The sequence below is a fragment of the Aedes aegypti genome, chromosome 1, assembly GCF_002204515.2.
Source record: "Aedes aegypti strain LVP_AGWG chromosome 1, AaegL5.0 Primary Assembly, whole genome shotgun sequence".
NCBI lineage: Eukaryota > Metazoa > Arthropoda > Insecta > Diptera > Culicidae > Aedes > Aedes aegypti.
In genome coordinates, this window is record NC_035107.1 from 289,895,475 (window position 1) to 290,039,653 (window position 144,179).

Sequence of the window (144,179 nt, forward strand, 5' to 3'; positions counted from 1 at the left end):
TGTGATAAATTAGCTATTTTAGTTTGAATTCATGTCGCTGCTATGGATAACATTCCTATTTATGACGTTGTGCGATCGAACTATACAAATACTTCGTTTTTCTGTTAGAAACAAGATGACATCCTTAAGGTGTTCATTTTACCACCCCTTCCCCTACACCAATCGCGTGATGAATGTTGCGCCAAATAATAATCATATCATTGTTGTGTTATTACAAATCTTAAACAACGCGATTGATCGATCCATGTAATTTAGTCAATTTCATTGCAATCCTTCGCATACAATTTTATGCAATTTTCACAACGTGAAAGGTTTGTGGCAGAACTGACATATGATTACCTGTTTTGTTATATAGCTGACCTGAGGAAGATGAGCTGAGAGGTTTGGCATGAATTAGTTTAGTAGAATAGATATTGTTGAATAGTGTATCTTTACGAAATATCACAAAACAACTAAGAAGAACAGCCTTTTATTGCAAGAAGGGAAAATTATGTTTGAAGTATGCCAAGTTTAGCGCCAATAATGATTTTAACAGTATAAATCTAATGACTCAGCCCAACGTTTTTTCGGCCATAAATTTATATACATCATTCAGTCATTGAAAAAAAGTTAAACGTTAAAATATGAACAACGTGTTTTTTTTTGTTTTCAAAAAAAATTACACAATTTGCGGTAGGCTACCGATAAACTCTTCAATCTTTAGTATGTCTGCTATCTGGTACCTGAGATGTTCAGAAATCCCATGGAAGACTGCCACGTGGCCATGATGCACGGTGGAAACCGAAAAACTCACAGAATTTTTTAATTCATATTCAGTCACTTGCTATACGAGAAATTATAAAGAATTATGTTTTAGGAATCACTTGAGCAATTGAAGATTACAAATTATATAAACGTCATGGTTAACATTCCGTGATTTACTCACTTTCAATACAGCTTATTTTTTTTTTTTTGGGGGCTGGCAGTGACTCTCTAATTTCAGATTTTTATTTTCACCTCAATCTTCTTGGCAGACATTTTATTGTTACCAGTCTTTCTATGATTTTTTCTTATTACTCTTATTATTGAAAATTGAGAAGACATAATAATGTTTATATAACTTTCATTGCTTCTGTTAGCTGCAGGTAGCAAAACACCTTTTCAGTACAAATATGAAGAACAGTCAATGATATAAAGAAGGGTGAATCTCCTATGAACCATATAAGTCCTTGTATTTGTTAGCCTTGAAGAACAACATAACATTTAAAGAAAGGAAAATCATTATGAAAATGTTTAAAATACAGTTGCCTATTATAGCTTCAATAAAATAGTCTGGAAGATGATCATTAATAAATAGTTATTTTTTAAAAACTATGAAAACTTCGGAAGTCTATTATACCTTCAACTTCTTATCGGACTTTACTTCTCAACTGGGATAGAGCCTACTTCTCAGCTAAGTGTTCTTACGAGCACTTCCACAGTTATTATCTGAGAACTTTTATTGTCAATTGACCATTTTTATGTGCTTATCGTTTTGCAGGTACAAATATTATACTCAATGCCCTGGGGAATCGAGAAAATTTCTAATCCTAAAAGATCATCGACCGATGGGATTTGAACTCACGTCCCTCAGCTTGGTCTTGTTGAATAGCTGCACATTTACAGCTACGGATATCTGCTCCCCTTAGTCTGTAATACTATTAGTTAAAAACATTTTATCAGACAAAAATCTAGAAATCCTATAAACGCAGTTTTTTTTTATATGAGACAACATATATAACAAAAATTTCCATATATATCGTATGCTGAAAAGCATAATAATTCGAAGGATTTTACATGCCTAAGTACATATCGCTGTGCAAAGCAAAGTAATGAAATATTTTTTTTTCTGGGAAATGGTCTTTCTGGGGAATGGCTTTCTGGGGAATGGTCCATTCTGGCAAATGGTTTTCTGGCAAATGATCCATTCTGGCAAATTAATTCTGGCAACAATAGCGACCATCATCGCCAGTCTCGTCGTCTGCGAGGCAGCCAAGCCACAGCAGCAATAGAATGCGGTAACCGTGAGTAAAACGAAATCATGTGCACATGTGACGTCATTTTTGGGGAGATTTGATTCGTGAGGTTGACCAAGTTAAGTTAGAGAGCACGCACGCTTAGGTAGGATAGGCATCTTAGAATTGACTAGGAGGAATAAGCAATAAATCCAGAAATGTAAAATTATTCACTGTGTTGTTCCCTAACGAATAAAGTCCAGCCTACCGATTACGTAATATGTTTCAGTCTGTGGTTCACACGAGCGATCTCCTTTTGGCGCTTTCACAAAAATCCCTTTTAAATTTATTTGAGAAATACTTGTAGGAAAAATACCTATCTAAGGTTTCATCTACGAAGCTGGCTTGATGAAGCTATAAGTTGTGAATTGTTAGACGGCTTTTTTTGGAACATTTTTTCCATCTGCGGTAGTAAACTTATCAGAGCGAATGGATGTTAACTTTTATGTGATGCCGTCATTCACAGCAAAACCAACCATAAAGCAATATTGCACTGAGTGGTCTTCAAACATTTTGTGCAAACGATGAGTAAAATGCAGATCAAAGTGCATGTTGCTTCAATGGAAAAAATGCTCTTAAACCACTTTCAACTACATTACATTGTTAATGCCAATTCGTGGGACTTGATGAGGTTTATGCGATGCAATATATCTCCCCGAACAATGCTTCACAAGTACGTATACCTAGAACAACTCATCAGAGATTTATTACCAACAATGTAATACGCTCTGTCTAAATTTCGCTAAACATTCGAGAGTTGTGGAAAAATGCGGCCCCCATCGCTAATAGCGCACTAGAGAGGAGCCCCGTCCAAAGCTTGTAAACGATTTTGGCAAAATCCGCAAGTTTACACCGTAACCGAGTTGCTGCGGCTCCGAGTGCGTGTTTTGGCAATAAATTTCACCTTTTTACAGCGCTGCTCCAGACGAACGACGAGCAGTAAAATTGCATATTTTGCGGTGCCCGCGCTGCTTTTTGTTGTCGTTGCAGCTGTTGCTGTTGCTGATAGATACCGATACCGGACCGACCTCTAGATGTACAACAAATTTGCGTGCACCGTTTTTGCGAAACATCAAACGCGGCTTGTGTGCGAACCTTTGCAACAGTGATCCCGCATCGATAAACCACGTCAACGGCATCCAGTTGGGAGGACTGGTATCCGGGTGAAATGGTTTTCGGTGTTTGTTCTAGAGAAAGTGGAATTTTCAAAACAGGATTTGCTGTTACTTTTCCGAAAAAAAAAACACTGCAAAATGATCAGAAACAAAGTTAAAGAAGAAATTAAACTTATGCTGTTTGCGTTATGGAATAATGCAGTTCAATTTGGGGATGGAAGGGAAATGGAAGCCAAGGAGTCCTCATCGCTTCCACAAGAAAACACTGGGAGTTTGGATATGAAGAACAATTGTTTAAGGGATTCATTGCGGTAAACAATAAAGTTAAAATTTGAAATGATTCCGTGAGCATTAGAGCAATTCAAAATCCTTTCATATCTTACTTACCAGCCTTATCATAAAAATAGTGTTCTATGAAACTTCCAGCTTTTTCGGTGGTGATTTGAAGGTGGCGCAAAGACAATGTAGGTTAAAATGGATATTACTATAGAAAATTTTTGAACAATATTCCAAACACGTTCGTACTGTGACGTAAGTACCAACTTATCATCCTATAGTGAAAACTTATTATTTCAACCTTAATGAAGGATGTTGCTGAAAAAACGAGGTTGGTAAATGGCTGGGCATGGCGTACCATTGCATTGGTGCCTCGCGTACCTGAAGGAATAAAATAAACCCTTCTGTGCGGTCCTAAGCCTCCTGCCCAGCAACTCCTATCCCTACCTCCTCGCGGTACTGGCCAGGGCACGAGTAACCTTGGGGAAAATCGGCCAACCAATCGGCGAAGACCACAGCGACGTAAAAGGACTAGCGATTGGAAGCTCGGTACGTGGAACTGTAAATCTCTCAACTTCATCTGGAGCACACGCATACTCGCCGACGTGCTGAAGGACCACGGATTCGTCATCGCAGCGTTGCAGGAAGTGTGTTGGAAGGGATCAATGGTGCAATCAATGAGAGAATGTGCAAGTTGAGGCTCAAAGGCCAAGTTCAGCATAATAAACGTACACAGCCTTCACTCCGGAAGCACTGATAATGATAAAGACGCTTTTTACGCGCAGCTCGAACGCGAGTACGACAGCTGCCCAAGCCACGACGTCAAAATCATCATAGAAGATCTCAACGCTCAGGTTGGCCAGGAGGAGGAGTTCAGACTGACTATTGGAAAGTTCAGCGCCCACCGGCTGACGAACGAAAACGGCCTACGACTATTGATTTCGCCGCCTTCTAGAATATGGCCATTGGTAGCACCTACTTCCAGCATAGTCTTCCATACCGCTACACCTGCAGATCACCACAGCAGACAGAATAACAAATCGACCACGTTCTGATTGAAGGACGGCACTTCTCCGACATTATCGACGTCAGGACCTATCGTGGCGCTAACATCGACTCCGACCACTATCTGGCGATGGTCAAACTGCGCCCAAAACTCTCCGTCGTTAACAACGTACGGTACCGACGGCCGCCCCGGTATGACCTAGAGCGGCTTAAGCAACCGGATATCGCAGCGGCAAACGCGCAGCACCTCGAGGCTGCATTACCGGAAGAGGGTGAGCTGCATGGAGCCCCTCTTGAGGACTGCTGGAGAACAGTAAAAGCAGCCATCAACGATGCAGCTGAGAGCAACGTCGGGTACGCCGCCTGGAGGAGACGGAGTGCGAGGAGATGGAACAGCTGGTCCGGTCTCAAGAAACACGTAAGTTCTATCAGAAGCTCAATGCATTCCGCAACGGCCTCGTGCCGCGAGCCGAGATGTGCAGGGATAAGGATGGGAGCATTTTGACGGACGAGCGTGAGGTGATCGAAAGGTGGAAGCAGCACTTCGACGAACATCTGAATGGCGCTGAGAGCACAGTCAGTGAAGGTCGGGACAGTGGAGGAAATGCCTTCGTCGGTATTACGGTTGGTTTCCATCCTCCACTTTGAAGGAGGTTAAAGATGCCATTCACCAGCTCAAGAACAATAAAACTGCTGGTAAGGATGGTATCGGAGCTGAACTCATAAAGATGAGCCCGGAGAGGCGGGCCATTTGTCTGCACCGGCTGAAAGGCACAATCTGGGAAACAGAACAGCTAACGGAGGAGTGGAAGGAAGGGGTGATATGCCCCATCTACAAGAAAGGCGACAAGTTAGATTGTGAGAACTAGAGATGGGCGACTCACTCGCGAATCATTCAAATGAGTCGACTCTTGAAATTGAGTGAACGAATCACCGTTCTTTTCAAAAGAGTCACGATTCACTAGCACCAACTTTTTTGGAATTGGATTAAAAAAAAAACATCAGTGTTAATTCTTTTGAGCAGGACTTATCATTGCTAATAACATCAATTATGTGTAAATAGTTTAAGTAGCTTTATAAAAAATGTGCTCATTCAAAAATGGCTATACATTTTGTTTCTTGAGCGAGATACATGATTCATTCTTGATTTTATAAAACCAGTCATTGAATCGATCAAAAGAGTCGATTCACTTTTGCGAGTGAGTCACCTACGATTCACTCTCATTTTTGACTATTTTGCCCATCTCTAGTGAGAACTTTCGAGCGATCACCATTCTAAATGCGGCCTACAACGTATTATCCCAGATCATCTTCCGTCGTCAATCACCTATAGTAAGCGAGTTCGTGGGAACTTATCAAGCCGGCTTCGTTGACGGCCCATCGACAACGGACCAGATCTTTACTGTACGGCAAATCCTCCAAAAATGTCGTGAATAGCAGGTCCCAACGCATCATCTTTTCATCGATTTTAAGGCGGCATACGATAGTATCGACCGCGCGGAACTATGGAAAAATATGGACGAGAACAGATTTCCCGGGAAGCTCACGAGACTGATAAGAGTGACGATGGAAGATGTGCAAAATTGTGTGAAGGTTTCAGGCAAACATTCCAGTTCGTTTGGATCCCGCCGGGGACTACGACAAGGTGATGGACTTTCGTGCCTGTTGTTCAATATTGCGCTAGAAGGTGTTATGCGGAGAGCCGGGCTCAACAGCCGGGGTACGATTTTTACGAGATCCGGACAATTTGTTTGCTTTGCGGATGATATGGACATCGTCGGCCAAACATTTGAAAAGGTGGCAGACCTGTACACCCGCCTGAAACGCGAGGCAGCGAAAGTTGGACTGGTGGTGAATGCAACCAAGACAAAGTACCATGACCCCACAGTTATGGATCAAATAGTGTGGAGTCCAACCTATAAAATTCAATAAAACGACACAGAAAACGTAAAATTGTAATTTTTTTTTTTTTTTTTTTAATATTTATTTACTTCATATTTCCATACATTCTTACAGTTTTCTTTGCTTCTAAAACTAACTGCTTACATCTATTTTTGTCTACAGAAAATTACAATACTTTCCAAAGTGTTTTTTAAATGCCGTTATATGATTCCATCGCATTTCTCTTATTTGTTTTTTGAAGTTATACAAACTACCTTCTTTATTTAGGTTAAAAGTAATCGCCCTACTGACAAGGAATAAGGCTGTTTTTTGTCTTTCATTTTTTGGGTTTATTTTCCAAGACAGAATATTCTCCGCGTTGACAAATTTTAGTTTTAAATGCTTTGCTAAAGTAATATTCGTAAACTCCCATACTTGCTGTGCACCCGAAGTACATCCCATGATACGGTGCTTATTGTCATCAGGTAATAAGCAGACCTCGCAGTTTGAATTTTGGAGCCGGCCAATACCGTATCTCAACAGTTTTTCCCTATTTGGAATTAGATCATTTACAAACAAGTAAAGCTGTGATTTATCCTCCATAGGCAAGAAATTTGAATTGATATTCTCCCAAACATTTTCCAACTGTACAAGAGGAAAGGTTTGTTCTATTTTCGGCACTGTGTTTCTTTTATCAATGAAGTACCAATACAACAGTTTAACTGTTGTAAGATCAAAGTTATCCTTCAAATATTTAGCTTCGGTTACCCACTCCTTTCCATTTCTCGATAATTTACTCAAACAGTCTAACGTTAACAAATATTCTTCATCACGATTTGCGTTTCCATACGTATCGTAGAGAATGTTTCTTATAAATAAAGCTTTACATTTACTCTCAACATCGACAAGGCCGATACCACCGTCTTCGCATCTCAAGTATAATTGATTACGATCCGCTTTAAAAATATTATTACCCCACAAAAATTGTCCAACCATCGATTTGATTTTTCCTATGTGGAGATTACTTGGAGGAATCACCTGTGCGACGTACCAAAGCTTTGAAAGTACGAAAGTATTTAAATAAAGTCCTTTTTCATATAAACTCATATTACGAAATTTACTGTTTTTCAATTGAAATTGGATGTTTTTTATGATATCATTGTATGTCAAATTGGCCATCTCAGTCCATTTGTTCGACACATGTACCCCTAAAATTTTTTGATGGGCTACTTCCTTAATAAGGAATGGTCCTCCTTTGCATGAATTAATTCTAACAAAAGAAGATTTGTCTACGTTTAATTTTATTTTTGAATCCATGCCATACGAATGAATAATTTGAAGCATCAAATCAAACTCTTCTTCACTCTTGACGAAGAGGGTAAGATCGTCGGCATAAGCAGTAACAACTAAAAACCTATCATATATAAGAATGCCGTTGATACTGCTTTGCAATTTTCGTATCAGAGGCTCGATATAAATTACAAACAGTACCATGCTCAAAGGGCACCCTTGTCTTACAGATGATTTGATTGGAAACTGTTTTGTTAAAAATCCGTTGAATAAGACACATGACGATGCTGACGCGTATAATTGCTTTAAGCAAGTAACAAATTTTTCTGGAAAACCGAATTTGAACAGGACTTTCCAAAGAAATTCGTGACTGACACTATCAAAAGCCTTTTGTAGGTCAAGGCTTACCAGAAAACCCTTAACTCTCTTATTTTCAAGGGATCTTGTAATCAAACGACGAATATTTTGAATGTTATTAATACAAGACTTATTTTTCATGCACGCCACCTGACCAGGACCAACTATTTTTTGCAAAACGGTTGTAACTCTGTTAGCTAGTATTTTACAAAACAATTTATAGTCCGTGTTGAGCAAACTTATGGGCCTAAGGTTATCCAAATCAAAAGAATCCCCTTTTTTAGGTATCAAAGTTATTATTCCTGAAGTAAATTCTTTTGGAGGTGTAACTGATTTAACTAAATATGCATTAAAAATGTTAAATAACTCATCTTTAACAGTGTCAAAATGTTTTAAATAAAACTCATAAGTCAGGCCATCAGGGCCTGGCGACTTTTTAGATGAACACATTTTTAAAGTAGAATGTATTTCATCAACTGAAATAGGTGCAATAAGCATGTTCTGATCGTTCAGATCTAAAGCAGCATTCACATTGCACAAAGCGTCTACGTCGTTTGAATCTTCTGTTGAATCTTTATCGAATAATTTCGAAAAATGGTCGAAAATAATATTCCCTAATTGAGCAGGATCTGCTACCAACGTTCCGTTATTTTTCAAACGAATATAGGAACAAGTTCTTTTTAGCTGGGCAGCAACTTGATAAATACTTATTTTTTCTTCCGAGGATAACGTCTGAGGACCTAACTTGAAAACGAAGTGTTTCATACGATCCATTTCGATTTCCATAATTTTTGATTTCGTTATTTGTAACTCATCATTAACATCTTCTCCCAATATAAGCCTATCAGTTAGTTTCTGCATTTTATCATTCAAACTTTGTTTGCTCTGATATATACTCTTATAAAGGTTCCAGCTCTCATTCTTAAAAAAACTTCTACATTTTCTTTTGAAGGCAAAATTCCACCAAGAACTTCGATCTGTGGAATAAATATGTCTGTTTTTCAAATTATCATACACATCGATAAATCTGGAGTTGATTGTATCACTTTCGATCAACTGTGGATTTATCTTCCAATATCCTTTACCACGAATAGCTAAATCATTTTTTGGAACTTTTGCTTTGAAAAGGACTGCTCTGTGATCAGAAAAGGCAACGGTTACGGTTCGTGTTTCAGTAATGTTCTGAACTACTGTTGAATTAGCATAGAAACGGTCAATTCTTGAGGCCGAATCACCACGAAGGAACGTAAATTCATTAGTTTTCTTCTGCAGAAGAATATCTTTCAACTTGAGAGAATCAATCACGCTTTTGAGACTAGTGGAATAATTTTTACAAGAATTTTTTGTATCACCTGGCTCCAATATACAATTGAAGTCGCCACCCAGTACTGTTGACATAGCAGAGTACTTACCCAAGTGCACAGCAAGATCTGTTTGAAACATAATATCGCGCTCTTTTTTCTTATTAGTTCCTGAAAACGCGTAGACATTGACCAAATTCATGTTTGCTACCGTTAAGGATAATATTCTGCCATTTGGATGATAAAGAACGTCTTTATACTCCAACCCATTCCGTATCAGTATAGCTGTACCTAACGCTTTGGATGGCCTATTTACAATTGCTTGATGCGAATGTATGAAATTGAAATTTTCGAATACAACCTCTTGGAGGAAAACTATATCAAGATTATAATCTCTTACAAAATCCCTTAACAAATTTTTGTTCAAATCTGAATTGGAGCTATTCAAATTTACTGTACTAATTGTTAAAATGTAGTTCATTCTGAATTAAAAATCACTGTAATTTCATAGGTCACCTGGAATGGTTTTCAATTGCTTATTTTTTGATCTTGTCTTGACACCTTGTAGTTCACTTAAGACCGGTGTCGCAGGTACTTGTAATGCCTGGTCACTATTGTTATGATCTGCTTCCGTGCTAGATTGATCAGAGTCTGTATCCTTTTGTCCTTCGCCTTTACCAGTACGCCCCCGCTTGCGATTGACGACTGTTGTGTACCCGGGATCATTTTTTTCGGACTCCGGTACTTGTTTACCTTCTTCATGAAGCTTGTCCTGTTGAGCATCATCTAAGATAGCTTCGTTCGGTTTGGCCACCGTGAAGCTCTTCTTAGTTAACACCACCATTCCACTGGTACTTTCGGCCGACTTAACTCCAACCAGTCCAATGTCTCTTGGTTTGATTCCCAAGAGAGTGTCTTTGTAGCTGTTGACCACAGCAGAATCCCCAGTATCAGCACAATCAGCACCACCAGAAACACCAGTAGCACCATCACAACCTACAGCAGCAGCAACAACAACCCCATCACCTCCACTCACCCCAGCAGCACCAGCACCAACTCGCACATCAACAGCAGCAGCCTTTCTTAAGCGGTCATTCACCGTAGTAGACCTTTTCGGGCAACCCGCTTTCATATGATCCGTGGATCCACAGATGAAACATTTCGCTTGTAAACCATCGTAATAAATTCTAGCCTGCATGTGACCAACATGCATACTAGCCGGAATATCACGAAGAATCTCCATGTGTACGCCACGGACTCCTGACCAGATAGGGTATCCTGTTTCGGCGCCATACTTCTCGCGAACCATGTGATGGATTACACCGTATTTCTGGAACTCTTTGGCAATGTCCCTATCTTCAACCTCTGGTGGGAGGCCGAAAATTCTAACGTACCGGAACTGTTTCCCGGCAACCGAAACCGCAATGGACGCCTTATTACCATTGTCATATTCGAAATCGACTGTAGCTGGTAGTCTCATTACTGTTTCCATCAGATCTTTTTCGTCACGGAATTTGGCAAAGACAGAGAATTCTTTGCCTTCTCGGTACATCGACAAAAGCATGTCACTTGTGATACCATTTTTACGGAAAAAATTGAACACTTCCTTATCTTTCGGATTGGATTGCTCACGACCGAAGTACATACGCATTGTGTTTTCGCGATAATTGTTGTTCGCCATTGTTCGTGTCTTTTGTTATCTCTTTGAATAGATCCACAACTGCAGTGCAAAGCACTCTTAAACACCGTAGGTATGAAACGCCTCTGTTGGATTTATTAGTTCACCACTGCTTTGGAAACACGTCCTATACGGTCGACTACTCGAAGAGAACTGCAAAAAAAAAAAGCACGAATTGAATCGTTTCAAATAGGACCTTCGGTTAGTAAACTGTTTTGAGTGTAATATTTACATAGGATTGCATAAAAATTAAAAATTGTATCTGTTACATACGCGCCGGCGGGGTGGTCGTGTGCATATTAACACATACATTAGACGCGAACATACACGATAAACATACTAAAACTTTATTAAAAGAAACTAACTAAAAGTACATGTAATCGCGGGAAGCGCGCGGACTATTACAATGGCTGAATAGCTGTTGTTTACTTTTCGCGCATCTACGGGTAGCGGTCTGGCTGCTACCAGTGAGCATAGTAGTGATAGTGGTGGTAGCGATCGGTTGATCGGTATGTTGGTCCAGTGGTTCTCAACATCTCCCCTCTTAATATAGCTGGTACGGATCGAACCTTATCGGCGGTCTTCGTTGGCGTGAAGAACGACGAGGTAACGGACCAGCTGTTTCGACTTCGTTGGCTGACATGAACTCTGCTGACGTTGATGGAACAGAGCTTGTTGCTGAGGGCGATAGGAATCTGGTTGTTGACGCTGATACAGAAAAAGACGGAAGTTCCGTCGCTGTTGGAGACACCCAGACCAGGTTTGGTAGCTGGCAATGGTGTCGAATGTTCTGGCGATGCTACGAGCGACGATGGCGGCTGTGCCACCGGAACGGATGGTGGTGGTGTTGGTAGCGGAGAAGGACGTGACGATTGGGACTGACTTGGCTGATGCAGGTTGCAGGCTTGAAGCAGAATGTCCAAAGGCAACTGATGGTTGCATGCCTTGGACGAAGTTGTACCGGAAGTTTGTGTACTACCGGCAACGGTTCGGTTTCGCAGCTGGTTGATGTGCGACCGAAGCATACGCCTGTCTTCTACCCACACGTTGTACATCACGTTTCCGATTTGCTCCAAAACTGGTGCCGGTGCCCATCTCCAGGAATTGCTCGAGTGCACCTTGGCGTACACTAGATCACCTTTCCTGAATGACCTTGCACCTTGATTATCGTTCGACGGTTGAACAGTTGGAGGGCGAAGCAGATCCAAACTGGTCCGTATTTGGCGCCCGAACATGACTTCGGACGGAGATTTGCCTTCTGGGGCTGACGGATTTGGTGTCGAACGGTAGGTTATCAGGAAAGTGTCCAGCGCTTCTTGGATGGCTCCTCTCCCTTCTCTGATTTTCTTGATCGCTCGCTTGAATGTGTCCACGAAACGCTCTGCCTGACCGTTGGACTGTGGATGGAACGGTGCGGTGGTAACGTGATTGATACCGTTTTCCAGGCAGAACTGCGCAAACTCGTTACTGGTGAACTGCGTGCCGTTGTCACTGACTAACGTTTGGTGCAAACAACGCGCTCGGAAACTGCTCGGAATCACAAGGCGTTCAGCAAACATCACGCACCCTTGAACCGTTGATAACGAGTCGCTATTGTCGAAAAACCGCTGAACATCACGGTCCGGAATGGCTGATTTTGATTGTGGCCAGCCTTGCTGAATGTAGCGATAGACCTTGCTGAGAACAGGGTCGGAACGGGTGGTATGCTGAATCGCCCTGAAATTGAGAGGAAGTGCGTCAACTGCATCTAATGCTACAGATCTTACATCGTTCTCGGTGATGATGCTGGCTACGACGAAGTCTTCTTCCGGCTTGACGTGCTGATTGATTAGCCGGGACAGAATGTCGGCGTTCCCGAACTTTTCGGTATTCACGTAGACGATGTCGAAATCGTAGAGCAGCAGTTGAAGAGCCCAACGCTGTAGCCGATTCGCCGTGTAGAGTGGGATGCCTTTCTTCGAACCGAAGATTCGAAGCAACGGTGCGTGGTCTGTTTGCGAGGTGAAATGGCGACCAAACACCATCTTGTGGAACATGGTCACGGCGAAGATGATGGCGAGTCCCTCACGATCTGGCTGACTGTAGGCTTGCTCGGCGGACGTCAGTGCCCTGGATGCGTGCTGCACTACTCATCGAGTGGATAGCGAAGCTTGCGCATACTCGGAACGAACTTTCCGTAGCAATTTATCGCTCCCAGGAAAGAGCGGACTTCTGATACGTTGGTAGGAGCGGGCATGTTGCAGATGGCTTCAACTTTAGCTGGATCAGGACGCAGACCTTGCTCGTCGATGAGATGTCCGACGTACTTGATCTGCTGCTGGCCGAACGAGCACTTTTCGGCCTTGATGGTGAATCCGAATTCCTGAATACAACGAAGAACTGCTTCGAGATTGCGCAGATGATCTTCTTCGTTTACGCCACCGACTAGAACGTCATCGAGATACCCCGACGTACATTCAAGCCCAGCGAGCATCGTGTCTACGAGCTGCTGGAATGCTCCAGGTGCCGTCTTTACTCCTGGTGGGAGCCGATTGTATCGATAGAGACCTCTGTGCGTGTTGATGGTGAGCATCTCCCGGCAGCTTTCGTCTACTTCCACCTGCAAGAACGCATCTGACAGGTCGATCTGGCTGAATACTTTTCAGTTCGCTAGCTTAGCGAAAATGTCCTCCGGCAGCGGAAGCGGGTACTGATGTGGTTGAAGGGCGTCATTGAGGCCAGTGGAGTAGTCTCCACAGGTGCGAACTGCGCCGCTTGCCTTGCGAACGACGACAATGGGAGCTGCCCACTCTGAGAAGTCGACTGGAGTGATGATGTTCGCCTTCTCAAGCCGATCCAATTCAGCGTCGACAATACTGCACATTGCATACGCTACCGGTCGCTTTGGCCGGAAAACTGGTATTTTTCCTTCCTTCAGCGTGAACTTCACTTTCGCCTTCGTACACAGTCCCGGTGCGTCGTTGAAAACCTCCGGAAAAGCTGCTTTGAGGGAGTTGATGGACGTGGAAGAACTGCGAACCTGGTTGCAGAACTGTTCCATTGGCACCGACCCGAGATTGAACGCGTCGATGAGGTCTAGTCCAAGCAAGTTGAGCTGTTGCTTGACTACGAAGAATCGACCTATACGCTTCTCCCCATTGAGGCTTACTTCGCAGCTACACTGGAACTTCAGCTTCAGCGGTTTGCCAGACGCTGTTGTGGCTTGCACTGTTGCAGGACTTGATGCAGGTTGCCCGATTTTCTGCCATGTCTGCTCGGAAATGATGCTGATATCCGACGCAGTATCGAGCTGCAGACTGATTTGCGCTTTGACAAACCTTCGTCGTTTCTGGATGTTCTTCACCTGCACGCTTCTCGTCGTTGCTTGCTTCGCTGATCTGCTGTACCGCTTGCTTGGAGATTTTATCTTCCTCGCACTGGAGCATCTTCCTCGTCCTTGTGACCCGTTTCACCACAGTCCCTGCACCGATTCTTCTGGAATGGACAATCCTTCGAATAGTGCATGGCACCGCAGTTCCAACACGGAGTTGCTGGACTGGCACCCTTCTGACTGCTGGATCTTGACTCAGGCGATCCTCTTTCAGAACGGAAACTCTTCTTGCTGTGCTGCTTCTTCACTGCTTGCACTGCTGCCGACAAAGACGCTGTCTCTATCATCGCCGTGTCATGCTTGATGTTGAGAAGACGCTGACATTCGTCCGAAATTTGCTCCAGCGTTATGTCGTCCCGCTCTTCAATACGACTGAGTAACCTCGTTCTGATCTCCGCATCGCTTTCCGCCTTCAGCCCACAGACGAACATGAGGCACTTGAACTGATCCTCCGACAGTTTCCCTAGCTCGAACTCGACACACAACTTGTTCACCCGACAAGCGAATGTCTTGTAGTCCTCGGTGGCCTGCTTCTTGACCTGCAAGCACCGAAACCGTCTGCTGATCACAGACTCTGGCATGCCGAACAAGCTTTTGAGTTTACTCACCGTGTCGTCAAACTTGATTTCGTTGGGACTCTTTGGAAGGATGTAACTGGTGTACCTATCGTGTTCCGACGGGCCTAACTTCCGTAGCAGCAGTCTCACCTTGGCTTCATCATCGAGTCGAACGGCGTCCTTGGCGAACAGATGCTCGTAACGGACGTACCACCCATCAAAGGTAATGTTTTGGTCCGGTTCGTACCGAAATTCTCGGAAGTTCCTCGCCAGTGAATCGAGAATTTGCTCCGGATTTGTCGGAACGTTGATATTGATCACCGACAATGCCGACCGGAACATGTCCACCTGCTGGTTGAGGAGCGCTTGCTGCTGCTGAAATTGCAGATTTATTTGCTGTTGCATCTGCTGGAAGAAATGTAGCATCATCGGATCGACCGACGAATAATTTTGCTGCGACTGCTGTTGCTGTGCCTATGGTACGTGGGAGGCAGCTTGTGCACCACTGGGCTGAAGAAGTGGAGGATTCATGTTTGGGATCGACGGTGGCTGCTGCTGATGAAAATTCACTCCCGGTTGGTGATTCGGAGCTGCTGGATTCTGTTGCAGTCCATTTACCGGTGGCACTGATCCTGGTCGGTCACTCCCGGGTGGCGAAAACATTTCGTCTCCCGAAATTCTCCTCCTCTTCCGTGAACACTCACTCGCGCGAAAATGTTCTCAAATTTCACTTTTCCTCGTCGCCACTGTTACATACGCGCCGGCGGGGTGGTCGTGTGCATATTAACACATAAATTAGACGCGAACGTACGCGATAAACATACTAAAACTTTATTAAAAGAAACTAACTAAAAGTACATGTAATCGCGGGAAGCGCGCGGACTATTACAATGGCTGAATAGTTGTTGTTTACTCTTCGCGCATCTACGGGTAGCAGTCTGGCTGCTACCAGTGAGCATAGTAGTGATAGTGGTGGAAGCGATCGGTTGATCGCTATGTTGGTCCAGTGGTTCCCAACAGTATCGGTATCTGAAAACCATATTATGGATCAATTTTCATATAATAGATCAAATTGTGACATATTACGGATCAGTGCGCAAAATCAAGAGATTTTCAACTCAATGCATCTGTATTGCATGATTTGGCGAAAGTTAACAATGTGTCACATGTTACTGCAAAAAATAGCAGTGTTAGAGCTGGAAACAAGGTTAAAATGCCTTTTTTGTGATACTGCATTGTAGTAACTGATACATGAACTGTTTTCGCTCCACACCAAGTTTTACACCCATTTTTGTCTGCTAAAAAACAAAATTGACAAACCTTGATATTTTATTAGTTTTATCGTTAGTGCTATTGTCTGAAAATGTCGAATCCAATGCTTAAAATGGCAGAAATCTTCATTCTTTGGAAGTGATCCATAACCGTGGTAAATAATCATTTCCTGGTCCATATTATGGATCACTAGTTAGAAGTGCTAGTATTCGGTATTTAGAATCAACAATCAAGAAAAATGTTTTCCAAAGATGAATTCATACTAAATCGAAGCGAACGAGCATGTTTTATGCTATAACATTTGAATCTTACCACCTGTGGGAGCTTATGAATGCTGACGGCACTTCTTACAGAAAACGACCATATAATGATAGCTGTGTGGTACCAACTAAACATTTGTCAAATACACCGTTATTTAGCGGTTGAATGTTGTGTTTAACATTACAAATGGTAGAAGACAAATAGTATAACATGGGAAAATATGTTTTACGTCAACGTTTATGTTTTGAGCGAGTTATCCGATGTTGAACGCCAAAGTGATCCGTCACTGTAGGTGATCCGTAACTGTGTGGGCATGGTACATGCTAGCTGGTGGGGCCGAGCGCGACAGGACTCGCCTAGGTAGCAGTGTTACGATAGACGGGGATACGTTCGAGGTGGTCGACGAGTTCGCGAAGCGTATGGATTCGAGTTTATCGTTGTTTTGTTGCATTCTTTAAGACCGTGTTTCCTTGTCGTCGAAACGTAAACAAATAATTTTTCGAAAAGAACAGGAACAAATAAAATTATGAAAGACAGCTTCTCAGTTGAGTTGATTTACAAACGTTTTACCTATACATACATACCATTCCGATTACATTGAAGACATATATGAGACACGATAGTGCGCATATGTAAGTGAAAGCTTTGCTATGCTAATGTCAAATATCAATTCTCATTATTTCTTCTCAGCTGACACAGGGGTAAGGAGGGCATATGTATGCCACATTTACTAGGTTCAACTATAATTTGATCTACGCGTTTCTTGTTTTATGATATTCAGACAAGTATGAAAAGATTCGTACTATGTATCTGATACTATAACACAGCGTAACAAAAATGACATTTTTGCGTGTCTCAAGGATCAAATTATGTGTCTCTAGTAGATTTTGGGCTGCTGAATCTGATGCCGTTCTCAGAAATGTTCCAGCACGTCACAATTTTTAGCTACAGGTCGCCAAAGTTGCATTAAACACTGGTTTTATTGATGTTTACATAAAAATTAAACAATGATTTATCAAATTTTTTTGAGATCTAATCCACCAAGCATGCAAAATAGGACTTAAACTTTCATTTAAGATATAATTTGGTTGAAATTGCATGGTTTAATTTAGATTGAATCTATTTTTTCAACATGCTTACAGTCTCCATACAAAATTATTCGTTTCTCTTATATGGCAAAATACAATACTTTTCTAAACCAACAAAAAATAACTTTTTAGCATCAGAAGTATTATGAACATTGTTTATAAATATTGTTTACACATGAAGTTTAAGTTCTGAGGCAAATTAAGCAAATAAATTGCCATACAAGCTGGAAAACTTGCATGCAAGTTGGTTGAAATAGTCAAATTTAGCATTTTCAACAGCTAATATCTCAAAAACTAGACGTGCTATGATATTTCTGAAAAAGGCAATGGATTCAGCAATCCTTAATTAAGTTAATAGCGGTATTTTGGTACTTGAGACAAAACCGTGTTCCGCAGTGTAATTGATATAATAAACTATATAGGAAGAACATAGGAACATTGTTTATTAGTTGAGAAGTGTAGGGAAACATGTAGCGTGAATTAAAAATTTCCAAAGTGAGAAAATATTAGTAAAATACCGGGGCCTTACTGGATGACACTTGTAGTTGGCAATTGTTCCGGATAATATAATATTTCAGAGGATTACCAGGACCGAAACCTATATTTCTATCAGAACAATCTTTCGGTTATAAAACCGATTGAAAAAAAGAAATCAATTTTGCTCTGCTCTTGGAAGACATTTCTTAGATGACCATAATAGTCCGGATTATTCAGAGGTCGACCCAAAAAAAATAAGCTTGAGCACAGCTGCATAATAAGGCTTAGGATTATAAAACGATTCGTAATATGCACAAATTGAGAGCTTGAAATTTGATTTCAAATAACGGTGTCGGCAATGTCCTCTCTCTCTCATTCGACACTCTGGTCCATATATGAACCAAAACATTAATTTAGACCATTTAGCATCTATTTTAATGGTTTAAGAAAAAAAAACTGCGCTTCTTTAGAACGACATTTGTAAGATACCCAGTTTTTTTTCGCATGTTTCGTATCTTCCTGGAGGACCACCCATTGATATTTCTGGGCCATACATGTATCGAAACATCAATTTTGACCATTTAGTAACTATAAAAAAAATAGTTTTAAAAACAACTGCAATTCTTTAAGGCCCAAACGCAATGATAGCGAAACGGCAACGGAAAGCGGAACCGGTTCGTCAGCAAGCATCATATCATCTTGACTGAGCTGTCAACGAATAAAAGTGAACCAACACTGAATCGACAACATGTTATAATTCATTCCAGGACCACCCATTGCACAGTGGGACGGATTGGGCTTTTGGGAGGAAAGATGGAACTCACGTCTTCAATTGCAAGTTTACGTTAAAATGATGTTCTACAAAGTTGTTCCTATTATAAAATCAATTTTTTTGGTCGGAATGAAAATTAGGGTGGCCCTTTGTAAAAAAAGATAACCATCAAAACTTTTTTATTTTAAGGAATATCGATATAGTTTGTTCTACAAAGTTGAAGATCGGATAATTCAAAGCTGGTTTCACAAAAAAAGTTTTTTTCTTGCTCAAAAATTGACCGTTTTAGAGCATTTTCATGTAGGGTGGCCCATCAAAAATTGTTTTTTGTGTTTTATTTTTATTATTTCAAGTTTCTCAGCAAAACTGTCTTCCTATCACTTTGAGAGCTAATTGAAACACAAACATAAAATATATAGCTAATGGAAGCAAATAGATACAAGAGTGTTTTCGTAATTAAAATTTAATTTACTTCCTTGGACATAAAGTATCATCGATACTAATACATACGATATAAGAATGCAAAATGACAAATATGGCAAAGAATGCTCTCAGTTAATAACTGTGGAAGTGCTCTTAACAACAATAACCTGAGAATAATCTGTGCCAGTGGGGACGCAATGCAAAAAAAAAGAATACCCGACCATACGAAAGAAACAAGATTATAACAGAATGTGTTTCCCTGATATGATTTTTTTATATCACCAGTTGTTATAAAACATGTACCGTTAGTAGTTAAAATAACAAAAAATCTTACAACATTTGCATGAAATTAAACTAAAAAATAACAAACCCTCTTATAATTATATCAAAATTTTTACAGAATGTGTTACAAGGATGTTACAAAATAACAAAATTAGTGCAAACTATGTTACTGTTTATGACATCGGATGTTATTTACAACAAACTTATAAATGCGATGTCAAAAATATAACAAATGTTGTTAAAAATAAGCTACTATAATATAACAAGTTGAGAACAAAGCCATCTTGATGACAAAATTATACCAACTTCTATTTATTTTAACTGCTGCTGAAAGTAATGTGTTATAATCTTGTTATGTGGTTCTGGGTATTGATACATTTTTTTTCTGATGAAAAGTTAAAGTATTTTTAATAACAAAAAATATTACATTTTTTTATGTTTGTATAGCTGGGAAAACAAAAAAAAAAATGTGTTGACATTACGATAGTGTTTGTCAACTTAAAAATGTGAATAAATAAATATTCTTCTGCGGATCTGTTTGCTAATGATATGACTGGTTCATATGATAATAACCGATAGTAATAGATTTTTAAAAGTATCTTCCAAATTTACTACAAAGTTCAATTTTCAGGCATGACTTTCTCTAAACTATAGAATCAAAACATCCAAACATGAACAAATCTCATAACTGAAATCTCAACAGCTGAATGATCGGTAATCAAGTCGGTAAACGAATAGATTACTGACCAATCGGTAATTTGCGCTCAAGACCTCAGCTGTCAAAACTACCGAGTGTTCGGTAACCGTTCACCGAAGATCTTTAGTTTCGGTGCACTGGATTTTTCCTCCGAAATAACACATTTTTGTTAGGAAAAAATATAATGTAGATCTATATTTCACAATGGTTCACCTTTATTTTGTCTTAGAATACTATAAAAAGGATTACAATCTGGGATCTAGCAGCATAAATCAAACCATGGTGAAATGTTACGGGAACTCGTAATGGGCTGCGGGAGAGCTGCGGTGAAGTAGTATTCCTGTCGCAAATAATTATGTTAGTTCATATATGAATAATTTGTTGAGCTATCTTTCTCTCACCTCTCTCGTTTGTTTTTCAATGACGAGTAAATCCTTAGATTCTTAAAACACATTTTGTATCGAAATAACTTCATGCACTCCGCCAACAAACTACGACGACAGAAAAAAAAAACATAAATAATTTGACGCTGTCACTCAATCGAGTTACTGATTTCGGTAAGTCGACCCATAGTTTACCGAAGCTTCAGTTATTTTTTTTTACCGTTTTCGGCAATGCTGTAAATTCACAGAAGGTTTGGTGATTTTTTGATAGCTCAATAAGGAATCACCGGAGACCGGTAATTTCATTTCTGGTGTGCTGTCAAAAACTCATAGATTACCGAAACTTCGGTATTTCTGTGAATTACAGATCTGTTTCGGTAAATTTATTTACCGAACTCTCACACTCTGTTTGAGTGTGCATACATTTATTCTCCTTAATCTAGGCTGGAAAGTCAGCGTCATAATCATAAATCGTACTCTAACAATATAACGTTTCCGAAACGATATATATCCCCTACTACTACTATCTGGTGTTACGTCCCAACTGGGACAAAGCCTGCTTCTCAGATTAGTGTTCTTTTATGAGCACTTCCACAGTTATTAACTGAGAGCTTTCTTTGCCGATTGACCATTTTTGCATGTGTATAATCGTGTGGCAGGTACGAAGATACTCTATGCCCTGGGAATCGAGAAAATTTCCTTTACGAAAAGATCCTCGACCAGCGGGATTCGAACCCACGACCCTCAGCATGGTCATGCTGAATAGCTGCGCGTTTACCGCTACGGCTATGTGGGCCCCAATATATCCCCTACGGTAGGCAAATCACTTGTAAATGGATTTACGGTAATTAAGCTTTCGTTACTTCCAATCAGAATGTTTCCCAAAGAGCCTGGAAAATCCCAAAACAGAAGTGTTCGGAAGTTTAGGAGGTGCCATGCCAGGAAATTCGACCGTGATGTAAATTTAGTAGATGCTTTCAAAATACTTTCCTCTTTATTTTTATTGCTGAACTCCTTTGACTCTATTCAGAAGTACCTATATAAGAATATGAAACAAAAAAGTTTTTTATTCATATTTAAAGCCGCAAGATAATTATTATCATGAAAAAAATCTTTTAATTTACCCTAACTAGATCTACATGTGAAAAAACGTTTGTTTTTCATGAAAAATGTTCATAACAAATCAACGGTGAAATTGTGCAGGCCTCAACATATGCGTTTCAATCAGATCTAAAGATAAAAAGCAAACAATTTTGCTGAGAAATCAAAAAAAAAATAGTAATAAAACGCAAAAACTCATTTTTGAAGGGCCACCCTACATCAATAGCGAAAAATACTCTAAACCGGTCAATTTTTGAGCTAGGAAAAAACTTTTTTTGTCAAATCAGCTCAAAATCTTCTGATCTTCAACTTTGTAAAACAAACTATTTCAATATTTCTTAAAATAAAAAAGTTTTGATGGTTATCTTTCTTTACAAAGGGCCACCCTAATTTTCGTTCCGACCAAAAAATTGTTTATATAATAGGAACAACTTTGTAGAACATCATTTTTACGTAAAATCGCAATTGAAGGCGTGAGTTCCATCTTTCCTCCTAAAACCCCAATCCGTCCCACTGTGCATTGGCCACTCTAGTCCTAAAAAGGTACCTGTTCGGGACTATTTAGCCACAGTTTGGTAAATCACTCTGATATTTATTCAGCACTGTGTTGGGTTTCGGACGCGCAAAGAAAAACGTGCGATTGGTTTGATGGACAGAATATAATCAACCTTAATTCTCTTCAAATGCAGTAATTATAAAGTATCGATCGATTGAGCTAAACACACTTTAATTGAAGTTGAGATAATTTTCGCGAACAGTACTAAAACATCAATTTTGACCATTGTACAGCTATTGAAATGGTTTCACAAAAAAAAAAACGCGCTTCTCTACAGCTGTTTTCATTAGATGGCCATTCTTACGGATGTTCCGGATCTTCCCCGACGATCAGGGTATTGATTGCCAGGAACCTTATATGTAGATAAGAATTATTTAGTGTTTTCATCATTCTGATATGTTTCTAGATATCAGTTAGCAAGTTTGGTAAAAAACTAGGGAAAGTTTCATATCAATGTAGAAAAAAATGAAAACATGAAAACAAGACATTTTTGAAATTCCTTAAAACGGGGAGGGCCAGACGTTAGTATAACTATTCTCCTTCACTTAAAGCTTAAAATTTCGAAAATCGGTTGGATTGCTCAGAACGAGAATCTTGAAAATTGTAGGTTCGTCCCGGCACTTTGTGGGTTAAGCAATGATGGAAAGAACAAAAGATGCTGGACTATATGAACAGTCGTGATGAAATTTTAATTTAAAATCAACAAGATATGGGAGATTTTATTTTTTCAAACTTTATTAAACTTTTGACCGCCCAGTGAGCATGAACATAGATTACCAATACTCTTTTCGTAACGCGAATTGGAAAAACGATCCTGTTTTCGTCGCTCGCCACAAAGCAGCATGCAACAGAACCAATGAATAAAAGACTACTTAGTATCCTTTCCTCTGTCAAATCAATATGTTATCATGAATTAAACCACTTAAGAGTACAGAATAGTTCACAATAAAATCAATGCACTTCCATCGTATGCCAAGTTTTATCATATTTAATATGTACATTTATCGCCTCCTTTTTTGTACAGGTGATGTACAACATGAAATTATTTCATTCTTAATAAGTATCTGATTTTCGTACTTGATATTTACATTATATTTTTTAAAGTTCTTTCTAGTGCCTTAAGTCAAAAAATATATTAATTTTAGTACATGTTCAATCAATGATCATTAGAGTATAATGTGTATATAAAAATCTCAAAATATTTGTTAATAATTCAGATCGTTTTGAGTAAAATATGGAAAAAAATTCCTTATTAAACATTCCTTTAATTTATTGGTGCGCAAAACCTTCTGCCTTCCGCAAAACGCACCACACGCATCTATTGTCCTTTCGCTCACCATCTCTTTTCGTCTCGTCATGATTGTCCCTTTCCCGTAGCGGTTTTAATGTTCCATGGTCGAGCTAGAAAACATTGGCAAACAAGCTTTCACTGGCTGTACTTTGTTTGACGGCTGCCTTCTGTTCTGCGTGAGAGTAGATACGCTGGCTGTGCTCCACTATGTGATGAATAATAAAACAGTTTTCACGCGTTTCCTTGTGTACCTTCTGGGGTTGAGAGTGGCTTAAATCAATACAAAGCGGCTACAACATGTATCGTTTCTCATCTCGGTTCTCTAGAAGGGTGGCACAATGGAAATGAAGGGGGGGGGGGGGTTTGCTCTGGTCGGTGGTCAGCCAGTGCGGAAGCTCGTCGGAAATATGCGGGTTCGAATTAGCATTTCAAAGCGTTCGGGTTCTGCGTAAATCATGTATTTCATCGGTTGGGGGATAGCTTTCGATTATTCAACACCTGATTGGAGGTTCGCGCATAAAGCAAGGTTATGTAATTTGTTTACAATATCAATTGATTACGCGCTTTGCAATCATTTGAGGATTTCTACATAATTTGAAGTGCAGCATCATTGCTTTTGTTTCATTTTTTTCCTTTCGTCGGTCTGCTAACATTTTTATGTATGATAGATGTACTGGAGAGGTTTGTGAAGGACAGGGATCATATATACAGGTCATTCCAATATAATGTCATTAGACTCTCATTACGCCATACTGACATTTTGTGATTTATTATGCAATTTTGAACGTTTTTGTTAAAGCATTGACATGTAGCTTTGCTGTTACAGTAGTCATTTAGTTATCTATATGGGTACCACCATAATCTATTCGACATATCAAACATCGCCAAGCAGCGTTTTTTGTTAGAGACTTCAGTTCATTAGGGGATAATCATAACTGACACAAATTCTCGTTACCCTCTTAACCGAATCTCGTTCATCGCGTCCAACTCGCCCAGGGAATAATTCGCAAAGCATCTCTCTCCGCAGCACAACGGCCAGAGCATAATTTAGTGGAAATAAAGCTCATAATTGAATGAAAAGTTTTGAGCCGGGTTTGGCTCGACTGCACCCAAATGGATGGAAGGAAGCACCGGGCCTGCGAAACTAACCACGATGCAGCCTCAACCGTTCAGTAGAGCAGCTGTTGCGCCTGTTGCTGCTCCAACGGTTAGCACTGGGAAGTCACATCCATTTCATAAACTGCCAAGCAACCAACTAGGAGTTTGCAGTTAAGCTAATAAGTTTTTGAGAAAAAATCTAGTCGGACTTTTCGTGTTCCCCCGCAGTCTACACCACCGAATGCAGCAAAGGTGAAACCCCAGAAAAAGGCTACGGAATTCAATTACAGAGCTTAGATTAGATTCAGCAGATAATTAAATGATTAAAACTCACTCCCGTTTTTGCTCGTCGCTGTGCTGGGTGAATGTGGGATGAGTGGTTTATGGAGAAATACTTCACCTCTGAGTGGAGAGAAAATTCGTTGCCTTGCTCGGGGAACTAAACGAACGCTGTGCTGGAACTCCCCCAGTGGGTTGCTGTGAAGTGGAGTTGGGGAAGTTTGGGGAATTTGGAAAATCTGTTAATAGGATTTTAATGGCTTTTAGGGGTTTACCCGACGCAGATGAGTTTTTCCGACAGTCCACAATTTGTCAGACATTGGCGTCGTCGGTCGGTAGCTGGCAGTGTTTTGATCGATGGATAATTTAATTATTGGTGGCCATAAAATGAGCCGGCTACATAGGCTTTAAGCTTTGATCTACCACAAAAATGGGCTAAGTGGATGATTGCCATTGGCTGTGGCTTAGACTCAGAATGAAAGAGGTGGCGTTGCTGTAAAAACGAACTCAATTTATATCGTTTGATGGTGTGATTATGTCTTTGTCATAAAACCGTCTCATCGATTTATTGATTGTGGCGAGCGTCTCGTTAGCCGCAGTAAATGCGATTTAATTAAGACTGAATCGATCAGACGAGTTTTATATTCTCTCCGTTTTCATCGTATCGTCTAGTTGAGGGATCCAACATAACCGTAGAAGTACACTGGAATCTCCATTAACGTAATGGTCGAGAGTTAGAATTTTACATAAATGGAAATAACGTAAAAATTGGATTCTCGTCCTCGAAATTCAGTAAGTGTGCAATTTAGTTGCCGCACTTTGGCCAACACGGTTGTATGGGCGCAACAAAACAAATTGTGTCATAATTTGAGTTTAACGATTGTTTAAGGATATTGTACGAAAACGACACTTTCCGCACGCGAAGAAAGCACTAGGCAAGTTATACTGATTCAAAACACTTCACTTTATTGCACTACTTTAAACTTACACTTTACACTTTTCACTTTACTTATCACTTGCACTTCACTTTTCGAATTTGAAAATATAACTGATTTTCAGCCGCGCACATCACGCGTATTTATATCCCGCACCACATGTTCTAGAAACGCGTAGAACATTTCCGCTGTTTCCAGGCGCAAATGATGACGACGATGACGGCGATGATGATTGATGATGTATGTGTATGTTGGACTGGCGACGGTCACTCACTGCGATGCGCTTGGTCACTCACTGGAAGGCGCTCAGTGAGTGTAGAGCTTGACAGATGTGCGATGCTGCTGCTGTTGTTGTTATTGCTGCTGCCAACCGTGTGTGAGGGGGACTTTATACCCTTTGCGCAGTCTATCCGTGTGTTATGTGGGGTGATGGTGATTTGTAGGGAAATGCCGTTCAAATTGCTTCTGCTTTCTAAACATACCGCCGGCCTTGAAGGCTCGCCTTCAACAATGTGAGTCTGGATCGAGCAGGAGGCATATCTTCGAAACTGATCGTGTATATTCTTCATTTTCGTCATGGAAGAGTACTTCTCGAAGAATATCGATTCTGTTACGACAACAGCACATACCTTACGCGCCTCCTCATTTCGAAGCTCGGGCTGTTCAGGCCAAAGTGATCGGTTCACAAGCCATGCTGGGCCACTCCACCAGAGCGTTGAATCCATAAGTTCTTCTGCTGCAAGTCCGCGTGATACTATGTCGACTGGGTTGTCTTTTCCACTGATGTATCTCCAGTGACATCCAATAGTGGAGTTCTGAATTCTCTTGACCCTATTTGCTACAAACTCTTTCCAGCGATTTGAAGGTGCGGTGATCCATTGAAGCGTTATCATGGAGTGCGTCCACAAAAAACTGCTGTCGACACTCAATTCCACAGAATCTAGAACCTTTGTCAAGAGTTCACACAATAAAACTGCTGCGCATAATTCCAACCGTGGCAGTGTAACCTTCTTCAATGGTACTACGCGTGATTTGGCACACAGCAGACGAAAGTATACATTTCCAGAAACGTCGACGGTTTTGACATAAATGCAGGCTCCATATGCGACCATGGAAGCGTCTGAGAACCCATGTATTTCTACGGCGTTTGGTTGTAGACATCCAAACGTCCATCGGTCGATTCGCAGGTTTTGAAGATGCCGCAGACTATCGTAGAATTGTTGCCACTTCTGCACGATATGTTCTGGGAGTGGGTCATCCCAGGAGACATTTAAGAGCCAAAGCTGCTGCATCAAAGTTTTAGCTGCTACGATGATCGGTGCTATCAATCCCACGGGGTCATACAGAGATGCAATCGCAGAAAGGATGGTACGTCGAGAGTAAACCTGGAACTGTTTTAGATGGATACGGTATGTCAACTGATCATTCCTGGTGTCCCAGCTCAATCCCAGAGACTTGACGATTTCGCCGTCGTCAATCTCACACATTGTGCCTTTTTCCACCAAGCCTTCCGGTAAATCCTTCAGCAATTCTGGATCATTACTACTCCACTTCCTCAGCTCAAAACCGCCCTTATGCAGCACTGCGAGCAACTCATCTCTCGTTTTCAGTAAAGCCTGTTTGCTGTTTGATCCATCTAACAAGTCGTCCACGTAGAATCGTTTGCAAAGAGAACGACAGGCATTCGGATAGGTGTCTTTCTCGTCTGCGGCTAGCTGGTGCAGCGTACGAACAGCAAGAAATGGAGCAGCGCGTGCACCATATGTCACTGTGTTCAGCTGATACACCTTCAGTGGTTGTGATGGTGTTTCTCTCCACAGTATTCGCTGTAAATTCGATGATTGCTGGTCTACTCGAATCTGCCGATACATCTTGGCAATGTCAGCTGTGACAACATATCTCCAACATCTGAATCCCAACAAAAGCGAGAACTGATCTGCTTGGATGTTCGGCCCAGTCATCATAATATCGTTGAGTGAAAAACCTGATGATGTTTTGCTGGATGCGTCGAAAACAGTCCTTAGCTTAGTTGTAGTACTCGTTGGCTTAAGGACTGCATGATGAGGGAGGTAATTTACTAACAAACCCACCTCTTCCAAGCCGTCAGGAACAACACTCATGTGCCCGGAAGATTCGTACTCTCTCATGAAATCTGTATACATTTCTCGAAGTTGGTCGTTTCCATGTAGCCTGCGCTCTAAAGCATGGAATCTTCGTAAGGCTTGTTCCTTAGAATCACCAAGCATTGAAGGAGGCTGAAACAATGGGATCTTCACCTCGTACCTTCCGTCTGATAAGCGTCTGACGTGTTCGAGATAGTGTTTTTCCGCTGGATCCAATTTGGCCTCACCATTTACTCCAACTTGCAGCTCCTCTACTTTCCAGAACTTTTCCAATTGTTGCAGCAGATCAGCATCAGTCATCGAAGTAACCACATTCGATTGCACGTGATCCCGCGAATACAGCTTGCAGCTTCCGGAAACTACCCAGCCTAGCTCAGAGCTCCACAGAATGAAGTCACCAACTTCAATCTTTTCCGGAAGCAAAAGCTTGAAGAAAAGCTTGGCTCCCAGTAGAACATCGATTCTTCCTGGTCTGCTGAATGTCGGATCTGCCAACTCTTCTCTTCTAGTGGAAAAATCATCGCATTGAATGTTTTCAGATGGTACCGCATTCGTGATCTTGTTCATCACCAGCAGTGGAACGTTAAACTGCTTTCCGTTCACACGAGACTCGATGGTAGCCGTCACCTGCCTTCCAACTTGCGCTTCTACTCCACTTACTCCGTGGACGGTGGTCGATGTATTGTATTCCTTCAACCGAAGTTTCCGAGCAAAGGCTTGCGTTATGAAATTCGGTTGTGATCCGGAATCCAACAGCACGCGACACGGTAGTTTGCTCCCAGCTCGATCGTAGATGCAGACCATAGCAGTAGCCAAAATATCACTCGATGATTGCATGCTGTGATTTGCCTGACTCGCCATACTCGCATTAACGATGCGCTGATCCTGAGGGACAGATTCTGACGACGATGACACGTGGCTAGATGGCCGATGTTCCTGCTGATGATGTTGCTGTCCATGTAGTAAGGTGTTGTGCCTTTCACTGCAGGACTTACAACCTCTGGATTCGCATTTACTTACTACATGCTTGGACGAGAAACAGTTGTAGCACAGCTTCCACTTTCTCACCTCGTCGAATCTAGCTTCTGGACTCATGGCTATGAACTTCTTGCAATTCCACAGTGGATGGTTTTGACCACTCTCACAGATTTTACAGCCAGTAGAACTCGTAGAAGCATGAGATAGCTGTGGCTTAAAACGACTGGATTTGCGAAGCTCTTCTTTGTCCGTTGCCAACGCCTCTAGTGTGTGACATCTACCGTTGATGAATTTGACGATGTCTTCGTATTTTGGTGACTCCTCTTGTTGGGTTTGGGTTTCCCAATCACGACGTGATGTTCCATCGAGTTTGCTGGAGATCAGATACACCAGAATCGTGCTCCACTGATCGGTTGGCTCACCGAGTTGCTTCAGTGCATTGATGTTTCGCTGGCACTCAGTCAACAAGCGACGCAACTCCTTCGGCGAATCTTGTGACACTTGCTTCGTGGTGAACAATGCCTTCAGATGTTTCTGCTTGATTATCCGACGATTCTCGAACCTCTCAATCAGCAAATCCCAGGCCACTCGGTAATTGGCATCGGTGATATCCATCGCATCCAACATGCACGCTGCTTCCTCTTTGAGGCTCGACTTTAAGTATAACAACTTCTGAACGTCAGACAGTTGCGTGTTTCTGTCGATAAGCGCCTCAAAAGCATCGCGAAAAGCTGGCCAACCGAGATAATCACCGCTGAACGTTGGTAATTCCAATGTAGGCAACCGTACAGCTACTGGTTGTTGCACCATGGGGAATTGCTGGTGGTGAATAGGCATCAAGGCCTGGCCTCTGTGCACGTTTGCAGCCGCTATTGCTGGACCCTGCATCCTCTCGATGATGGAACGCAATGCAGCTCTTGCGTTCATGCACCTTTCCTCAAAGGAGGCACGTTTTTCTTCTTCCTCTTCGACGTTTACTCCTTCCTCCGCGTCGATGGCAGTTTGTATGGTGTCGTACTCATCCCAGCACTGATTGACGACATCCAGTCGTGCCTGAACCAACTCTGCTGTGATTCCGGGCTTGGATTCGATGTCTCGGATGAATACTTCGATCCGTGTCAGGCGTCCGAGAATAACTCCACGCTGTCGTTTAAGCTCCGCCATGCCGAAAGCTGTTGCGATACGTCGTTCCAAACTAAATGCAAATGTACCGCCGGCCGGTGACGCCGTTGAAATCCTCAGCTGCTTGTGTCTAACTGGATTAACAACCGACGACTGACGCGCGCCGAAGCACTAAATCGGGCACTGTAGCTGTCTTGCTACCAAGTAAACCGACGAACGACGAACTAGTCGACTGGTCGAGACCCACAGTTCCGCTGACTGCGACGGACACTGTCACGACGGTCCCGCGACTATCACACTTTCGCGCACACTAAAACGACTCGCGACGCGACTACTTACACTACGACCGAACGCGAAACTTGCCTTGCCTTCTGACTTGCTAGATCCGCGCGATCCGGTTCGAAGGACCAAATGTACGAAAACGACACTTTCCGCACGCGAAGAAAGCACTAGGCAAGTTATACTGATTCAAAACACTTCACTTTATTGCACTACTTTAAACTTACACTTTACACTTTTCACTTTACTTATCACTTGCACTTCACTTTTCGAATTTGAAAATATAACTGATTTTCAGCCGCGCACATCACGCGTATTTATATCCCGCACCACATGTTCTAGAAACGCGTAGAACATTTCCGCTGTTTCCAGGCGCAAATGATGACGACGATGACGGCGATGATGATTGATGATGTATGTGTATGTTGGACTGGCGACGGTCACTCACTGCGATGCGCTTGGTCACTCACTGGAAGGCGCTCAGTGAGTGTAGAGCTTGACAGATGTGCGATGCTGCTGCTGTTGTTGTTATTGCTGCTGCCAACCGTGTGTGAGGGGGACTTTATACCCTTTGCGCAGTCTATCCGTGTGTTATGTGGGGTGATGGTGATTTGTAGGGAAATGCCGTTCAAATTGCTTCTGCTTTCTAAACAGATATACAAAACTCTTTTGGGGTTTGGGGTTTGCTTCAATCCTTCTAACGTCACAAACGAGCTTGACAACTCTTCAGCAATCCGAATTTTTGATTTCGAACCATTCAGCGTTGCCTGGTCCGTTGTCGATCGGCTCTTACAAGTCTGGTATTCGCCGACAAAGGACTAATCAAGCGGTCTTAGACTGTTCAACAGGATGCTCCACAATATTTTGTACGCCGAATTCAGGAGTGTAATTCCTATGTAATTGGCACAGACCAGTATGTGCCCTTTCTTATAGATTGGGCGTATGAGGCTAACCAATTAAAGGATAGGCATACAGTCGAAGATCGTTATAACGACAAAAGCTTTCTATAGCGACAAAAAAAATATTTCAATGTTATATCTACTCTCTATAAAGACTTTTCTCTATTGCGACGGTCCCTTGCGATGTCGTTATAACGCGCTTCGACTGTACCTTCAAAAGGACTCGGTGGATCGATTGGTAAAGTTGCTCATTTCCGTGCTCAACCGGGATCTTGTTCTTCCCAGTAGCCTTACAGTTCTTCATCTCGCTGACAGCCTTTTTCCTCATGGTTGATGGGTCCACAGCTCCACCGTCATTATTATTTTTATCCTGTCTACCGATACATTTGCATTTTCGCCGTTTAACGTTCAACGCGCCGTCATCGTAATCATCGTCATCATCGAAACTTCAAAAGCAGTTTTTCTGTTCAAAACTGAAAATTATTCGATGAAAATGTGTTCACTGTGTTTCGGTTGGAGAATAGAATCCAGCTTTTTACGCTAGCTTGCTATAAAATTTGATTCACCCCCTTCTGACATTTTTTGCCAACACTATAATTTTTATAGCTGGGTCGCAGTAGGCTTTGCGGTTGTTGACTATTATTATGTTGTCAAAGAAACGCCAAATATTTTCATTATGTTGTAAGCTGGGTTTGGAGAAAATTGAAAAAGTATTTTATATTTACTTATTGTATATCTAATTATGGTTCTATTTTTTCAGGTTTATTGAAAGCTTATTAACAAGACTTTTGGCTGCAATTGGCCTGTAAAATGAGTGTTGTTATCACGGATGAGCCAACGATGACGGTAAACAAATGTTACTGAAATGAATAAACGCGGTCGGGACGATTCCTGATGGCATTTTTTTTTCGAACTTGCGCTCGAAATGGAGCACGGAAAAATTAAAGCGCATTGCACAAATAACAAGTACAATTAGAAGTGTGAAATTGCAAATGGAACTGCGGGATGGCAACGGAACGGTCAAGTGTCTTCACCGCACTTATTCAGCATGAGATGACGAATAAGTGAAATGAAGACATCAGACCGCTCCGATGCAATCCCGCACTTTTATTTGCGATTTCGCACTTATAAGGGGGGTCCAGTTAACAATGCTATTTATAATACCTTTCCCCACCTTCCTACATCCTATCCTTAAGGTGAAACTCCTTTGAATCCACTAATAACTGTATAAAAGTAGTGGTACACAAAAAATATTCTCCTATTTGTTGGTGATAGTGAAATTATAATTGATAAGATGTTGTTGCCAGTAATCGCTACCTCAATTTGAGTCTTTTCCCCTTCGACTAAGTAAGATTGCTTGATGTCGTACGTTACCATCAACGTATCTGACAGCCCTGCAAGCGAGCAGCCGGCGTAAAATTAGAAAAATAAAAAAAAAGCGAAATGCTGTGATCAAGTGATTATTTTAGCACGTTTTGGTGAAATTTTAAGCTGTTTTCATCAGAAATCCACCACTTATTTTTCTTCAATTAACAAGTAGTGAAAGTAAACTGTGTTGGAGGTTCTTTTTTTTTTTTTTTTTTTTCTGGCGTTACGTCCCAACTGGGACATAGCCTGCTTCTCAGATTAGTGTTCTTATGAGCACTTCCACAGTTATTAACTAAGAGCTTTCTTTGCCGATTGACCATATTTTTGCATGTGTATATCGTGTGGCAGGTACGAAGATACTTGTATGCCCTGGGAATCGAGAAAATTTCCTTTACGAAAAGATCCTCGACCAGTGGGATTCGAACCCACGACCCTCAGCATGGTCATGCTGAATAGCTGCGCGTTTACCGCTACGACTATCTGGGCCCCACCTGTGTTGGAGGTTCTACGTTTAGTGAAAGTGGTAAAATTCGGCGAAAAGTGTTCTTCGTTCGCAGGCGGTTAAGTGTAAACAATTGTAGCAAAGTTAAACGTCCGCGTTGGAAATTAGCACGGTTCATGAAATTTCCACCAGCTACTAGTGTTAAAACTACGGAAATCGTGAGGCAATAGTGTTCTGATGTCTCGTTAGCAATTTGGGAGTGAACTTAGTGTAGGTAAGTGAAATATTTTGAGAAATAATGTGGACTTCCAGAAATATGTTTGTACATGTGAGGAAGCCATTTTCACTGCCATGGCAGGGATTCCTTCCTATATGTCCTTAACAGTTCACCGGTAAACCCCAGTCGGGAATAGAGCGCTGCATATGACGAGCCTAACCTCACTTATTTGACAGCTGCTGGTCCTGTTGTTTACGTTTCGGACTTAGTCGTTTTTTCCATCATTTTTTCATTTTCGCATTTCTATCACCAGCATGCTGATGGTGACGATTTTCCACGGTAGGAAGATAGAATAATACGATCCGTGGGTATCTGCAGTGGATTTGACCTCTCCTCGCAACAAACTTTCACGAAATTAAGAATGATTCGAAAAAAGTACAAAGTCCAAACTGTAAACAACAGGACCAGTACCTGTCAAAATTGATGCGTGACGTCACAGTGCAGTGGAGTATACCTAATCAAAGTCATAGCATGTTGATTATGCATTGCGTTGTTCATAACCCACATAGTTCTAGACGTAAACATATTTTTGAACATCTTAGATCATTTAACTTTTGCATCTTTGCACATTTTGCGCATATCTCGTCAGAATCGCTCTGGCCAGTTCGGATGTTCTAATGTGTAAATCAATGAAAAGTGAATGTCCTAATCGAGTTTGTTGTTTTTGAATTCTGCGGTGTTTCGGTTGCTCTTTTCGTATTCCTAAAAATAAATGCAATTCGTTACTAGAACGATAGTATAATTACTGAAAATCAGGAAATTAAGCTTTTTAACTACCATGATATGTACAATCAAATGTAAACAGTGAAAATTCTTGACAGCTCAATCAACAATCTTAAATTCCAGCCTACTAAGAACAAGCTATAAAATTTGTAGACAAAACATGTCAAATTCAATTCACCCCCCGTAGTTTTATAGCTAGCGTAAAAGGTTGTAGGACATTTCCCAGAAAGCCAAACCCCAGAACGACATTCCCCAGAATTACGTTCCCCAGAATCCCATTCCCCAGAATGGGACATTTCCCAGAATAGGACATTCCCCAGAATCGTTTTTATACGTTATAGAAGAGTGGAAAAAATAAATTTGGTTATTAAGTTTTATTGTCGTTAAAAAATGTACCTGCTGAATTGATTCGAATTGCCAGAAACTTAGAATTCCGGACACTGGCGTCAATTCACCCAAAATATTATTTGGTCAAAATTATTATTATGAATCTCAAGCAAATTAAATCGGGATGGAGTCAAAAAATATATTTTTTAAAAGGCGAGTGTTTGCTCCCCTTTTCTCAGGCAAACCATCTGGGGCCGTCCATAAACCACTTGGTCATCTATGGGGGGTCCATGGTTTGGCCAAAGACCACGGCCGATACAAATTTCAAAACGTTTGTACGGGCAAAATACGAAAGATGGGGGTTTGAAATTTCAAAATAATTGTGTACGTGGTTCATCAACCAAAATCTGAAGGGGAAAATATTGTTTAACAATTTTACATACATCTGCTTAACATGATTTTGCTACTGTTATTTTCCTGAATATCATTTTCCCGAATGCCAGCTTACCGAATGACCCATTTCCCCAAAAGACATTTCCCCGAATGACTCGTTGCCTTGAAAAGTGATGCAGTTCAAACAGGTGCACGAATCGTCTTTGGGACTAGGTGTCGAACTAGGAAGAATGATAAGCAATTAAAAGAAGAAGATAATGTAGATTATTAGGTTATCCTCGACTAAACTTAAAGTGAAACTCGAAAGAACCGCAAATCAAGTGAAGAATAGTAAAGAATAGTCATGAAGTTATGACAATTATAAGAACTAAATACTTTTTGGGGAACTAGGCTATTCGGGGAAATAGAGTATTCGGGGCACTGGCGTTCGTGGAAACGAAATTCGGGGAACCGTCATTCGGAGAAAAGTAGCACAACCGTTCAAAATAAGCTGCTCTTACATATGTCATACTATGTTTTATGATCAAACTTGGCCCAAGCTATGGACCGATGCACGAGTTCACTAATTTGACGTTTGAGCGGTGCCGAATTCACTGGTTTCCATGGTCACATTAATAACACGGCACCGCTAATACGTCAAATAGTGAACTCGTGCATTGGTCCATTGATTTTTATTTTGTTTTCATAGTTATTCATCCTTTTTTTAAATTGGCTGTTATTTCTAATTGTATTTCCAAAGGGTGATTGATACTAGTGTAATATTCTTCATATGTACAAAATAAGTTAATGGAATGTTTTTTTTTTTTTGCTTTCATAGCATCCATACCATCCCTTCTTTTGAACATATGCTGATCTTCATAGGTTTATTGTCTTCGTAATTTCTAATCAATAAATGAAAAACTGCAACAAATCGGAAGTGCTGTCGTTAAAAAAAACTAAAATGTTTTACCTATGAAAACTATTATATTGGTTTTCCTCGAATTTTTCAGTTAAATGTGTTTACTATTTACCATTTACCTGGATTTTAACAGCCCAAAAATCTCTTGTATTTTTTTTCTGGGGAATGTCCCATTCTGGGTAATGGTTTTCTGGGGTATGTCCTATTCTGGGGAATGGATTTCTGGGGAATGGCGTTCTGGGGAATGTCATTCTGGGGAACGTCCTTCTGGGAAATGTCGTACAATCAGCGTAAAAAGCTGGATACAGTGAACACATGTTCCTGAAAATTCTCCCGATTTTGAACGAAAAAAACTGCTCTTGAAAATTCCGAAATCAATGATGGATCCAGTCCCCTTTTTTTTCCTTTTTAGCAATGGGGGGATAATCTGCTCAACAGATCCCGGACCAAGGTCCGGGAGTATGGGGTTGGGGACCATTTACTACATGCAAGCAGTAAACAGGACTACACCCGACCCACCTAAACCATTCCCATTGCCGCCAAATCCTTCGTCTCTCCGGGACCACCAAGAAGGTATTTCTTCGGAGAGGGGCTATTGCACATCGCAACCTCCAGGTTAGCTGCGTAGCCATGCAGCAACGAACATCGATGACACGCTTAAGGCGGGCAGGGTCGACCGCAACGCCCGCGGCCAGCTGCACCGCAGGTATCAAGAACTGATACTGCGGGCTCCGCAATTTGACAGCAACGCTACTAGGATGTTCTCCCCGCGGCCACTTAATCGCTGTAAGGGTCGATCTCGACCGTAGGGCACTGGTATGACCTACGTAGCCGACTGTGAACCCTTGCACCACCTGTTGTTTACCTGATGTGGGTGATAGCCGATGAAACAGCATTCCAGACAAGCTCGTCTTCACACATCCTCTGAACCAGATTGTCCGGAGTCGTGTTTTCACCGCATGTGGCAAACATGCGGTCACGCATTGTGCGGAAAAGCGGGCACACGAACAAAACGTGTTCCGCCGTTTCCAGTTTTCTGGAGCTCATCCACTCCTCCACAATTGCGATCGAGTGGGCTGCAGTCAATTCCACTTCTTCGAACGATTCACCGTAGACCTCCAGCGTAATATCTTCGGCAAAGCCAACGATGACCACACCCGCCGGGAATTTTAATCTCAACACCTCGTCGTACATGACATTCCATAACACCGAACCCAGGATGGAACCTCAGGTGTCAGGTTATGTGAAAGCATTTCCGACTCGCCTCTGTGTCATAGACTAATACCCGATTTTAGAAGTAACTCCCGAGAATCTTGTACAGGTACTCGGGTATCCCCAGACGCAGGAGCGCATCAGCAATAGCCGCCCAACTGGTGCTATTAAATGCGTTCCTTATATCCAGAGTCACTACTGCGCAGTAGCGAATACCCCTCCTCTTACGCTGGAGTGCTATCTCAGCGGTTTTTTTTTTACCGTCAGAATAGTGTCTACGGTGGACCTCCCTTTCCGGAAGCCGAACTGGTTGCTTAAGAGACCATTTACACCCTCGGTGTACCTCAACAGTCTGTTGAGGATGAACTTCTCGAGCACCTTCCCTGCCGTGTCAATCAAGCATATTGGTCTATACTCAGACGGGTCACCGGGTGGTTTTCCCGCCTTTGGCAATAGTACCAGGCTCTGCCTCTTCCACACATTGCGACTTTGAGGGCCAGGTTTGGAACTCAGTCCGGACCTGGTGCCTTCCCCATGCTGAGGGATTTTGCAATCCCTACAAGTTCCTCATCGGTTACCCTATCCTCATCGCCAGCCCCAATCCCCGGCTGTCCTACGAAAGGAGGCCATGGGCTAGGGTTGTGGCGCGGAAAGAGCCCCTCGATGATTCCCTCCAGCATCTCTGGAGATTGCTCTGTAGGAGCCATTGCACCTCTTGTCTTTACCATAACGATCCTGTAGGCATCGCCCCACGGATTCGCGTTGGCACTCTGACAGAGTCCCTCAAAGCAGGCCTTTTTGCTTGCCCTTATCTCGGACTTCAGCGCGACTTTGGCAGCGGTGAACACCACCCGTCGTTCTTCACGCTCCTGCTCGGTACGTGCTCGCTGCATCCGCTTCCTGGCCCGTAGGCAGGCACGGCGCAGGTTCGCAATCGCTTTAGTCCACCAGTACGTCGGTGGTCTCCCATTCTTAGGGTGGACTTGCTTAGGCATGGTAGCATCGCATGCACGCGAGAGCACCGCTACCAGTTCGTCCCCGCTTAGGCCGAGTAGGTTACACTCACGGCGGAGCGCCTCTCATAGTAAGTACTTCGTCATTGAAGTACGATGTCTTCCACCTACGAGGGCTTGGCCTTGACCTAGCCGCTTCCTCTACTCGCTGCCTGCTGTTGTTGTAGTCGATACTGTAGCGAACCGCCAGGTGGTCGCTGTGAGTGTAGGCATTGTCTACCCTCCAGTTCGAATTACTCGTTAGGCCAGGACTACAAAAAGTAACGTCGATAATCGACTCCACTCCGTTTCGGCTAAAGATACTTTTGGTATCAACATTAGCCAGATCGACATCTAGCACGGCCAGTGCCTTTAGCAGGATTCGACCCCGCTGGTTCGTGATACGGCTTCCCCATTCCACGGTCCAGGCATTGCAGTCACCCGCTATTACTACTGGCCTTCGCCCTGTCAGCACGGTCGAAGGCCAGTAGTAATCGGTCGACCAACTCGGAGACGCATAGCAGCTACAGAAGAGGACCCCGTTTAACTTGGCGATCACGAAGCCCTCGTAGGTAGTAGACACCATCGGGTATCGTCCATATCGCCGCCATTTTTCCGAATCCATCCACGACCCAATTGCCGTTGCCGGTATGGGTCCGATATGATGGCGATATCCGTCCCCCACTCAGCAACTACCTGTCAGCAATTGCTGAGCCGCGTCACAGTGGTTCAGGTTCAGCTGCGTTACCTGCACTGTGACTTTTCAATTATGGCTCTTTTCAAGGTCGGGCACCTTGAGCCTCCCGTTGGATGCTTGTTGTTCACGGACTTCTCGGAACAAATCAAACACTTGGGAGGGTTCTTGCAGCCTAGTGCCTTATGACCTTCCTCACCACATCGCCTACACAACTTGGTCCTATCAGGGCCTTTACAGCCCCAGGACTTGTGTTCTGGTTCCCTACACCTGAAGCAGATCACCGGTTGCTCGTATATGGTCAATAAGCATACTGACCAACCCACCTTGATCTTTCCTACCTTAGCGGAATTGTTAGCGTCCGCCACAGGTAGCTGTACTAAGGCCACCTGAGTTTCCGCCGGACCTTTCCGTAGCCGAACGGCGGCGGAGGGCACCTGTATCTCGCACTGTTACCGCAGTACCGTGACGAGCTCTTCTGTGTCAGTGATCTCAAGGTTCAAGGCTCAAGGTTCATCACCTTCAGAGTCACTGCCTGCGTTAGAGCCCTCACATCGACACCCTCGCCAAGGACCTCTTCCGCCAAGCTTTTGTAGGTGGCGCCTTTGCGCTCCTTGTCGCGCTTAAGCTCGAGGATCATTTCACCTGTACGAGTGCATCTGACACTGCGTACGTCGGCTCCTAGATCTGTGAGCTTCGCGTCGCTGCGCATCGCCTTCAAGACTTCCGAGTACTCTTCCGTCTTGATGATAATCGCATCACCCTTTTCGCGCTTGGCACCCTCCTACCTTTCTTTGGCCTGGTATCCCTACGCTCCTGCACTTCGTGCTTCTTGTTCCTCTTCTTTCGCTCTACGGTTGTCCAGGGGGCGTCCTCCCCCTGAACCGCCCTAACCTGTGGTGTTTGAGGACTTCTCAATGGTCGTAACCTCCTGTTCATGAACGTTGTAAGCCGTTATAATTCCAATAACTATGAAAAATATTCAATTATGCAAGAACAGCATATGATGAAGAGTAGGAAAAATATGTTATAAAATTTTGAGCGACTGTGATGCAAATAATTTTAAATCGGTATTACTACAAAGAACTGCCGATGATTTAAAGAAGGTTAAAATTCTCTTTTAAAATTTAACCTTATTATTTCCGATAATAATGAAACGGTTTAAAATCACCTAATATTGCTGGAAACTGCTTAAAATGGCGAGAAACGGCTTAGAAAAGATCAAAACCGCTTGAAGTGGTAGAACACGGCTTAAAATGACTAAAAACGGCTTAAAATGGCAAAAAAGGTTTAAAACGACTTAAAAAGACTTAAAACGGGTCTAAATGGCTTAATATGGCCTAAAATGTATTCCGTCTTTTATGGGGTAATAACTGAAAGAAATGGCTTGAAATTGCCTTAAACGGCGTAAAAATTGCATTAAATGGCTGAAGATGGTTTAAAACGACCTGAAATGGCTGAAAACGGCTTCGCATGGTCCTAAATGGGTTCAAAACGGCTAAAATTTCTGAAACTGTTTCAAACGGTCTAACATTGCTTAAAACGGCTTAATGCGGCTTGAAACGGCTTTAAATCGCCTTAAATGGCTTAAAATAGCTTAAAATAACCTAAAATGGCTTCGAGAGGCCCTAAATGTGTTAAAAAGAACTTGAAATTGATGTAAACGATTTAAAACGACTTAAAACGGCTTTTAACAGCCCGCAATGGCCTAAAATGGGTTGAAAACAACATTAAATTATTAAAAACGGCCTTTAACGACCTAAATTGGTAAGATAAACGGCTTACAATGGCTTAAAACGGCATAAAATGTCTAAATCGTCGTAAAACGGCTAACAATGGTTTTAAACTAAGGGGTGCGGACTCGAATATTTAGGTTGTTCGAATTGAACACGAACTTTTCCACGAGTGCTACCCGTTGTTGGTTTGGTTGTCTCGCAGGAAACCACTGTAAAAGTGCACCCTTAAAATACTTCACACAAATCTTCATCATTTTGGTGTAGGCAATTAACCCAACAAATATACCAAATCAGTAAGTTGCTAACCTTATGTTAGTTAGACACATATTTTAGAAAAGTTGTAAAATACTCATGCATAATATATAGCAAGTACAATTTTTCCTAACAGTTGGTGGTCTTTGTCTTATATAAATTATATAACATGTTTTAGCGTGGCAAAATCATGACCGTACATTTCTACGCACACTCAGATCATTTTTACGAAAATTTAAGAATGACAGCAGCCTGGCTGCTAGTACTAAAGTCTAGTACACGACACTGAAGACGGCCTTACAGTTGAGGTCGAAATACGTGTATCTGTCAAAGGATACAAACTCTAGTGGAATTAAATGGTATAGTACTAAATTCGGTTTTTTCATCTACTTATAGGTATTCTACTAAACAGCTCGAAGATTTATTATCATAATGACTTCAAATGGCTTTAAATAGTTTATAAACGACTTCGAATGGCCCTTAATGGATTAAGAACGGCATAAAATTGCTGAAAACAACTTGAAATGGCTTAAACGATTCAAGGGGGATCTTCAGAAGTAGTTTTTTTTGTTCAAAATGTTAATGTTAGCTATATAAATCTCAATAACTATACTCCAAAGAATTTATAAAACGAAACCAAATGCCACGTATCCTCAAATGCACACAAATTCTGCATTCGTAATATTACGCAAATATAAGTCACGTAAATAGAGGCTTCAGTGCACCGTATCCGCTCTGTTATCCCCCTTCTCCGTCGAAGGATATTTGATATGGGATTTGCGATAAACTGTGGCTTGCCAACCCGTATCCATTTCAAGTTAGCATTTTCCCATCCATTCTCTTGCTGGAGCATCGGTTTTTCCTGCCAAGGAAAATATTGACTCAAACCTGCTTCCACTAAATCTGTGTCACTCTTGTCTTTTCCGGTGGCATTCCGGATCTGGTTCATGGAAGTAAATACTCGCAAACGAACACATACTCCCACACGGACAGCGGGTGTGTTTGCCATTGGAATCGAAGCCGGGAAAAAGTTTTATCTCAAGTCACGGAACGACAACGACGACGACGACGACGGAAGCTCAACTTTTGCGTGTATACATACAAACAAACAGGACGTCAGGACATGAATATCGCGTGGTGCTTCCGATGATTATGATGATGATGATGACAACAATGGTGCCACTTTCAGGTATTAGTTTTTCTTTCGCAACATTATACGGCTGTCAACTTTCCATCGCGTGGCAAGCGAACTTCTTTTCTTTCTGTGCCACTCATCGAAGCTGGTATTCATATTTTTTTTATATATTACACATTTAGATCAATTGACTTGAAATTGAATAGAATGAGAATTTTCCTGACCTCTGATTGGATTTAGTTCGATTTGAAATTTAACCACTTCCTCCTGAGCACTAAAACTAGTACCTCTAGATTTGTCCACCTTTTTCATTTACTTACCCTACCAGTCAAGCTAAGGCCTGGATGGTCTCTGCTATACGTAAAAGACGTCTCCATTCGACTCGGTCCATGACTCTCTGACGCTAGAAACGCATTCTGCGAAGCGTCAGCAGATCGTCCTCAATATGATTGAGTCGAAAAATTCCTTAATCTTGAAAAACATCTCATCGAGTTTAAATCTTGAGGATACATTTTCCATGAACCAAAAGGTTTGGAGTTGTCATTATTTTATGAACAGTCCATTGTTCATCTCGTTCATCGTTAGCTCAACACCTTAATATCCCACCAAAGAAAACCGCTACTAAATGATCCGTCAAGAAGAGCGTCCATCAAATGAAAACTTCAGAACATAATTTTCTCACCCCAGCCACGATTGTTGGATCACCCGGGATTGCGATGCCCTCGAGGACGAATTTCTCGCCAGTCAACAAAGCCGCATCAAGTCGAGAGAAGACTCCGCTTCTGTACCTGAGTGAGTTCGCAAACAGTCCACCATTTCTTGGTGGGCTGACACCGGCAGAGAGAACCCATCAAGTTGTACTTATTTGTGTTTATTCTACTTACCGGCGGCGGGGACGACGACGACGACTTTCTCCTCACACCCAACGACTGAACTCGCGGCTACCAATAATCCTCATCTCCTTGGGCTTTACATTCAGCAAAAGAAATGGAACCAAGGCCGAAGAAAAGTCATTTCCGTTTCTTTCCGCCCCGTGCTGGATTCGTGTCATTCATTTTAGCGCTTCGCGGTGGGGAGGCGAGGGTAAAACGTCCTTTCTAACTTAATTGTCTGTGTGTACGAAAAAATCGCAAAAGTAGCAAATAAAATTCGATTTTCGAAATTCGATAGGCATTTCAGAATTAAATATTTCCAAACAAATATCTGAACATGAGCACAAGATTCAAAAAAAAAGTTCCAAAATGAAATATAATATTTATTTAATTTTTGAATTCAGTTTTTGTAAGAACTTTTTGGTGATGGGAATAACAATCTTTTTTGTTGCTGATTTCAAAATTTTCATTGCCCAATTCTATCGATTATAGATGAATATTTATGTATTAGTGCTTGTTTGAACTTCTTGATTGCATTTGTGTTTAAAACTATTAATTGTTTTGAATTATTAAATTAAATTTAATAAAACACAGAGTGTTTGTCTGCTCTAAATGCTTGTTAATTCGTCAGCCGCCATTTTACCCCACTTCTTATCGCACCGAAGCTTTGATCCCATCCCTTCGGGGCTTTCTAAATGAGGAACGCAACGTGGCACCGGGGGATGGTTCTTATTTTGAATGGTCCATCGCAGTCGTTAGTCGACTCTGTTTTTCCTTCTCTTCTATTTTTGTTCGGAGTAATTTTAATTTCTTTCGCCTCAACTGAACTGGTTCGCGGAAGGCCAGCCACCATCGACGACACCGTCTTATCGCAAAGATGAAGTGTAATTTTTCTCTGTTGGATATTCTTAATGGCTCTGGCGGGGGGTGTGTTAACAAATGGCATTTGAAGGACGGGTTTGTGGGAATTCGGAAGAGAAGTGAAGGGGAAAGAATGGTAGGGTCCAATGTATAAGTTGTGTTTTACTGAATAATAAGAAATATTGAGTGGTTTTAAAGACTCATGTAAACGTCAGCGTTATTTGAACGGTTAACCTGAACGTTTCAAGAGCATAGGGGAACGGGTGGTAAAATGAACACCTTAAGGATATCATCTTGTTTCTAATAGTAAAACGATAAATTTCTCTAGGGGATGGTACACAAATTATGTCACGCCAAATTTCAACTTTTTCGACCCCCTCGCCCTCCTTTGTCACACTTTTTGTATGAGTCCTCCGAAAATTTTGTAAGGCTTGTCACACTCGGCTCGACCCCCTCCCCCCCCTTGGAGCGTGACGTAATTTATGCATGACCCCTAGTTCTATTTCACAACATCAGAGGTAAGGATTTTATCTAAAGCAGCAACACGAGTTCAGACGAAAATAGCTAAATTTTCACATATTTTCATCGCTAGCAAAAAACGAAGCAAATGTTCATTTTACCTGCACTGTGTGGGTAAAATGAACATCTGTTGGTGGTAAAATTAACATCATGCAAATAACGTGAGCATAACAAACATTTTTGAAAATTTTCATTGAATACCCGAAAATATATCCATTAAGGATTGTAACCCATTCAAAAAGAAATTTAAAAACAATAGAACTGACATCATATCATAACGATACATACCTCACTGAAGAACCTCAAGGCCTCCGAGCGAAAAACTACGTTATTCTAAATTCTTAGTTTTCGTTGATATTTTCACTTGAATTGACCTCCGTCCCAGACAACCAAAAAGTACGTATAAAGTGCAAAATTTCACTTAGAAGATGTCGCGAAAAGGCCTTCTACGTACAAAAGTGGAGGCGATATACGTACATATATTATGTGATGAATAATAACATACAATGCGAGTGTATAAATATTCAACCGAACTAACCTGTGGTCTTATGCGACTTAACTTATGATAACAAACGTTGATTTGACAGTTGCTATGGATTGATTCTACTTACTTTGTACAACTGTACGGGACGAAACAAAATTAACAAATGAACTCAGAAAAAAAGTATTTTATGCGAGGAAACTCATCAATCCGACGATTTTATCCACAGTGTTTTGCGGGTTTGATGTAATTATTTTGATTAAACGAATTATAACGTGAACTTTTTTGCGATTTCTGGTTGTCTGGGGTATTAACCCGGACACTCCGATTTATGCTCTAAATATCGTCCGTGCATGATAAAAATTCATTGAAATTTGATTTTTCTCGATGAAAGGCACGATGTTCATTTTACCACCACTTCCCCTAATAATAATTCAGTTGATTTTCCTAAATGGAATAAAAATCGATCAAGTTTATGAATTTCCAGAATAATCGGGTAAAGTGACATTTGCTTTGTTCCAAATCAGATAAAGTATTATAATATTCGGAAAGCGAAACTTCCATTTTATTTCGATAAAAAACTGTTTAACCTTGGAGTAAGTTTTAAATATGCAGTAAATTGATTGATCTTTAAAATATTTGCATGCGACAAAAACATATGAGGCATGCTATCTTATTAGGCCTATCGCCTTCAGGCCAATAGGCCGGAAGTGCTGTGAGTTTGAAAATCTCCAGTTATTACGTAAGGCAATTTTCTCGAACCACCTTTCTCCATAAACCATTACGTAATTTATGGATATGCCAAGTCAAAACGATTTTTTTTCACTTAATTTGATATTTTTTCTTAAGAACAATGTCATATATATTTTTTTTTGCTGATAAAAATTATAACAAGCACAAACTCCGTTGGAACATTTGAATTCCACAGTTCGACAAAAAAAGTCGATATGAATGCACAGAGACCGGACACCCCGGGCTTGAAAGTATAAAAATAAACAAAAATAATGGCGTTTTCAGAATGTTCGTGTCTGCCCCAGGTCATTTTTAAAATATACTTGAACTTTTTGCATTTTTTTCTAATCAATAAACCGACACAGTGTTTTATATTCAGGACAGAGGAATTCATGTGCCTTATAAGGTTTTCAACTTTAAATACAATATGAAGAGTTGTAATAAGATTTGCAGGGAGCCCTCCCCCCTTTTTTGTACCCTCCCCGTTTTTAAAGTATCGCAAATGATGGAATATTTGATATACAGGGGGTTGTCAAAATAACTGGGACAGGCAAAAATTGGGCCAACTTTGGAATGCTGTAACTTTGACAAAAATTGACCGATTTCAATTCTTTAAGAAGTAATGGACGGGTCAATTAATCTAGTTTTGAGGTGCATCCACGGAGATGAACTATGACCACCAGATACCGGTGATAATCCGGATTTCCGGAAGCATGTCTTATGCAGTAAAATTATGACGTGTTTTTAGCAAAGGTCTCGGCTAAAAAATCAAAATTTTACTACACATGAAGATAGAAGATCTAATTCTGAAGCGATTGGTGCGCCAAGTATTAATATTGGTCCAGAAACAACCAATATATGGCCATTTTCCCGGAATCGGTGCCGGTAGTGGATCCGAATTGGGATCAAACAATTTATTCACTCAAAATATGTCGCGCAATATTGTTTTCTCCCTAGCTTATCATAAAATACCCTATTATAAGTTGAAAATGAGTCTTGTACAGATTTGGCCACTCATGGCGCCGCCCAGTGCTCCGGGGGGGGGGAGGGGGGTACCTTGCATAGGGGACATTTCGATTTTGACACCAAAGCATATCATGCGACGGCTCATTCTTCATGTCTTGTCGTAAATAGGGCAACTGTAGACTCAAAATGGATAGTTGACTACAGTGACTACTTCCGGGACCACCGGATGTTCCAGAGGGAACCTGTAATTAGGGACAATTGATATTGAACTCCAATACATATCGTGCGACAGTTCATTTTTCATGTCTCGTGCTAAATAGGGCTATTGTAGACCTTAAGTGGATATTTGACTACAGTGGCCACTTTTGTGACCACCGGATATCCCTGAGGGAGGCTGTGATGTCTTCAATGACAGATTCCTCCGGGAAATTCCGGTGGTCCCAAAAGTGATAGGTTCCTTAGGGAACTATAGGAGGTCCCCAAAGTGGCCATTCTAGTTAAATATCCATTTTCGGTCTAAAGTTGACCTATTCATGACTAAACATGAAGAATGAGCCGTTGCACGATGAGTATTGGAGCTCAATTCCAATTGTCCCTAATCATAGGTTCCCTAGGGGACACCCGGTAGTCCCAAAAGTGGCCAATTCAATTAAATTCCCATTTTGAGTCTACAGTTATTTTATTTACGACAAGGCATGAAGAAAGAGCCGTCGTATGATATGTTTTGGTGTAAAAACAGAAATGTCCGCAATGACAAGTTCCTCCGGGAAATTCCGGGAGTCCCAAAATTGGCCACTGTAGTCAATTATCCATTTTAGGTCTACAATAGCCCTATTTAGCACGAGACATGAAAAATGAACTGTCGCACGATATGTATTGGAGTTCAATATCAATTGTCCCTAATTACAGGTTCCCTCTGGAACATCCGGTGGTCCCGGAAGTAGTCACTGTAGTCAACTATCCATTTTGAGTCTACAGTTGCCCTATTTACGACAAGACATGAAGAATGAGCCGTCGCATGATATGCTTTGGTGTCAAAATCGAAATGTCCCCTATGCAAGGTTCCCCCGGGGCACTGGGCGGCGCCATGAGTGGCCAAATCTGTACAAGACTCATTTTCAACTTATAATAGGGTATTTTATGATAAGCTAGGGAGAAAACAATATTGCGCGACATATTTTGAGTGAATAAATTGTTTGATCCCAATTCGGATCCACTACCGGCACCGATTCCGGGAAAATGGCCATATATTGGTTATTTCTGGACCAATATTAATACTTGGCGCACCAATCGCTTCAGAATTAGATCTTCTATCTTCATGTGTAGTAAAATTTTGATTTTTTAGCCGAGACCTTTGCTAAAAACACGTCATAATTTTACTGCATAAGACATGCTTCCGGAAATCCGGATTATCACCGGTATCCGTGGATGCACCTCAAAACTAGATTAGTTGACCCGTCCATTACTTCTTAAAGAATTGAAATCGGTCAATTTTTGTCAAAGTTACAGCATTCCAAAGTTGGCCCAATTTTTGCCTGTCCCAGTTATTTTGACAACCCCCTGTATATCAAATATTCCATCATTTGCGATACTTTAAAAACGGGGAGGGTACAAAAAAGGGGGGAGGGCTCCCTGCAAATCTTATTACAACTCTTCATATTGTATTTAAAGTTGAAAACCTTATAAGGCACATGAATTCCTCTGTCCTGAATATTAAACACTGTGTCGGTTTATTGATTAGAAAAAAATGCAAAAAGTTCAAGTATATTTTAAAAATGACCTGGGGCAGACACGAACATTCTGAAAACGCCATTATTTTTGTTTATTTTTATACTTTCAAGCCCGGGGTGTCCGGTCTCTGTGCATTCATATCGACTTTTTTTGTCGAACAGTGTTATATGACGCTTAAAAATTAAGAAATAATGAAATAACTTGAAAAATAGAGTATTCTTGTTTAACCTTAATATAGGCTACATAGAACCAGTGTTGTGAAAAACTCAATTTCTCATAACTCACGCTTGAGATTTTTCATGCGTGAGTTGTCAATCCCGCAACTCAGCAGTCAAAAAATCATGCATGAGTTGGCTCACCTCTTTGACTCATTGTCTCGTATTTGCACAGCTTACTCACACACGGCAATAAGTTCATGTTAGTCTGGTAAAATTAACGTAATCCTTTCTAACGTAAACAACAACATTCGGATTTCTCGAGTTTTTGACGGGTTTTGCGACTGACATTTTTTTACGGTTTGAGTTGATTGAGTGATTTCGAATCAAAATCTCACGCGTGAGATTTGCATAGCAGATCTCTAATGAGTTTTCTCTCACGGGAGAGCGTATTGATTGAGATTTGAGTGTGAGTCTATCAACACTGCATAGAACAATACTAGATGGAACTAATGTCATGATTTTAAAGAGGTTTATTTTGGTGTTTTTGAGATATTTCAATTATTACAAAGAATTTATTACACCAATAAAGTTAAATTTCCATGAGTCTCTCTGAAAGGACTATCGACTTTTGGAAATAACGAGCCACGGAACAAAAACTTTTAGAAAACTGGTTAAATAAGCCATCGTAGTAGCCATGAAATTCAGTTTTTGAGTAGTTCCTTGAGTTGATATCGAGTATTGTAGTTAAAAGTGTAGATTTAAACCGATTCAAATTAAAACCGATTTGAATGATATAGTAAGCCATGAAAAACTTGATCATGTGTCAGTTAATTATTGTCATAATGGCTCGAGGTGCGTAATTTATTTTGTGAATGTGTTACTTTTAATACGGAAAATCAAATTATAAGCAAATTTCTGTCAAAATTTCTAAACACTAAAATTTCAGCGCGCACGATCCCTTGCCATGAGCTTGTAGATTATTTTTGAGCGGGAAGAGCGTTGATCGTTGGATGTTTTGAAACAGAAGATTCAGATCAAAGGTATCAATTTGGAGATTCCTTCGACTTTGAGAACTGTTAGGTTGTTTAACCTTAAATACACTACCCACCATAAGTATGGAATCGCGTATTGCAACACTCATACTGAATATTGCAGCACCATGAAAAGTTTAGCATCGCCAAAAACAATATTTTCTCTTGATGCTGAAGTGCTAGATCAATGTGTTTTTGAGGTCATCTTAAAAATACGTCTTTGAGTCCCCGCGATTTTTTATTTTTGTTGAAAGAACTTTTATCACTGGATTTTGATGCTTAACTTAAAAGTGCTGCAATACTCAGTATTGCAACGATTCCATACTTATGGTGGGTAGTGTATGTGTTTAAATTCTGGTGATTTGCTTAAATGGAAAGCTTCCAAAAACTGTTACAGACGAATTGCAGATGGAATTCAAAGCCAGCTTGTACTGTAGGCAGACATAATAATATCATGAAATAATAAGAAGTAATCTAATATTTACCACGAAAATATCAACCGCGTTATGAAAAGAAAACCGTAAAAAATTGAAATAATCTCAAAAACTTCAATATATACCTCTCTGAAATTTGGACATCCGTTTCATCAAGTTTTGTTCAGTGTTGCCTGAAAATTTGAGCTTGCGATTTTTGTGCTTCTGGAAATATTGAGGTTTAAAAATTGCTCTATTTTTCAATTTTTATGCGTTGAGATTGTGTTTGTTATATTTTTATCAGCAAAAATATATTAAAAGGCATATACAGGGTGTTAGGTTCGTGAGTGCAGACATTTTAAGGGGTGATAGAGGACCATGTTAGATGAAAAAAATCGTTCTACGGATATGGTCAATTCTTAACTGTTACCGAGTTATTAAACATTTAATGTTTTAGGATATGTTTGTCTTTAAGTGGTTATAACTTTGGAATAGTTCAACGAATCTCAATTCTCTCACTTCCATTTGAAAGCTAATTAAATTTCCAATCTACTAACAACTTTACATCTAATGGGTTTTGCAAATAAATTCAATTTTAAGAGCAAATAAGTTCAAAGGTAGTGATTTTTCTCTTGTTTTTGTCAGTTTACTTTAAAAAATGCGTAATAAATTTCATGCTTGTCTTAAGCAAAGTTGTGTGCTTCAAGCTGCTCTACAATTCGTTCTTTGACACCAAACTGCTATCTCTACGCGTTCTCTTGCAATTTTGATTTGAACACGCCACTTTGGGTCATAAATTTTGGTCCGTAAACGCAACAGGTAACAGTTCATTTCACCCCACTGTGTTGCAAAACTTGACGCATTGTTTGCATCCGCGCACAGCACACTTGATCTCAGGTTTAGGCAACAACAGCTTGGCGCGTATGATTAAGCACACGCTGCTGTGCGTTCTTTTGCATGCTGTTTGAAACTCATTTTTGTCCGATGGAAATCAACTTTTCAAAATGTTGAAGGAGTGAAGTAAAACATTGATCGGTTTGTTATTTTTTTGTTGATGATTGATCTTAATGTTTCAAAGTACTGCATAATAGTATTGATGAAACAACATTCAACATACAGAAAATGTTTATCTGGTTGATTCATATCAGTTTATTTGAAGGCTCTGTGCAATGTTCCAAAGACTGCAAGGATGCTGCTAAACATTTGGAAGCAGTAACACGCTTACGATACTTAAAAGCTTTGAATGTATCCCAGTCCCAATTTTACTGTGAATCTAATTCAACTGTTAACGCCAGGAGTTAAATTGTTTAATGATTCATTCAAAAATAACCTAGAAACTTTGCTAGAAGTTTCCCCAGCCCCATTAACTATTCAAGAATATCTCGAGAAATTAATTCAGGGATGCATCCAGACATTTAAAAAAAAAGTGTCTACACCGACGAATTGTCAAATAAACTCTTCTATGAATTTTTCAGCTCTTCTTTAAGAAATTGTTCATGGTAACACTCACCAAATTTGTAGTGGAATTCGTTTAAAAGTGCTTACTAAATTCATCCTGATATTTACTAAGATATTCGTGTTGAAATTTATCTAGGGATTACATCAGGAATCTCTCAGGTTCTCTTATAAAAGCAGAATAATCGTCAACAAATTCAAAATGGATTTTCTCCAGATGTTTTTTGAGGAATACATGTAATTTTCAATTCAATTCTTCTCAAATTATCCAACAAATTCTTCATAGAGGTGCTGAAAAATGTTTGAAACAAGAAATCTCATGAGGATATCGATGAATGAGTTGATGCAAAAATTGAATTCCAGGAATCCTTGAAAAAATCTTCAATAGACTCGATGGAAAAATGTCTGATAATATTCCTTGAAGAACCACTCGAAGTTTGGTTAATTGTGTTTACTTTAAAGATCCATTCCTCCAGAATTGATCTGGAAATTCCTCCAGAGTTTCTCCAGGAATTTTTCTATACATTCTTTCGGAGTTCTTCCAGCTATTCTTCCGAAGTTCCTCTGGAGCTCCACCGGTAGTTTCTCAACAGTTCTTCCGAAAAAGTCTCCAGAGCTCCACCGAGAATTTGTTCTTCGGCAATTCCTTGGGACTTCATCCGGGTACTCTTAGGGAGTTTCTTCTGGAATTACTTCGAAGCTCCACTGATTTTTTTTTCAAACGTTGCTTCCTAAATTCCTCTGGAATCCCTCCCACAATTTCTCCGGAGCTCCTCCAGGAACTGTACTGTAGTTCCTTTAGGAATTTACACGCGAGTTGCTTCAAGAATCTGGCAGCTTCTCCAGAAATTCTACCGCAGTTTCTCCAGGAATCCTGCCGGTTGTTCCTCCGAGAATTTTCCAAGAATATACCCGAGAGTTTTCATGGAAGGCCTCCAGGAATTCCTCCAAAACTTTCTTCAGGAGTTCTTCCACAAATTCCTTTGAGAGGTCCTCCAAGAATTTCTGAGGATTCTTTTCCCGGGAATTTCTTCAAAATTTTCATAGGGAGTTCCTTCAAGAATCCCTTGAGACCTCATTCTAAAATTCCTGAGTTCGTAGGAAGTCGCTATGAAGAAAATCCAATGAAATTCCCTGTAGAACTCTGGAGGAACTCCGGAGGATATGCTGGATGGAATTCAGAAGAATTACTGCAACAATTTTGGAAGAATTTCTTTAGCAACTCCGGAGGAATTACCGTTGAAGCTACGAAGGAATTATCGGAGGAACTCTGAAGGAGCCCTGGACAAATTCGTACATAACACTTAAGGAACTCCTTAGCCGAGTGGTTAGACTCCGCGGCTACAAAGCAAAGCCATGCTGAAGGTGTCTGGGTTCGATTCCCGGTCGGTCCAGGATCTTTTTGTAGTGGAAGTTTCCTTGACTTCCCTGGGCATAGAGTATCATCGTACTTGTCAAACGAGATACGAATGCGAAAATGGCAACTTTGGCAAAGAAAGCTCTCAGTTAATAACTGTGGAAGTACTCATAAGAACACTAAGCTAGTGAGGTCGTTAATGCCAAAAAGAAGAAGAAGACTTAAGGAACTCCGGAGGAATACCATGAGGAACTCTGGGATATTTCACGGAGAAAATCTAGGGGAATTTCCGGAGTAACTCTTGAGGAATTCCTAGCGGAATTCCGGAGGATTTCCGATAAATTACTGCACGAACTCTGGAAAATTCCTGGAGGAATTGCTTGAGGTACTCCGACAAAAATTCCATGAGGAACTCTGAAGAAATTCGTAGCGGACCTCCAAAAGAATTCCTGGAGGAATTGTGGAATATTTTCTAGAGAAACTTCGAAACAAAATCCTGAAGGAACTATGGAGGAAATCCTGGAGGAATCTGGCTGGGTTCGACTGTAACTCTTAATCGATCTGATATAACGGCTTCGCAGTCTTTCAGAAAATAAAACAAGGTTTATAACTTGCCCAACGTTTCAACCCGGGTTGGTGTCTTGGAACTTTGGAGATATTTCTGGAGGATCCTTGAAGAACTCCGAGGATTTTCTGGAGGAACTCCGAAAGAATTCCTAGATCCATAAAGGGATTCCCGGCAAAAAATTTGAAAGAATTCTTAGAGAAATTTCTAGAGAAACTACGATGGAACTCCTTGAGAAACTCTGTAAGAATTCCTGGAGAAAATCCGAAAGAATTCCTGGAGAAACTTGAAAGCCCGGAGTACTTTGAAAAATTCCCGGTGGAGCTCTGGGGGATTTCCAGAAGGAAGTCTGCAGGAATTGCTGGATGAATGCCCAAAACAGCTCTGAAGGAATTCCTGGAGGAACTCTTAAAAAAATCCTGGAGGAATTCCAGATGAGTTGCTGGAGGAACTGGTTGGTAAATGGCTGGGCATGGCGTACCATTGGTACCTCGCGTACCTGAAGGAATAAAATAGACCTCTTTGTGCGGTCCTTAGCCTCTTGCCCAGCAACTCCTATCCCTACCTCCTCGCGGTACTGGCCGGGGTACGAGTAACCAACCCCCGGTGGGAACTTTGGTCGTATGCTGACAGGGAAGGGGGGGTTTGCTTTTGCTTTTGCTTCTGCAAACCTGGAGCGTCTGTACTCCATGTTAGGAGCGGCTCACAACAGCGTCTGTTCCCCATGTCAGGGGCGGCTGATCATCGTCCGAGTGCCAGAGAAGGACTCTAAGCTAAACTGCGCACTATGGTCCTCCGAACATTTAGGGGGAATGGTCCTCCGGAAATCTAGGGGGTTGGTGTCAGGCCCTGCAAGCCAGCCGTAAAAAAATCAAGCAACGAATAATCAACGAGAGAATACGAACCGGGACAATCGGCGAAGACCACAGCGACGTAAAGGGACTAGCGATTGGAAGCTCGGTACGTGGAACTGTAAATCTCTCAACTTCATCGGGAGCACACGCATACTCGCCGACGTGCTGAAGGACCGTGGATTCGGCATCGTAGCGTTGCAGGAAGTGTGTTGGAAGGGATCAATGGTGCGAACGTTTAGAGGTAACCATACCATCTACCAGAGCTGCGGCAATACACATGAGCTGGGAACAGCTTTTATAGTGATGGGTGATATGCAGAGGCGCGTGATCGGGTGGTGGCCGATTAATGAGAGAATGTGCAAGTTGAGGATCAAAGGCCGGTTCTTCAACTTCAGCATAATAAACGTGCACAGCCCTCACTCCGGAAGCACTGATGATGATAAAGACGCTTTTTACGCGCAGCTTGAACGCGAGTACGACAGTTGCCCAAGCCACAACGTCAAAATCATCATAGGAGATCTAAACGCTCAGGTTGGCCAGGAGGAGGAATTCAGACCGACGATTGGAAAGTTCAGCGCCCACCGGCTGACGAATGAAAACGGCCTACGACTGATTGATTTTGCCGCCTCCAAGAATATGGCCATTCGTAGCACCTACTTCCAGCACAGCCTTCCGTACCGATACACCTGGAGATCACCACAGCAGACAGAATCGCAAATCGACCACGTTCTGATTGATGGTCGGCACTTCTCCGACATTATCGACGTCAGGACCTATCGTGGCGCTAACATCGACTCTGACCACTATCTATCAAACTGCGCCCAAAACTCTCCGTCGTTAACAACGTACGGTACCGACGGCCGCCCCGGTATGATCTAGAGCGGCTCAAGCAACCGGATGTCGCAGCGGCATACGCGCAGCAACTCGAGGCTGCATTACCGGAAGAGGGTGAGCTGGACGAAGCCCCTCTTGAGGACTGCTGGAGAACAGTAAAAGCAGCCATTGACGATGCAGCTGAGAGCAACGTCGGGTACGTGGGACGGAGTCGACGGAACGATTGGTTCGACGAGGAGTGCCAGGAGGTTTTGAAGGAGAAGAATGCAGCGCGGGCGGTCATGCTGCAGCAAGGGACCCGGCAGAACGTGGAACGCTATAAACGGAAACGGCAACAGCAGACCCGCCTCTTTCGGGAGAAAAAACGCCGCCTGGAGGAGACGGAGTGCGAGGAGATGGAACAGCTGTGCCGGTCTCAGGAAACGCGTAGGTTCTATCAGAAGCTCAACGCATCCCGCAACGGCTTCGTGCCGCGAGCCGAGATGTGCAGGGATAAGGATGGGAGCATTCTAACGGACGAGCGTGAGGTGATCGAAAGGTGGAAGCAGCACTTCGATGAGCACCTGAATGGTGCTGAGAGCTCAGGCAATGAAGGACGGGACAACGAAGGAAATGCCTTCGTCAGTACTGCGGAAGATGGAAACCAACCAGCCCCCACTTTAAGGGAGGTTAAGGATGCCATTCACCAGCTCAAGAACAATAAAGTTGCTGGTAAGGATGGTATCGGAGCTGAACTCATAAAAATGGGTCCGGAAAGGCTGGCCAGTTGTCTGCACCGGCTGATAGGCACAATCTGGGAAACAGAACAGCTACCGGAGGAGTGGAAGGAAGGGGTAATCTGCCCCATCTACAAGAAAGGCGACAAGTTAGACTGTGAGAACTTTCGAGCGATCACCATTCTAAATGCGGCCGACAAAGTATTATCCCAGATCATCTTCCGTCGTTTGTCACCCGTAGTAAACGAGTTCGTGGGAAGTTATCAAGCCGGCTTCGTTGACGGCCGATCGACAACGGATCAGATCTTTACTGTACGGCAAATCCTCCAAAAATGTCGTGAATACCAGGTCCCAACGCATCACCTTTTCATCGATTTCAAGGCGGCATACGACAGTATCGACCGCGTAGAGCTATGGAAAATCATGGACGAGAACAGCTTTCCCGGGAAGCTCACGAGACTGATAAGAGCGACGATGGAAGGTGTGCAAAATTGTGTGAAGGTTTCAGGCGAACACTCCAGTTCGTTTGGAACCCACCGGGGACTACGACAAGGTGATGGACTTTCGTGCCTGTTGTTCAATATTGCGCTAGAAGGTGTTATGCGGAGAGCCGGGCTTAACAGCCGGGGTACGATTTTTACGAGATCCAGTCAATTTGTTTGCTTCGCGGATGATATGGACATCGTCGGCCGAACATTTGAAAAGGTGGCAGACCTGTACACCCGCCTGAAACGCGAGGCAGCAAAAGTTGGACTGGTGGTGAATGCGGCCAAGACAAAGTACATGCTAGCTGGTGGGGCCGAGCGCGACAGGGCTCGCCTAGGTAGCAGTGTTACGATAGACGGGGATACGTTCGAGGTGGTCGACGAGTTCGTCTACCTTGGATCCTTGCTGACGGCTGACAATAACGTTAGCCGTGAAATACGGAGGCGCATCATCAGTGGAAGTCGGGCCTACTATGGCCTCCAGAAGAAGCTGCGGTCAAAAAAGATTCACGCCCGCACCAAATGTACCATGTACAAAACGCTCATAAGGCCGGTAGTCCTCTACGGGCATGAAACGTGGACGATGCTCGAGGAGGACCTGCAAGCACTTGGAGTCTTCGAACGTCGGGTGCTTAGGACGATTTTCGGCGGAGTGCAGGAGAACGGTGTGTGGCGGCGAAGGATGAACCACGAGCTCGCCCAACTCTACGGCGAACCCAGTATCCAGGAGGTGGCCAAAGCTGGAAGGATACGATGGGCAGGGCATGTTGCAAGAATGCCGGACAGCAACCCTGCAAAGATGGTGTTCGCTTCGGATCCGGTTGGTACAAGAAGGCGTGGAGCGCAGCGAGCTAGGTGGGCGGATCAAGTGCGTATCGATTTGGCGAGCGTGGGGCAGAACCGAGGATGGAGAGATGCGGCCACGAACCGAGTATTGTGGCGTGAAATTGTTGATTCAGTGTTATCTGTGTAGATGTTAACTAAATAAATGATGAAATTGCTGGAGGAACTCCGGACAAATTGCTGAAGGAACTCCAGAAGAATTGCTGGAGATCTGCTGAGGAATTTACGAGGGCAATCTGGAAAAAATCCTGGAAGAATTTCTGAAAATACTACGGAATAACTCCAAAAGGAGCTATGAAGGAAATCCAATGGAATTCCCTGTGGAGCTCTGGAGGATAAGCTGGATACAATCCAGAAGAAGTACTGGAAAAACTCCGGAGGAATTTCTGGAGCAACTCAGAAGGAATTATCGTTAAAGCTACGAAGGAATTCTCGGAGGAACTCTGAAGGAACCCTGGACAAGTTTCTAGAGAATCTCCAAAGCAAATCCCGGAGGAACTACGGAGCAATTCCTGTAGGAATTCGAAGGCGTTCTTATAGAAACTCCGGATGTGTTTCTTGAGGAACTGCGGAGGCGTTTCTAGAGGAATGGAGAAACTAAGGAGGAAATTCGGAAAAGTTAGCGTTGGAGCTCCAGAGGAACTTTTCAGGAATAACTGGATGAGGAATAGCTTGAGTACCTCCAAAGTATTTTCTTAAATAACTTTGGAAGAATTTCCAGTGGAGAATTTGTCGAGAAGTTGCTGATTGAAATCCAGATGAATTGCCTGAGGAAATGCGGAATAATTTTTGGAAGGATTTGAAAAAAATCCTGGAGGAACTCCGGAAGAACTTCACGAGGAACTCTTGAGGAATTCCGGGAAGGAAGTCTAGAGGAATTCCCAAAGAAACTCTTGAGACATTTCCTGAGAAATTCTGCAGAAATCCTCGAAGGGAATGTAGGGAATATTTTGAAGTAGCTTCAGAAGAATTCCTTGTGGAACTCTTTTGCATTTCCAAGGAATTATTTGAGGAACTCTGGATAATTCCTGGAGAAATTCCGAAAAAAGGAGGAACCACGGAAGAAATGCGAAGGAATTCCTTGTAGAGCTCCAAAAGAATTCCCGGAGGAATATTTGGAATTTCTCCAGAGGCATTTCTGAAGGAAATTCCTAAAGGAAATCTTCGGCGAGGAATATCTAGAGAAAATTCCCACAGAAATTCCTAGGAGAAATCCCTAGATGAATTTCCTGCAGCAAATCCTTGGAGGAAATTCTGGATGAATTTCTGTAGCTAATCTCCAGAGCTATTAATGGAGGGATTTCGGAGGAATTGATGTAAGAAATCCCCGAAGAAAATTATGAACAATATCTCTGGATGAAATTCCCGGATCAATTCTTGGAGGAAATACTTAGGTCTTAGACGAATTCTTGGAGGAAATCTCCGGAGGAATTCCTAGGGAAAAACCCCGGCGGAATTTCTGAAGATATCCCTGGAAAGTTTTCTGAAACAAATTCTGAAAGAAATACCCGGAGAAATCGCTATTGGGAATTCCCTGAGGAATTCGTTGAGAAAATCCCGGAGTAATTCTTGGAGGATATCTGATGCAAATCCCAAACATTTCCTGAAGGAAATCTCTGGAAAAATTCTCAGAAAAATCGCCGATATACCTTCTGAAGAGTGAGAATTCATCCACAGAGGAATTCCTAAAGAAAATCTCCGGATAAATTCTCTGAAAAAATGCCCGAAAGAATTTCTTGACAAAATCTTTTGAAGAAATTCCTGGATAAAATAACCGGAGTTTTTGGTGGAAATCAACGGAGGAATTCTTGGAAAAAAACTATGGTGCAAATCCCCAGCGAAATTTCTGGAGCAGATCCCGGATAAATTGACTGAAAAACTCCCAAAAAGAATTCCTATTGGAAAGCCCCTAAGAAATTCCTGGAGAAAATCCTCGGACAAATTCCTGGAGCACATTTTACACCGAGGAATTGTAAAATGAGGGATATTCTACAATAGATATACTACAAGATCAAATATTAGTCGAAGTGGTTTATGTTCCGAACAGAAAAATATTCTTAAACTGCTTGATTTGTTTTTGTTTTAAAGTTCCTTAATTCCTTTTTTCAGAAAAATGGAAGGTATTTTGTGAGCACCATTATGAATGCCACTACATCTATTTACAATTCCTGGTTATAGGCATGCAAGAATTGCTAGGAAAATATCTGGATTTATTTCTGAATTACTTTCTTAAGGCATTCTTGAAAAATTCATTGAGCTGAGGAAACTTCCAACATAATTTCCAGGTTATTTTCGAACGAATCATTAAAAAAAATAATGAAAAATTCCTGGCAAAATGTTTTAAAACATTTCTGTAAATATTCTTGGAAGAATTTTTTTTAAAATATCCTGGAAGTATCTTTGAACATAAAATCCATGATGAATTTTGAGATAAGTTAAGATGGATGCTAAAAACATTTATTATCATAAAATCCTTAGGGAAATTTTAAAAAACTTTTTTTGCAAAGCATGTCAATTTCACATTTGACACGAATCATGTTAATTTGCAGTACGTAACCATTTTTAAAGTGCACATCTCATTCAATGGCTAACGCAGTGAATGTGTAACAGGTAGAATAAATCTAGAAATGGATTTATAATATCGCAAAGACACTGTCAGCTATTCGCAGGAATTTCTTAGGGGCTTCTTTTGGGGACTTTTTCAGTGAATTTATCCGGGATCTACTCCAGAAATTTCGCTGGGGATTTGCACCAGAGATTTTTTCCAAGAATTCCTCCGGTGATTTCCACCAAAAACTCCGGTTATTTTATCCAGGAATTTCTTCAAAAGATTTTGTCAAGAAATTCTTTCGGGCATTATTTTAGAGAATTTATCCGGAGATTTCCCACAGAAATTTCTTCCGAAATTTCACTCAGGAATTTCTTCGGCAATTTCAACGATTTTTACGGGGATATCCCTCAAGAACTCATTCGGAGATTTTCTCCAGGAAATCCCCAGGAGATCTGTAATAGCAATTCCGCCGAGGATTCCTCCAGAAACTCGTCTGGCAATTTTCTCTATGAATTCCTCCGGGGATTCCCCCAAGAACTCTCCCGGGGATTTTCTCCAGCAATTTGTTTTTGGAATTCCTCCGGGGATTACCCCCAGGAATTGCTACGAGAGGTACCTCAAGTAGCACCTCCGGGGATTTCTTTCCGAAATTCCTCCTGGGATTTCCTCCAGAAATTCTTCCGGAAATTTTTTCCAAGAATTCCTCCGGAGATTTTCTTTAGGAATTCCTCTGTGGATGAATTTCACTCTCTCCAGAAATTATATCGGGGATTTTTCAAAGAATTTTTCCAGAGATTTCCTCCAGAAAATTTTTGGGATTTGCATCAGATATCCTCCAAGAATTACTCCGGGGTTTTCTCAACGAATTCCTCAAGGATTTCTCCGGGTATTTCTTTCAGAATTTGTTTCAGAAAACTTTCCAGGGATATCTTCAGAAATTCCGCCTGGGTTTTCCCCTAGGTATTCCCTTGGAGATTTCCTCCAAGAACTCGTCTAAAACCTAAGTATTTCCTCCAAGAATTGATCCGGGAATTTCATCCAGAGATTTTGTCCATAATTTTCTTCGGGGATTTCTTACATCAATTCCTCCGAAATCCCTCCATTAATAGCTCTGGAGATTAGATACAGAAATTCATCCAGAATTTCCTCCAAGGATTTGCTCCAGGAAATTCATCTAGGGATTTCTTCCAGGAATTTCTGTGGGAATTTTCTCTAGATATTCCTCGCCGAAGATTTCCTTCAGGAATTTCCTTCAGAAATGCCTCTGGAGAAATTCCAAATATTCCTCCGGGAATTCTTTTGGAGCTCTACAAGGAATTCCTTCGCATTTTTTCCGTGATTCCTCCTTTTTTCGGAATTTCTCCAGGAATTATCCAGAGTTCCTCAAATAATTCCTTGGAAATGCTCCAGAGTTCCACAAGGAATTCTTCTGAAGCTACTTCAAAAAATTCCCTACATTCCCTTCGAGGATTTCTGCAGAATTTCTCAGGAAATGTCTCAAGAGTTTCTTCGGGAATTCCTCTAGACTTCCTTCCCGGAATTCCTCAAGAGTTCCTCGTGAAGTTCTTCCGGAGTTCCTCCAGGTTTTTTTCCAAATCCTTCCAAAAATTATTCCGCATTTCCTCAGGCAATTCCTTTGGATTTCAATCAGCAACTCCTCGGAAATTTCTCCGGATTTCCACTAGAAATTCTTCCAAAGTTATATCCTTTGGAGGTACTCTAGCTATTCCTCATCCAGTTATTCCTGAAAAGTTCCTCTGGAGCTCCAACGCTAACTCCTCCGAATTTCCTCCTTAGTTTCTCCAGAAATTCCTCTAGAAACGCCTCCGTAGTTCCTCAAGAAACACATCCGGAGTTTCTATAAGAACGCCTTCGAATTCCTACAGGAATTGCTCCGTAGTTCCTCCTGGATTTGCTTTGAAGATTCTCAAGGAACTTGTCCAGGGTTCCTTCAGAGTTCCTCCGAGAATTCCTTCGTAGCTTTAACGATAGTTCCTTCTGAGTTGCTCCAGAAATTCCTCCGGAGTTTTTCCAGTACTTCTTCTGGATTGTATCCAGCTTATCCTCCAGAGCTCCACAGGGAATTCCATTGGATTTCCTTCATAGCTCCTTTCGGAGTTATTCCGAAGTAGTTTCAGATATTATTCTAGGATTTTTTCCAGATTACTCTCGTAAATTCCTCAGCAGATCTCCAGCAGTTCTTCTAGAGTTCCTTCAGCAATTTGTCCGGAGTTCCTCCAACAATTCATCCGGAATTCCTCCAGGATTTTTTTAGGAGTTCCTCCAGGAATTCCTTCAGAGCTGTTTTGGGCATTCATCCAGCAATTCCTGCAGACTTCCTTCTGGAAATCCCCCAGAGCTCCACCGGGAATTTTTCAAAGTACTCCGGGCTTCCAAGTTTCTCCAGGAATTCTTTCGGATTTTCTCCAGGAATTCTCTCAGAGTTTCTCAAGGAGTTCCATCGTAGTTTCTCTAGAAATTCCTCCAAGAATTCTTTCGAAATTTTTGCCGGGAATCCCTTTATGGATCTAGGAATTCTTTCGGAGTTCCTCCAGAAAATCCTCGGAGTTCTTCAAGGAGTTCCTTTGGAGATCCTTCAGAAATATCTCCAAAGTTCCAAGACACCAACCCCGGGTTGAAACGTTGGGCAAGTTATAAACCTTGTTTTATTTTCTGAAAGACTGCGAAGCCGTTATATCAGATCGATTAAGAGTTACAGTCGAACCCAGCCAGATTCCTCCAGGATTTCCTCCATAGTTCCTTCAGGATTTTGTTTCGAAGTTTCTCTAGAAAATATTCCACAATTCCTCCAGGAATTCTTTTGGAGGTCCGCTACGAATTTCTTCAGAGTTCCTCATGGAATTTTTGTCGGAGTTCCTCAAGCAATTCCTCCAGGAATTTTCCAGAGTTCGTGCAGTAATTTATCGGAAATCCTCCGGAATTCCGCTAGGAATTCCTCAAGAGTTACTCCGGAAATTCCCCTAGATTTTCTCCGTGAAATATCCCAGAGTTCCTCATGGTATTCCTCCGGAGTTCCTTAAGTCTTCTTCTTCTTTTTGGCATTAACGACCTCACTAGCTTAGTGTTCTTATGAGTACTTCCACAGTTATTAACTGAGAGCTTTCTTTGCCAAAGTTGCCATTTTCGCATTCGTATCTCGTTTGACAAGTACGATGATACTCTATGCCCAGGGAAGTCAAGGAAACTTCCACTACAAAAAGATCCTGGACCGACCGGGAATCGAACCCAGACACCTTCAGCATGGCTTTGCTTTGTAGCCGCGGAGTCTAACCACTCGGCTAAGGAGTTCCTTAAGTGTTATGTACGAATTTGTCCAGGGTTCCTTCAGAGTTCCTCCGATAATTCCTTCGTAGCTTCAACGGTAATTCCTCCGGAGTTGCTCAAGAAATTCTTCCAAAATTGTTGCAGTAATTCTTCTGAATTCCATCCAGCATATCCTCCGGAGTTCCTCCAGAGTTCTACAGGGAATTCCATTGGATTTTCTTCATAGCGACTTCCTACGAACTCAGGAATTTTAGGATGAGGTCTCAAGGGATTCTTGAAGGAACTCCCTATGAAAATTTTGAAGAAATTCCCGGGAAAGGAATCCTCAGAAATTCTTGGAGGACCTCTCAAAGGAATTTGTGGAAGAACTCCTGAAGAAAGTTTTGGAGGAATTCCTGGAGGCCTTCCATGAAAACTCTCGGGTATATTCTTGGAAAATTCTCGGAGGAACAACCGGCAGGATTCCTGGAGAAACTGCGGTAGAATTTCTGGAGAAGCTGCCAGATTCTTGAAGCAACTCGCGTGTAAATTCCTAAAGGAACTACAGTACAGTTCCTGGAGGAGCTCCGGAGAAATTGTGGGAGGGATTCCAGAGGAATTTAGGAAGCAACGTTTGAAAAAAAAATCAGTGGAGCTTCGAAGTAATTCCAGAAGAAACTCCCTAAGAGTACCCGGATGAAGTCCCAAGGAATTGCCGAAGAACAAATTCTCGGTGGAGCTCTGGAGACTTTTTCGGAAGAACTGTTGAGAAACTACCGGTGGAGCTCCAGAGGAACTTCGGAAGAATAGCTGGAAGAACTCCGAAAGAATGTATAGAAAAATTCCTGGAGAAACTCTGGAGGAATTTCCAGATCAATTCTGGAGGAATGGATCTTTAAAGTAAACACAATTAACCAAACTTCGAGTGGTTCTTCAAGGAATATTATCAGACATTTTTCCATCGAGTCTATTGAAGATTTTTTCAAGGATTCCTGGAATTCAATTTTTGCATCAACTCATTCATCGATATCCTCATGAGATTTCTTGTTTCAAACATTTTTCAGCACCTCTATGAAGAATTTGTTGGATAATTTGAGAAGAATTGAATTGAAAATTACATGTATTCCTCAAAAAACATCTGGAGAAAATCCATTTTGAATTTGTTGACGATTATTCTGCTTTTATAAGAGAACCTGAGAGATTCCTGATGTAATCCCTAGATAAATTTCAACACGAATATCTTAGTAAATATCAGGATGAATTTAGTAAGCACTTTTAAACGAATTCCACTACAAATTTGGTGAGTGTTACCATGAACAATTTCTTAAAGAAGAGCTGAAAAATTCATAGAAGAGTTTATTTGACAATTCGTCGGTGTAGACACTTTTTTTTTAAATGTCTGGATGCATCCCTGAATTAATTTCTCGAGATATTCTTGAATAGTTAATGGGGCTGGGGAAACTTCTAGCAAAGTTTCTAGGTTATTTTTGAATGAATCATTAAACAATTTAACTCCTGGCGTTAACAGTTGAATTAGATTCACAGTAAAATTGGGACTGGGATACATTCAAAGCTTTTAAGTATCGTAAGCGTGTTACTGCTTCCAAATGTTTAGCAGCATCCTTGCAGTCTTTGGAACATTGCACAGAGCCTTCAAATAAACTGATATGAATCAACCAGATAAACATTTTCTGTATGTTGAATGTTGTTTCATCAATACTATTATGCAGTACTTTGAAACATTAAGATCAATCATCAACAAAAAAATAACAAACCGATCAATGTTTTACTTCACTCCTTCAACATTTTGAAAAGTTGATTTCCATCGGACAAAAATGAGTTTCAAACAGCATGCAAAAGAACGCACAGCAGCGTGTGCTTAATCATACGCGCCAAGCTGTTGTTGCCTAAACCTGAGATCAAGTGTGCTGTGCGCGGATGCAAACAATGCGTCAAGTTTTGCAACACAGTGGGGTGAAATGAACTGTTACCTGTTGCGTTTACGGACCAAAATTTATGACCCAAAGTGGCGTGTTCAAATCAAAATTGCAAGAGAACGCGTAGAGATAGCAGTTTGGTGTCAAAGAACGAATTGTAGAGCAGCTTGAAGCACACAACTTTGCTTAAGACAAGCATGAAATTTATTACGCATTTTTTAAAGTAAACTGACAAAAACAAGAGAAAAATCACTACCTTTGAACTTATTTGCTCTTAAAATTGAATTTATTTGCAAAACCCATTAGATGTAAAGTTGTTAGTAGATTGGAAATTTAATTAGCTTTCAAATGGAAGTGAGAGAATTGAGATTCGTTGAACTATTCCAAAGTTATAACCACTTAAAGACAAACATATCCTAAAACATTAAATGTTTAATAACTCGGTAACAGTTAAGAATTGACCATATCCGTAGAACGATTTTTTTCATCTAACATGGTCCTCTATCACCCCTTAAAATGTCTGCACTCACGAACCTAACACCCTGTATATTAAAAGGTTATAAAGTAAAATGTCGAAATCGGTAAAAAAACCGTTTTTTCACTTATTTAGTCTTATTTTGCCAATAACTAGAAAACAGTAGGATGTGGAATTTTGACGTCTTCGAGAGAGTTGTTCATTTTATCAGAACATGCCACGTATCTAGAATGTCACAGTAAAAAGTTAGTGACAATTATGCGGACGATTAACGAACTATCCGTTTATGTCAGTAAATGATCCAAGTGATCCTCGTTGTTACAAAAAACTTTGCTGAATACATCTTATGCCGGAAATGCTTCGTTACCGAGTCATTAATTTTGTCCCGCCAGATGCGTCCCTGGTGCAGTGGGTATAGGGGCAGTAATGCGGATCATAGAATTTCAGTGTGGACCCTGGTATTGTAGTGCGGATCCTGGGGGTCCTGTGTGGAATCTAGAATTCCAGTGTGAATCCTGGGTCTCCTAAGTGGATCCAGGTATTTCAGTGTGAATCGTTTTATTCCAGTGTGGGTCCTAGGATTGTAAAGTGGATTGTAGCATTTAAGTGTGGATTATTATATTTCAGTGTGGATTTTTTGATTCATATGTGGATGTTGGGATTGTAGTGTAGTTCGAAGAATTTCAGTGTGGATTCTAAGATTGTAATGTGGATCTTGGTGTTTTAGTCTGGATCCTAGGGTTTCAGTGTGGATCCTGGGATTCTAGTGTGAATTGTGTTACTGCATTGTGGATCTCAGGCTTCTGATGTCTATAATAAGTCGATTGTTGTAAATACTAGAATAGTTCCTGGGTCTGTTGTTTGGATCGTAGTGTGTCAGTGTGGATTTTTGGAATCCATTGTGGATATTGGGATCCAGCGTGAATCCTAGTATTCCAGTTTACATCTTGGGATTGTAACGTTGGTCGTGATATTTCAGTAAGGAACCTGAGATTTCAGTGAGGATCTTGAAATTCCAGTGTGGATCTTGCGGTTTTAGTGTGGATTATGAAATACCAGTGTATACTTTGCGATTTCAGTGTGGATCCTAGGATTGGAACATGGTTCCTTGGTTCCCAAATGTGAATCCTAGGATTTCAGTGTAGATATTGGGATCCCAGTGGGGCTTTTGAGTTTCCAGTATGAATCTCCAGTATGAAATCCAGTATGTACTCCAAAGGCCTGTACTCCAACGAGCTCTTGAATGAGCTTAAGGTGAAGTAGGCCGTCATTGAAATTTGTAACCGTCGTTGATGATTGTTACCAAATCATGTCATAATTTCGGATCAATGAAAATCGGTTGGTATTGCAGAGACGTAGCTCAAAAAGTATCAGCAAGCTTTCTGCATGTAAGCTCTCATAGTGATACTTTTCCGTATCAATATCAACTAAGGAAACTGAGTTTCATTACTTTGAAATTGCGAGCTGTGATGTCAACAAAGCTGCCAAAATGAATGACGGGCTACTTAGCCTTTAACAATCGTTGAACCTAAATCACTGAAAATTATAATTCTATGAGGATGTGTGGATACTAATCTTATTAATGACCTTAATGTCAAAAAATATTTTGAAACGTTTAATAGCGAAACGGCCGTAAAAAGCCACTAGTGCTACTATAGGGGACTGTCTACTAAGGGAACACTGACCCTTATTATTAAAAAATTCTAATTTCAAAAGTTCGATCTTTAGATGATTACACAGCGTAACAAAAATTACATTTTTGCGTGTCTCAAGGATCAAATTATGTGTCTCTAGTAGATTTGGGGTTGCTGAATCTGGTGCCATTCTCAGAAATGTTCCAGCACGTCACAATTTTTAGCTACAGGTCGCCAAAGTTGTATAAAACACTGGTTTTATTCATGTTTACATGAAATTTAAAGTACGATTTATCAAATTTTTTTGTGATCTAATCCGCCAAACATGCAAAATAGAACTTGAACTTTCATTTCAGACATAACTTGATTGGAATTGCGCGATTAAATTTCGATTAAACCGATTTTTTCAACATGCTTGCAGTCTCCATAAATACAACAATTCTCTAAACCATACAAAAATAACTTTTCCGCATCAAAGTATTTCAAACTTTCATGATAAGTATTGTTATACACATAACGTTTGAATTCTGTGGCAAATTAAGCCAATGTATTACCTTACAAGCTGGCAAACTTGCATGCAAGTTGGCTGAAATAGTCATTTTTTGCATTTTCAACAGTCAATATCTCAAAAACTAGACGTGCTATGATATTTCTGAAAACGGCAATGGATTCAGCAACCCTAAATTAAGTAAATAGCGGTATTTTGGTGCTGGAGACAAAAACGTGTTCCGCAGTGTTATATAGATGTGGCCAAGGTTATAACTGACTTTATGCACCCAATATTGCCAGTATAGACGTGTTTAGTCTAATGAAAACAAATATAAATTTTAGGCTGACAAAATTGGGAACAAAGGATGCTAAAATCGGGGGTAGACAAAATAGGGTCATTACTGTAAAAAAAATCCGTTTTTTCGTGTTTGGAAGGCCTCGGGACAAAAAAATAGCCCTCTCCTTTTGTTCTCATTTTTTCTTGAATTTTACGTTTACTGTCAAATTTTCAGCGATGTATGTTTCTAAGTTTTTGAGATATATGTTTTGGAAATAAAAAATCAGTCATTTTTAAACGGCACACACTGTAGGCCTCAGCGCATCAGATTTTTAATTTTTTTTAAATCATAACTTTTGAACAGCTCAACCGATTTTCAATCTTTTTTGATGGAACGAAAGCTTAAAATTTCAACTTTCCAGGAAAAAATAAAACCCTGAAAAAAACATTTTTGTGTGCAAGTGATCTTCCAAGAAGTATTTTTCCTAAAATATGCCCAGGAAGGACTACCACTGGTAGCTTTCGCTAAATATTTTCAATAATTAATTTTTGAGCACTTTCCCAAACTATTCGTTGCTGTATAGTATTTTTTTTTCGAGTAGAACTGTGATTTCTTCAATCATTTTTGAGAGTCGAACCTATTGAATACTTTGTGAGTACTATCTTTACCCTTAAAGTCTGTTTCACCGTGGTTCAAACCCAAATTTTCACTTTAAGTCAAATAAATAAATGATTTATTTGATGAGATTTTATTCTTGTTCACTTGTAACACATTCAAATTGACTTCTTCTGAAACAATCTCATACATTGGAGAGATAGTGAAACCCTTCAACGAGGAAGACTGCCAGCTATATATCAATTGATTGCCGAGTCCCTTTCCGAGACACCCACAAGAGCAAGAGCATTTCGGTGTTTTCCTGCGAACACATTGGCCAGGGTCATATCAACTTGACGGTAACAAACCCATCGTCGCATCCAACCCGATAGCCCCACTCCAGTGGCTGCTGCTTCCGTGTGAGTGGGAAAACTTGTTGATTAAATTTTAATTAAATGCAGGTGCACACCACTTTCCCACGGAGTCCGGAGCTCATTTTCCCGTGGTGCATTTCTGGGTGACTAAGATGAGGGGGGGAAAGCTTTCGGCGTTCCTTTGGAGAACCACACTTGCACCGCAGCTGTTGGGTAAGCTCAGGGCCGAATTTTCAAATGTGGGTCATTTTTCCCAGAAAACTTTTATGATACCATTCAGATTTTTACGAGCGCTAATGGCTGCCGTAAACAGGCTCGCTTTCTGATAGAGAACATACGATTTGACGTTTGGCTTTGGTCCGATTAATAGAAAACCACCCAAACCAAACGTCAGAAGGGCTTATCCCTACCAGAAAGTGAGCGTGTTTTCGGCAGCCATTGGCGCTTTTAAAAACCTGGGTCAGTGAATCAAATTGTCATCAAAATTGACGAAAAACAAACAACAACGCAAGCTCGTTCAACTGTTGCGGATAAGGACAAAATCCAAAGCAAAATTGTCATGACAATCACAGGGCGCAACATTGTTGCAACCTTTTCAACTCGCGATTAATCAATTATTTTAAACACAAAACCAAATTTCTTTTATGGATGCTGTTCGATAGTGTGTCAATGTTTACCAACATGAAGAAAGTTCTCGAAAATTACAATGCGAAGCCAAGAAAATTGCTGCGCTCGTGGTGATCGATCTTTGTCATTTTCTGCTCAGGTGATGATAAACTGATGTTGCGGAATAAAATTGTTGCAACAAGAATAGGAAATGACAATGTCTTTGTTGCCGCGTGTTGGGTGACAATTGACTCACTGACCTGGATAGAATACATTGGAAGATAATTTCCTGCAAATTTTTTGATTGATGTTCAAATTAACAGATCTCAAATACAAGCTGTCTTACCAAGCTATAGGAAACGATTAGAAGTACATAGAGACCAATTATTTAGGCAAAAATTTACGAAAACGGAAGTTGGTGACATTTTAACCCGTGGTTGATGATAACTCCAAACCAGTGGGCATTGGATTCCATTAGAACTTAAATGAAAGCGATCTGTAAATAAGTGCCGATATGACAGGATTTTGAATTGTTTCCGTTTGCTGAGTGGATGCGAGTGAGGAAATCATTAGGATATTAGGCAAAAAGAGGACATTCATATTTTTTGATCATATCAATCTTAATCTTTCAAATTTTCCAAAAATCATATTTTTGAATTTTTAACAACTAAATTTTGGTTTAGTTTCTATAGATCGCATTCAGTTCATTCCACGATATTCAAAGTGAAAGCATTTGAATGTCATCTATAAAATAATAAAAAACATGTTTCAGTATGCTGTTTTGAGTTCGTTTTGTTTCAATCACGCCTATGACTTTGAATTGCTACACCTATTTAATAATGTTGTATTAAAAAAAATTGTTACCACTTCGATACTTTTGAATTGCTCTCTGAATTTTAATATTGCTATATTGTTTATGAGGACTCCCCTTAAATACGACCCTGGTTAAGACCATCCTTGTTACTCGTTGACGTCACACTCCGTCAGACCGTTCGTCGAATGGGGTTCAACCTGTTGCGTGTGCGGCGAAAGGGCCACCTTTGGAGAGCTTCACCTCTCGTCTGGGGCTGTTTACATCTTTTTCGTCTGTTGGGCTCCAGAAGGTGGAGCCGTCGTCGTTTGGAGTGAGGAAAGTGGGAACCAACAATACGCTTTCCTTTTAGGGCCACTTCAGAGAAGAGTCCTCCTGCTCATCGTCAGGCATTTGAGCCTCGGTTGATGAGGCCGCCGCTACTGTGAGTGCCGGCTCCTGAGTATTGCAGTGGCCGTCTGTTTGAGTTGGGAATCATTGCCGCCCGCCGTTGTCCTTTTGGCCACATTTGGGGAAGTGTTTGATGGGAAAGAGGAGGGAGTACCTTAATGGGTGTAGCCAGAAGGGGGCTAGGGAGTACCGTTGCCAAGGGAAATTCAATAAATGCTCTGAACACGGACCTCTACAGGTGCTTTTATAATGCCGAAGACTGTGAAGCAATCCGATGTTTATGAAAAAAAATGTGAAGCATTGACTATTCAGAAATTTTGTGCAATTTTGTTATAATTGTTTTTCCTTACTTATTGATCAAAATTACCTTCCCAATAGGTTTTTTTTTCAACATTTTTCACAAGTGTAGAATTGTTTCGCGGTTTTCGGCAATGTTCTAAAATAGCTTTCAATGATTGTGATTAGAATTTTAATAGAAGTCGATGGGCGGCATCCGGCAATTTAGTAAGTTATCCCATAATAAATCCCCTTCAATCTTTAAATGGTTGACGTTAAAATACAGTTGCACCGATCGAACTGAACTTTTGCCCAGTTGTTATGTGACCCAAATGCAATCAAAAAAGTGAACTGGAGCGAGGAGCTGAATGTTGTCCCACACTTATGACCATCCTGGCTACGTCCTTGAGTGCCAACTCCTCGGCTTGTGGCGGCTTATTACTCGTAATAGCTTCGGCAAGGCACCAGAACGATGATAAAGACCAACTTTGTGCATCTTACTGAGAACCCTGCTCCTTGGACGGGAAGTTAGCAGAAGATTCGGGCTAGGTGGCGGATGAGATTTGTAATTAAAGTTGAATAACTTCATCCCAATTGCTTAAATTAATTTTCTTATTTCCATCTCATCATGGATGATTGGTGGATGGGGAAAAGGAGCATGTCTCGTACACAGACATGGCAAACGAATATGGCTTTTTACTCTCTTGGGACTAACATCATTTGCTTGCACGGTAGCGCTCGCTTCTGCTTGAATCGTAAATGCAATTGAGGCGCAGCGAAGTGGATTTCGATTGGATTTTTTAGTTTGGTTGCAATTTACTCGCAACGTATTAAGGGATGAGAAATCCAGAACGCACCAGGTTAGGGAAACCCGTATCTTCTACTTTAAATGACATTTAATTTATATATTCATTGGATGCTAAGATGATGCTCCACTTGCACTCGAGTGTGACTTTAAATAAAACCTTCTGAAAAATTACAGGGTGTGACGACGAGTACCCCTCGGCTGGCTACCAAAAGTAGTTTCCACAGGGTGTTCTGTTGCGCCAGTAGAGGTGTGACAGGAGAAATGTCACCATGAAGAATGAGAGATGACGAAGCGAAAGCAATAGAAATTGAACAAGAAAAGAAAGTAGCTGTTGAATTTATAAGGTTGTTAAAACGATAAAAAGTAGTAAAATTTGTGAAATTGAACTTGTAAAACCTAAAGTGAGTAAAATATAATTAGTAGTTAATTAAATTGAATCCTAATTAGTTTCCAAAACTTAGATACTACAGAGCAAATTGCCAATTGAAAACCCACTTAAACTAAAGGAAAAACTAAGGAGAAAACTGAAAAATTGTAAGTCTAAATTTGTTATCCTAACTAATGAAATACCTAAAATAAATCTAAATTTGCAGCTAAATCTGATCCCTACAAACTAATAATTTTAGTACGAGCTGCTAAGAAACAGTTTCAACAATTCCTTTAGAATTTTTCACCGCAAAGCAAGTCGATGCCTCAGTTCAAGATCGAGCCTGGAAATGTGCATCTTGCAAACTCCCAACAAACAGCGAACAAAGTCCCTCCGGAACTGGTGTGAAGGAGGTGAATAAAACTGGTGCGAAACCCAAAGCGCCGATAGGACTACCGCAGACCCTAGCTTTTTTTTTTTTAATTTCTTTATTAGTATCATTCCAAACATTACATTCATTATTTCTTATATCTAGGTGTTCTGTTCATCCTAATTTGGTAAAACAAATCTAATAGCAGACCCTAGCTGTTCCGTCGAAGAAGTCAGGAGCGAAGTCGTCGGCCGGCAGCCGAAAGTCGAAGAAAGTGACCGGGGAACAAAGCACTACGTTGAGTGCCCGGATGCGACTGGAGGCAGAATTGAAGGCTGTGGAAGAGCAGCAGCGTATTAAAGAAGAAGAGTTGGCGGCGGAGAAAGAGCTTCAGGACCTCGAGCGGAAGATGGAGGCGGAACTGCGAGAAAGGGAGTTGGCAATCGAAACCAAACGAATTGCGGAAGCAAAAGCCGAGTTGAAGAAGAAGATATCCGACGAACGAGAGTTCCGGATGAAGTAGATGGCGTTCAGGAGGCAGTCCGAGGAAGAAAAAGCGAAGTTGATTCGACAAGCTTCCGAGTACGGCAGCACCAGAGGCAGTTTGGTCGGCAGTGCTACACGATCGGATAGTAAGGTGGAGGACTGGCTGGAAAAGTCGACGCAGCAGACAGCGGGACCGTTACAACAGTTCACGTCAGCAGTCGACCCTAGCTGTGGTCAAATGCAAGTATTCCTAGAAAAAACTAACCGCCAACAACCAGCCGATATAAGGGCCGATAGGAGCTTAGATTCTCCCCCTCTAACCCTGCCAAATAAAGCTGTCCCCTCTTTCAAACCCCACCCCACACAAACTCTCGTTAGTCAGGTGCAAAAAGATCAGCAAGCTCACACGAATGCTTTCGTTAATCGACATTTTGTTGATGAGTTTGACCTTCTCAATGTGGGTGGTGCTTCCGGTAACCAGGCCAATTCTGCCGGCCAAAACCAGAAGCGAGTGGACGGTAACATCGATGGTTGGGGAAATCGTGATCATGCAAGTGTTCGTGAACGCGATGAAGGGGCATGTCGTCTTCAAAATGTGGGTGAGGCACCATTGCCTGAAGGCGGTGCTTACCACCAACGGAACGACCCACCAGTACGAAATATGGGCGACAACCGTCGCGGTCAAGCAGCCACGGATCAAAGCGGAGCGGGAATCGGGGTCAGGATTCGGCAACCGGTTTCGAGAACTGATGAGTCCATCAACCAAGGGCGTAACAACGAGGAAGAATTCCTCGAGGGCCCAACACATCGCCAGTTGACTGCCAGGCAGGTGATGGGGAAGGATTTGCCTAATTTTTCTGGGAATTCAGAAGAATGGCCGATTTGGATCAGCAATTTTCGTCGTTCAACATCTACTTGCGGATGGCCGATTTGGATCAGCAATTTTCGTCGTTCAACATCTACTTGCGGATTCTCTGACGATGAAAACCTGATTCGCCTTCAACGCTGTCTCAAAGGTCCAGCTCTCGAAGCAGTTCGCAGCAGACTGTTATGTCCGGCTAGTGTTCCACACGTGATCCGCACTTTGGAGATGCGGTATGGTCGGCCAGAGACACTTATTCGTTCCATGATGGAACGAGTTCGTCGGCAGCCTTCTCTGAGGATCAATGAGCTGGATGGGATCATCGAATTCGGCTTAGTAGTCGATAATCTGATTCAGCACCTGAAGAATGCAGGGCAGCAGGCACATCTAACTAATCCATCGTTGCTGCACGAACTGGTTGGAAAGTTGCCTGTAGACTACAAATTCAAATGGTCCGCTTACAAGAGTATGCGGCTTGACGTGGATCTGAGTACGTTTGGGCAGTTTATGTCAACTTTAGTGGAGCTGGCATACGAAGTAGCAGATGATTTTCCTAGCACCGAAAAGATCCAGAAGCAAAAACAAAACCCAAGGAACGAGCGTTTGTGCAGACGCACACGGAATCTACTGGGCCACCAGTGGGGCACGCGACTAACAGCGGTACTCCTGGCACTCGCGCTCCGAAGAAACTGTGCACCGTTTGCAAAGCGGAAGGACACCGGGTCGCGGATTGCAGTCGGTTCCAGACAATGGACGCCAGCGGAAGATTGAATGTGGTGCAGCAGAGTGGATTGTGCCGATCTTGCTTAAACTTTCACGGAAAATGGCCATGCAAGACGGCGAAGGAATGTGGCGTCAATGATTGTCACCTGAAACATCATCCACTGTTGCATTCTCCAGCTGCGGCAACCCATGCTGTGGTGTCAACAAGTCATCTGAGCGAGACAACCACAAGTGAGGGGCCTTTCTTCAGAATAGTTCCTGTGACACTTTTCGGCAAGGATTGCGATGTAAACGTCTACGCGTTCGTGGACGAAGGGTCGAAGATTACGTTATTGGAAGAAACGGTGGTGGATCAACTTGGAGTCGAGGGGTCAACGGAGCCTTTGAACTTGCAGTGGACCGGAAACACCAAGCGTAGTGAGCCAAATTCAAGACGTGTCACTGCTGCGATTTTCGGTTCATCGAAACAGTATCAACTGACCAACGCTCGTACAGTCGGTGGATTGCTGCTTCCTTACCAAACGGTGAACTACGAAGAAATGTGCAATCGTTATCCACATTTACGTAGTCTGCCGATCCGCAGCTACGGGAAGGTGTCGCCAAAACTCTTGATTGGTCTTGACAACTTGAAGCTCACTGTACCACTGAAAATCAGAGAAGGAAGGTGGACGGAGCCGATAGCCGCCAAAAGTCGCATCGGATGGAGCATCTATGGATGCGCGGCGACAACAGAAACGACAGTAGTGTGTGGGCTTCATTTTGGAGGATGGACCAATCAGGAGCAAGACCTCAATCAATTGGTTCGCGACTACATTACGCTGGACAATGCCGGTGTAACGTGTTCCAATACGCCCTTAGAGTCCGAGGAGGATAAACGGGCGAGAATGCTGCTGGAGTCAACTACCAAAAGAATCGGTGGGGCCTTCGAAACGGGACTTTTGTGGAAGCTGGACCATCCACGGTTCCCGAGCAGCTACGGCATGGCCTACAAACGGATGTGTGCCATGGAAAGACGACTGAAGAAGGATTCGAAACTCTACGAACGTGTTAGGCAGCAGGTTCGAGAATACGAAGTCAAGCAGTACGCGCACAAAGCAACACCGCATGAGCTTTCCACTACTAGTTCGGACCAGTGCTGGTACTTGCCGTTGGGGATCGTCCTGAACCCAAAGAAGCCGAACAAGCTGAGGATGATCTGGGACGCAGCGGCAACAGTTGACGGGGTCTCCCTAAATACTGCTCTGCTGAAAGGGCCAGACTTCCTAACCTCATTACCGGCAGTCATTGGAAAATTTCGATTGTATCGCTACGCACTAACCGGAGACATTAAAGAAATGTTTCACCGGTTCTTTATCCGGGCTCAAGACCGTCAGTTCCAGCGGTTTCTGTTCAGGGATCATCCACATGAGGAGCCAGTAATCTACGTCATGGACGTAGCCATCTTTGGTACGGCCTGTTCACCGAGCAGTGCGCAGTATATTAAAAACCTGAACGCCATAGAATTCGAAGCGGAGTATCCACGAGCAGCAGCAGCCATCATTCATCGCCACTACGTGGACGATTACCTGGATAGCTTCGGAACAGTTGAGGAAGCAGTGAAGATCGGACGCCAAGTGAAGAATATCCACGCCGAAGGTGGGTTCGAGATCCGCAATTTCTTGTCCAACGACCCGACGATTGCAGCACATGTTGGCGACGAATCATCAGAAGCGGAGAAGCATATCCACGTAGAGAAGAACGAGCGGATCGAATCCGTACTGGGTATGAAGTGGATCCCAAGCAGCGACACATTCACATTCACCATTTCCCTGCGAGACAACCTTCAGCACGTCCTGAATAGGTCACATGTTCCCACGAAACGAGAAGTCGCACTGTAATGAGTTTCTTCGACCCGCTGGGACTGATCTTGTTCTATCTGGTACACGGGCGCATTCTGATGCAAGATATTTGGGCGATTGGTATTGGTTGGGACGACCTGATCAACGAGAAGATCTACATGCAGTGGAAAAAGTGGATCGATCTTATACCAGAGTTGAGCAATCTCCGCATTCCGCGTTGTTACATCCGTGGAGCCACAGAAAGCAGTTATACCGAGTTGTAGGTCCACGTGTTCGTCGATGCAAGCCAGTCGGCATATGCAGCTGCAGCGTATTTCCGCGCGGAAACGCCGGAGGGTCCGGTGGTCAACCTCGTAGCAGCGAAATCCAAAGCGGCACCGTTGACGATTCCACGACTCGAACTTCAGGCAGCTGTTTTGGGTTCCCGTCTGCTCAACAGCGTCATTGCCATGCACGCTCTCCTAGTAACAAAGCGGGTACTGTGGTCCGATTCAAATACCGTCTTGGCCTGGATTCGGTCGGATCAGCGGCGATATCATCAATATGTCGGGTTTAGGATCAGTGAAATTCTATCGCTAACGGACGTCAACGAGTGGCGGAAGGTACCTACAAAAGAGAATGTAGCCGACGACGCAACAAAGTGGGGAGCGGGGCCGAATATCAGTTCCGACAGCCGATGGTTCGAAGGACCCCAGTTTCTCCGACAGCCTGAAGAGTGCTGGCCTGGAAGAGATGATCAGATTGATCCCACGGAAGAGGAGATAGTAGCGTGTAACATTCACGACGCAATACAGCCAGCGCTGGTGGACGTAGCCAGGTTTAGTAAATGGGAGAAATTACATCGCACCATGGCGTACGTGCATCGCTTCGTCCAGAATGTGCAGCGAACTCATCGAAACAAAGCACGGCAGTCTGGGGCTTTGTCGCAGGACGAATTGGTGCTTGCCGAGAGATGGTCCTTTACAATGGAAATACAGCTGTTGGAGAACACTAAAGGGATTCCGGACGGTGTCCACGGAGTCCTGCCTAAATCAAGCACTTTGTATAAGATGTGGCCGTTTATTGATGAAGCAGGGATGTTGCGGAAACGAAGTCGTCTAAGCAATACAGATTGGATGGCGTTCAATACCAAATATCCGGTGATTCTTTCGCGTCAACACCCAATCACTTTTCTTCTGGTTGACTACTACCATCGTAGATTTCGCCACTCCAATCGCGAGACTGTTGTCAACGAGATGCGACAACTTTATGAAATCCCAAGGCTCCGTTCAATAGTGCTCAAAGTGACGGAGAAATGTATGACGTGTAGGATTCGCCGGGCCACTCCTAAACCGCCTCCTTTGGCACCTTTGCCTAAGGTCAGAGTGTCTCCGTATGTGCGTCCTTTCACGTTCATAGGTGTGGATTACTTTGGTCCGGTGCTGGTGAAGATGGGACGCAGCAACGTCAAGAGGTGGATAGCCCTTTTCACCTGCTTGACAATCCGTGCAATACACCTGGAAGTTGTGCATAGTTTATCCAAAGAGCCATGTGTTATGGCGGTCAGGAGATTTGTCTCGAGGAGAGGAGCTCCAGCAGAAATCTTCAGCGATAATGGCACGAACTTTCTTGGTGCAAACAATCAGCTGAAGCGAGAGATTGAAGAACTTGATCAGCATTTGGCATCCACCTTTACCAATACAACAACCCGTTGGTCTTTCAACCCTCCTGGAGCTCCCCACATGGGTGGCGCATGGGAGCGCATGGTTAGGTCAGTGAAGGTAGCAATCGGAGGCTTACTGGAAACGCAGCGACGACCCGATGACGAGACACTGGAGACGATTATAATTGAGGCAGAAGCGATGATCAACTCACGTCCACTAACTTACATACCATTGGAGTCAGCGGACCAGGAGTCTCTAACTCCAAATCACTTCTTATTAGGAAGCTCAAGTGGAGTGAAGCAGATGCCGGTGATGCCAACCGACTATCAAGCTACGCTGCGAAATGGGTGGAAGCTCGCACAGCATTTGTCGGATAGCATGTGGAAAAGATGGATAAAGGAGTACTTGCCGGTGATCTCAAGACGGTCGAAATGGTTCGATGAAGTGAAGGAAGTGGATGTAGGAGATTTGGTGCTGATCGTGGATGGTGCAATACGGAACCAGTGGATGAGAGGAAGAGTGGACAAGGTAATTACAGAAAAGGATGGAAAGGTTCGGCAAGTATGGGTGCGAACAGCGAACGGCGTGCTGAAAAGACCTGTTGTGAAGGTTGCCCTACTCGACGTCGTAGATAGTGGAAAACCGGAAGTTAGTAACAGAGGTTTACGGGTGGGGGGATGTGACGACGAGTACCCCTCGGCTGGCTACCAAAAGTAGTATCCACAGGGTGTTCTGTTGCGCCAGTAGAGGTGTGACAGGAGAAATGTCACCATGAAGAATGAGAGATGACGAAGCGAAAGCAATAGAAATTGAACAAGAAAAGAAAGTAGCTGTTGAATTTATAAGGTTGTTAAAACGATAAAAAGTAGTAAAATTTGTGAAATTGAACTTGTAAAACCTAAAGTGAGTAAAATATAATTAGTAGTTAATTAAATTGAATCCTAATTAGTTTCCAAAACTTACATACTACAGAGCAAATTGCCAATTGAAAACCCACTTAAAATAAAGGAAAAACTAAGGAGAAAACTGAAAAATTGTAAGTCTAAATTTGTTATCCTAACTAATGAAATACCTAAAATAAATCTAAATTTGCAGCTAAATCTGATCCCTACAAACTAATAGTTTTAGTACGGGCTGCTAAGAAACAGTTTCAACACAGGGAATTTAATTACTTTGAGCAAATAATCTCGTGAATTGGTTCCTCAACGGAGCACATGGGATTCTTTTCACAATTTCAACCACGATTGGTACATTTTTTACAAGTTCTGTGTGTATAGTCGCTTTACAGTTAGGGATCAAGTAAGGGTCATTTTTAAAAACAATGGACGATTGAAAATCATAGTGAAGCTGTGCGACTCCCTGACACTACAATTTGTTGTGGTTTTAGGAACTTAATAACTTTTGATGGCGCTAAGTACTGCAAGACATAACCTGCGCCACAACGTTATGCCAACAAACACGGTTCACGTCTGCTTGCCAGTTTCCTGCTCCACATGGTCAACCCACTGAACCACGTATCGTATAAGGATGTGCGCCAAAAATCTCATATTCATACGTCAATAATCAGAATCGCAGAATATGTCAAATCAAAACGAATAAATGTTAACACAAATAGTATATAATTCTCCACTACGATTCATTGTCGACAAACTTTGTTGACAACAAACCATGCCGTAAATAGTATAATCTAGAATCGCATCAAGTTGTAAAAACTGACAGATCATATATCAATGGAGATTAGCATCAATTGAAATCGCAATAACTTAGAAAAATTTGCCACCCGAGGTTGGTATCTTCTGGCGGTGGGTTTCAAAGAATAACAAAGCGTGTTTGCTGTATAGCAAACTTCCTTTCATGTTGGCAAATAATCACACATTAATCATGAAACGATTTGTGGTGTAGTGGTATGGTACCGGTTTAGGGATCGAAAGGTCCGGTGTTCGAGTCTCACTGAAAACTTTTTTTTTATTTTTATCGGAATTTTGTGGCATCGTATTACTGACCATGGAAAGTCTGAAAAAGTCGTGGGAAGTGCGTATATGGCCTCCACTTTGGTGTGTATATAGTGCTTTCATGCATTTTATACGAGTGATTTGATTAATATATAATGATGTATAGCCAAAAATATATCAACCGACCTCTACCGGCCGGTTTCGAGCCGGTACAACATTTTGCGGGATTATTGTCCGGCATTCTCACAATGTGTCCTACCCATCGTACCCGTCCAGATTTGACGACTTTTGGGATACTGGTGGCACCGTAGTAGTACCGTAGTACGTTGCATTCTTCTCCTCCATACGCCATTTTAATATACTGCGCCAAACATCGTCCTGAGCACAAATCGTTCAAAAACTTCTTGCGCTTGCAGGGTTTTCTCCGGGCATTGTCTACGTCTCATGCGCGTAGAGGACTACCGGTCTTATCAGCGTCTCGTACTTAGTACGGACTCCGCAAGGTTTTTTTCACCGTCTTCTAATTTCTCTGCTGCAGTCCGAGGTAGACCAATTCGTTCACCACTTCGAACTCATCTCCGTCGAACATCGAACTGATTTTTTTTTCCGAACATCCGAACATCAAATCGAAGCAGCGTCTAGTCCAGGCTCTTTGATTCATGTGAGGAAACATAGGGTGTCACCAATCGTGGCCAGTTGTTCCAAATTTGCAGGAGATTTTGAACTCCATTTGGGAAATCAAGTTTCCTTCCATATAGCAGTCTCCTTTGTCGCACTTTGCCGAAAACTCTTAACGATCGCGAACTTCTTTTTAAACATTTTTAAACAAGGGACATTTTTTTAGTTATGACGACAAAACTGGATATTTGTTTTTTTTAAAGACACTACACGTTAATGCTTCCCGTGGGCTATTTGCCCTTTGAAGGAAGAACCACACTAGACAACGGGCTAGCATGCACCGCCCAGTGGCACAGTCGGAAAACATTCCTGTCGAATAGTTTTTCGGCCTGAGGCGGGTATCGAACCCACACTCCTTAGCACAATGCGGCTAAATGCATTGGTGAAACTAATCGCACGGCTACACTGAAAACATTCTACAAGCTGGGTCAATGTGTTTCACGCGGGAATTTTCACTAATTGTAAAACACATCAAACGATGGTGTAAAACCAGTCGCTATCGGCAATCCAAATTCAAATGTAAAACATGTTAATTTACAAATTATCGAAAAGTTTGATGTAGGATATATTAGCGATTACTTAATTTTCTGATTTCAGGCACCCATAACAGGTACCCGGTTTCTCCAAAAATAACATTTAATTTATCATGTCACGAGTGGATGACAAATGTGAGTCCTTGGCAAACTAGTTCTACTAGTGATGGATATCGCCATTGTAAGACACGTTCAAATCATGTGTAAAAGACTTTGCTATCGAACCAAAGTCAATCTTTCACAGAATCACAAGTTTTACACGTCATTTCACCTTGCAATTCGACACGACAGATCCACGTTGAAAAGAATTAGGATCGAACGTGTGGATTATTTTCAGTGTACGAATCCCACAAAGTCGTTCTTGAAAGGTCTCTCAAATGACCATAAATACCCTGATCTCTTTAGGTGGAATAAATGATTTAATTGGAGAACCCATTGTGGCATTTATCGGAAACGACTTGCTCAAGTATATAAGAATGGTTATGTACGATGTTCGTGTGACATGGAAACATTTCCAGAAAACTGGAGGAAGTTTCCAAAACTCTAATCAGTGCCGTCAGTGCCAAAAATGGGATCTTGGTACCCACAATTGCCGCATGGATGCCCTAATGCATGATTTGCAGAGGTCCTTCTCACGCTAAAGACGTCTATCCTGTGAAAGCAGATATCATAAACTTAGTATGCGCAAATTGCGGGGGCAACTATAAGTCTATCTAGAAGCACCAACCATTCAGTTAACGATCGCTTGCTTAGTAATCATACCCATCAGGTGAATCATATGAAATGTCAAGAAGCTTCATTTCGATTCTGTCGGGGCCGTACTAGGCTCCGGGAAACGCACGATGGGCTACCATGCTCTCTTGCAACGTAACTAAATACGTGCTGACACCTCAGGAAAGGAGAAGGTGCCGCTTAAAAGTAAGCTGGGAAAGGGCGTGTGTTATTCTCGGGAGATTGTGGGGGGAGGGAACAAATAAGTCTTGACGCCCTGAAAAGGGCGGATTGGGTTCCACAAGTCCGTCGAAGCCAAAAACTCGATCGCCGGTGGATTGTAAACACAGCAGGAAAACTCTCCTCGTCGGGTAGTCTGCTCCTCAAGGAAGACGCCGAAAGAAAACTAGTCACTTTTCACTTAACTGAACATTTTATTCTTCCGATGCTTTCACTTCGATTCTTGAGAAAATACTGATACGCGCAACGCTACCAGCGCTTGTTTTATACTCTACCGGTCGTTGTTGCTCTATCTTCTTCTTCCGTCCGGTTGTCGTCTCGTCGTGTCGTTGCATGCCAGATGGGCGGAGCTAATGCAGCCCACAGACGCTCAAACGGTTTGACCAACATTGACTCCGCCCCCCAGGTTGATGCTCATGTTGGTGCTATGTTTGACCGTGTGTGATGCTGCTTGACGAACTAATTTGACAGTTTGTGAAACTAATTTGACGGTTGACGAATCGGTCGGCCAAAATCAAACGAGTTTGATTTTGCTCAAACCACCGGTGGGCGGAGCCAAATGTTCGACGAACCGATCGTATCGTCTGTAGGGATGTTGCACGAACACCGACGTCATCATGTCAAACTGAAGCTACGACGTCCCATGAACTTCCTATGCAGATGGGTGGAAACTCAAAATGCGTGAATTTACGCAGCGTCGGTGCCATAGTGATCTTTCAAATGCACGCTCTTGAGTTGTTTCTATATATTTCACTATCGTTTCCAACTATCTCTAACTGTTTTCTTTAGCAAATTCACCAAGGATTCTTTAATTATTCCTCAACCAATTTCTCCAGAAATATCTTTAGAGAATCCATCAGCAATTTGACCTGTGATTCACAAATCCATCCATGGATTATACCTGGATTTGTACCACAGGGATTCCATCAGGAATTTTACCAGGAATTTCTCCAGGTAATCCTCTTGTAATATCTTTAGGAATTTTTCCAAAACTCTTTCATGATTCTACCAGGTGTTCTTCCAGAAATTTAATCAACATTTTGTCCAGTGATTTAACAAGAAATTCCTGTAAGAATTCTTTTATAAATTCCTTCCGAAAGTTCACCTGGAATTCCTCATAAGATTCTATCAGGAGTTCCTAGAGGGATTCCATCAGTGATTCCTCTGAGAATCAGGAGTTCTTCTTCTTCTTGGCGTTACGTCCTCACTGGGACAGAGCCTGCTTCTCAGCTTCGAGTTCAATGGGCATTTCCACAGTTTTGAACTGAGAGCTTTATTTGCAAAAGTTGCAGTTTTCGCATTCATATATCGTGCGGCAGGTACGATGATACTGTATGCCCAGGAGAGCCAAGGAAATTTCCATTACGAAAAGATCCTAGACCAACCGGAAATTTAAACCAGAAACCTTCAGCAAGGTTTTGCTTTGTAGCCGCGGACTCTGAATCAGGAAGAATCAGGAGTTATTTTAGGGAATTAAACACGATTTCATCCAGGCATTCCATCAGGAGAACTTCTAAACATTCAATCATAAATTTCACGAAGGTTTCATTCAGCAGTTCCTTCAGGGCTCTTATCAGGACTAGCTCTAGGAATTCCATCGGAAGCTCCTCTCCGGATTACATCGGAAGTCCCTCTAGGAATTCCATCAAGAATTCTTCTGGGGGTTCCATCAGATGTTCGTCTAGGGATTCCATGAGAAATTCTTCAGAGATTCCATCTGGAATTCCTCCAGAGATTCTATCAGGAGTTCTTTCAGGGATTGCACCTGGAACTCAACTAGGGATTTCATCAGAAGTTTCTCCTGGGATTCTATCAGGAGATATTTTAGAGATTCCACCTGGTTTCTGTCCCCGTTGCTCTAGGGATTCCATCAGGAGTTCTTCTCGGGATTTCATCAGAAATTCCTTCAATGATTCCATCAAGAATTCCTTCAAGAATTTAGTGGCTTCGTAGCCGTGCGGTTAGTGTCACCGAGGCATTTAGCCGCATCGTGCTAAGGAGCGTGGGTTCGATTCCCGCCTCAGGCCGAAAACTTTTCGAGAGGAATGTTTTCTGACTGTGCCACTGGGCGTTGCATGCTAGTCCGTTGTCTAGTGTGGTGCTTCCTTCAAAGGGCAAATAGCCCACTGGAAGCATTAACGTGTAGTGTCTTTTAAGAATATCTTTACAAATTCTTCCAAGGATTCCTTCAGGAGTTCTCCAGGGATTTTATCAGGAGCTCCTGTAGGGATTCTATCGGGAGTACCTTTCGGGCTTCTGGAAATTTCATCAGGTGTTCCTTCAGCGATTCCATCAGCAGTTCCTTCAGAGATTCCACCTGGAATTCCTTCCAGAGATTCTATCAGGGGTTTCTCTAGAGATTCCATCACTAGTTATTATATGAATTTCGTTAGAAATTCCTTCATTGATTCCATCAGGAGCTCCTTCAACAATATATTTAGGATTTCCTCCAAAGATTTCATCAGAAGTTCCTCCAGGGATGCCATAAAGAGTTTCTTTTGAGATTTCACCCGAATTCCTCAAGAGATCCTATCAGGAGTTCCTCTATAGATACTATAAGGAAACTTATCAGGAATTCCTCCAGAAATTTCATGAGGAGTTCATCTAAAGATTTCATCGGGACTCTATCAGGAGTTCCTCCAACAATATATTTTTATTCCTCCAAGGATTCCATCAGGAGTTCCTCCAGGGATTCTATCAAGAATTTTCTATGGGGATTCTATTAGAAGTATCTTTAGGGCTACCATTAGAGTTCATCTGAGGATTTCATCAGGAGTTCTTCCAGAAATTCCACCAAGGGTGCCTTCAGAGATTCCAGCTAGCATTTCTTCCGAGATTCTATTAGGACTTCCTCCAGAGTTTATATCAGGAGGTCAGCTAAGAATTCCATCAGGATCTTCTAGGGATATCATAAGGAATTTCTCTAAGCATTCTATCAGGAATTCCATCAGGAATTTTATCACGAATTCCTCCAGGAATTTCATCAGGAGTTCCTATAGTGGTTCCATTGGGAATTGTTCAAGGGATTTCATCAGGAGTTCCTCCAATGATTTCATCTGGAATTCCTGCAAGAAGATCTTTAGGAATTCATACAAGGGTTCCATCAGAAGTTCCTCCGGATTCCGTCAGGAATTCCTTCAGGAATCATCATTAAATTCTTCAGAAATTTCAACAGGAGTTCCCTTAGAGATTCCATCAGGAGTTCCTCTAGAGATTGTATCAAAAGTTTCTTCAAAGATTTCACCTGGATCCTTGAGGAATTGCATCAAAAGTTTCTTCTAGGGATAACATCAGGATCTCTTCTGGGAATTACATCAGGAGTTCTTCTGGGGATTTCAAGAATAGTTCCTTCAGGGGTTTCATAAGCATTTTCTTTAGACATTCCACCTGGAATTCTTTCAGGGATTTTATCAAGAGTTTCTATAGGGATTCCATCAGAAGTTCCCCTGAGTATTTCAATAGGAGTCCCCAAGGATTTCCATCAGAAGTTCTTCTAACGATTTTATCAGGAGTTCCAAAAGGGATTCAATTAGGAATTCCTACAGGACAAAACAACAGAAGTCGTTTTTTGCATTTCATTACGAGTTCCCAAGGGATTCCATAAGGAGTTCTTCAAAAGGACTTTATCAGGAGTTCCTTAAGAGATTCCACCTGGAATTTCTACAGGAATTCTATCAAGAGTTTCTCCAATGATTCTGTCAAGTATTACTCCAGGGACTACATCACAAGTTTTTCCAAGGATTCCATCTGAAGGAGTTCTGCAATAGATTTCATTAGGAATTTCTGCAGGGATTCAATCGGACGTTCTCTCATGGATTCCATTAGAAAAACTTCTAAGACTAAGGGATTCCATCAGAAGTTCTGTCAGGGATTCTATCAGGAATTCTTTTAAAGGTTCCTTCAGGAATCCCTCTACGATTATTGTGGGTTAATTTATTATGAATTCTTTTCGAAATTTATTAGCAGATACTACCTGAACTTCTAGAGAATACTTCAAGAGATTCATCCAAGAACTCTTCAAGGTAGTCCTCCTGGAATTTCTTAAGGGATTCCTCCCGGAATTAGTCGAGGGATACTTCCCGAAATTCCTTAAGGAATCAATCCTCAAGCAATTCCTCCAGCAAAATCTCCAATGATTCTCGAAAATTATCATGATTTCCTCCAGGGATTTTATCAGAAATTTCTTATAAGTATTCCATTACCGGCATTACTCAAGAGATTCCTTCCGCAATTTCTCAAAGGATTCCTCGCGGAATTCATCATGAGGCTCCTCCCGGATTTCCTTAAGGAATCAATCCCGGATATCCTCAAGGGATTCCTCCAGATTTTCAAGGAATTTCTCATGGAATAACTCCAGGGGTTCTTGGGGGTTTTCAGGAACCTTAACAAAAAAAAAATTTGACCAGCATACACAAAAAACCACGTTATCAAACCCACCTTTTCTTAAATACGTTCTAAACTTCAAAATCATTCATATTGAAACTGCAATAACAAATTATCTCAGATTTATGCATAAAAACTGAAAAACAAGAACACCAAAAAACAAATTCCGGATTATCGAGTCTAAAATTCCGGATAATCGAATCCCGGATAATCGAGTCCGACCTGTAATAGTTTTACAGGTTAAAACAGGAATTCTTCAGGGATTCCTCTGGGAGGTTCCGTCGTGGATGCCACCAAGATAAACTCCAATTATCCAATAACAAATTTCCTATGCGATTTGACCACAATTTCCTATAAAGATTCCACTAGTAATTCCTTCAGATACTTCAACAGTATTTTTCCTAATTATATCACCTGTAGTTTTTCGCGAGAGAAGTTTTTAAGGTATTTCACAAGGAGCTTTTCTAGCGTTAACACTGAGAATATCACCCAAGTTTCGCTAGAATTACCACCAGAAAAATCTACCAGAGTTTCGCCAGAAGTTCAACCAAAGGTGTGCTAGGATTGTGCTTCAGCATTATCATAAATTCCTCCAGGTAGTTAACTGGTATTTACTCAGCGTTTCAAACAACACATTTCTCTGAATACCTCAGAATGAATCGCTAAAGTAGACCTAAAAGATTTTTTTTTTCAATTCTGAAAAAAAGTCCATGGAGATATATTTTTCGAAATTCTTGGAGGTATCACCAAAGAAATCAATAGATTAATTCCAAAAGAGTTTCCTGGAGGGATTCCTTAGTATGTTTCTGGAAGAACTTTAAAAGCAATCCCTGAAGGAGTTTCTGAAAGATTCTCTAAGGTAATTCCTGGTAGATTCCTTGAAAAAAATCCTTCAAGAAATACTGGATGGAATTTATGGATAAATTCCTTTAGGAATCCTCGGAGAAATTTATATTAGATTTTTGAAGTAATTCCTGCAGAAATCCCAGGACGAATGCTTCGTAGGGTACCTTTAGAGATACAAGGAAGAATCTTTGGAGGAAACACTGGTGGAGTTTATAAAAGAATTTATTGAAGATTCTCTAGAGGAATACCGAAGGATAACCTTAAGGATCCACTCAAAAAATTACAAGTGGAATCTCTAAAGGAGTTCCTGCTGATCAAGTTTTGATGATTTTTTTTTGTGCAGTATTTCTCTTGAAAACTTTGATGGCTTTCTGATGAAATTCTTGGAGGAATTGTTGGTGGAATCCCTGGAGGAACTTGATGAATCCTTGGATAAATTGTGGGTAGTATCTGTATAGAAATGCTTAAAGTTTCGCTGGAGGAATTCTTAAATGAATCTTTGGAGAATTTTTTGGTGGAATTCTTGAAGGAAGCATTGAATGAACAACTGGAGAAATCCCTTGGGAAGTATTTGTATAGATCCCTGGAGAAATCTGTTGAAAAAATACTAGAAAGATGGTGGATTTTCTGATGTAACTCCTTGAGGAATTTAAGGAGGAGGAGTCCTAGGAGCAAGCCTTTACAAAAGTCCTGGTGAAATCCTTGGAGGAACTTCTGGTAATGATTTTTTTTTAGAAATCCCTTGAGAAGTATCTGAAAGAATTCATTATGTGATTCCTGGGTAACGCGTGATGGAATCCTTGGAACTAACTTCTAGAGTAGTTTCTGAAGAAATCTTTGAAAAAATTGTTATAACAATCTGGAGGAATTATAGGAGGCTGCCTTAGATTTAGCCCTGAAGAAATTCCTTGAGATTTTTTTGGACAGATCTTTGAAGGAATCAGTGGTTGAAATCCACAATAATTTGTAGAGGAACCTCCTTGGAAAAATTCCACCTGAAGGTATGCCTGAAAAATGTTCCCCAGTGGAATTTCTGGTTGAATCTGTGGATAAATTTCTAAAGGAATTATTGATCAAATTTGTGGTAGAATCCCAGGAAGAGCTTTTGGTGGAATCCTCAGTATAGCTTCCTGTGAAAACTTCAAAGCAGAATAACTAGATGATATGACTATCCTATAACTAGAGGGAAACAAATCACATGGCCATTCCCATATCAATGACTGCTCAGAATATTTCCCGAAAGAGACCCGTCATGATTTCTGAGTTTCTTCAAAATTTTTCGTACAAATTATAACTTGAATTCCTCTTAAATATTTATTTCTTCCGGTACTTAAGTGTTGAAAGTTCTTTTCCTCCTTACTGCGATTATGTATGTAAGTATGTATGTAGATAGCCACCATCCCTTGCTTGAGTCTTGCTCTGCATGCGGTTCCACTGGATAGCAAGGTCAATTTTCATTATCAATTTGTATTCATGATACCGTTGTATGAAGGGCCAAAAGGGGTGTGGCGGACCCGTAAGCAGAGACACTTACGCGAAACCCGCGGGAAAAAAGAGAATCTCCTTCCAACGGTATAATCCAACAATTAGAATAATGAGAATCGCAGTGCTTGTTCAGCTTTCCACGAGATGGTTTGTTTTAAGAAGGGCGCGTCGAATCCATTGCAACTGTTGGAGATATGCACCCATCTACGAGGATGTTACGGCACATTCTCCTAGACTCCGGTTGGCACTCCACTCCATCGTCCAGCTGCAACTTCAATGATGCCCTGATGCACCCTCCCAATTCCCAACATATTATGAATTGGCATAGATATATAATGAAATGTATATAAAAATGGAAATAATTTTCATGTATGATTTATATATATGTTCAATAAAATTCAATGAATATGATAAATTCAACCTCATTCAGCACCATCTAAAATAAGGACAAAATACATTTAGTAGAGATGAACAAAGTGCTGAAAGATAAAGAGCAATGATTAAGGTAAGTATCTCCGATATGTCGACTTCACGATGCTCCATGTCATAGTACAACTAAAAGAGTGAATCCTATTATGAAATTTCACTCCATTTAAAACTTTGCTGCATCCGAAGCTGAAAACTAGATCCACCTAATATGGTAGAATATTATAACAAAGACTATCTCCAGTAGCCGCGCTTGATCCTATTTTCGATTAGAAAACATCAATAAAGCTAGCAAATATAGTAGGATTGAATGATAATTAAAGACAACAACTTCATTGGAAATATGACTTCCAAAATCAAATGTAATATGGGTTGCTACATAAATTATGTTACGCTAAAGTTCAACATTTTCGATCTCGTCCAACCGCTCTTGTCATGATTTTTGTGTGAGATCTATAATGCTTTACCATAATCCGTGCATGATATTTATAATACAACATAATATTGTATAATATGATAAAAACTAATATGATATAAGGCAATACACAATGTAATGGAATATAATATAATATAATATAAAATAAAATTGAATATAATATATGTTATAATATTTTTTGGACGATGACTGCGAATTCTTATGGTGCCCTTATAGGTGTCCTCAATGCGTCAACTGGAAACATAATGCAGTAACTCTTGTGTTTTCTCTTCTCTAATGTGTCTCTCCATCAATTAAATGAGACATCTAGAAAATCTAGTCTGAAACTTGTTATGGGTTGAATTTTGGTAGTATTACCCTATTATTTGAATTAATGTGTAGTTGTTCTTCGAGATAATATAAGAGTTAAATCCTAGTAAATTAAAAGAAATAAAAAACACATGGCATGAAAACATTGTATAAAGCTGCAAGATAAAAGGGCGATAATTTGCTCATTGTCGATAATTTTATGTGTCTCTACGATGCTCCTGGAAAATAAATTCCTGTGTATTACAATTAACACAATACCATGCAGAGTAAAAAATATTCATCGATCTCTAATAAAACCTAAATAGTCAAAATATAACGGAAAACGACATTAAATCCATACATTTGTAGCCTAGGAAAAAAAATACATTTTATTTTCACCTTCACCCCGATAACAACGAGTTACAACTGTTTACTAAGAATATTATTTTAAATAACAATGACGAAAGATTCAGTGTACAAGAATGTTAACACTTAAGCGGGATAAAACACCTGGGGGAGCATTCAGAAGCGTGTCCCGCTCGAGTGTCAAAATCCTCAGATCGATTGAATTCAGTGTTCAATTATAACGCGTTACACATACACCCAAACCTGCCATGAGATTGGTATGTGTATCAATCGATCCGAAATGAATGACGCCTCATTTATCTGTTCTAATACAATAATTCATTCCAAACCATCCGTCCGGCACTCAAGCGTCGTCGTTGCAACCGTTGCAACTAGAAGACAAATCCGGAGTGCCTTGCGATTTAAGCGATACTAATAAAATGTACACAATCGAAGAAAATGTTTATGAAATTGTAGCTTTATGGTATAATAGTTGATCTAAAGTTCTTAACCATGTCCGTTTTTATGATTATGAATAATGGATGATTCTGAAATCGTAAACACAATACGGCGACACTACAAACAAAAATAAATAAGGCGATAATGGTTGATGAAATTAAAATAAAAATGTAAACACGCGTGAAGTAACAGGCGATATGGAAATGATATCGATTAGAAGGCATATGCGGTGTGGCGATACTGACATTCTCTAATACTCTAATACCTCCTTACTGCGATTATTGCCAGAAAATCGCGAAAAGATTCTCCCTCACAGCCACAGCATTCGAAAAAATAACAATCACATGTTCAGTAGACTCCCGGCAAGTTTAAAAAAATACGAAGAAATATCGTGTTGCTGCAACCAACCTTGACCGCCGATCAAACGGTTGTATCAACATTTGTCGGTTTGACTAACTTGGGGGCGGGGTCAATGTTGGTCAAACCGTTTGAGCGTCTGTGGGCTGCATTACGTGGATCTTCGCTCCACCAATTCCAGTTTCAGGCTCTCCGGATATCATCAAACGGTTGGCAATCAACTCAGACGCAAAGCAGACTTGGGAACCACTATCTAGCATTGCTCGGAAAGGAACGAACTATCCATTAGCACAGGTTTCAAATAAGTTTAAGTTAAATTTCTTCTTCAATTCGCTCAATCATATCCGAACTAAATGTGCTCTTTTAAAAAATTCCCTTTTCTCCGTGCCAACTGAACACCTGTTCCCTCGGTCCCTAATCCCTTGAACGGAAGGGCAGAAACTCAATCAGCCAGTTGATTGCAATCAAAGCCCTTCACATTCCGCTTTCATAGCGATCAATCCACTGCGTTGTAACACCCTGTTGGACATAGTAGTTACGGGGAAAACGAGAGTGAACGTCCACCATAGCAATAAGTCCGGGGACAGGGCACAGGCATACCGCCACCGGAATCAAATCTGACTCCAGTGATTTACGATTTTAATTTTAATTCAATCTACCACGTGTCAAGTGCAGTCAGTCAGTGCTTTTTTTTAAAGCTCCTTCAAACAGGATGTGGCGTGAATCGAAATCGGATTGGTGGTCGGCTTTCCGAATGGCTTTCAACAATGCATAGAGTAAGGTAGGGCGAAAGTTTATTTTCAGGATTTCCAGATCAAGAGAATCACGAGAATCAAGAGAATCAAGAGCTTGGAGAGAATTAAACGAATCAAGAGAATCATGAGAATCAAGAGAATTAAGAGAAACAAGAGAATTAGGAGAATAAAGAGAATCGAGAGAATCAAGAGAATTCAAGAATAATGAATACCACAAATGTCGAACTTTTGCCTCACCTTTCGCTATGCAGTACAATTGATTCCGGTAATTACAAAGCCAGGAAGACTGGCTGGCACCACCATCGAGTGTAAGGGAAAGTGGTCTCATTTCAATTTCACAATCATCTACTCGTAGAGAAATATTACAGTTGTCGTTCAAGGTTACATAACCTTCACGTAGTGGAAATGTAAACAATTTATGTTACTTAACAATAGAATGAATAACAAACGTACTTCAACAAATTCACTTTTCTATAACAAACTATCAATGCGTTTATCCTGTTATAGGCTCAACAAAGTTTAGCCGAACTGAGTGCGATGACGCCATTCGAAACGGTGCAGATTTTAATTAAACCATTACACAAACCACCATAGATATCGCGACTCCACCATGCTGAGTGCTACGCGTGCACTAATTGATTGCATATTGTTTGTCGAATTCGGTTTCGACCGAGTGCAAATTTCTAAGCATGTCAGACGAAATGGAACATGTCGGTGAATGTGCGAGGCATAATAAACCAGATGCGGATAATTGATCCGGATATAGAACAGCAATGGAGTGTTTTGACAACATTGGAATCCACAATGATTACGAACTTTGTGCTTTAGCTTAGCTGAGCTTAGCTTAGACTGACTACACATATCAATGGTTGCTATTTCGTGATTGACTAAAATCAGTGAAAATGCACAAAGAATCAACTAGAAGTTCGGCTGGGATTGGCCATAATCTTCTTCAGTGTGCATAATTCAGTGTCTCTATTTAAACAGGGTCAAAAACGGCGCCGGCCACAAACAGACCGAACCATTCAAAGCTTTTTTTTTGTATAAAAATAAAGGTAAAAGGCAAGAGATTTTATATAAAAAAAATGAATTAGAGTTTATGCCGACACTTACAGTGACAAACCATTCATAGTTTGTTGAATAATCATATTTATGTCCCACCGTTGTAACGATTTAATGTGCGGTCATATATATTTTATAGATTTAAAAAATGAAACGAGCTCGCCAATTGATCCTTCATCCTTGATTGAGCAGCCACAATTTTCAGCTTTATTTGAAGCATACATACTAACTGAGAAACGCGAATCTCTTTTCGCACTCGCGCCATGCGAACCGAAAACGATTGGTCTTGATTCCGTCGCTCGCCCTGCAAGCTATTATGAACTTTGTGCTTTATTTAGAAAGTGTGTTTCAATCTCTGATACTTTTCATTTTTGTCATATTCTTGATTCTCTTGATGCATTATTTCAGAATCCTTAGAAAGATTTTCCCCTATTCATGAGAGGAATATTGTTGGCCGCTTGTCTGCATCGGCTGATAGTCAGAATCTGGGAAACGGAACAACTACCGGAGGAGTGGAAGCAAGGCGTTATATGCCCTATAGCGTAGTTACGGTATACTTCGTAGATTGGATACTAGCAACATTCATATTTCTTTTTAATAATCTCATCCTGACTACTTTCAAGAACAAGGCAGGGGAGTATACCTTGTTCAAATCATAATCAAGAATACTAAAAGCATGAATATCGCTATTCCCGGCCACGCCCATCTTTACCGTAACTTGGGATAGGGGAAGGAAATGTTGATGTAGCACTTACTTAATGAGAGACCACCGACTCAGCGACACCCTCATAAGTGCTACGGAGTTGGAGATTGGGGAAGGTATATTGTCAGGATTCGCCTAGAAAGCTGGCGATAGACCATAAATATTTGTTGTTTAAGCGTTTTCAAATTAATCTTTTGAATGCCGGCAATCAAAAGAGAAAACAACAGCTTATTTATAGTATAAATAGTATTTCGCGAAATGCTTGTCGATTGTGCAGTAATATTTTTGCTCAATAACCAGTAAAAAGCAAAACCGATCCCTCCAGGGTCATCGGATTGTATAAAATAACGATACGCGTAAAAAAAAAAAAAAATCACGCCTATTGAAAAACTGTACTGTTCCCATTAAAAAATTGTACTGGGTGGTACTGTATTTTTAGATAATCGAAAAACGAAAGGAAGCGCGTTCGAACTAAACACCCTACACACAGTCGGTTTTTCTGCTCAAAATTATACGAAAAGCAGAATCGATCCCTCCAGGGTCATCGAACGGTTAAAAAGCATCCACGACCGATTGTTAGTTGCGTAACACCCGCCCGGACAGAATGCGCAATCTGAACATAATTATCAAACTCCGAAAATAACATTTTCCGTTCAAGAAACGATCAGAAGTTCCACGACGCGGACAAAAACGATCCGGAAGGCTCACAAAAGAAAAAGTATCATACTGGAACAAACTCACCGGATTGATTCTTTAAATTTATGTGCTGCCTGTCACTTCCGGATGGTTCGGTGAACTTAGGGCAGCCAAAGACCAACAGTACTGAGGACACAAATCAAACAAATCACTTTTTCATTTTTCACTTTTCACTATTCCATTTCTGAATGTAAAAACTGTCCTGCTTGGGCTTCACGAAGCACTACCCAGCAAGACGCTCCAAAACAGGAAAAAACAAAAAAAAAATCTTCGGCGACGAAAACACACGCGAAACCGTGAGCCAAATCTATCGGACGACCGAAGCAAGGCGTTATATGCTCTATCTACAAAAAGGGCGACAAACTGGAGTGTGAAAATTATCGTGCAATCACCATCCTAAACGCCGCCTACAAAGTGCTATCCCAGATTCTCTTCCGTCGTCTATCACCTATAGCAAACGAGTTCGTGGGAAGTTATCAAGCAGGTTTCATCGACGGCCGCTCGTCAACGGACCAGATCTTTGGCGTGCGGCAAATCCTCTAGAAATGCCGTGAGTACCAGGTCCCTACGCACCATTTGTTCATCGATTTCAAGGCGGCATACGATAGTATCGACCGCATAGAGCTATGGAAAATCATGGACGAGAACAGCTTTCCCGGGAAGCTCACAAAATTGATCAGAGCAACGATGGACGGTGTGCAAAACTGCGTTAAGATCTCAGGCGAGCACTCCAGTTCGTTCGAGTCTCGGCGGGGACTACGACAGGCCGACAGACTTTCGTGCCTGTTGTTCAATATTGCGCCTGAAGGTGTTATGCGGAGAGCCGGACTAAACAGTCGAGGCACGATTTTCACGAGATCCGGACAATTTGTTTGCTTCGCGGACGACATGGATATTATTGGGAGAAAATTTGAAACGGTGGCAGATTTTTTCACCCGCCTAAAACGCGAAGCAACAAGAGTCGGGCTAATGGTGAATGCGTCGAAAACAAAGTACATGCTGGTTGGCGGAACTGAGCGCGACAGGACCCGCCTAGGAAGCAGTGTTACGATAGACGGAGATACCTTCGAGGTGGTGGACGAGTTCGTTTACCTTGGATCCTTGTTGACGGCTGACAACAATGTTAGTCGGGAAATACGAAGGCGCATCATCAGCGGAAGTCGTGCCTACTATGGCTCCAGAAGAAACTGCGGTCAAGAAAGATTCATCCCCGCACCAAATGTACGATGTACAAAACGCTCATAAGACCGGTAGTCCTCTATGGGCATGAGGCGTGGACTATGCTCGAGGAGGACTTGCAAGCTCTTGGGGTTTTCGAACGCCGAGTGCTAAGGACGATCTATGGCGGCGTACAGGAGAACGGCGTGTGGCGGCGAAGGATGAACCACGAGCTCGCTCAACTCTACGGCGAACCCAGTATCGTGAAGGTAGCTAAAGCTGGAAGGATACGCTGGGCAGGGCATGTTGCAAGAATGCCGGACAACAACCCTGTAAAGATGGTGTTCGCCACGAATCCGGTCGGAACAAGAAGGCGTGGGGCGCAGCGAGCTAGGTGGATTGACCAGGTACACCGGGACCTGGAGAGCGTGGGTCACAGTCGAGGATGGAGAGAAGCGGCCATGAACCGAGTGAATTGGCGAATTATTGTTGGCGAGGCTTTATCAAGATAATTGATGTAAAGCCAAATAAGTAAGTAAGTAATGAGAGGAATATTCTCCAAATTTTGAAAAGTATACTTCGCTAATCCTGGGAAGGATTCTCTCTGAATGATTTAAGGCTAAGTAGCCCGTCATTCGTTTTGGCAGCCATGTTGCATTACGTCTCGTAATTTCAAAGTAATAACATACAGTCCTCATAGTTGATAATGATATGATTACGGTTATATCATTTCCCGTAAAGACGTTTCCCGGAAATTATTTCCCGGAAAACCATTTCCCGGAATAACCCAGCAGTGTTGACCAGACTCATTTCCCCGAAATTCGAATTGTGAAGCCATGAACTGTTATAACTGTGCGTTGTATTCCTGAGATGGAGGGGGAGGTGGTTGGGCTTGAGTGTTGCACATGGGATACGACAGTTTCGATCTCGGTGGGCCGCAATTCAAGTTTCGGTGAAATGATTCGCACTCACTCACTCACTCATTTCATTTCACCGAAACTTGAATTGTGGCTCTCTGGGATCAAAATTGATCGATTTTGTGTGCAGTACTCAAGCTTAACCATCTGCTTTTCTATATTAGGAGAATAGAGCATGGTTGTAGTAGTTCGTATCTTCGTAGTTCGGAAAATGTTATTTTCGGGGAAATGAGTCTGAACAACACTGTAACCCAGCTACTGAATGGTAAATAAACTAAATAATTTCCGGTTCTATACCATTTTTTAAAGCAAAGTAATATCGGAATCATGAAAACAATGTGGCAAATTCCAAGAATACTTTGTAAATAGCTACTAGATTGTCATAGATTAGTTTTTTGACGTTCATGTCAGCCACGAAATGCATCGAAAAGAATGATCACAGTTACCCCTAGGCCCAATGTAAACTGATATGGCCAAATGTCATTCTGATTTGAAAAATAGTTTTACCGGCTATTATAGTAGCACATTAAGGTGCAAATAAAAATGAAGCAAATGTCATAAATGAAAAAGCAGTTTTCGCCCTTAAAATCAACAACTCGAAAAAAAATGCACAGCCTTTTTATTTTACTAATTTTATCCACCATATTTTCAGTAAGTGAGCGAAGTTTTTTATTAGATCGAAATATTTGACGGGTTGGATTTTTTTTTTCAACAAATCTGATTGCAAGCTTAAATTGCTTAACCACCTAAGCTTGCAATCAGATTTCTTGTAAAAAAAATAATATTCTAGATTTTATATCCCTTTGAAAGGTTTCCAACAGAAGACTTACTTCAAGACTAAATAATTTCAAGACATTTTTAACCTCTAAACCCTCTATGTGCAGTATGTGAGAAACTTTTTGCCCGGTCAATTTCCGTGTTGTTCTTGTGTTGTTATTATTATTTTAATTGGATAATTGCCCTTCTTCCAAGCATAGGCTGTTCTTTCGAGTTATGCTATTCGAACAAATAATAATGTTCAAACTGATAAACAAATCCACCAACACAAATTCCACTTATAACCACTGCTTTTTTCATAGAGAATCACCCTTCTTTTGAAAATTTGCCATTCTTCCAAATTATCGAGAAGGCTGCTAATATTAAACATCAAAATTTTCCCCTTATTTCAAACTAAGGTTATTCTTTTGAGTAATTGGATTATATCAGGGCTGGGAATGGTAATAGTAGTAGGCTTGAATGTCGCGAATCTCACGTGGCTCTTCTTACTAAGGTAGTTTGAAAACGTGAATCTCATCAAGTAGCCTGTTTTGGGTGCATGCATTTTCTAAATCATCAGTGTCATCGAAGGTTGTTAACGCGGGGAATGCTCCGGATAATAGAACATTTTTCTACACTGCCCATAACTGCATATTTGTAACATTCGACAAATGTAGGCATTGAGTAAATGGGACACCAAGTTTGCATTTTATTGCAGTATGGGAGGAAACTAAAATTAAAAAAAAAAACACTAAGAATTCAAAAATGCTTATTTGAGGCTGAAATTTTGTACAACTCATATCGCATATTGAGTGAATAGTCAGAAAATAATTCTGATATAAATTTCGTTGCTACTGCATTATAAGGCTCATGTATAATCTCAATGTGACTGTTATGCGGTTACAATTGCCAATGTGACAAAACAACTTGATATTTTTTCGATTTTTCTTGAACAATCTCACAGATTTCAGTAAGTTGATCGAAAGTATTTGTCATTTGATGACTCTCCCCGGTATTAACTCGAAATTGTGAAAAATGTCGAATTTGACAAACACGCAGTTATGGGCAGTACAGTAGTTTTGGATTACCTTTAGTAACGAGTGTTTCAATACCGTTTTGACTCATATTCCGAACACTTTAGGCCAACAGTGACTTCAAATGCATCTGATAGGCATAAATTAGGTGATATTAGTGAAAATTTCAATTTCTCCGCAAAGTCTAACTATTAGCTGTTAGGTTTGCAGATAAAATTGTTTATTTAAACTTGTTTAGTATTGTTTTAACGTAAAAGTATGGAGCAACATTTTGATTCAAATGCCGAATACTTTGTTCATTTAACCTCCTATTCCGAACACCTTGATTCAAATTCCGAACAGCAGGAATAAATCGTAATCATATAAATAGTTTCGCAAATAATTTCTGAGCTAGTTTTACTGGTTTCGAACTAGAGGATCATCACTACTCCAGAGAAATAAAATAGATTAAAAGACGTATAAAATGAATTGCAATTGACTGCCATTTCCTTGTAGTTTGATGACATATTTCAGCGAAACATTTCAACCCAATCGCCATACAAAAACCGAGTGCTCGGAATTTGAGACAAAACGATACATTCTAGGCATTTTGCCTACAGCAGCGACAGGTTTAATTTCATTGGCTTTTTTCAATCCTAAAATATCCTCGACCGGCGGGATTGAAACCTGCAATACTTTGCTGTGGTCTTGCTGAATAGCTGCGCGTTAATCGCTACGAATATTAAAGTTCGCGAAATCCGCGAAAGTTTATTTTCTGTGCATTCCGGGAAATGGGTTTCCGGGAAAGGGGTTATTCCGGGAAACGGACTTGTACAAATTTCATTGACGGCCTACTTCGCCTTAAAGAATTTTCTCCAAATTCCCAGAAGGATTCTCTTCGAGTGCTGAGCAAGATTTTCTCCGAATCCTGAGCAGGATTTTCTCAGAATTTTGAGCAGGATTCTCTCAGAATTCTGATAATATTTCTCTCCAAATCCCGAGCAGGACTCTCTCTCTGAATCCTTGGCAGAATTCTCTCCGAATCCTGAACATGATTCTCTCCGCATCCTGAGCAGGATTCTCTCAAGATCTCTCTAAATTCTGAGCAGATTCCTTTTTGAATTCTGAGCAGGATTCTTGAAAAATTCTGAGAAATATTATTTCAGAATCCTGAACTGGATTCTTTCCGAATCCTAAGCAGAATTCTCTCCAAATCTGAGAAAGTTTCTCTCAGAATTTGAGCAAGATTGTCTTCGAATCCTGAGCAGGATTCTCTCCGAATTCCAAAAAGATTTCTCTCCGAATCTTGAGCAGGCTTCTCTCAGCATCCTGAGCAGATTCTCTAAGAATCTTGAAAAACAATGCTCACAGAATCCTCAGAAGGGTTATCTCGGAGTCCTCAGAAGAGTCTTTCAGAATCCTGAGTAGGATTCCCTCAGATTCCTGAGAAGGATTCTCTGAGGTTTCAGAGCAAGATTCTCTCATTTCTCAATATTTCTCTAAGGATCCTGAGAAGAATTCTCTCAGAATCCTGAGCAGGAATCTCTCAGAATCCTAAGAAAGGTTCTTTAAGATTCCTGAGCATGGTTCTCTCAGAATTCTGAAAATATTTCTCTTACGATACAAAGGAGAATTCCGTCAGAATCCTGAGCAGAAATCTTTCAGAATCCTGAGAAAGGTTCTCTCAAAACCCTGAGACAGATACACTGAGAATCATGAGAATGATTCTCTCAGAATCTTGATAATAAGTCTTTCAGAATCCTGAGAAGGATTCTCTCAAAGTTCTGAGCTGTATTCTCTCAGAATCCTAAAAAGGATTCTCTCGGAATCCAGAGAAAGATTCTCTCAGAATCATCAGAGAGTTCTCTCAGAATTCTGAGCAGGATTTTCTCAAAATTCTGAGCAGCATTCTGTCAGAATTCTGATAATATTTCTCTCCGAATCTCGAGCAGGACTCTTTCTGAATCCTTAGCAGAATTCTATCCATATCCTGACCATGATACTCTCCGCATCTTGAGCAGGATTCTCTCCGATCCGAGAGCAGGATTCTCTCAGGATCTCTCCATATTCTGAGCAGATTTCTTTTTGAATCCTAAGCAGGATTCTTTCAAAATTCTTAGAAACATTCTCTCAGAATCCTGAACTGAATTCTTTTCGTATTCTGAGCAGGATTCTCTCACAATTCTGAGAAAGTTTCTCTCAGAATCCTGAGCAAGATTAGCTTCGAATCCTGAGCAGGCTTCTCTCATTATCCTGAGCAGAATCTCTACAAAACATGGAAAATATGCTCTCAGATTCCTCAGAAGGATTATCTCGGACTTCACAGAAGAGTTCTATCAGAATTCTGAAAAAAAATTCTCTCAGATTTCTGAGAAGGAGTCTTTCAGAATCCTGAAAAGGATTCTCTCAGAATTCTGAGAACATTTCTCTTAGGATCCTGAGAAGAATTCTCTCAGAATCCTTAAAAAGATTCTCTCAGAATCCAGGGAAGATTCTCTCAGAATCATCAGGAGAGTTCTTTCAGAATTCTGAGCAAGATTCTCTCGAAATTCTGAGCAGGATTCTATCAGAATTCTGATAATATTTCTCTCCGAATCCCGAGCATGACTCTCTCTCTCTAAATCCTAAGCAGAATTCTATCCGAATCCTGAACATGATACTCTCCGCATCCTGAGCAGGATTCTCTCAGGATCTTTCCAAATTCTGAGCAGTTTTCTTTTTGAATCCTGAGTAGGATTCTTTCAAAATTCTTAGAAACATTCTCTCAGAATCCTGAACTGGATTCTTTACGAATTCTGAGCAGGACAGGATTCTCTTACAATTCTGAGAAAGTTTCTCTCATAATCCTGATCAAGATTGTCTTCGAATCCGGCGCAGGATTCTCTCAGAATCCTGAGCAGAATCTCTAAAAATCTTGAAAAAAATGCTCTCAGATTCCTCAGAAGGGTTATCTCGGAGTCCACAGAAGAGTTTTCTCAGAATTCTGAAAAAGATTCTCTCAGATTTCTGAGAAGGATTCTCTCAGAATCCTAAGAAAGGTTCTCTCAAAATTCTGAGACAGATTCACTCAGAATCATGCAAATGATTCTCTCAGAATCTTGATAATGAGTCTCTCAAAATACTGAGAAGAATGCTCCTGATTTCTGAAAAAAAAAACTCTGAGAAGGAGTCACTCAGAATCCTGAAAAGGATTCTTTCAGAATCCTGAGATGTATTCTCTCAGAATCCTATAAAGAGTTCTCTCAGAATTCTGAGCAGGATTCTCTCGAAATTCTGAGCAGGATTCTGTCAGAATTCTGATAATATTTCTCTCCAAATCCCGAGCATGACTCTCTCTCTCTGAATCCTTAGCAGAATTCTATCCGAATCCTGAACATGATACTCTCCGCATCCTGAGCAGGATTCTCTCAGGATCTTTCCAAATTCTGAGCAGTTTTCTTTTTGAATCCAGAGCAGGATTCTTTCAAAATTCTTTGAAACATTCTCTCAGAATCCTGAACTGGATTCTTTTCGAATTCTGAGCAGGATTCTCTCACAATTCTGAGAAAGTTTCTCTCAGAATCCTGATCAAGATTGTCTTCGAATCCTGCGCAGGATTCTCTCAGAATCCTGAGCAGAATCTCTAAAAATCTTGAAAAAAATGCTCTCAGATTCCTCAGAACTTTTATCTCGGATTCCACAGAAGAGTTCTCTCAGAATTCTGAAAAAGATTCTCTCAGATTTCTGAGAAGGATTCTCCCAGAATCCAGAACAGGATTTTCTCAGAATCCTGAGAAAGGTTCTCTCAAAATTCTGAGACAGATTCACTCAGAATCATGAGAATGATTCTCTCAGAATCTTGATAATGAGTCTCTCAAAATACTGAGAAGAATGCTCCTGAATTCTGAAAAAAAAACTCTCTTTGAATCCTGAGAAGGAGTCACTCAACATCCTGAAAAGGATTCTCTCAGAATCCTGAGATGTATTCTCTCAGAATCCTATATAGGATTCTCTCAGAATCCAGAGAAAGATTCACTCAGAATCATCAGGAGAGTTCTCTCAGAATTCTGAGCAGGATTCTCTCGAAATTCTGAGCAGGATTCTGTCAGAATTCTGATAATATTTCTCTCCGAATCCCGAGCAAAACTCTTTCTGAATCCTAAGCAGAATTCTATCCGAATCCTGAACATGATACTCTCTGCATCCTGAGCAGGATTCTCCAGGATCACTCCAAATTCTGAGAAGATTTTTTTTGAATCCTGTGCAGGATTCTTTCAAAATTCTTAGAAACATTCTCTCAGAATCCTGAACTGGTTTCTTTCCGAATTCTGAGCGGGATTCTCTCCAAATCTGAGAAAGTTTCTCTCAGAAGCCTCAGCAAGATTGTCTTCGAATCCTGAGCCGATCTCTCAGAGTTATCAAAAGATTTCTCTCCGAGCAGGCTTCTCTCAAAATCCTGAGCAGAAAAAAAATAATGCTCTCAGAATCATCAGAAGGGTTATGTCGAAGTCCTCAGAAGAGTTTTCTCAGAATTCTGAAAAAGATTTTCACAGATTTCTAAGAAGGATTCTTTCAGAAACCTGAGAGCATTTCTCTTAGAATCCTGAGCAAAATTCTCTCAGGATCCTGAAAAAGAATCTTACAGAATCCTGAGAAAGGTTCTCTTAAAATCCTGAGACAGATTCACTAAGAATCAGGAGAATGATTCTCTCAGAATCCTGAGAAATATTCTCTCGGAATCCTGAGAATGATTCTTTCTGAATTCTAAGAAGGTTTCTCTCGGAAGCCTGAGAAGGTTTCTCTCGGAAGCCTGAGAAGGATTCTCTCAGAATCCTGAGAAAGTTTGTTTTAAAATCCTGAGGAAGATTTTCTCGGAATCCTGAGAAGGATTCTCTCATAATCCTGAAATGGATTCTCTCAGAATCCTGAAAAGGATTCTCTCAGTATCCTGAGAAGGATTCTCTCTGAATCCAGAGAAGGATTTTCTCAGATCTAAAGAAGGATTCTTTAAGAACATTGAGAAGGATTCGCTCAGTATCCTGAGCAAGATTTTCTCAGAACCCTGAGAAGAATTCTCTCGCACACCTGAGGAGAATTCTCTCAGAATCCGGAGAAGGATTCTCTCAGATCCTGAGAAGGATTCTATTGAAATCTTGAGCAGTATTCTCTCAGAATGCAGAGCAGGATTATCTTAGAAACTTGAGCAGGATTCTCTTAGAACCCTGAGAAAGATTCTCTCAAAAACCTGAGAAAGGATTTTCTCAGAATCCAGAGAAGGATTCACTCCGAATCCTGGAAAAGATTCTCTCCGAATTCTGAGAAAAATTCTCTCAGAAGCTTGAGAAAGATACTCTCTGAATCCTCAGAAGGATTCTCTCCGAATGCTGAAAAAGGTTCTCTCAGAATCCTGAGACGATTGACGATTGACGATTGATCCAAAATCATGTTTTTCCTTTCAAACACTAGTGGCATCATTGGTGCTTCCCATGCTACAAAAACTGGTCTAATGGCCCTAAATGAATAGCAAATTTCACCTCCATCAGACACGCAAACTTTGATGGATGAAGTCAACACTGACTTCTTGACTAAGCAAAATGCCTCGTCATTTGGCCGATGCCACTTTTCCTTTCATTGTCCTACTGGTGCTGATACGATAATGATCCAAGATTGTAGATTTGGTGGGAAAGCTGCAAGTCGAATAGTGAGAAAACGTTGTGACGGTTTTACTTTGTAAAAATGTTGGAGATTCCACTTCTCATTCTACCCAACAGTGTTGAAAGCACTGCATTGAAAACGCGTACTATCTGATATCCGTATAGCGCTCAAAGTAATTTAAAGCTCGTCTTTATCTTTTCTTGTATGCCGATGAAGCTTGTCTTGCCTCGTTCAGAATCGGTCGCCCCATGTATGAAGCTGTTAAATCCGCTACAACGTCTCATTTCTCACGGAGCATCAGAGCCATAAAGGCGGTCCAGAAGAAAAGAATCTCATCAGGAGCAGAGCGAGTGTGTGTGGTAAGAAAGACGGTGACGACGACGACGACGACGACGACGACGATGACGAGAAGACGTTACCCATTTTCCATTTAAAACGAGAACTACAATGAGAAAACACTGTTGCACCGAGGAGACGCTGCTTCTTTGCTAGCTGAGGCGAAGAAAATGATCGTCCCGATCCTTATGGGGGAAGCTCCGAAGGAAACCCGGTCGGAGGAAATGAAAACCGTGCAAACATTGATAACAATAAAACTTTTGATAAATGAATTTTTCTCCTCCCGTGGATGTCTTTAACAAAATATTCTCCTTTCTCGCATAATGTGTTCGGAGTGTGTTCTAGTCTCGGTCTGGTGCATTGTGAACACTAACCGCAACATTGCCGATGGCGATCCATTCGAGCCACAATGGGTCGGAAATCAAAATTTCGCGACAAAATTCCAAGCTCTTTCATAATGAATTACATTTAGCTTAAAAGAAAAATAATCCTAAAAACATGAACATGAAATATTTTTCTTAATTCGTTTATTTAGAAAAGGTTTCCGGACTTCTGAGGCGAAATTTCAATATCTGGTCCATAGTGGCAACCGCTCAACGGCAAGGACGAGTCCGGAGACGACCCGCATCTGCATATTCGAACCCCGGGGATATTTAAAAGGCATTCCATGAAGAAATTTCACATGACACGGTCGGTGATTGTGTTCTATGCTCCTCCCCCTCCACTTCCCTTCATCCATCTCTGAGTAATCTACTCCACTGACTTATGCTGCTGCAGCAGGGCTCTCTCTGTGCCTATTCATGCGACGGTTATCGATTTTAATTGGCCCTGAGGGCCTGGTAGAAATATTTCACCGAGTTTGTCCTCCGAAAGTTCGGTCCTCCCCGCACGTCCTCCAGGAGCGAGGTGTTGTGGCAACAACATTAGGACTTTGTCGGCCCCGGGGGCTCGGAGTCATGTCTGAGTTTGAACGGTATGACAGCGGTTCTGGTGAAGCTCGGATGCTGGAGACAGGAGCTTTTTTTCTCTCGCATCCGAAGCCAAAATATGTGTGAGATATTTCGGTCTACGAAATGTGTTGTGTAGTTTGATGGATGAAACGTTATGTGATATCATGAACTGATGCTGAAGAGTTATACTTTAGAAGATTGCGTTGCCATAGAATGTGTTTGACCATGTTTTTAATTGAAACATGACAAGAAAAATGTCCAATATAGAAGTTAAACTGTATGAAAAAGAGATTTCGTGCTACATTCAATTATGCTACAAGTGCCCGGTGACGATAAACATAAGAAGAAAACCTTGAAAGGATGTTCTAGAATAGCTTCGAAGAAGGGCAGAAGATATCCAGATCCGCAGAAAAGTATGACTTCCAATGTCCATGCAAAGTTGTTGGAGGAAGAGTTGAAGCTCGTCGTAGAAGAGCAGCAGCTGCTAGAAGAAGCACTACAGGAGCAAGAGGACATAAGAAGGCAACAGCTAACCGAAGAGAAACGTCGGCTGGAGGAAAACGGCGACTAGCGGAGGAGGAAAGCAAGATGCGCGAACGGAAATTACAGGAAGAGCTGGAGCTAAAGCGAAAGAATATGCAAATCAGGATGGAGTCGTTTGAAAAACGCCATGCCCTCATCCAAGAGGCGGTGGGGACGAGTAGCAAAAGCAGTTCAATCCAGGATTCGAACAAAAAGGTGAACAAGCGGCTGAATTTTCAGAACGATGTTGAAGAATCTAGAAGAGCTCTGGAGGACGACGACATTGGAGATGAACAACCTGCCGATAACGATCCACTAGAAGATCTCGTAGACTTAGCAGTCGAGTGCCCGGATATCAGAGCGCTAACGGTAACGTCTTTCGAACTCGCCAGCTCAAGTGACGCATGAAACTCTGACGAACTCATGTCATGTGTAAATCGCCGACTCAGATGCTAAAAATCTGGTCCAGATTCAATGATCTTTGAAGAGAAACGCGCTGCAGACGGTTCGTAGTCGACTGCTCTTGCCCACTAGTGTACCGTAAGTCATTTAGACCCTACGTACAGTAGACCAGAACTCTAGTATCCGTAACGGAGGTAACGCAGATCAGCCTGAATCACTGCGACATCGCACAGCAACTTTTGTTGCAGTCGACAACAGAAACTAAGTGCGGCGTTACGGTAATAGCTGAACCGTATCGAATACCACTCGATAACGCCAATTGGATGACGGATAGCACAGGCGCAGCAACGGGTAGGTTTCCTTTGCATGAAATGATTCGTGATCGCCAAAATCAACGCAGAATTTAGTCGGATGCTGGAGGAGTTGACCAACGGGATAGTTGATAGCAGTGATGGGAAATGTACTGTAGCAAACATTTACCACCTCGACATTCACATTTTTCTACACGACCATCAAAATCCAAAGCAAACCATGACCGTTCAAAACAAAAAAATGTCACGGCTCTTCAAAACTGTAATCTTCTTCTTCACAACGTTTTTTTCAAAACCGAATGCGAAATGACTCGAGCACAGTGGTGACACGATTTTTCCGGTATTCGAGGTTTCGCATTTTTACTCGATAAAGGCAGCATGAAATTGAACTTGTTTATATGTATCGCACCGGAATAATTGTGCTCTTGCTGTTAGCGCTAATAGATTTCAATTAGTTGAAAACACAAGCGAAATATTAGCGATTGAATGATTTAACATTTTTTTCAATCATTCACCTCGAGATGGCTGCCCGAAAACGGTCATAGTGGAGAGACAAAAACAGTCAAGCAGAGAGTGAACCGTTGGCAGCGCAACGCCTGATGGTATTGATGCTGCTGCTGCTTTGTGTTTTGGTTGACTGGCAGAATCGATGAACTGTGGCAAATTGTGATCACAGTTCTCAAGCCTGGTTGATAGAAGACCAGTTGTTGGCGGGGAACAGATCAAGGAATTCGGTCAGACACAGGGTTGTCAGCAGCATAATAAACTCGGACTAGAGTCTGCGGTTTTATACAGCTTTAAACTGTAAGTAATTATTCATCATATATAAGTATAATTTCAAAGGTTACAGAATTCAATCTTACACTTTCAGTGCTTTTACTGGGTATCACTCCGATCTATTCTCACCGACGCAACAAATGGACAATAGTCTAATTCGCTAATACCATTTTGGATCGCAGTTCACTGTAATAGTTTTGATAGAATTATATAATGGATCCGAAGAAGCTCAACATCATTTCACTTACTTTTAGATATTAGATTTAGATAGAATAACAAATTGCATGTAAATAGTTTAGATTAATAATTGAAATAATAGTTTAGGTAGCACAATCAAATTCACATTGTATAGAAATGCTCAAATGTATAATGAATCAACGTTTTCATCTCTATCGACTCTTTTTGACAACCTGCCTTTGTCTCCTACTGTCGTGGCTCAAACCTAGCTACAAATTGGGCATTGGCAGTGCTCCCAGCGGCAACACTCCCCCCCGTAACACTGGCCACCGGTTCCAGTTTTACCACTGTCCTACATCTGCTATTTCCATCATTGCCGAAAACACTAGATAGTCTTGCTGAAAGAAGCTTCCTTGCCAAACAACTCGAATGACTTGTTTTGGAGTTATATCTGTAATTCATCTCGACTATTTGACTCCCACTATCGTAATAATTGCTGTGGCATTCATTATCATCCCTAATCTCTTTGTACCGCTTACTTAAATCATCTTGTATATCTGAGCCAAGATCAGAGCAACCTTCTATCTTAGGACTGTAATCATGCAGACTAAATACGTTGGTTGATGGAGCACGGTCTTCCGAAACGTTAGGCTGGAAAATTTGGAATGGCTGTGATGATGATTTTATATCTAGGCTTCTATACATCCAGCGCAGAATTGTATTTTGGTTACTTCGTTTGATTTTAACGGAGTGAAATGCTATTGCGAACAACCATTGAACAATAACTTCAAAACCCATTGTCGGTAGGTGTACCACGTTAACCATGATCGAAGCTGTTTGCAGCGATTGACGCAATTCAATGGCATGCAACGAATGAGTTGAAACCGTCGAGAACATATGTCTTTTCATGGATGATGCTGTTTGTATAAGCGGCTTCGCTTCATTCTCCACAGTATTAAGATGAGTATTGAGATTCAGGTTCCTCCACGAAATGCAGTAGCAACATAATCCAATGCCGAAGATTTTCAGCGAGTCATGAGAGCTATTGCTTCCTAATATGGGGCGATCATTCCATTTCGTTAATCTACATCGTATTCGTTGCATGCTAGTTCTCGCTTGCTGATTTTTCACGTACAACTGAGAGAGAGTCACCAACGTTGTCTGTCCCCTGCGTGAACATACACGCAAATGCAATTGGCTTTGGCTGTACATTTCCGTACGAGGACGATGAAGCTTGCATCTTTTATCACTACACTCAGGGGACGAATGATTGTTTCGGTATCGCAATCTTGACGATGATCCGTATAGCTCCACTCCAATGAAGTTGCTTTTCTCGAAAATATCCAGCAGAAAACCATCAAAGGTGCAGCTGCGTAGTATGTTAACCCCAACATTCGCCGGAAACAGCAGCGCAGGCTGAGTGGAGAAGAAACGTTCATCGATGAATATATCTCCGCCGGTTGAGCTGCAGACTGAATCAGTTGGTAGCTGTAGTTGTGCATTTATATTACGATGGAAATGGCACAATATAGGTTTGGCGACTGATTCTGAAATGTCGACTTCATAGTTCCTAGGTTGAAAATGAGCAGCCCTTTCTCCGGTACATATAACTTCGACATCTACAGTGACTTCCAACTCGTAGTGTCAAATGGCCCTTTCGTCTGAGTTAAAATTTGCTGAATCTTTCTTAGATTTTTTATCCTCTGGCCAGTATCCGGATCCAAAACAACACAGATTCGTTTCTTCACACCGATTGCCGTCCGGTTCTCGCATAGCTCCCACTCCTTAAGCTGCTGGGCTTCCTGAGTGCACCATAATACATGCCTCTGGGATGTTCCCTCGCGTTGATGCGATAGCCATGAATGTACCAGCAGGATCGCGATGCATTCCTGCTCTTGTCGAGCAATCCTTTTAGTATGATTGAAAATTCGATGACACTTAGTGATCTTTCCTACACGGTAGATGCACAATACTTTAATCAATCGTACTTGGTTTTGACCAACAATGCGATTTCGTTGTGTGGGACGACGTTCGGTCACCACTTGCACCCTCTCACTATCCACGTTTAGTTTTCTTTCCAATGCTAGAACATTTCTTACATCCTCTGAATGCAAAGGCCTTGCCACGGAAGCAAAAGGGTCATATTTGCTTTCGTGTGTTTTCGTTTCGCTAACGCCGAATAGTTTACTCTCTTTCGGGACTGTTGTGGAAGACGCGCTTGTGCTCAGCTGCTGTTTTCCTGCCGATTGTTTTCTTACGCTTAGCAATTCGTTACTCACTGACCTTATAGGTATGGCTAGATGCCGATCTGACTGGGCGGCTGATTTTTGTTGCTCCGATATGTTATCAGTTGCTCGTTCGTGAGCGGGCGGCTGTATATCGGCTTCCGATTCTCTGAAGCCGTCTAAGCTGGGAAGAATGATTTTCGTTCTTTGTTTCTGCTCTAGCAATTCGTATTTTGCTTGCAGGATCTCGCGCTCCAAAGCAAGCGCCCTTCTCTCCATATTTATCTCGCGCTGCTGAAATGCGCGCTCTTCTTCTAGTTGCCTCAGACGTAGGGCATAACGAGCAGATTTTCCGTTGGATGATAAAATCTTACTCATTGATGAACTTCGCCAAGTTCCGGACAAGTTTTGATGCTGTTCGGGGCGCGAACACTTATCGCTGCTTCCCGCTGGCGCTGCTTTCAGCCACTCAGTGGACTTTTCCGCCATGAAAGTTTTAAAGTATGTTGCGGGGGGCAAAAAGGGAAGGATACGTCACCGGGTCTTCAGCAGCATCAACACGGTTCATGGCGTTTAGTGCAACTTTAAAACTTTCGTGATGATGAGTGCAGAAGTAAGGAATAATTCCCATCGACATCCAAATGCTGTCCGAACGGGAGGCTGCGAAGATTTCACGCGCCCCGACTCGAATGATGACATCATAAAATACAATCGTTATGATGGAGATGCTTGGCAGCCCAAACAATCCACGGGTATCAGCAAATGTAGTTCAGAGCGGCGATGGACCTGTGACCATTTGTTAACAAGAAGTCCGGCTTTTACATCAAACAGTAAGCCCGCTCAAATTGCATTACAGCTAGAGAAGCTGGAAGAAGAGCGCGCAATACAGCAGCGCGAGATTGCAGCAGAAAAACGAGCAATCGACCAAGACCGAAAAACGATGCAGGAAAAGTATATGCTGCTCAGTCAGCAAATACGCATACGTAGCCAATCACGTCGGCGTACAACCATGCAGAACACATACCGTTGGCCCAAGCAACAATCAACAGAGAGAGCCAACGGCAATGTGAGTGGTATCCAGCAAGATCAAATAGACAGATACCAATCAGGAGCGAACATGGAAGTTTCAAACGACCTTCTAAAGGAACGAAGATCTGAGAAACGATCAATGATGAACTATGACTCAGCAAAACAGGAAGGACCCTCAGCCGAAGCCGATATTGAGGATGGGACTCAGCAGCGGAACACCAGCGCGATTCCCAAAACAATTCGAAGCGTTAAGAAAGCGAACGTTGATAGTCATACAAGAATGGCTAACATCAATTTGGAACCCGTAGCACTCTCTACGATGGATATTTCGATTCAATACTTGTTCTCATCTTCTATGTTATGTCACACTCTGTTGAGAGAGAACGGCCTACAGAGAGATCAAGCAGTTGCAAGTTGCGATGCCGATAACTGTCAGAAAGTCGTTCTCATCCTAGACACCGAGAGCTTGTCAGAATATGCCCCTCCACTCCCACAGGCATTCCATCCACAGATTTCATTCTGCAGTTCATTGCAATACACAATCGTTTTAATCCGTTACTGTGCTGACAAGTCAATTTGGGTCAACTGTTCAGCGGAATCCGGAAGCCGATCAAGTATATTGGAGAAATCGCCATTTATCAACAATTTCCTTTCCGTAGTGTTATTCTGTGAGCGCCACAGTTATGCATCACCCAAAGTAGTGCTTACATATGACCAAACTGGGTGTGCTCAACGTTGGCTGATGAGAGCACAAACCTATCCAGCAACTCTGAAATCTCTATTGACACCATGGAGAGAAATAGCTAGTGCTTCTATTGTTATTCGGCCAGTACGATGGATTTTAAAGTCGCACACCATGACTTTGACCGACAAATACTTATGGTTAAATTTATCAACGGTTATTGTTCGGTACAGCGGGAACTCTGGAAAATACCAGCAGCATGCATTCCGCACTATATGCGATGCACTAGTAAAGTTTCTAAAACATACTACAGTGAAGTGGCTAAAACAGAAATCTCATCAGAAATCTGTTTTATCAGTTTCATTGGAGATGAGGGGTTGCTACGATCCGGTGATTAAAGAACAATACAAAATCAGCGGGAGCGCACCTAGTGTGACATGCAATAGCTGCGAATGCAAAGTGGAAGTGTATTCGTTATTTTGGAACATGTTGGATGACTTTGGCAGAAATTTGTTACAGTGGCTCCCAACTACTTTCTCGCCGAACTACGATGATGGATTGCAGAGTAAAACGTTTAAACCAGCAAGCGATTATTACTGCGTGAATCTATTGCAAGATGCTGGATCACGATTTGCTAATAAAAAGTGATCTACTTTTTCACTTTATTTTAAGATAGTACAACAAACTTCTCCATTTAAAAGTTAAGTTAACTGATAACTCAGAAACGTTGAGGATTTGTAATTGTGGATGGAATTGCATCTGGATCAGTTTAGAAACGATGACCCCTACGTTATAGACATTTAGACAACTCAAATGTATCAGTTTGGAATCTGGCGCACCAATAAGTCGAGCAAACAAGCGAGGGATTTGTTAAAAAAATAGTTAGACTGAATAGGTAAAACTGGACCGATGGCCAGTGTTACGGGGGGGAGTGTTGGCGCTGGGCACACTGCCGCCGCTTGTTGTACTGCGAAAAGCAAAGTGACAATTGATCAGACTAAGGAGAACTCTGAGACAATAGCAAAACGTGCAAATTAGCCAGATAGACACCAAAATGTTTAGAACGGTTATAATAAGGGTTTCTAACGTATTATTAATTATAAAATCGATTTCTCCCTAAAGTGTATAACCTAATCCATGCAAATCGTGAGTGATATCCTTACAAGTGTATATTTAAATGAAAATAATTAACGATTATTTGTTCACAGTATATCTAATCCAAAATAGTGATAGAACAGTGGTTGCCATTGAATTAATGAGTTGAGTAGTCTGTTGCGCTACTAACGGCAGATTGAACTGTAAAGGAACACCGAAAGTGTAAGAACTTTAGTTTAAAATTTGTTGTTGTAATGAAATTAATAAAACCCTAATTGCAGTTTAAAGCTGCACTAAACGCCATGAACCGTGTTGATGCTGCTGAAGACCCGGTGACGTATCCTTCCCTTTCTGCCCCCGCAACACCAGTGCTGATTGGAGATGACTTCAATGCATGGGCCGTGAGGTAGCAGGGTAACCAATGCCAGATGTTACAACCTACTGGAGAGCGGTTCCAAGCCGTTTCGCAAACCCGATTATTTTTGTATTTTTTGAATCACCTGAAAATTTGCATACAGATTCTTTATGACCAAAAATGCCATTATGCACTTACAGACCGCCATTTTGAAAGTCGCCTTATTATTGAGAAGGGCGTATCGGAAAATGCATGGCAAATCTTTAAAAAACTGTAACTCGAAAACGGTTTGACCGATCGATTTGAGATCTTCTACAAAGTTGTAGGTATTGCTTTTTTTTCTCTCTGTTCGGATGCGCCACTGCGACCAGTATTTAGATCTATTGTGGCATTACCCGTATCCTTAGTGTATAGTGCATGTCGCATTACTCCATTTCCATTGATAGATAATGAAGCATCGATTTCTGTACAGTTCTTGTTTTGATTTTGAGAAACCAAATCGGTACTACTGATATTTGACCATGCAATGGAACTCTAGTCCCATCCTTGTTTCGCTTTTAGTTTAGTCCCAGAAAAATACTCGAAGAAAGGGGCTTTATGCTAGCAGCAAAACCGAATCAAGCTAGAAAATTTGTTTGGAAATCAGAATTCACGTGAGTCCTTGAATTACCAGTACTTACAGTCCTTGTTGAGTCAATACTCATGATTGTTATCCTGGCTTCAAGTGTAGTCTCGGGACTGACCAACTCCGAGTCTTTAACCATCTGCTAGGTAAAATAGATTAATTTTCAGAAACTGTTGCCAGTAACAAGGACTTTGTACCGCGAATCCTTGAATTACCAAAACATATTACCCTAGCCCGACAAGCAAGATGAGACTAGGGTTCAAATTGGTAGATCTTACCCCGTAACGCACCACGAAAAGGTGATCTACCCGCGTTACGGGTATAGGTATTGCTTAGGACTAAATGGAGAAAAATATGCACGGTAAAAAAAAGTTACAGATTATTTTTTAGCTTAGCTTAGCTTAGCTTAGCTTAGCTTAGACTGACTACACATATCAATGGTTGCTATTCCGTGATTGACCGAAGTCAGTGAAAATGCACAAAGAATCAACTAGAAGTTCAGCTGGGATTGGCCATAATCTTCTTCAGTGTGCATAATTCAGTGCCTCTATTTATACAAGGTCAATAACGGCGCCGGCCACGTCCTTGCAGTCAGGTGGGATTAAGGGAAGGGATGTTAGTGTGTAACCTTTGCTATTTGGAGACCGTGTTTGCCTCTGCATCTCCACAAAGGTTACTGGGAGGGATGTTTGTTAATGGGGAGGATCGTTGAATCAAAGGATTCACTTTGATAAGCGATTAGACCATGATAAACAATGATTTGTGATATATACATGCTTATACGTAAATATAATTGTTCATATAATTTCTATGTAGAGGAAAATTATGCTGACACTTGAGGTGACGAACCATTCAAAGTTTGTTGAACAAATACCTAAATGTAACATTCCTACAGCTGTCAGTACGAAAGCATGTGTTATTATATTTTACTCATTTGAAAAGAAACAAAAGACTCAATTGGTTGGGACATCATAGAACACTCTTATTCTTATGCCGACACTTACAGTGGCGAACCATCCAAAGTTTGTTGAATAAAGTGTAGTGTCGACCCATTCAAAGTTTTTTTAGTTACAAAAATAAAGGTATATAAGGGGTGTTCTGAAAAAAAAATGTTAAACATAAATAAATCATGAATCAGAGTTTGTGTCGACACTCACAGTGACGAACCATCCATAGTTTGTTGAAAAATCATATTTACATCCCACCATTGTAACGATTTAATGTGCAGTCATACATATTTTATAGATTAGAAATAGTAGCATGAAACGAGCTCACCAATTGATCCGTTATCCTTGACTGAGCAGCCACAATCCACTTTCAGCTTCACTCGTTTTCTCGGCTAGCACTCAGAAAAAAAAAATAGGCGCGCGACCCGAGAGGGAAAAAAAACACGGACGACAGCTCGGGCTTTCTTGACGCACTGCCCAGGAGCAAGCGTCAAGGTCGTCGAAAGATCAAAAAGAACGAACCGAGCGCGGCACTTTTTAACTTACTCCAACCGAACTCCCCGATCACGCCACTTTTTCACTTACGAGATCGACGCGCGACATGTTTGATCCTGCCCTCGTCGCTCGCTCAAAAAAGTTACAGATTATTTTTTTATTTCAAAAACAAAATTTTAAAATCGATTTTCTCCAGAAACGCAGTTTCGATTTTTTTTATTTTTGGATATGTTTTAGGGGACAACTAATGTGATTTATTGCACAATGTTTCAAAAATGGAAGAATTATGGACAAAAGAGTTATGATTTTTTTTTTTAAATTACAGATTTTGAAAAAAAAATCGAAATAGAGGAAAACAATAATTTTTTATGTGATTATTTAAAAGTACAGAAAAATTGCAATCGAAAAGTACTTAGGTTATTTTTTTCTAGGTTGCATCAATTTCGAGATACTCATATTCATATAAAATTTTCAAATAAAAAATGAAAAATAGGCCCTTTTCAACCATATTTCGCGTTTCTCCATTCCAGAAAAAAATTATTTTGATTGAGGAATCGTAGCTAAATCGTTTATCGTTTGATCAAAACATTTAGGCTTAAGTATTGAAAAAAGAGTGCACGGTAAAAAATATAAACGATATTTTCAAATGAAAATTTGAAGCTAATATTCTTAAAAACCGCAACATTGTATTTATAATTTTTGGATATATTTTGCGGTTGTTGTAGGTATTGTTTAGGACTATTTGGAAAAAAAAAATGCACGGTAAAAAATAATGACAGATTTTTTTAATAAAAAAAAATTAATATCGATTTTCTATGAAAATGCATCTGTGATTTTTATTATTTTTGGACATGTTTTAGGGGACAACTTATGTGATTTATTGCACAATGTTTCATAATGGAAGAATTATGGACAAAAAAGTTATAATTTTATAAAATATCACAAATTTTGAAAAAAATCGAAATAAAGGAAAACAGTATTTTTTTATGTGTTAAGAAAATGCATTGGAAGAGTACTTAAGTAAAATTTTTCTAGGTTGCATCAATTTCGAGATATACTCATACTTATATGAAATTTTCGAATAAAAAAAATAGGCCCTTTTCAAACATATTTCGTGTTTCTCCATTCCGGAAAATTTTATTTTGATTTCAACAACACAAACCAAGTCAAGTCAAGAACAAAACACTGAAGACAACTTTACAGTTGAGGTTGAAATACGAGTATCTGTCGAAGCATACAATAGTATAATTAAAAGGAATAGTACTACTCATCTTTTTGTATATTTACAGGCATTCTACTAAACAGGCTCCACAAGGGTTTTCATCACTTTTGCCTGTGTTAGTAGGTATGATGAACAAATACGTTTTTCCCATACCCATACATTTGGACATGGTAAATGAATAAAAGAAAAACGATGCTTTTTTTTAAAGGTACTTCATGGGTACAAAAATAATGCGCTATGTTGTCATGTTTTATCACTGTAGCAATCATCATTGAAAAAAATGCGGTACAAAAACTTCGTGGTGTGAAGTACTTATGTAGTATATAAGGTAAGTCTGAAACCGTGAGAGCATTAGTGTTATATCAACAGTGATTGTTCAGTAATTGTAGGTGACGTTTTTTTGCCTGCGAAATTGACGTGCTACGAAAGAAGATACAGCATTATATTGTGGATGAGGGAGGCGTTTTACAGAGGTATTTATTTTTATTGTGCGTGAAGCTGTACAAATATCATTTTTTCGCAATGAGTTATATAAGTTCAAGATGTATTAAAGTGTTCAAACAAAGTTGTTCTAAACATTGTCGAAATCTTACGGAAGATAATATTCGGAAATTGGTTTGTTGGGATTTGCTGAACAGAATAAATTAAATAGTAAGCTTAAAATTTGTGATTCTTGTCGTTTAAAACTGTCGTACTCAAATATCTAGTAGCGATAACTCATCGAGCAGTGATGAACACTGATACTGAAATAAATGTTCCAAGTCAGGAGTCTTTGGTAACTATACCGTCAATGACCTCGGTCAATACGACTGATTCTGAAAATATGAAGAATTAATAATAAAATAAGAAGAAAAATATTCAAGTTAAATACAATTGATGAAATTGACAGAGATAAGTTTAACGAGTTTGATGAAATGATTGCACAAATTAAAGATAAATTTTCTGAAGACGGTATCACCAGGAACGAAAAACTCCAACTACTTTCAATATTGCCGAGGTCATAGACGGTTCAGAAAATAATGAAATTATACATCCAGGTATTTGGCAACACAAGCTAAACAGTCATCAGAAGGAACAAGTAAATCTCGTACATCTTTCGGGCTAAATAATGTAGCAAAAGAAATTGTAGTAAACTTTTACGAAGATGATGAAACTAGCCGAGTGATGCCTGGCCAATCATGTTTCTGTAATGAGAGACGGAAAGCGGCTGGCAATTCAAAAAAGGGGAATGATGACTACATTAAGAGAGTCGTTTAATTGATTTAATGAATTACATAGTGGTGTTCAAATAGGATTCTCATCTTTTGCAAAATTGAGACCGAAGAATTGTAAATTGTTAACTAGCTCTGGAACACATAATGTGTGCGTATGTACTATTCACGAAAATGTTAATTTGATAATCCATAGTTTAAAGAAATATAATTTACTGCATGATTTAAATTTTTTTACTGATAGCTTATTATGTGAAACAAAAACAGTGGATTGCACCTTACGTAGTTGTGAAAAATGTTCAGATTCTACTACCTTTGAACGAAGCTTGTTATCAGAAATCCAAGAAAATGGCATTGACAAATTACAATTTGAACAGTGGGTCACAACCGACAGGTGTGATATTGAAACTTGTTTAAAGCAGCCTGATGAATTTGTATCATATTTTACTCGTAAATTGGAGAAACTAATACCTCATGATTTGATCAAAAAAGAGCAAGCTACATTTTTAAATAACACAAAAAAAAAAACAATTTGATAGAAGGTGAATTTGTGGTAATTTGTGATTTTTCGGAAAACTACACATTTATTCTTGAGCTTGAGCTTGAGCTTGATTGGCCGCCCGTGGATGCCCAGTAAACACAAACTCGTATACAATAGCGCATATAAGTACAAATGTGGAGGCGATATACGTACCTTTTGCATGCAGCCTAATGGCGCATGTACGTATATCGCCTCTACTTTTGTACTCATATGCGCTATCGTATACGAGTTTGTGTTTACTGGGTGCACTCCAGTATCGCCAGATCAGCTGCACTTACACAAGGAACCAACCGAATGACTGCTGGTGATCTTCTAATTTTTTAGGCAACAATGGCACCTGCCACGTCAGAATGCAGACCAATGAGGGGAAGGGGGAGGAATTGATGATGCATTGAACTGACTCCCACGTAGACCGTATATTCCACTGCATCCACGTCAGTTCTTGCGGGAGTGTATGGATTGGGGGAAAGGCATGGCAGAGAGGTTTGCTTTTGTGGTTAGCAGACTGCCTATGTATCAGGCGTAAGAAAGGCGTGCGCGTGGAAGTAGGAAGCGTTAGGGAAACGGTTTCTTGTCCGTCTCTGGTTCTAGCGTTTGCTATGAACGAATAGTTTGAGTGTGATATATTTAGAATGGAAGATAGAAGCAAGTGAGAGATACACAACTACAAAGTACGAGGAAAGGGACGGGCCTGGGATTGAACCCATGACCTTCTGCATATGAAGCAGAAGCGGTAGCCATCAGACCACCAACCCCGTCTACGGAAAACTACACATTTATTCTTAAAAATGAAGTTAAAAGCCATCATTGGAAAGCTCAGCAAGCTACTTTGCATCCGTTTGAAATATATTATCGTCAAGATGGCAAAGTCAATCATTTAAGTTTTGTTGTAATTTCAGAAGATTTGCGCCACAATTCTGTATCTGTCAACTTATTCATATCTAAATGATAGATTTTTTTAGATTGGATCACAAATTAACTGTCAACAAGATATATTTTATGTCTGACGCAGCTGCATCACAGTATAAAAATAGGAAGAACTTTTCAACTCTTTGGAAATTTAAAATCAAATATGATATAGAATTTGAATGGTATTTTTTTGCAACATCACATGGAAAAGGGCCATGCGATGCTATAGGAGGGACACTAAAACGTATGGCTACCAGAGCCAGTCTTGCCAAAGAACGTGAACATCCGATAAAAAAATGCTAAGGAACTATATAATTGGGCTCAAAATCGGAAAGAAGAGCAGCTTACACAAATCTTCTTTTGTTATTCAACTACTGAGGAATATGATATCATTGCACAAGAACTTTGCCAACTATTTTCAAGTGCAAAAACAGTTCAAGGCACTCAGAAATATCACTCGTTTATCCCTATCTCTGAAACACAAATTGAAGATAGACAATTTTCGAGCTGTGACGATAACAAGAAAGTAGTTGATATAATTAAGAAATAAAATGGCAGTATATATATATATACATAAAAAAAAAAACAAAAAAAAAAACAAACTCCTTCTTCATGGTTGTACGATCTTGCCGTGATGAGAGGGCTTTACCCATTAGCCGGGCTTAGCACTGGGGACCAAAGGTACACCGTTGTGATAGAATCACATTTTTAATGCCACGTTTAGATTTACCGTGTATATCTCGGAAGTGATGCATCTCAGCTAAATTTTAATTGAGTATTTTTCGATAGAAATTTTTCATATTTAAAAATGTATAGTTATTTTTCTGTACTCAAAAAACGCATCAAAAATATCATTTTACATAAATTCGTTTTATTTGTTTTTGTAAATAATTTATTTTTTATCCAAAAATTTTCCGTTTTGAGGCATTGTGCAAGAAATTGCAAACAATATGCTGCAAAACATATCCAAAAATTAAAAACATCAAATTTGCGGTTTTTAAGAACAATGAACTTCAAATTTTCATTTGAAAATTTCGTTTATATTTTTTTTACCGTGCATATAGGTTATATATAGGTTTTGATCAAACAATAAACAATTCAGCTACGATACAGGGGCCCAGATAGCCGTAGCGGTAAACGCGCAGCTATTCAGCAAGACCAAGCTGAGGGTCGTGGGTTCGAATCCCACCGGTCGAGGATCTTTTCGGGTTGGAAATTTTCTCGACTTCCCAGGGCATAGAGTATCTTCGTACCTCTCATTTAATAACTGTGGAAGTGCTCATAAGAACACTAAGCTGAGAAGCAGGCTTTGTCCCAGTGGGGACGTAACGCCAGAAAGAAGAAGATCTACGATTCACTCAATCAAAATAAAATATTTCTGGAATGGAGAAACACGAAATATGTTTGAAAAGGGCCTGTTTTACTTTTTTTATTTTGTAAATTTTATATAAATATGAGTATATCTCGAAATTGATGTAACCTAGAAAAAAATTACTTAAGTACTTTTCGATTGCAATTTCAACTTCAACTAACTTTCAAATAATCACATAAAAAAATATTGTTTTTCTCTATTTCGTTTTTTTTTTCAAAATCTGTATTTTTTTTAAAAATCATAACTTTTTTGTCCATAATTCTTCCATTTTGAAACATTGTGCAATAAATCGAATAAGTTGTCCCCTAAAACATATCCAAAAATAAAAAAAAGAAACTGGGTTTCTGGAGAAAATCGATTTTAAAATTTTGGGTTGAAATAAAAAATAATATGTAACTTTTTTTTACCGTGCAATACCTACAACTTTGTAGAAGATCTCAAATCGATCGGACAAACCGTTTTCGAGTTACAGTTTTTTAAAGATTTGCTATGCATTTTCCAATACGCCCTTCTCAAAAATAAGGCGAGGTTCAAAATGGCGGTCTGAAGGTGCAAAATGGCATTTTTGGTCATAAAGAAAATTTTCAGGCGATTCAAAATATACAAAAATTAAATTTAAAAAAAATTTCGTCATGTTCGGTGGAATTGCTCTGGAGTCTCTAACAAAGCTAGACGTACGGTTGTGCAACGAAGGCACCGTTAGCACATTTCAGAAAAACAGACGGGAGTCGATGATCGACCTAACATTTTGTAACCCATCACTGGGCAACATGCACTGGAGGATAAGCGAAGTGTACACCCATAGCGAACACCAGGCGATACGCTACAGGATTGGCCAGCGGAACACTGCGGCAGTGCAGAGTAACACAATTGGTGACTGGCAGTGGAAGACGAAGGCTTTCGACAAGTACCGTAAAATCGGGTGTAATTGATCAGAAGGGTGAAATTGATCATCGTATCACACGATTTTATTTATTCGTAATGGAGCACAAATATCAATGTAAGTTGCAGTAAATGAACATTGCTTGTCGTAACTATTGTCGAATTTTGCTCATATGGTTGAAAAAATTGAATTTCTGTTACATATCATTGAATTTCTGTTACATATCATTGGACCCAGATAGCCGTAGCGGTAAACGCGCAGCTATTCAGCAAGACCAAGCTGAGGGTCGTGGGTTCGAATCCCATCGGTCGAGGATCTTTTCGAGTTGGAAATTTTCTCGACTTCCCAGGGCATAGAGTATCTTCGTACCTGCCACACGATATACGCATGCAAAAATGGTCATTGGCATAGTAAGCTCTCAGTTAATAACTGTGGAAGTGCTCATAGGAACACTAAGCTGAGAAGCAGGCTCTGTCCCAATAGGGGCGTAATGCCAGAAAGAAGAAGAAGAAGAAGATCATTGAATTCCTTAGGAAATTACATACATTTGCATTTTCCGCGTAATTTTTGAAATTTAACTGTTCGTTATTTATATAAATATTGCATTGTTAAGAATTTTACAAGCATATTCGGATTCAGGGAGCTCAAATTTATCATATAGTTGTTTTGAAAACTAACAATAATGGCATTGACAAGTGATCAATTTCACCCCGAAATGAGATCCTCTGATTTTTTATTTTAGAGGTATTTGTTAACACTAAAATGACATTTGTTAGAAAATTTCGGTAAATAAGTCGATGAGGCTCACCATCGTACTTGTTATCCTGCATTTAGTTGTTTGGCATTGTGAACATTATAGAAAAGAGACTAGAAGAACCGTGAAAAATGAACAATTTCACCCGAAATTACGGTATCTCTTCGTTGAGCCACTTCGTACCGACAGCGACGCCCTGAACTTGGATGCGGTAGGGCTGACAACAGTGATGGCAAGGGCATGTGATTCCACGATGCCACGAAAACGGGAGACACGCAACGATCAACGCGGGACACTGGTGGAACGAGGCAGGCAAAGCCTTCCGCACTGCTTGCCTTAAGGCCAGGAGGCATTACCACAGAGCGAGGAACGTAGAAACCAAAGAGGAGCAAAAGGTCGCATTCCAAGCAGGCTTGATATTACTCCTCAACACCATCAGAGATCGGTGACATATTCTAGAGCACCGTGCTGCCTATGTCGCTTTGTAAGGGTGCGAAAAATACTAAGCAGAGAGGCAACACAACAGATCAAAATTCTATCAAAACAGAGTGCCATCACAACCTTGCGAGGCTTGCTTTGTTCGGGCGGGTCGCTCAAGAGTTCTTTTGAAGTGTGAGTTAAGGTGAGCATGGCAACAAGAGATAAAGAGTACCAAGCCTGAACTGCTTTCAAACGCGAGATAACGCTAAGCAAGTCTGAGTGCTACAAGAAGCTGTGCCGAGCAGCTGACACCAACCCCTGGAGGGACGCTTATCGAGTTGTCATGGCGAAAATCAAGGGTCCTTCAATTCCGGTTGGAACGTGTGCTGAAAAGTTGAGGGCTATTGTCAAGGGTTTCATCCCAACGCATGATCTGACACCGTAGCTACCCACTACGTATATCAACGACGAAGACGCAGCTTGTAGCAGTGGCAAAGGTGTTGAAAGTGTAAAAGGCCCTCGCATCGGACGTGGCATTTAAAGCGGCAATCCTAGTGTACCCGGAAGGTGATAGGTCGGCTTTGCTGATGACGTCATCCTAACAGTAATAGGCGAAACGCTGAAGGAAGTTCAAGTGCTAGCCACGGAGGAAATGGACACGGTCTTAAACTGGATGAATGAAGTCAAGCTGAAGATAGCCCATCACAAAACGGAGGTGCTACAAGTCTGCAATCTTAAAGTAGTTCAACACGCTGAGATCATCATCGAGGGACATGTCATAGCATCACAGCGGTCGGTCAGACACCTGGGCGTGATGATAGACGATCGGCTGTACTTCAACAGCCACGTCGACTATACATGTGAGAAGGAGGGAAAGGCGACCAACGTACTTAGAAGAATCATGCCGAACGCTCATGGTCCGAGAAGTAGTAGGATGCGTCTTCTGGCTAGCGCATCATCGTCGATGCTGAGATACGAAGTTCCGGCCATCTATCTTGCAGAGAAACTGGCGGGAAGAGCACCAAAATGAGAGGCAGAGAGCAGTGCCTGGTATCGGGTCATTGGGGCGCTAATGAACCGGAAGTCAACCCCCAACCGGAATCGTATGACCGACCTCGGCACTCGAGTCAGCCTGACGAAGAAAGAAGATGAAGATCACTTCTGCGATAGCCGCAAGTAGTCGGGGAACCATCAGTGCGGACGTCTCCCCAACCGATACTGGTGACTATCTCCGACGCCTGGGGATGTCAGGAGGAGAAGGGAAGAAGAGGATGAACGACAGAAATAGACAGAGAAGCGGAGGAAGATGAAAAGGCAGTCTGCTCAACATACAAAAGCAAACTACTGGCAGGCTGCGCAGAGTGCAAGAGAACAGAGCGAGAAAACTTCAAGAGCGCAATATATCTGCACATGCAGAGCACCCCTCCTCTCCAAAAGAATTCGCATCAAGAAGCATAATACTCTTCAACTCACTTCCTCCCCAGGAAACATAGGGATGTCAGCAAGACACGTGCTGCCAGAAGATCTGTAATGGCCGCTACTTCGTATAGTACCCGTCGTTCTCTTCAGTGACAGTTCCTCCCAACCAATATCCGCCTACATCGACAAGGGCTCCTCTTACACTCTGCTGGAGGAATCAGTCTTTAAGCAGCTCGGAATCAGAAATCAGCTAGAGCCACTGTGTTTACCGTATTCAAATTAAAATTGCTGGCAAAGGTAACGACAACCGGTACATTAGTACGGTTAGTCGATGCTCGTACTGTCAACCGACTTGTTCTACCTTCACAATCGCTAAAATACGGAGAACTGGCCAAAGGCTCCCTTCGTGGTCTCCCCTCGGAAGACTACGAGATAGTCCAACCTAAGTTGTTGATAGGGCTGGACAATCTTAAATTGTGCGTTACACTGAAGTTGCGAAGGATCCTATCGACGGTTGCGTACCAGGTTAGTCGCCTCAAACTACAATTGTTAGCTTTCACGTCGGAGCTGTATCGAATCCACATCGAGAGATGAACGAGCAGCTTCGTGATTACTCCACCCTGGAGACCGCAGACGTTTTGCGTCCACTGGATGCTACAGAATCCGAGGAAGATAAGCGTGACAGACAGCTGCTGAGGGACACATCGCATCCTGTGTCCTCTGGATGTGGGTATGAAACCGGGCTGATGTGGAGAACAGACAATCCAAACTTTCCCGATAGTTACCCTATGGCTGCACGTCATCTGGAAGAACGGAAACTGCAGAAGGATCCAGAGTTGCAACAACGAGTGCGAGAACAGATCGAAGAATATCAGCACAAAGGATACACCCACAATGCGATCCTAGCTGAAATGACCTCAGTACCAACTGATCACACTGATTCGCACAATACATCAAGAACCTGAACGCAGAGGAGTTCCCCAACAAATACCCTCGAGCAGCAGCAGCTATCGAGCACAAGCACTACGTGTCATGAAGCTGTATGACAGTCCAGGAGGCGATCGAGGTCCAATGCTGGATTCACACTGCGTCATTTCATGTCTTAAAAAGCCAAGGTTCTTTGGGAATCGATACAGCGTGTGAAACAGAACCGAAGAACCTAGACCTAAAGCGAGGTAAAAAGCTAGAATCGGTGCTTGGCATGAAGTGGGTTCCATCCGAAGACGTCTTCTTGTACGCATTCAGAATGAGAGAAGATCTGCAGGCCATACTCGTCGAAGGTCACATCCCCACTAAGCGAGAGATCGCCAGGATTATGATGAGCTTGTTCAACCCTCTCGAGTTTATCGCCTTCTTCGTCGTACAAGGTAAGACCTTGCTGCAAGGCATTTGGGCTAAAGGTACGGAGTGGGATCAACAGATACCGGAAGATATCAACGAGCGGTGGCAGGAGTGAAAACTATTCCATCAGTTGAGCAAACTTCGCATTCCTCGGTGCTATTTCCGTTCGCCTAACTCCACATGACTGGACGGTCTTCAGCTCCATCTATTTGTCGACGCCAGCGAGTCAACATACGCCTGCGCAGTATACTTTCGTCTGGAGACAGACGGTGACAAGCAGGTGGCGCTTGCCGCTGCCGAGACCAAAGTTGCTCCATTAAATACACAGCAGGATTAATTTTGAAGGTTAGTTTTAATGATTCTTAGATAATCCATCACAGGATTCTGAGAGAATCCTTCTAAGAATTTTGTTGATTCTGAGAGAATCCTGCTAAGGAGTCTGACAGAATCCTGCTCAGAACATTGAGAGAATCCTGAGCAGGGTTCTCTCAGAATCCTAGTTGTATTCTCTTTGAGCAGGGTACTACCAAAATCCTGAGCAGGATTCTCTCCTAATCTTGAGCAGGATTCTCTCCTAATCATTAACAAGGTGCTCCCAAAATCCTGAGCAAGATTGTCTCAGAATCCTAGCAGGATTCTCTCAGATTCCTGAGCAGGATTCTCTCAGAATCTTGAGCAGAATTCTCGCAGATTCTAAGAGAATCCTGAGTGGAAATCTCTCATCCTGAGCATGATTCTTTCAGAATCCGAAGCAGGACTTGTAGTGTTCAAGCTAATTTATAATCACGGTTCCCGATTTATCTTAATGAATATCGCGCGCTAACCATACTGTTCGACACAAAACTACTTTCGAGACTGAAGAACTTTTTCTCCTTCTCCATGACCGAAAACTCACACACGAATCGGTCAACCGCTTTTTTCTTTTTCGCCCTATCTGATCATTCTCTTCCATTCGTCTACCTGTTCGGAGCTTTCGTATACAGACAACTCATACAACTATAGCCATTCATCATCATCATTCATCAAGTCCTGTCACGCTATTTAAATGATGACCACACTCTCACAAAATTCTCTTCAGCTTTAACTGTTCGAATGCACGTTAAACCATTTTCAATCAATTATACGGCTCATTCACTATAGGATTCTCTCAAAATCCTAATCAAGATTCTCTTAAAATCCGGAGCAAGGTTCTCTCAGAATCCTTACCAGGATTATCTTAGAATTCAAATTTTTCTGCTCAGAAGAGAAAATTCCACTCAATATTCTGAGAGAATCCTGCTTAAGATTCCGAGAAAACCCTGCCCTAGATAATAATCATAGAATCCTCGGAGAGGTTCTCACATAATCTTGTGCATCGTACTCATTTTTTTTTTTAATTTCCAAAACACATATTTGTCACTGACAACATTTTTTTTTCTTAAACCTAGCAGACCTAATGGCTAGACCATAATGAGTATTAGTTTCACAACACGATATGGAATTACTGGTAAAACTGTTGCCACAAAGTCAGCCATGAATGCCCATGAAAGCACCCCGATTGCTCAGCACATTTCCGGTGAGAACATGTAAATGGATTTATAATAGCGTTTGTTCTTTTTCCCATCGTCACTATACAGTACAGTCACTCTCACATTTCTAACCCAGCAGGAGTGGTTTTTGTTCACTTGACATTATCCGAGCAGGAGGGAAAAAGGCAGAAATGAAACAATCGCAGATGTAGGCAAAAACGCCATTGGAATGATATTGATTTTGGATGATGATAGGGAAAAAATGTTCAGCATAAAGAAAAAAAAACTTACCACTGTGTCATAAAATCTGGATTTATCGAGTAGATGGGTGTTGTCCGATTGACGTAATCAGTAGCATTGTAGTCCCCGCTGTCATAGCTGTCAACGTCCATGATTGCGCTGTAGGCACGAAAGGAGCTGTGATATAGTTCTTTGAGCGCGCAGCAGCTAGGACCGAAGCAAGCTATGATCCGTTCCGTTGGATATTCCAGTTGTCGTCGTCGTCGTAGAGATGATTTCAATGGCACCGTCGGCCATTGATTCCGTTGCTTGCTGGGAAGCGGAAAACGCACGCTGCCCCTGTCACCGGTTGTCGTTCATGGCTTGCTACGGTTTCGGCCACTGCCAAACGCGCACGGCACCAGAATCTGAAACGAAGCACACAGAGAAAAATAAATTGTAATATCCCTAACTATTTTAAAAGAATTTCTGTCAAGATGTTAGCAGCATCTCATTCGAGATTCTAACAGAATTTTATTCGCAATTCTAGTAGAATCTCACACGAGATTCTATCATAATCTCACTGGACACTCTAGCACAATATAACTGGAGAATCTATTAGAATCTAACTTGAGATTCTAGCAGAATCTCTTTAGAGATTCTATCCGAATTTCTTTCTCGATTCTATTTATCAGAATCTCTTTCTAGATTCTATCAAAATCTCTCTCGAGATTCTAGCAGAATCTCACTCGAAATTCTAGCAGAATCTTACTCGAGCTTCTGGCATAATATAACCCCAAGCATACGGTTGTGGTGATACAAGATTACGTGTCATTCGGGGAAATGGATTTTTGTTAAATTACGTTGGCCGGTAATATTATTATCACTTTTTGCTGTGCAACACCAAATTGGACCAAATTAGAGTCAGTGAAACGAGAGCAAATTAAGTTACTCCTGCCATAATTAAACCACGATCAACATCGCCCACCATAGTTGCCTTTTACATAACCGTTTTATGACCCATGCATCCCCCCCCCCTTTCTCGGTCCCAAGCCCCATCGTTTCCTCATTAGCACCGGTAAGTGCCACCACTTGAGAAGGTAATTTTGTTGCGTACAACATCGGTGAAAGCGATCGGAGCATATTATTTTGCAATCAGGAAGTTGCTCGATGAAAACTCATTACGATTACGAGACGGTGTTGACGTGGGCGAAGCCAGGACAGTCATCGAAGAGGGACGAGCGACTTCTAAGGCTGATTCAAATATATTACGTGAAAACCTTCCACATTTGAAGCTCCGCACTCTTTTTGTATGAGAGCATTTACATTGGGCACAGTAAAGTTATAAACGAGACTTAATTCAATTTATCGACAATACCAGATTGTGAAAAATCCATACACACAGCAAAAAATTCTCAAATTTACATGGCACGTAATTTTTTATGATAATCATGTAAAACGAGTTGCAACTGAACATTCAACGATAATTAATGTAAACTGTCTCATTGCATTCGATAATGCTTGCAAACTTGAGTGAAACTGAAACATTTCATGATCTTCCATCCAACATTCGCCAATGTTGCATGCTTTCTTGCATCTTGAAAGTGAAATTGCAAACAAGAATTCTCGGTTTACATGATTCTACGCTGAATATTCTGTCAAAAATAATGCACATGGATGGATCGACGGCTTGTCATTCCATGTGCATTATTTATGATTGAATTTTCAGCGTGAAATTCATGTAAACCGTGCCGTTTTGCATGCAACATTCTTCGAGAGAAGACGTTTCGCGTTCAATATTAAGGATTTTGGTAACAATGTTGTATATAATAGATGTGTTTATAGGTTTTATCATTGAATAATACATGAGAAAAGGCTTTGCATGATTGAGGCTAATATTACGTTACGTGTAAATCTAAGATTTTTTTGGTGTGCAGGTTTATTATCTGATCAGTTAAAAACCTGACATTAATAAGTGTTCCTTAGCGTATACGGCTCTTGGAATATAAGAATAAAAACAAAGGAATAATTCTTGTTAATACCAGCTAACTACATACATTTGGGTTATTAAAAATGTTTTCAATTGTACCTTGTTGAAAGCTATTATCGAAGCTACATTCGGTTGGTCAAAGTTTTAAACAATTCGTCATTTCAACCCGTTTTAAAGGCCTCGTCGGTTTTGACAATTCTTGGCCTACTTGAACTGCCACAATTAAGAAATTTTAACTTAAGACATACATTTCCCAGCAAAAGTTTGGGTTCCCATTCTGAAAAACATACATTTTTTTGTCTATATCACTGAGATTACATGTCTAATTGGAAATCTCTTTGACTTATTCGAAAAACAATGAAATAATATTACACCGTAAGAAGTTTAACGAAAACTTTTTTTTCTTGAAGTTGTGTTTTTTTTTCAAAAATGCACCGAAAAAATGGCTCATTTTCTCAATATTGGATAGAACACAATTTAGAGCCATTATCACAGCATCTTTAAAATCACATTCAAAATTTTAAAGAAAAAAATAAAACATATTATTTAACAAGTTATTCAAGTCATCGGACAAAAATTTGATTTTTCCCCTAAATAATACCGTGCTAAAGTTTGTAGGCAGTATAATTTGCTTTAAACTTTGACATTTGATGAAGTGCCTAGAAACAATAGATTTTTGTTTTTGATTCGTTTTTAATTATTTTTGTCGTATAAAAGCTGATCTAAATGCTTGTAAAACGTTTTTAAAGCTGATAAATAAAGTTGGTTTTCAACGACATGCTTTAAAGTTTCTCCAAATATGTGTGAACAACGCCTGAACAAAGGTTGCCCATGAAAATTATTAAAATGTTATTAAACATGAAGCTGAATAAAACTGCCATAATGGTGTTTGTTAAATGAGTGAATGTTAGTTGGGATGGCAATATTTTTTTTCATGTTATTCAAAAACGTTCCCTGATGAAGAGATTGAAACATGAAGGATTTTAAAAGATCAGAGTCCATAGATACATTTCAGCGCTAAGCTCATTCAGTGGCTTCAAATCCTTTTTTTTTGCTTTACGACGTGAGTTTGACACAGACATACATACATGCAATCGGTGACATAAGTTAGTAACCAAATGCTGTTTTTCCATACAAAACACAAATTTGTGTAACTCCTGAAAGTCAACAACTTTGCTGAACAAACCAACCACATGAAAACAAAAAGTCGAAAGGACAAAAGGTCGAAGAACAAAAAGGTCGAAAACCTTTTTCAAAGAAGGAAAAATTTCCCGCCTAGAAAATCTTTTTCGATATTTTATCGTTTCGACCTTTTGTTCTCCGACCTTTCATCCTTTCGACGATTTGTCTTACGACCGTCTGTCCATAAACCAATCATCCACAACATAAATTTTTTGAAATAAATTAAAAAATCTCTTGATTATCTTGATTATTTTGATGATCTTGTATTTGAACAACCCTTTTAAATTCTTTTGAAAATAATGAAATGTTATGATTTCTCTACAAAAAAAAACTACAAGTTATTTGTATTTTGTCAATAAGATTTCATTACTTTTTAACTTTGACTCAAATAGTCATTCGATTTTGTCGAAGACAATAATTTTGTATCTCATCTGAGGTATAAGCAAATAAAATATGTCCACTAACGCCATCTTGGATGTAATTTTTAGCACTCAAAATCCCGGGACGAACTTTGAATTTTCAAATGGATACGATTTGGAGACCGTTAGATCAATTAATCTGAAATCAATTGTGAAGTACATGCGGTTGGTTGGTCCTACTACACGGAAAAAAATCCGTTGCTGGAATCATGAACAAAAAGTCATGAATTCATAAAAATTTCTGTTTCATGATATCATGACTTAAAGTCATGAAATCGTGACTATTATGCAAGAATTTGTATGCTCAGGGCGTTACACAAATCTAACTGTCATTTTCTTTACCTTAGTCAACGTGTCTCATGGCGATCGGTTTTCTAGTGAAATTATATAAAAAGTTTTTTTTTTTGAAAAACTACTTAACTACTTCGGAACCATGTCATCATATCGATGACATTCTTGGCGAAATTTCCGTGAGTTCCCACATTGTTCCAAAATGTCCTGACTATGCAGAATCGGGTAATATTTGACTTCGAGCAAAGATTTTGCTTGACAAGCTCGTCGGCGATTTTAACTGTTTGGAAGTGATGCATTCCTCACATCTCATAACAGAGCAGCTCACAAAACTCCTTCGGTGGGCGAATGTTCCAGTTCCACTTTCAACATCCGCGTCGTTATAAAGTGTTCCATCACTCATGTAATCCACCAGCATTTTGTGAGCCCAAGGACAATTTGCCAATTCAATTGATGCTCGAAACAACATTTTGCGTACAAGCCTAACCAACGAATGTAAGCGTTTCTGCTAAAGATGTGGCACTCGTTATGTTGCCGTTTTTGGAATGTTTTCACGGGTTATTACGAAACTACCGGCACAAAGACCGTAACTATTTTATTCTTTATTTTATTTGTTTACAAATGGCAACTATAAACTGGGATTTTAATTGACGTATAATGCCTGTTTTCATGAAATGAGTTCATGATTCAGGGATCCTGCGTCATGATTTCATGACTCAATTTGCCACTTTTCAGCACCAAAATCGAAATCATAAATGACAGGTTTCTAAATACATGAAAAGTGCTCATGTTTTCATGAACTGTGTTCATGATATCAGATCCTGCTTCATGATTTCATGACCGAAATTGCCACTTTTCGCATCAAAAATAGGAATCATAAATGACAGATGACTAAATTCATGAATAGTGCTTATGTTTCTATGAATTTTATTCATGGTTCCAGCATACATGCTTCATGATTTGAGGATTTCAATTGACATTTTTCTTCGCTAATAATTGAAAACGTAACGTACAGCCGGCGTTACGGTAAAATGCTTCATGATTTCATGACTTTTGGTCATGGTGTATTTTCATAACATAAAAACACACCTTCCTCCCGAAATCATGACTCTTTCTCCCGTTTTAGAGTGCCGCATTTTTACCCGTGTATCCTTGGAAGAAACATCATCCCTGACCCTTCCCCCTTTTCTAGGAAACGAAAAAAGCGTGGGTTAAAAATTTTCATTACACGGATATTTAAAGATCCCGATGAGCTAGAAGGTTGGTGTCTTCGGTTAAGGGGTAAAATCCAATTGTGAGTTTACCCATTGGTGGCACTAACGTAACAAAAATTATTCAATCTTCTATGTCTCAACATTTTTATTAGCTAGAAGGTTGTTGTCTCCAGCAAAAATGGACAGCAGATCGAGGGCTATATTGTAGTGTAAATTCTGATTTGAAACACATTCACAAGGTGACGCTAGTAAAAGTTTTTCTTACTTCTTATATAGCTCAAGAATCTTATTTGCTAAAAGGTTAACGTCTTCGGCAAAGATGCCCAGCAGATCAAGAGCTATCTGGCAGTGAATCTATTCGGGAATTATTCAACTGGGTGGTGCTAGTATTTGCTACCATTCTGTGTCTCAAGATATTGATAAGCTAGTACATTGGCGGTACTTAAGTTCCATGCAACGATCGCGATAAGCAAGTAAATGGGTGTCTTCGGTAGAGTACATTAAGGAACTCTTTGGCAGTTGATAATATAACTGAAAATTCAATTGCTAGGTGGCATAAGATTCTCACAGACTCATTGACATGAATTTTATGAAAAATTTGGGCAGAATTCGCACACAAAATCTTTAGCAGTATCCTAGACATGAACTGGAAAATACTTCTGCGCAGGGCATTCACGTTATCCTAGGTAGGATTCCTACAGAATTCTGAGCCAGATTCATATGTTATTCTGGACAGCAGATTCCAAAATAGGATCACATAATGAATCTTAGGCAATATTCTGACAGAATCATATGCACAATTCTCAAAGAGTTTTGCGCATGATTCTCATTTGATCCTAGACAAGATTCTCGAAAAATCTTGGGCAGCATTCTCACAGTATCCGAAACATGATTCTGTCAGAATCCTTTAAGGACTCTTAGAGGCATAATTCTAGGTGGAATTCTAACAAAATCTTGCACAATTCTTGCAAAATTTTTGGCGTAATGCTCAACACTTCAGTCGTCATGCTGTTGTATTTTGTACAGTGGTGAAAAACCTCGCTTTTTGTACATAGCTTCAGCGTGGTGGTTCTGACGGTGGCAAACCGCTCGACGACTGAAGGGTTAACACAATCAGCAACTTTATTTTTCAATGTTTCCAAAATAAGCTTTTTCCATTGACTGACTTTCATTTGATTCAACAAAAATAGATTTTCTTTGTGCACTACGAAAAAAGTGGTTCAAAAAGATTGGACAGCTCTGCATACAAGGATTATAATAATAACTTAATACTTAATAATACTTAATGACATTAAAAGGTCTATCCATTGCAGAAGTGGTAAGCAGATTAAAAAATCAAATAGCTGAGTTTATTTCTAGGTTCATATGCAGAGTGTCTCAAGGAATTCAGAGACATTTCGTTGCAAGGATTTTCGGAAATTATTCTGAATTGCTTTTAATTAGTTTCTTTATTAAATTTCTTCAATCTTTTCGAAAAAGGTTACAAGTTTCGTATTCAAATCCCTTATGTAGGCGATTCGAAACGGTGTAGGTATGATAGGCAAACAGTTTCAACACTATATAAATAGCACTCGCTTTGTAACCTTGTAACCTTCAAAGTTATTGGGTAACCAAGTGGCTCGGTAGCGGAGCACGTGATTTTTGTTTATAATTTCGCCCATAACTGATCCATCTTTACCACGCGTAATGAGTTAATTAATTCGTGGAAAAGTTGCACAATCCTACGTAGGCTGTGGCTACCACAGGACTGAAACGGCTGTCATCCACAAACAACTGAAGTGAAGCCTAAAATTTGGTGCTGGAGAAGGTGCTGATTTGACAGCTCGTCCAAAAATACCGTTTTAGGCACGAGACACACTCGTTTTCGAATGCGACATTCAAATTTTACCTATCCATCTGGTGTTGAGTGCATATTACTTTATCCAGTTTTTCTGTAATTGCTAGATAATTTAGCCACATTTTATTAAACACAACGAAAAATGATTATCAATCAAGTTATCAATAGTATAATGTTTTTCTCATACGACATTTGTCGCTTCCGCACGGGGTTTGATGAGGGCAAAGCCTAAATTTGTTTACTCCAGCACTAGCGCCACACAAATGGTGGTAGGCTTCAAGAACTAGCGCTTTCTTCAGGGGGTTGGTGACTACGCGTCGGTCCACCAAAATAATTTCAAAATATCTCCGGATCTGAATGACCAATGATATAAATCGACATGGTGCAAAAAAAACCGGAGTGCACCCGGGGTGTTTTTTTTGTTTGGCTTTGTTTGCTTAGTTAGTGCTTTGTGAAAGCCCAAACTATCCAATTCGTTTTTCGAAATTGTGACTGTTCAGTCGAGGATGGATCTCCAACTAAAGAGCTCGTTTCATGCTAATTTTTTTCATACGTGTTTTTTTTTGTGTATTTGTTAAACAAACTATAGATGGTTCGACACTTCAAGTGTCGGCATAAGCGCTTATTCATGTCTTATGTAATTTCGGGATTCAAACCTTTGAATAGTTTGACGTTTAAGGTGTCGACGCATTGATAGATAATTTCTTCAGAGGTTACATGAATCGCATCACTTACCAAGATGAATCCTGATCATGTAGTAGCTTTTTAACCTTCCCTCTAACAAAAATTCTTCCCGTGATAATCATGAAGATGCAGAGGTATACTCGGTGTTTAGTAACAATAGATGTCACACTAACATTCCTTTCCTTCCCCGATGACCGTAAGGACATGGCCGTTGTTGACAACTATAAGCTTCGACTTCTCAAAGTTGTACATTGAAGATGGTATGCTACTCCCAAGCTACATTTGTTAGTTCCCTGTACAATTTAGATTACTCTGGTCAATCACGGAGTAGCAAATGTGAATAGTACGGTCATCAATGCTGATGCTCATGCTGAATTTATGTTAAAAATGGTGCACAAAAAACAAATCTACTGAGAAATTTATTGAAAAAAATAATTTTGCAATGAATTTTTGGAGAAATCTATAAAACAACCTTTGGTCTTCTTAGCTGTTAAGTGCAATTATGTAAATATGATATGTATGGAACAAATAATTAAATACTGGATTTTGATAAGAATTTCAAAAAAAAAAATCCTGGAGAATTTTGAAAATGGGAAACTTAAAACAATTCCATTTCTAGAGAAATGTTAGGAAGGAAAGCTAGAAAGCTAGAAAGAATTTCAGGAAGAATATCTATAAAAATCCTAGAATAACTTTAGGCTTTTAATTTGAGTAATACTTGAAAGGATGTTGGAAAAAAATGGTGTAGAAATCTCAACACAACTTTCAAAGGAACCAGGGTAAAAGCGAAGTTTTGACAATCAAAATAAGGTATTGATTTGATTGACATAAGAGATAAAAGACCTAGAAAAAATATCAAAATTAGGTTCTTAAGGTGAAAATAAGTCGAAGCCAAACCTCAAATTTTCAAGAGCACGGATCTAGAGAAACAAACATCCGTTTAAGCTGAAAACTTAATCGATTGGTCACTCGCTGGTGGTGACCATTCGATTAAGTTTTCAGCTTAAACGGATGTTTGGTTCTCCAGATCCGTGCTCTTGAAAATTTGAGGTTTGGCTTCGATTCATCTTCACCTTAAAACTTCTGAACCACAGCATAATTTGAGGTTGAGGATCTGATGAATTGATCGCAGATCAAATCTTACAAAAGCTAAATAAGATTTGTCAATGTTGTTCTAGGAGTAAATTTTAGATCCTCGAGATGTCCTTCGGAGAATATTTATAGCACTTCTGGAATGAAGTTCCAACTAAAACTTAAAATATGAGCACTTCAGAGATGAGATCAATATAACTTTCGGTAATCAGGCTTGATAATAGTCCTCGAAATCTTCTTCATCACTACGTCCTCACTGGGACAGACCCTGCTTCTCAGCTTAGTCTTTTTATGAGCACTTCCACAGTTATTAACTGAGAGCTTTCTTTGCCAAATTTGTAATTTTCGCATTCTCATATCGTGTGGCACGTACGATGATACTATATGCCCAGGGAAGTCAAGGAAATTTCCATTACGAAAAGATCCTGGACTGGTCGGGAATCGAACCCAGACATCTTCAGCATGGCTTTGCTTTGTAGCCGCGGACTCTAACAACTCGGCTTAGGAAGGCCCATTATATACGCATTATTATATACGCACGTAAATTGTAAATATTGAGGCGAACCATAGACATTTTAAATTTGTTCTAAAATGGCAGCGATATTGCCAAAATTATTTTGCATTTCGAATGATTCATAGAGAATTCAAATCAAAGTGTAATCCCAGAGATATGGACAAAAAACGTAGGTATACTTTTAAGTGGCAAACCCAAACTTTTGCCCTAGATTGTAGAAGCTTCATTAACAAAACTCAAAATGTTTGGTGGTTCTATTGAATTTGGCCATTGTATTCGCAATCAATGGTTTTTAAAGTTGTTATATAATTGGAAAGCTGATACGCTTTCTGTAATATATTTTAAAAGTGATGAGTTATCCTTGTAGTGCTTGTTATTAGATGGCCTCAAGATAGACGCACACCTTCCCCTTTTTGCGTAAACAAGTAATTTTCTCTTTCAATGATCAATGATTTCTGTTACAAGAGGCCGTGAAACACATTCGGTGGTGGTTGAACATCAACAACGTTAATCCATTCAATCTAACAACGTACGAGTTCTATTCATGGCACTATCCTGAATTTCTCAACACATCTACCATCTATTTTTAAATTCTTTCAATAATTACAACCGGAATAAAGCTCAGTGGCTCAGAGGCCAACCCTGTTCCAAATAGGACCCTCCATGTTCTAACTCAGACCACTCTTTATTTATCGTTTTTTGCTATGGTAGTAATAAAACATAACTACCATTTGTTTCGAATCAAAGCTTATTGAACTTCTTCTGTAAGTGCAAGCATGAAAAATAAACTCAATGCGTGACAAATTTCAATTTAATTCGAGTCAAAGCTAGCCCTAGCAAAATGTGAACTTCTTAAACAAAAACATGGATGAAATCCGAAACTCGTTCAAAATTGGGTACAGTCAACTCTTAGATTTTGAACGAAACAGCGTGTATGAAAGACAAATAAAAGACTTTTTTTCATATTTGAGATTTTCGTTATCTTGACAAAATGCATTTAAAAAGGTCAAGAATATAGTAAAATTTCTTCTCATTGGAACTTTGCATATAAATATCGGGTTAACTAGGTGAACATGTGAAGGAAACTGAATCAGACAGCATCGAATCTCGAAATATCAGATTGGAAAAGTATCGATTAATATATAGGGGTAAAAACTGCGCAATCTATCGAGCAAGGGAACAAAACAAATATTCTCAAGAAAGGATGGTTTTAAAGATGCTGATTTACTGATTTTTATATTTTTAGGCACCTACAAGATTTCTTAGATTTTTTTTGAAGAACTTTTTAGGAACAAAGGCACTATCGATCAATTTTGCAACTTTGGGATCTTCTACCAAGTCAATAAGGCTTTCACGGGATGGAGGTTTCCCTAAAATAGTTCGTGGAAGAATCCTTGGAGTTATTGAAAAAAAAAAATACTTGAGAAAACTACGAACTTGGCCAAAGATATGCCAAGAAATCCCTTCAGTGGTTTTCAGGAGAAGACGGTCAGAGATCTCCTCAGTGAATTTCTTGGTTGAAACTTTCATCAATTCCTAGAATGACTGTAGGGAATCTTGAAAAATCCTTTTAAAAACTAGGGTAGCAATATTCTGATTCGTTTTTAAATCCCATAATGAATTGACGTCCATGTAAAAACGCTAGATAGATTATTACAAGTTTCATCAAGTGGTTTTATACCTGAAGCAATTCTTCAGAAATTAATAGAAAATATCTTGGTAGCATTACTCAGGATATTCTGTTGAGTGTCTACATAAATGCAATGGAAAAAGTTCTCTGAATTTGTTGCTAATGCTTATTCTGAAAAAAAAAATCCAGTTAGAATTTCTGCAAAATTTCCTAAACGAATTCTTGAAAGATTTTTTCCAAAATTATCCTTATGAATTATTTTCGGTAACCCGAGAATAAATTTTGATAATTTTTGGTGGGAGTTGTTGGATGATTTAACAAATAACTCCTTAAGAAATTTCGATTATCAATAGATTCCATGGAGCAGTCATTAAAGATTGTTCAGTGTATTCCATCGAAGAATCATCAAAACACATCTAGCGTAAACGCTAGAGAAATACAAGTTATTATCCCTAAGGGATTGATTTTTAGGTAAAGTTGATACAAATATTGTTTTCTTTCATCGTCACCATCTAAATTCGAAAATTTGGAAGAGGGAAAAACAATATTTATTGTTTGTTTCAACCCTATCAGGGTATTAACGTTTTGAACGTCAAAGAACCTCATGGAACAACGACCCTAACAGCCTGAAAACATGAAGAGCGTAACATTACTATTTTGTCACTGTCCAAAAGAAAAGAAATAAATCTAAAATTTGTTAAAATGATTTTTTTTTTGTTAAATATTTGTATGCAGCCAAGCTTGTACCGTAAATATTTATCATGCCTTCAGCCTCATGAGTGATCTGACATAAAAGAAAATTAATATTCTCATCATCTCATCCTCGATCTCTGATCCTTCGACCTTGACGCTTACTCGTGGACAGTGTGTCAAGAAAGCCCGAGCAATCGTCAGGGAAAACCTTTTATATAGCCAAGCAAACGAGTGAAGCTGAAAGTGGATTGTTGCAGCTCAAGGATGACGATTCAATTGGTGAGCTCGTTTCATGTTACTATTTCTCATCTATGAAATATGTATGACTGCAACTTTAATCGTTACAACGGTGAGACGTTAATATGATTATTCAACAAACTTTGAAAGGTTCGTCACCGTGAGTGTCGACATAAATTATTTATGTCTAATTTTTTTTCAAAACTCCTTTTTTCCCTTTATTTTTGTAATTAAAAAAAATCTTTGAATGGTTCGACACTACAAGTGTAGACTTGCGAAAGGATCACTTTATTCAACAAACTTTGAAAGGTTCGTCACCTCAAGTTTCGGCATAATGTTTCTCTACATAGATATTGTTCATATCAAATGAAAATATTATATTTACATATAAGCATGTTTATATCTCACAAATAATTATTTATCATGGTCTAATCGCATATCAAAGTGAATCCTGTGACCCAACGATCCTCCCCATTAACAAACATCCCTCCCAGTAACCTTTGTGGATATGCAGAGGCAAACACGGTCTCCAAATAGCAAAGGTTACACACTAACATTCCTTCCCCCAATCCCACCTGACTGCAAGGACGTGGCCGGCGCCGTTATTGACCCTGTATAAATAGAGGCACTGAATTATGCACACTGAAGAAGATTATGGCCAATCCCAGCCGAACTTCTAGTTGATTCTTTGTGCATTTTCACTGACTTCGGTCAATCACGGAATAGCAACCATTGATATGTGTAGTCAGTCTAAGCTAAGCTAAGCTTACTTAACTGCCCATAACTGCATATTTGTAACATTCGAAAAAAGTAGGCATTGAGTAAATTGAACACCAAGTGTGCATTTCATGGCAGTATGGGAGGAAACTAAAATTTCAAAAAAATACCACGAACTCAAAAGTGCTTATTTGAGGCTGATATTTTGTACAACTCATATCGCATACTAGGTGAATAGTCAGAAAATAATTCTGATAGATATTTCATTGCTATTACATTGCGAGGCTCATTTATAATCTCAATGTGACTGTTATGCGGTTATAATTACCAATGTGGCAAAACAACTTGGTATTTTTTTCGAATTTTCTAGAACAATCTCACAGATTTCATTAAGTTGATCGAAAGTATTTATCATTTGATGACTCTCCACGGTATTAACTCCAATTTGTCAAATCTGTCGAATGTGACTGTTATGCAGTTATGGGCAGTTAACTGGTTAAAGTATTTATTCACTTCCAAACCAGAAGTGATCATTGCATCCCTGTATAAAAAGAATTTTTGGGTAGATATCGAGTTATAGGGAAATTTACCTCACACGTGACATCGACTAGTGGAGGCATCGAGTTATAGAAATATCGACTTATGGAGAGCATGATGTATGGGAATTTGAAGGGACCGAAAAATCCATCGAGTTATAGAGTATATCGAGTTATAGAATATCAAGTTGTGGAGAGTCTACTGTACTCCAAAGGCCCCTTACCATTCGTGTGGGTAAACGGTATATTGAACGAATTTGTGCGGATGTCCTTGGTACTCTAAGATCTCTATCGAATAAGGGCAAGCGTAATCAATCATCAATACCGTGCACCGCCGCTAATTTGAACGGTACCTCATGCAAACCATTCATTGGGTTCATTTTTATTTTGAACATCTAGTCACCCTAGAAACGTGTTTTTGGTTACCTTTTTCACTGTTTTGTTTTGATTCTGCGTTTCGTTCCACAGCGTTCCATCTCACTTCACTCCGTTCCATGAGCTAAATGACGTTTGAACCATTTTTAATCTGAACGATGTGCAAATTAGCGGGGTACAGATTAAAAAGTGCTTAGATTAAATGTGGTCAAACCAACGAGGGTACCCGGTAGATAGTTCTTCAATATTGCAAAGGCCTTTTACTGTCTATATTTGCAAACGAAGTGTTGTATTGAGTTGTGTCGATGTTTTTGTACTTCCGAGGACTCCACGATATATAGGCCTGATTATCTACAAACTTAAGTAGTTGTACATTGATGATACTTATTTATAGCATAAAATCTAAACTCTTAAGGCTAAGTAGCCCGTCTTTCGTTTTGGTAGCTCTGTTGATTTTGCAGATTGCCATTTCAAAGTGATAAAACTCAGTCGTCTTAAGTAATTTTGATTCATAAAAGTATCACTACCTGCGCTCACATATAGAAAATATGCTGATACATTTTCAGCAATGTCAGTGCAAATTTAGTGTTTTTCTTTAGTTCACAATCGTGAGACGGATTGGCCACAATCATTGATGCCCAGTACAAATTTCAATAACGGACTACTTCGCCTTAAAATAAGCAAATGGATCGATGTACTGATCTGTACTGATGTTCATGAATTTACTTCGTTAAACATGTGACGTGTATTGAATTTGCGTAAAAACAGACTTCGTTGATTGAGGTTTTGGTGAATTGAATTTAAAAATGGCGTCAAACATCGATTTTCGTCAACAATATTCTTCAAACGTAGGTCGCCATCTTGGATTCCAAAATGGCGTCGGACATCGATTTTCGTCATCCAATCGCCGTGCCCGTTCCGAAAATACCCATATTGCATGAATTTCAAACGATTTTCTTCAACCGGAAGTCGCCATCTTGGAATTCTTGATAGATTCCAAGCTGACTTTTAAGGACCATGTTTCATACATTGTGTCGAAGGCTTCTGCACAGCTAGGTTTCGTGTTTCGATTCGCCAAAAAAATCAAGGATATCTACTGTCTGAAATCATTATATTGCTCAATAGTACGCCCTATATTAGAGTATTCTTCGGTTGTCTGGTCACCGTATTATCAAAATGAAATTCAGCGCATCGAAACTGTTCAACGAAAATTCATCCGTTTCGCTTTACGTCATCTCAGATGGAGGGACCCATTAAACCTACCTAGTTATAGCAGCCGCTGTCAATTGATTAACCTCGACTCTCTCGAAGCAAGGCGCAACGTTGCCAAGGCCTGTTTTATTGGCGATCTTCTGCAAGGCAACATGGATTGCCCTGCGGTGCTCAACATGCTAGACATTAATACACGGCGCCGCAATCTCCGAACGCACTCGTTTTTCAACCTTCCTGTCACTCGTACTAATTATAGCCTTCACGAACCAGTCCGAAGCATGTCGCGTTTATTCAATCAGTGTTATTTTGTATTTGACTTTAATGTATTGCGTGAAAGAAATAAGTGTAATTTTAGACGTGTCTTATGTTAGTAAAAATTTGACTTCGTCACTTTATGTCTTAGTTTTAAGAATTTTGTCATTAGGGTGACCATTTTACCTGTTGACTAATAATAAATAAATGAAACAACAATCATCAGCGTGGTTTCCAAGGTATCATCGTAACCGATCGATGATGCTTTGAGAAAATCAGTAATGTGACAGCTGCGGTAGCTTTCTGTTCAACCGTAGAACGGAAAATTATCTCTACAATTGGGTCCTAAAATTTTTGATGAAAAAAAAAAATTGCGTTGAACATCGATTTTCGTCATGCCCTCGTCGTGGCTGTTCCGAAAATACCCATATTGTATGGGTTTCCAACGGTTTTCCCCAACCGGAGAATTGTCAAAACTCAATTTACGCACTGCGTAAAAAAGTTACTTAATTTGAGTTTACTTCGTAAAAAAGTGACATAAATTGAGGTAGCGTAAAAAAATACTTTGTAAATTGAGGTTTTAGTGTACCTAGATCTCTGAAAGCTCATTGTTAAAACTTGAAGTACTTCATGGTACTTTTCTTGGGGGTATTTCTGGACAAGTCTCAGGGAAAGTACAGGGTGTACCATCTATTACGTCGGCATGTAAAAATTAACCAGCTTTGTAAAAAAATCAATCAATTTCTATATTTAGGATGTTTTCATTTAATCTGCCTCTTTGCCATTTTATTAGACTATTTCATTTAAAAAACAACTCTACTTGACTGCCTTATATGGTCACATCAAAATGAGGTCTTTTTTGTAGAATATTTGTTGCAGAAACTGAACAGTTTGATTTGCAGTGAGAATGGAGCGCTGTTTTATTGGAACCATAAATTTTTGTTGTTGTAATTTTGTTTGATCATTCTATTCATAATTGAAGTTCAATACGCCAGTTTATGGCATGATAAAATGCGTCGAATTCTCTATTCAGAGTCCTCCTTCATACCCTTTGACCATACCCCTCAAAAGCGTAAATGTAATCTAACCTGCCCATAAAGGCATAACTGTCCCATATGGAAAAAGTAGGCATTGAGAAAAAAGCCCTCAAAGTTTGAAGTTGGTCTTCTCATTCAAATGTTCATAATTGATAAGCAAAAAATATATAATTGAACACAATTCATGTTTTGCGGCTGCTATTTGAGGTGGAAGTTCATAGAGAGACTCTTATGCCTTTATTTTTCAATATAAGACTACACCAACTTCATATTTTCCACAACATTTTCAAACAAAGTGTGGAAATTGTGATAAACATAGTAAAAAACTATAAACACATGAATGTTGCGACGAAAAAATATGTTGGCCTGAAATTCAATATGTGGCAGTTATGTTTTTATGGGCATAAAAATCCAATTGTTTTTCAAGTAAATTCCTTAAGGATCTATAGAAGATTTAAAAAATCTTTGTGTAAAGTTGGGAAATTCCCATTTTAGTTTTCATGAGAATTCATCGATGAACTTCTTGGAAAATTCTCAAAAGGATAATTGAAACTGTTCGAAGTTCTTCATGAAATTATTTCTACAACCCTGAAAAAAATCTTGGGCTAATTTCTGGAAGAATTCCAGGGAAAACAGCTTGGAAAAAATGTAAAGGCATCCTTGAGGAAATTTTCGGATTCCTTTAATCTTTTCTTTGATGAATCTTTCAAAAACTTCAATATGGATTTTTTGACATATTGATTAATTCTGCTATAAAGATTCTGTGTGTTGTATAACATATTTTTGGCAGATTTCTTAAAGTATCTGTTAATATTCTTTGCCAGAAACCTGATTTTTTGGCGGACTCTAAGAATTGACCACAAAATCTACTATGTGCCAACCATGTTATGATATTGGGGGTGAACAATGCCCCCCTCTGGCTACGCCCGTGGTTGTTGTCCCTCCCGTCAAGAGAGAATAATCGCTGCAGGAAGGATAAATCATATTCACATTTTTGCGCCTAATGACATTCTTCCACGAAGGCAATCGAGATTGCGTTGGTTAATACTGCCATTGTGTCGATGTGCATGTCCTCACGAGGGTAAACATATTATCATGCCCTAGGAAAAGGATAATCATCGTTGGTTTATCCAGAAACAGTCAATAACGTCAATCGGAACAAGCAATAATTGTGTATAAATAAGCAAATCTAAATTCCAAAGTAGCATACAAGAAAAATAATTGCACAAAATATCAATATAAACATAAACAATTTTTAAAGAACCAAATATTTTCCAAACTGAAAATAAGCTCTACAATACTTAAAATTTTCCAAAGAAAACAAAAAATAGCACTTACAATGTTTGATGGAGTTTTCATTAGAGTTTTTTTATCGCTTCTTATTGTATAGACGTTTTTAAATTTGGACGTGCTTAGATTCAGTTATTCATTGACGTTGTGTTAGCTTTAAGTGCTTGCTTTTATTGAATTCTTGAAAAATTTCAATTTCAAAGCATTATTTTGTTTTGTTTATTTACATTGTTATAGAAATACTAGTGGTCCCGGCAAACTTCGTCTTGCCATCAAGTAGGCTGCTGTAAAACGTCATGTTATCCCACATACAAAATGAAACATAAGTTTTCTCCCGTTTTCCCGATTTTTCCGGAGACTTCCCCAAACTTTTTCCTCGCATGAACACGTCGGATCCCTTGTCGAGTGTAACAGTGAAAAACTCACGTCAATCCGTTCATCCGTTCTCAAGCCATTTCGTGACATACAAACACCACTCCATTTTTATTTATATAGATTGATTGTTTGCTTGTTTCCAATATAACATTATTTATGTTTAGCGGTTAGCAATATATTTTGTGCCCTCTTTATTGTTTTTGTTGCTTTGAAATTTAAACTATGTATTGCTTATCCCTCATTATTGTATTGGATACCTTTTGATAAAACACGAAGTGTTATCCTTCTATAAGTGCTTGTTAATAAGGCTGCCATGGAACGAGCTAGTGCGGAAGTAGTTTGTCATTTTCCCCCATCGCAATCCGGACGTCGAGCATGTAATTATTGTTGAAATGTAAATTATAATATCCTGGGAAATTGAATTAGAGAGAAAGAGTTTGAAACGATACGCACCGATGCACACGTCAGTGCAAGGTAAACAATGCAAGCAATGCGTCTGGACTGGAAAGTGGGCGAATTCCGACCTATGGGAACGGCAATTTTCATCGACCAGCAGCAGCAGCAGTAAATCACTGCTGCTCCTGAAGGGCACACATACCGACTCGGCTGTCTGCATTCAATCTGCGCTCAGAAATGCAAAAGTATTCACAGGTTTCAGCAGAGTAGGGAGGTGGTCACTAGGGTTGATGTACAAGTGTTCGTCATCCTAAGGAAATGGGAAGTTTCCATAGCCGAGTGATTAGAGTCCGCGGCTACAAAGCAAAG